General features: G+C 34.4%; 4 protein-coding genes and 1 non-coding gene across 7 annotated transcripts; 2 read left to right on the forward strand and 3 right to left on the reverse strand.

The window, feature by feature from the left end:
• Positions 1 to 10,761: 10,761 nt before the first annotated feature.
• On the reverse strand, positions 10,762 to 31,075 carry LOC129951194 (facilitated trehalose transporter Tret1). The gene is made up of 7 exons (XM_056063229.1): positions 30,977 to 31,075; positions 24,998 to 25,139; positions 24,691 to 24,920; positions 14,991 to 15,674; positions 14,654 to 14,851; positions 14,534 to 14,599; positions 10,762 to 10,990 (listed from the first exon to the last, which is right to left on the reverse strand). Exons 2-7 carry the CDS (start codon positions 25,056 to 25,058, stop codon positions 10,820 to 10,822), a joined length of 1,410 nt encoding a protein of 469 aa, XP_055919204.1. The 5' UTR covers positions 25,059 to 25,139; positions 30,977 to 31,075; the 3' UTR covers positions 10,762 to 10,819.
• Positions 24,452 to 24,525, reverse strand: Trnan-guu (transfer RNA asparagine (anticodon GUU)). The gene has a single exon. It is a non-coding gene; the product is annotated as a tRNA-Asn (tRNA).
• Positions 31,076 to 39,632: 8,557 nt separating the features above from the next.
• LOC129951942 (fidgetin-like protein 1) lies at positions 39,633 to 42,049 on the forward strand. The gene is made up of 7 exons (XM_056064312.1): positions 39,633 to 39,884; positions 39,947 to 40,466; positions 40,603 to 40,733; positions 40,798 to 40,937; positions 41,003 to 41,292; positions 41,350 to 41,427; positions 41,494 to 42,049. Exons 1-7 carry the CDS (start codon positions 39,754 to 39,756, stop codon positions 41,953 to 41,955), a joined length of 1,752 nt encoding a protein of 583 aa, XP_055920287.1. The 5' UTR covers positions 39,633 to 39,753; the 3' UTR covers positions 41,956 to 42,049.
• Positions 42,000 to 101,217, reverse strand: LOC129951941 (vascular endothelial growth factor receptor 2). 3 transcript variants are annotated; one of them, XM_056064311.1, is made up of 20 exons: positions 100,884 to 101,217; positions 99,812 to 100,045; positions 72,480 to 72,615; positions 72,375 to 72,405; positions 70,823 to 70,897; positions 70,675 to 70,757; positions 63,091 to 63,235; positions 62,849 to 63,023; positions 62,549 to 62,781; positions 61,366 to 61,415; positions 61,125 to 61,270; positions 61,022 to 61,064; positions 60,788 to 60,953; positions 55,584 to 55,738; positions 55,201 to 55,343; positions 46,874 to 46,938; positions 46,650 to 46,809; positions 46,463 to 46,568; positions 42,516 to 42,621; positions 42,000 to 42,448 (listed from the first exon to the last, which is right to left on the reverse strand). In XM_056064311.1, exons 3-20 carry the CDS (start codon positions 72,531 to 72,533, stop codon positions 42,198 to 42,200), a joined length of 2,187 nt encoding a protein of 728 aa, XP_055920286.1. In that variant the 5' UTR covers positions 72,534 to 72,615; positions 99,812 to 100,045; positions 100,884 to 101,217; the 3' UTR covers positions 42,000 to 42,197. The 3 variants fall into 3 exon arrangements, with proteins under 3 accessions (XP_055920286.1, XP_055920285.1, XP_055920284.1); XM_056064310.1 differs by having other exon boundaries at positions 100,745 to 101,217; XM_056064309.1 differs by lacking the exon at positions 99,812 to 100,045 and having other exon boundaries at positions 100,745 to 101,217.
• Positions 101,218 to 105,483: 4,266 nt separating this feature from the next.
• On the forward strand, positions 105,484 to 107,334 carry LOC129951496 (reticulocyte-binding protein homolog 1). The gene has a single exon (XM_056063684.1). It carries the CDS (start codon positions 105,543 to 105,545, stop codon positions 107,172 to 107,174), a length of 1,632 nt encoding a protein of 543 aa, XP_055919659.1. The 5' UTR covers positions 105,484 to 105,542; the 3' UTR covers positions 107,175 to 107,334.
• Positions 107,335 to 107,916: the final 582 nt, after the last annotated feature.

Here is a 107,916-nt window from a genome sequence, read left to right on the forward strand (position 1 = left end):
AGTACACAATCAACATTTGTTAATGACGCAATGTGAAAGTTATATTCTAAAAATTATTTTTTTAGTTTTGAAAAGAAACAGTTAAATTTCCATTGCTTTTAAATACTGTTCTTCAAGTTTATTTTAAATACATTATTATCTTTGTAAAAAACATACATTTATTTGTCAGAAAATTTTTCCAAAAATCAGGTAAGAAACAATTTTTTTTTTAATACATACATACGTAAATAAAAATTAAATTGAAAATTCCACTTGGCTTTTACTCCTGGAAAGGTCATCTTAATAACTTTTTACTTTTATTAAATGACAATGCTTCTGATTTGAACAAAACTGATTTTATGGTTCTTAATATTTACATTTATTAACTGGCTGAAAAGTTGTTCCTGCCATTTTATCTTTAGGTCAATTTGTTGATACTTTTTTGAGTCATAAAACAAGGTATAAGAATTCCAATCCTTAGTTATCATTTAAAATCTTCTTAAACAAATGTGGAAAATAAAGATTTTTTTTTCGAAAACTGACACAGCTTTTCTGTTAGTTTAGGAAGTAAAATTTTGCTTTGTTCGTAACGTATTGAAACAAAAGCGAACCTTAGGCAAACGACAACAAAAAAAAAGAAGACAATAAGTTTAATTGCGGTTCCCGAGAGGATTTATTTAAGGTTTTTGTTTTATTTAAGTTTTCTTTTATTTAAGTTTTCTTTTTAAGTTAAGTCGCCCGAATTTTTAGAAGAAGCCAAATCAACTGCAACTTCCTCAAAGATGCGGTGTTCTTTTATAGGGCATCCACTGTCTTCCAGTGATTTTCCGTTTTTTCCACTCTCCACTGTCGAGCTCCTGGAAGTTTTCCATTTCCCGCCATTTCTGTCCAGCTGTCACCAAATTAATTTTCCGCAGGTCGCAATAAATCGACTAGATAATTTGTTCTTCGTATTCGGCATTAAATTCCCTTTCGATTGATGTGCCATACTCCTTAGTTCGTCCAGATCTAAATTTCCTAAGGAAATTCGCCTGAAATGAATTTCTTTTTAAGAGATTTTTTATAAGTTACCGGATCTTCTGAACGGTTTCATTTAACCGTTCAGTCGACTCTTTAGTTCCGGTGTGTGGATTGTGGAACACAATCGAGCCAAGTGGTACCGAATGTCAAATGTCATTTTTGTTTTCTTTATTCATTTTCGCACATAACCACAACACTCCCTACTCTAGTGTTCTAGTTAATTCAGTTTATTAATTAATTAATAGTGCGCAGGTGCAAATTTTTTACACCACGGTGCGGTGCCCTGCATTGGTGTTTGGCGAGTCCCTCACGGGCAGATTACTTGGCGGGCGGTGCAGCTGGTAAATTCGTCACATTGCCCCCTCCTTAGGACTCTGGCTCCTGCTGAGTTCTGGTCTAGGTTTAAAAGGGGCCAAACGGTCCACGTGGATGACTCTCGTTTTCTTACTGCCCTTGCACTGGATCCGGTACACCAATTCAGATAGCCGCGATATGATTCGAACTGGGCCCTCCCAGTCACTCTGTAGCTTAGGCGATATCCCTCTTCTGCGTTTTGGATTGTAGAACCATGCTTCTTCACCTGCAAGAAAGTGAATTGGGTGTTTTTTAATATCGTACCTAGTTTTCATTGAGTCTGCCGCTAAGTTTAGATTATTGCGAGCAATTGCATGTGATTTTTGCAAACGTTGTCTCAATTCTAGTGCATAAATAGGAGGGTCCAAGTCTGTGGTGTTAGGAGAGCCGAAGGCAAGATCTACTGGAAGCTTAACTTCTCGTCCAAGGTTAAGGTATGCCGGTGAGAAACCTGTTGCTTCATGTTCTGCCGAGCGATAAGCAAGGAGGGCTGTTTGAAGATGAAGGTCCCAATTTCTTTGCTGGCTATCGACGTACTTAGCAAGATAGTCTAACAGTGTTCGATTAAACCTCTCCACCATACCATCCGATTGTGGGTGTAGGGGCGTCGTCCTGGTCTTCTCTACACCCAGCACCTTAAGCGAGGCTTGGAATACTTCAGATTCAAAATTGCGTCCTTGATCGGAGTGTATAACCTGAGGAACTCCAAAACGACAGAATACCTGATCTACTAACGGCCCCAGTACTGTTTCTGCTGTCTGGTTGGGAATGGCAAAGCATTCTGGCCATTTAGTGAAGTAGTCCATAACGACGACTATGTAACGATTACCTGCATCTGTTTTGGGCAATGGACCCAGAATATCGATAGCAATGCGTTCGAAGGGGCATCCTGGTCGGCTTGGCTGAAGGGCTCCACGCGTTTTTCGTTGGGGGCCACGCCGAGAGGCACAGGTGTGACAAGTCAGGCACCACACTTTAACATCTACCGTTCGTCCAACCCAAAAATACCGTGATTTGACTTTTGACAGTGTCTTCTTTTGACCTAAGTGGCCACCACTGGGGCTGTCGTGTAGTGAAGTGAGTATTTCTGGAACGCAAGCTTTTGGGACCACTATGAGTTTGTTACTTTGACCTGGTTTCTCCTCCCACACTCTTACGAGGGTGCCTTTATCTAAACAGAGCTGATCGTACAAAGCCCAATATGATTTAAGTTCCTCACTTTGACCCGAAATATTAGCTTTATCCGGACGTTTACCATCTTCTTTCCATTTGATAACCTTCCCCAGGGTTGGATCTTTTCTCTGCTCCTGGTCAATGCTACCTGAAACGAAAGTAATAAGGGCACGCCTTGAAGATTCTTCCTCCAGCTCTTCTACCCTGTTGCAATGTTTGCAATTGCCACATGTTCTTCTGGACAATGCATCTGCATTCCCATGGCGTGAACCTGGTCGATGTTGGATGTTGAAGCTGTATTGTTGGAGGCGCTCTAACCATCTTGCCATTTGTCCTTCTGGATGCTTAAAATTGCACAGCCACCGTAACGAAGCATGGTCTGTGCGCAGAGTAAAGGTGCGGCCAAAAAGATAATGGTGAAAATGGTGAGTAGCGAGAACGACGGCTAAGAGTTCTCTTCTTGTTACGCAGTAATTTCGTTCTGGGCCACTTAGGGTTTTGCTGAAATACTCAATGACAACTTCTTGATTGCCTTGCCGTTGGCTGAGAACGGCGCCTATTCCAAAATTGGACGCATCGGTGTCCAAGATGAAATCATCAGTAGTAGTGGGAAATGCCAAAATTGGTGCTGTCGTTAATTTAGCTTTAAGTTCGTTAAAGGCCATATCACAATTGACATTCCATGCAAAGCGACGATTTTCTTCAGTCAACTCAGACAGAGGCTTAGCAATGGTAGAGAAACCGGCAATAAATCGTCGGTAGTAAGAGCACAATCCTAAAAAACTTCGGACTTGTTTCTTATTTTGAGGAATCGGCCATTCTTGGACAGCCTTTATCTTTTCTGGATCTGTGACTAGCCCATCTTCTGATACGACGTGTCCCAAATAGTGTACACTTTTGGCAAAAAAATGACATTTGGCAGGGTTAAGCTTAAGGTTAGCATTACGAAGACGTTGGAAGATTTCTTCAAGGATACGGAGATGTTCGTCAAAAGTACCGGCGTAAGCGATGATGTCATCAAGGTAGATTAGTACGGTCTGCCAAGACATTCCTTGGAATACCTTGTCCATCAGTCGTTCAAAAGTTGCTGGGGCATTGCATAGACCAAAGGGCATCACGTTAAACTGCCACAACCCATCTCCTGTTGAAAATGCCGTTTTCTCTTTGTCCTGGTCGTCCATCTCAACCTGCCAATATCCGCTCTGGAGATCCATTGTTGAGAACCATTTTGCCCCCGCTAACGTTGAAAAAATGTCGTCCATTCTCGGTAAAGGGTATGAGTCTTTTCTTGTCTCATCGTTTAATAGTCGGTAATCGATGCAAAAACGATAAGACCCATCCTTTTTGCGAACTAAGACAATTGGGGAGGCCCAAGGGCCCTTAGAAGGTTCTATGATCTTACGATCCTTCATATCTCGGACTAGTTCAGCCACCTCCTCTCGTTTCGCTAGGGGAATTCTTCGAGGCGGTACTCTAACTGGCTTAGATGTTCCAGTATCAATTTTATGTTTTGTTAAACCCGTCCGTCCTTGATCCTTTGGGCCAGCTGAAAAAACATCTCGATACGACAGAAGAAGCTCTTTGTAGTGAATTACCTGTTCTTGGTTAAGGCCCTCTGGTGTGGCGGTAAGAAGGTCACGTAGATGTTTTGTGCTTGATTTTTCGGGAAAAGAAGGTTCACAAACTTCAGCTGTGCATGCTCGACCGATAACTATGTCCTTTGGTAATGTTATTTCCTCCTCAGAAATGTTGACCATTCTAACAAAAAGTTGTGACTGAGTCACATTGACAAAAGTACGAGCTAAGAATACACCCTTTGGTAGTTGGTTTACGGCACAGGGTTCAACTAAAGCTGTACCACCTCCAAGGTCTGTCATTTGTGATAAAGGAAATACTATTTCTGAGCGGGCTGGAAGAATTTGTGGGCATTTTGTCACTAGTAAAGTGTTAAGTGCAGTAGCTGGTAGCTGAAGTGGGAGCTTTTTTCCTTGGACTTCCAACGACAGTTCTGAGAAATCTAGGATGCAAAGATTCTCCTGAAGAAAATCCACGCCCAAGATTGTAGGTACTTCTTGACTCACCACAACAAAAGTTTGATTATACTCCTTGTGGTCGAGCACAAGTATGATATCTGCCATACCTAGGGACCATATGGTTCCTCCCGAGATTCCTTCTATGCGAAGCGTGCGTCCTGCTGGTCTTACTGTGATTGGAAGATATTTCTCGCTGATGATAGAAACGTCTGCCCCAGAGTCGATGAGAAAAAGATGTTTCTTTCTATCGATATAACCTTCTAGTGAAAGTCCTGCTCCATTAGCTACTCCTGCAAAGACAGAATTTGATTTAGAACAAGATGGTGTTGGCGAGATTGATTGAGGAAAAGGAGGGGTTTTGGAAGCGAATTGGTTAGTTTCTGCTGGTGTTCGCTTCTTCACACCGGCAGATTTTAGTTTTCCGCTTGTGATGGATTTAGAGCTGCTGTTGTGTGACCTTGTTTTGGATCACTTTGCTTTTCTGAAGACGATCCGGGTACAGTAAACACATTTCGGTGGCCTCGGCGTTCAAAACGGGACGTCATTTCTTGGGCGGTACGCAGAGCTTCTTGTAAGTTCTTGGGTCGTCCAACAGCAACAAAGTTCTGGATTTGTTCGTCTCGGATACCATCAATGAATTGGCTTAACACTATCTCTCCCACTACCTTTTCAGCTCCCCCTGGAAAAGCGGACGTCGCCAGCCGCTGCAAATGGATCGCAAACTCAGCTAACGATTCTTTAGGGCGCTGAAGGCGGTTTCGAAGAAGCGTATAACTAGTTTGATCATCTAGACTGAAACGCTGTCGGAGTAGACCCCGTAAAACGTCGTATAGAAGAGGTTTACCCCTTGGCATTGCGCTGAGGACAGAAAGAGCTTCTCCTCGAAGTTGCATTGCTAGCCCATGAGCTTTTACGGAATCGGTCCAACCATGGAAGCTGGCTACGATCTCAAACTGAGTCTCATAGTCTGTCCATGACACGGTTCCATCGTATGGTTGGATAAGTTTAGGATTAAAGGCAGGGGTATTCACCAGTGAAGTCGTTGGAGTATAGGACTGGATTGGAGGAATAAAATGTTGTCCTACAGGCGGCTGGTTTGAATGAAAACTTCTTTTCTGTGGTTCTGTTGATGGAAAACTATTCCTATGTAGGTTAAGCGTAGCCTTATCATTTGTAGCTTGGTCTCCAGTTGAGGTTATAGTGACACATCTAACCTCTTCTACAGGTAAGTGTGGTTGAACTTCATGTTGAGGACAATTCAATGGTTTTGACAAGCTTGGGAGTTGCCAAAAAAAGCTGCTCGACGCATTTTCATTTATGTGAATGCCACGGGATGTTTCTTCGAAATCGTCCTGGAGAAAAGGATTAGAAGACGACGATGGATGAGGGGAGGAATGGGAAGGCACTGCGGCTGCAAATGCCCCGTTACTAACGGTCTTCTCCAATTCCTCTAATTTTTTTTCCATGGTATTCTGTCGTAGCAAAATTTCGGACTTCCACTGAGCTAGTTTAGTTTCCCAGAATAAAGTTTGGTTGATAGTTTGCTCCTGCAATAGCCTCTTCATCTCTTCAATGTCCATGGTTGCTTTTTTTTTTTTTTTTTTTTTTGTTTGGTTCGTACGAGATATCAAAATCTATTTGATGGCACCCCACATCTGACACCAGTGAAACAAAAGCGAACCTTAGGCAAACGACAACAAAAAAAAAGAAGACAATAAGTTTAATTGCGGTTCCCGAGAGGATTTATTTAAGGTTTTTGTTTTATTTAAGTTTTCTTTTATTTAAGTTTTCTTTTTAAGTTAAGTCGCCCGAATTTTTAGAAGAAGCCAAATCAACTGCAACTTCCTCAAAGATGCGGTGTTCTTTTATAGGGCATCCACTGTCTTCCAGTGATTTTCCGTTTTTTCCACTCTCCACTGTCGAGCTCCTGGAAGTTTTCCATTTCCCGCCATTTCTGTCCAGCTGTCACCAAATTAATTTTCCGCAGGTCGCAATAAATCGACTAGATAATTTGTTCTTCGTATTCGGCATTAAATTCCCTTTCGATTGATGTGCCATACTCCTTAGTTCGTCCAGATCTAAATTTCCTAAGGAAATTCGCCTGAAATGAATTTCTTTTTAAGAGATTTTTTATAAGTTACCGGATCTTCTGAACGGTTTCATTTAACCGTTCAGTCGACTCTTTAGTTCCGGTGTGTGGATTGTGGAACACAATCGAGCCAAGTGGTACCGAATGTCAAATGTCATTTTTGTTTTCTTTATTCATTTTCGCACATAACCACAACACTCCCTACTCTAGTGTTCTAGTTAATTCAGTTTATTAATTAATTAATAGTGCGCAGGTGCAAATTTTTTACACCACGGTGCGGTGCCCTGCATTGGTGTTTGGCGAGTCCCTCACGGGCAGATTACTTGGCGGGCGGTGCAGCTGGTAAATTCGTCACAGTATTTTTCGTTGTCCATAGCTCAAGAACCAGAAGAAATATCGACTTCAAATAAATTTTGTTATACAGATAATAAAGCAGTTAGATGCAGAAAGAGCTTTCAAGAAAATTGCGTGGTCGGTTTTTTTACCATAGTAGTTTAAAAAAAGGTGAACATTTTGGTTAACCCTAAATATCTTCCGAACCAAAAACGCTACAGACTTGAATTAAATTTTATATAATATATTGTAACGTGATACCAAACAAGTATATTTTTTGGAAAAAATTCAATTAACGGTTTTTTTATAAATCAAAAAAATTGAGAAAAAAAATGTATCACCTCGAAAATTTTACGAATACAAAATGATTTTATCTCCAAAAAAATTTTGTGCCACGAGATATAAACTTTTTAACATCTGCTAAAATTTTGAGAAAAATCGAATTGACCGTTTTTTTACAAACAATAAAAACTTAAAAAAAAAAAACAATATTAAAACTAGGTAAAAATTTACTTACGACTCAAAAAGCTTTTACAAATTAAAAATATCGTCTCCAAATTCTTTTTGTGATAATAAAATGCTATGTAAATATAATAAGTTAGAAGAAATGTAAAAATAGCGGAATATACTTCAAGGCCTATTAAATGTACTTCAGGTGTCCCTCAAGGTAGTCATCTTGGTCCTTTGCTGTTTATAATATTTACTGATGATATTGTGAACCATATTAATTTTAGCCAATGTTTAATATGTGCTGATGACCTCAAACTATTTTTGAAAGTAACAAGTTACTACGACTGCATTAAACAAATGGATTTAGATAACTTATCCTGTTGTTGTAAGTCAAACAGCCTAAACCTTAACGTTTAAAAATGCTTTGTTATTTCTATCTTCAACAAACATTTTATTTACGAGTTTCTTTATTCTCTAGGATCTAACCATCTGCGAAGAACTTTTAAAGTTAAACATCCAGGGGTTAGATTCGAATACAAATTTTCTTTTGTTCATCATGGTGATGCTATTGTCGCCGAAGCTAACTCAATGTTAGGATTTATCAAAAGAAATTCAACGGATTTTTCCGACCCCTACACCTTTGTTGCGCTCTATACTATTTTAGTAAGATCTTTTTTGGAATATGCTGATGTCATCTGGAACCCTCACCAACAACTATTCTCCGATAGAATTCAAAAGGTCCAAAATCGTTTTACAAGGTATGTTTTTTTATAAAATGCATTGGAATTTCTGTCCAAACTCCCTAGCCAGGCAAAGCCTTCTAGGTCTGCAGGTGCTCAAATCTCGAAGAATTATTCATGATATGATTTTTGTGCGTTATTATGTGCTACCATATTAAATGCCCTAACTTACTGTCTTTAATTTTTATTTATGCTTCAACAAGAAAGTTGAGGGAAAGACACCTTCTTTTTTCTAGACATAGCACAAACTACGGAATGAATTAACTAATTTCAAGGTCAGTTAGGGGATTCAATAAAATAAATGGACATCTTGATCTTTCATTTTCCAGAATAAAATTCAAAAATGATTTATTGTACTTATTTATAAGAATGTAATTTCATTGTTTTTTTATGTTAACTTTATTTACCTAAATAATTATAAAGTAATCTGTGGAGCTTGTTACTCGTAGGTAAATTAAAGAAATAAATCTTCGAAAGTTGCAAAAATACCGAATGTGCAATTGATGACATCCTCATTCACGCGGAAAGCCAAGAGGAATTAAAAAAACTGAGTAATGGTCTCAAAATGAATAGAGATAAATGTATTTACAATGCCAAGCAGATAAAGTTCTTGGGACATGTCTTGTCGTCTGAGGGAATAAAAGCAGATGAAGAAAAAGTTAGTGCAATAAGTCGATTAAAACCACCACAAAATAAAACAGAGCTCATGAGAATCTTAGGTATGCCCACATATTTAACTAAATTTACATTTTTCGCAGTTTACATATCCCTTGAGAAAAATGATGTCGAGTGGCAGTATACTCAGCAGCAAACGAATGCTTTTGAATCTCTTAAGCACGCACTTTCAAATACATCTTTTTTGAGATACTACAATCCGAATGAAGTTCACACGGTTTAGGTGCTGCTCTGCTGCAAGATGATTGCCCTGTAGCTTATGCTTCAAAATCTATGACTGAATCGTAACCCCTTGAGGCAATTGCAAAGAAACCATTACACTCATCACCCCATCGACTCCAAAGAATCCTATTTGAAGTTATGCAATATCTACCCAAAATAAAGTACCGCCAGGGTAAAGAAGTAGCTATTGCAGATGCTTTAAGTCGTGATTGCATAAATAATCCTGAATCTGATGGGAGCAACGTCCTTGAGGTTTGCTTTAAATAACTGATGAATCAAAAGAAAACTTTATACAAGCAACAAAAAGTGACATAGAACTACAACTACTTCAAGAATGTGTCTTGAAAGGATGGCCAAATACACTAAATGAAGTAGACGAGACATTGAAGGGATACTGGACTTTACGCGATGAAATAAGTACCGAAGATGGCTTGATATTCAAAGGCAATAAACTCATTTTACCTAAAAGCATCAAATCCAGCATCCTGAAGAAGCTACACGAAGGACATTTTGGTATCCAGCGTACTCTTAGCAGAGCCAGAGAGCAATTGGTTTGGCTTAACATAACAAACGACATAACCCGAAAGATCCATACTTGTTCCATCTGCCAAAAAGCACAGCCTGCTAAGACTAAGGAGCCTCTTATGTTAAAACAGTTAAAACAGGTTCTATCATTACCATATGAAATCGTAGCTTGTGATATCTTTTATATATTTAATACTAATTATATTTTAATTGTGGATAGCTGCTCTAGGTTCTATGATTTTGCGGAACTATAAAGGTCAACTACAGCTGAAGTTATCAGGAAGCTAAAAACATGGTTTTCAACTCACGGAATCCCAATAGTTTTCGAGTCTGATAACGGGCCACAATTGTCAGCAAAGGAGTTCAAAATGTTTTCCAATGTGTTCAGACATAAAACATCTAGTCCATATTATCCCCGCTCCGATGGACTTGCGGAAAGATAAATGCAGACGGCAAAACAACTGCTAAAAAAGTATCATGTAGAAGGTTTTGACATTTATTTAGCACTCCCGAATTCTCGAAACACCCCCAGATCAACACATCTAAAATCACCAAACCAAATGCTATTCAGCAGACAGACCCGAAGTAACATTCCTGTAGCGAGAAGCATACTTGTTCCCAAAGTAGTGGAAAAAATATATGAAGAGATGACAAAAGTGCAAACATTAAAAAAAATATGCTGGTAAATCTACAAAACCTTCTTCTGAGTTCCAACCTGAAGATAAAGTTCGAGTTCAGTTGGGACACCGACAATGGTCATCAAGCAAAATTCTTAAAAGCTCATCCCAACCGAGGTCATACATAGTAAAAACAGATCACGGAAGAGTGAAACGTTGCAACACGATTCATCTCCATCATACAAAAGCAAATATAACTCCAGATCGAGCCATTGACGTCCTCAATGAATCCTCAACTTTAAATATTAATTTCCCACCCGAAGAAAAACCACAAATAGACTCTCACGACAAACCACAAAAACAATCCAGTGTCACACGAACCAACAAAACTCCACCACCGCCAAAATTCCACCTCATCAGCCCACAGAAAGAATAGTATTACTTTCTCGCAAGGCCTCAATAATTAACTAGAAAATTCGAATGAACTAAAAATTTGAACAGTTTTAGCTGGTGGTGGTGAGCGTGAGGTAAATAAGTAAAACAAGTTTGAGTAGATTATATACTATACATAATATTAAGAGTTTATTAGTTTTTTAGCTCAGACATAAATCATTTCTGTGTTTGATTTTTCCAACTGCCAATACCATCAATTGCGGAATCTGTTTTGCAATGACTTTCTGGTAAACACAATATCAACAAAAAAAATCCAAACATACAAGATCCTCCAAATACCCAAAGAAGTCCTGCGAATCCAATTGAGTCGTTGCAAATGTAATAAAACTGAAAAAAATAAAACAAAAATGAATAAACACTTTAAAAAAATAGTAATAACAGTAAAATTAATTGAAAAACGTTGGTATTTCTAAAACAAAGCTTCCATTTTCTAAATGAAATGTTTGTTGAAAAGTAATGGGTTCGAACTAATAAGTTTTTGAAATATTTTCCTTTCTTATACACAATTTCCTTGTACTTATTTTGAAAAAAAAGAAAGAATGTACTACGAACACTCTCTTCCAACAAATAATAGTATAAATACTTGAATGGAAATCGACAACAGAAACAGCTGACTTTAATCAGTAGAAAGACTTCCAAAATCTCAAAATCTTTTCTTAGTCGAAGGCTTAATAGACTGGTAAAAATAGAATAAGGTCTTAGCAATTGATTCACTAAAATACTTACCCTCAAAATCCCTATATTTAACTTTTTGTCCAGACGCATTAAAAAAGTATTCGAGCAATTAGAATACAGCCAAACATAGTGGTACAGTAAAACATATTGGTTTATGAAATTAAAATCGATTTCTGCCACATTAATCAAATCGAAGCTTGTTAATTAATGTCGCCAAGAACTTATGGTAATTATTCTTAGATAATAGACTCTGCTGGAGAGAGAGAGCTTCAGTACTCTATATAATTCACAACCAACAACCGCCATATCCTGTAAATTTAAACAGATCATTGAAAACTAAATACTCCGAAAAACCAATGAAAGATTGAACAGTCTTGAAACCTAAGCCATTACGTGGCTTCTCCATTCGGGCCCAAACAAAATCCTGAGGAATAATTGACGACTCTAGGCACATCGGATCATAGTATATTAGGATATTCGCTCATTTCTCGTGTTAAACAAAACCAGTCAAAGAAAAAGCTCCAAATAGAACCGTTTGGCAGAACGAGGAAGCTAACTGGAACGGGCTCAATAATTTCTTCAGGATCTTTAACTGGTCACTGTGCTTCCTCGGTAGTGACTAAGACTATAGTGCAGATATGATTACTATATTATGGTTCATATGGGAATGGAAGTATTAAACCCTAAGCTGAATCATGGTTCGATTCAAACTTCAAAGTGGTTATCAAACAGAAAAAGGTGAGCTTCCAGTGTTTTAGAGCCAACCCAGCTGGGGAAAACCGGAAAAGGCTTAAGCAAGCCAGGAAGGCTTGAGGTCCGGATAGTATCCCTCCTATTATTTTGAAGAGGTGTTCCTCAAAGCTAGCAGAATCCATGCGTAAGCTTTTCAATCTATCCTATTCTTCTGGACTCGTTCCCAGTAGGTAGTTGCTGGGGATTATTATTGCCCTTGCTATTTCAAACGCATTTGATAAAGGGTGGCATCTTTCTCTCTTATCGAAAATGCGTGCTTTTGGTATCGACGAATCTCTTCTTCGTAAGATTAGAAATTTTCTTTTGGCCCGTTTAATACAAAAGCAGCTATACCTCAGTTATACGTTGTGCGAGAAGATCACATTGAATCAAGATGTGATACAATAAAAAAGTGTGTGTACGAAGCCAATGGGCGATCTAACAACCAGGTTATAAAATTAGAAAGAAAGAAACCTTGGTATGATTTACAATGTCACATTACTAGAAAAGAATCCTTGAAAGCACTGAGAGTATTTAAGAAACATAACCTGGAAGCTTGTAGACAAAATTATGCCTCAGCAAACAAAAAAATATAAGGCTCTCTGTAAGTCCAAGCAGTATGAATATTTACAAAACATCTCTCGACAACTTGCATCTGTGAATTCGGAAAAAGAATTGTGGAGAAGCACAAATACAAATCACGGCTAACGAGTTCATGGAACATTTCAATGGCACACTGAATTCAATTTCTTCAAGTATTACGTTACCTATAACAGTTTTCGAAACCATTCATATTCCAATGCTTGTTAGTCAAATAGGAGTATCTGAAGTGTCCTCAGCAATAGAAACAACAAAAAAAACAAAGCAACCGGTATAGCTGGTATTCCGAATGAGTTCTACAAAAACGCAAGCATTTAATTTGTTGAAGAGATACACACTCTACTTAAAGATATCTTTGAAAGAGGAAATATATGCCTTCTTCCTTTAAAAGCTTTACGCTTTCTTCGTAGATTTATCAGCAGCGTTCGACAACATTATCAGAGAAGCTTTATTTTACAAATTATCAAAGATAGGCGTCTCTAAAAAACTGGTGTCTATTATACGTTTATTGTACAAAGATACGACTGTTACAGGGCCCTCCTATTTGTACTATTCCTAAACCATCTACACTTAGAATTTCCAACTGGTCTCACTGTGAATGGTATGTTATACGCGGACGACATATTTCTTCTTTCTGATAGACCTAGTACCCTACAATCGATTATCGATAGCTTCGGCAGATATTGCAAAATTTGGAACCTTGCTGTCAACTTAGAAAAGTCTAAGATAGTAATTTTAAGGAATGGAGGTAGAATAGCAGCAGCTGAAAAATGGTATTTCAAAAATGGTGAGATAAAGATAACTTATGAATACAAACATCTTGGCGTTTACTTCTCTTATAACATGTCCTGGTCATCGAGAAAAATATTTACTGGGCCCAGGAATGGTCAGGCCTTTTCTAAGAGATGGAGATTGATTTCAGTCTCGAAACTCCAGTTTCAGAATGGAATCAAATGCACAAATTGCTGCTGACAAAGTTAGTAAAAAAGCATTGGGGCGATTTTACCAGCAATGCAATGCAGTCACAGTTTCACGACGAATATTGCAATCTTTTGTAGGCCGAAGTCCCGAATTACTTTGAAGATAATAATGTCCGTGACATGATCAGCTTAATCTTCAAAGCAAGGTGCGGTCTTTTGAACTTAAATGCTAAAGCTTTTCGCAACGTTGGCTTAGGCACTCTATGTGATCAGGATGGGACAGAAAATACTTACCACTTCATTGGTGTGTGCCCCATATTTAGAGGATACGACAAAAATATCTTGGAAATGTAACTTTAGATCAACCAACATTCCTAAACATTTTAAATGGATCTTGCTACCCAAAACTCTACAATTTTTATGCTCGCTCGCTTAAATATCGAACAGACGACTTAAAAACAAGTTATTGTCATACTTAATTTTGAATACCAGCCTAATAATGTTTTTGTTAAATTTTTTAACGAAAATAAAATTATATTATCTATCTATCTAGCTATCTACAAGTTGTTTTGGACAAATTCATGGGCTCGGTTTTGTCTACGACCCTTTGACATGACAATACACTTAAAGGGAGTTACAATACTCCATCCATATATTGATCTAAGTGTGGCTGTAACTTAATCAATTGCCAGTCCATTTTTAACCTAAGCTTAGTTAATTAAATTTGAAACATTTGTTTTTTTAAATTGATTGCCTACTCTTCAACGTTAAGAATAAATTCATACTAAAAACGTTCGGAAATACTGCAAAAGCTATAGGTGAAGAATATACATAATGGTGACACACCCATTCACATTCTTCCCCGTTTTTTGAAAGCTTTACTTAAACTACAAGATGTGCACTGCACCAAGAATCGTAAATTAAAGTATTTAAAATATGGTACCTTCACAATCACCATTCCCAGAAACCACATTAAACTCCTTGACAGAGTTATCGCCTTTCCTCTAATCTAGTAACAAATAAAAATGATTAACTATTCAATAAAGCATGTATTAACATTTACCTTTTCTGTCGAATTATCGGAAATAACAACAAATGTCAGTGAGTTAAATCCAATATTTGCTATCAGTATAAAAACGGTTAAGATACCTAAAGCAATGTACTCCATTTCCTGTGCAGTCATCACATTATTGTATGTCATCAATGTGGCTAAGCTAATTAAAGAAACTCCTGACAAAAATGTTGTCAACACTAGAAGTGTCTGTAAAAAGAAAATATCAAAGAATGGAAGCTAGAGGATCAATCGACATTTAGGATATTTGTGTTTCCATATTTTTTAAGACCCATGTTTACATTAACACATTTGGAATATGTTTGACACATAAAAGACTTATACATACCTTTCTTTTAAGTTTTCCTTGTAATAAAATATTAAATAAAGAGCCAACCAGTTGCGAACCTGCTAGTGTAATTGTAGCCCACTGCGTTGTCGTTGACGAATAATTAAGATTCTTAAAAATTGTGTCAGCATAGTTAAATATTAAAAATATTCCACAAAATTGATTTGTTATCACCAAGACAATACTGACAATTATAAGACGTAAGAAATTGCCTTTAGATGATTTTATGTTTCCAATGGTTGTTGCTTGACTGTTAACTTCTTGTCCAAAAGTATTTTTCAATTCATCAATAAACTCAGGCTTATTTCGATCATCGATTTTTCGAATTCCTCGAAGCCATCTGAGGGATTTTTCCATCAATGATATTTCACCAATTCGCATAAGATAATATGGGCTTTCCGGCATGAAGGGAAAAAACATGTTGAACATGAATGAAATGCATAATCCTATGATTGGTAAATATTCGTAAGGAGCTGAAGATGTCAACAAGAATCCAACTAAAATACCGACATTTCGCAATAGTTCAATAATTGCTTCTAGGAACGGTTTGTTTTTTTCTTCGGAAATATCTTTAATGTATATTGGTAATACTGTAAAGGCTCCACCGGCTGCAAGACCTCCAGCTATTCGAGAGCTATAAATGTGATCGATATTGTAACCAAACAAAATGCAGAACCAGGACATCTGTAAAAAAAGTTATCTGTTATTGAAGGACGAATAATTTCCATTTCAGATCATTATTTTTTAATAACATTTTTTCAAATAAAAAAAATGGAAATTTCAACATTTTACTCGTTTAAGTTCATAATTCATGAGCTAGAACATCATTAGCGTGGTATAGATAATATCAAATACGAAATCGGAAAAAAAGAAGTCATACGCATTATTACTCTATCAATAGTCGAGTAGCTTTAAAACACTTATAAAACTTGGATAAGAAATATTCCACTTTTTATCTTGCTTTAGAGAGATAAATGGACTTAGATTTAAGAAAATAATAATAATAATGTAATAATTTTTAAGAAAATGTAAATAGCTCAACATTAAGTACTCTTTCCACTTATAAGTTCTCCTCAAACATTTATAGTATCACCTTAATCTTCTTGTTCCCCAACATATTGGCCATCTGATTCTTACAAAATACAGACTAAATGCTGGTGTGCCCCAGGGCTCTATTCTATCTCCAACACTCTTTCTCATTTTTATTAATGATCTCCTGTCTGCAACTTCTGTTTCGCTGACGATAGTACTCTTAATTTTTCATATTCGTTTTCAGGCTCACATCCCTCTTCTTCCGATGTGGAACCGCAACGACAAAGTATGATAAGTTCATTAATTTCCGACCTAAACAGCATTGTACATGGATGGCACTTGCATCAAAGAGATTCAACGTTTCAATATTCTCGATACCACTTTTTGTGGAACGATCACATACGCGATGTCCCCAAAAATGCCGCAAGATGTTTGCGTTTTCTAAAGCGATGCAAGAAGTTTTTCTCCCCCTCTTACCTGGATGTTATCTAAAAAGCTTGTATACGTCTATGGCTTGAGTATAACTCTCATCTCTAGGCTGGTGCTCCTGCAACTCAGTTAAGCATCTTGGACAGCATTTAAATTAATTGGTGATAACACCATCATAGGATCATTTACGTCGCTTAAACATCGTCGAAAAGTTTCTTGTCTCACGCTTTTTTACCGTTATTTTAACGGTTTATGCTCAAGAGAAATAGCTTACTCCATTCCTCCTAGGAATGCCCATCAGTGTACCCTTAAGTAGAGAGATTCGTTCTTAAGCCGTACTACGCGAATGCTGAATGCATTACAACACTCTGTTTTTCTAAGCCATTGCAATATTCAGGAATTCAAAACAAAGGTGGATTGACACCTCCTTTCAACCTCTCTCTCCTCTTCATAGTGCTCACACTGTGTCTTTACATAATAAGTGTACTAATATCCTCTTACGAGTAAGTGTCTGCTTCTTATAAAAAAGGGGAAATAAAAGAAACAAACATTCTAGCCTCGTGATAAACTTGAAAATTTTATAACCCTCAGTTTTTTCATGCAAACAGTTCAACAAATTTATAAAGAAGTCAAACAATTTATTGCTGATGTGCAACAGACTCTAGAAGAAAGTACTCCAACTACAAAAGCATGGTTTCAACTAAGAAATGTACAACACCATATTGGAAAATTGCAGAAGTTTTTGTTATTCCTATACAATGAAAGCCAACAACATAAGTACATCTTACGGACCAATATCGTTTATACAAATCATGGCATAAGTCTTTGCAAAACTGCTAGAGATAAGGCGCAGCTCATAAGACTTATTCGGAACCATTAGTGTGGTTTTGAAATAAATATTCCACAAATTGACAGAGTACATTATTAAAAAACGGCTGTGGTCGAAAGGGCAAGTATGCTCAGCTATACATTCTTAGACGTTGTTAAAGCCCTTGGACAGGGTTTGGCACTTAGTGCTTTAGTTCAAAGGCATCAGTCTACTTAACATTACATATGTGATCCTCTCTGCCGTATTATGTGAACGTCCGAAGCCGTTCGTCAACAACTGATAGGTCCTTATCAGTGTGTCTTCAGACCAAGAAAGTCCACAAATGTTCACACTACGGCAGATCTTGGAAAAAACCCAGGAGTTTGAAATCGATACCTACAATCGCTTTATCGATTGATTTTAAAACTGCGTATGACAGCATCCAAAGAGAAAAGGTCTACAGAGTAATGTCTAGTTTTGGCATCCCTGTCAAACTTATTTGTTTGTACAGAATGACGATGGAGATTTCACTCTGCCCCATAAAGTACTTAACAGAACCTTTCGATGTTAAAAAAGATTTTAGACAACGTGATGCGCTGTCATGCGATTTTTTTAACATCGCACTTGAAAGAATAGTGCAGAGCTCACACGTCAACACTAGGCACTAATTTTCAAAAGTCTGTGCAATTACTAGCATATGCTGATGACATTGACATAATCGGAAGAACTCAGCGTGATGTCAGTGGGGCTTTTGTGAGTATTGAGGCAGATGCGGCAAGAAAGCGGTTAATGGGGGCAAAAAAAAGTACATGTTGGTCAAAAGTCACCATCGACAGACGTAACTTTGTGGTAGTCAAGGACTTCGACTACCCAGGCTCCGCTGTAAACGCAGAAAACAACACCAGCGATGAGACCAAACGCAGAATAACTCTTGCTAACCACTGTTTCTTTGGGCTAAGAAAACAATTGAGTAGCAAAGTCCTCTCTCGAGGTACCAAAGTTTTGCTATATAAGAAACTTATCATCCCCGTCCTGCTATACGGTGCAGAAGCATTGACTATGACAAAAGCGGATGAAAGCACCTTGGCTCGTTTCGAGAGCTACGTTCTTCGTGTGATCTACGGTCCCGTATGCATCAAAAGGGAGTGGAGGAGAAGATGGAACGACGAGCTGAACGGGCTGTACAGCGACGTAGACCTAGCCAGAAGGGTAAAAGTACAACGCCTAAGATAGCTGTGTCACGTAGAGCGCATGGAAACCAATGCTCCGGTTCGGAAAGTCTTTTAATCCACACGACAGCGCAGTAGTAGTCCAGTTAATAAAGGTTTTCACCTCAAAAAAAATCCAATAGTTTTTAAACTTGGCACACTTACTAAGGGATAGCTGGTGATGACCCAAAAAAAGTCCCCAAGGATCCGACGTGAGCTCTAGCGGCAGTTAGTAAGTGTGCCAAGTTTAAAAACTGTTAGATTTTTTGAGGTGAAGGCAATCTTTTTTGTTCATTGGCTGGACCGATAGTCGGCTCTAGTGACCGACCACTGTAGAACTTATTTTTTGTTGTCATTACATATTGAGTTATTTAAACCAAATTTCTTTAAAACTCAATACCTCATCTATCTACCCAGTTAACAAATACCTTTAAACTCCAGGTACCAAGGTATTGGTACCTGGTAAGGAAATGTAATTTTCATTTTAACACAATAAAAAGTGAGTTTTGAAGTAGTTTAAGTTTTTCTTAACTTTTTTTTATAAGTATGTTTAAATTTTAGGAAATTGTTTATTTTTAATGGCAAATAAAGTGGAAACAAATTTTTGTTTTAAAATTAAGAAATTACAAATACAAAAAAAAATAATTTTATAACGAAATCTCAATAAACTGAATTTTAACGAAGATTGAAACTAACAGAAAAGTTAGGTGAACTATTGACTACATCTACCAACTCTGAAATGGAGATTGTCTCAAATGTACGACAATGTTTCGAGATGAAGAAAAACCAAACATTATTTGTTATGTTTTATCAGTTTTGTTTTTTTTTTATTTTTGTAAATTATCGTGTTTTTTTTTTTAAAGTTGTCAGTTGAATTTTTCTAAAAGATTAACTAAAAATTACCAAAAATATTTTGCATAATATCATATTATGATGAATAATTTGATTTCAAAACCTTTTTAAGTTGAAAACTAGTTTTTACCAATTTTATAGCATTACTTAAAAGTTTTTATTTCTTATATAAACAAATTATATTTTGCTAAGAATATTTAGCACAGAATAAAGTAATTTTGAAGACAATACTTTCATTGATTTGAGGAATATCAAGAATCGAATATGGAATATTTTAATTCTTAGGAAAAATTCAGGGTTGTATTTTTATACAAACTTCACTGAATGTCGAAAACCTAATTTTTAAAAGGATATTTGTGTCGAAAACTATTTTTTACCAAGTTTTTGTAATATTTTTTTTTGGTTTTTATTTTTGGTAAAAAACCTGTCAATTCGATTTTTCTCAAAACCTTACCAGATGTGAAAAAATGTTATTCTCGTTGCATACAATTATTTTTGAAATAAAATCATTTTTTGTTCGTTAAATATTAGAGGTGACAAAAGTTAAAGTGAAAGTCCTTTCTGAATGTTTCTGTATTATTATGTGTATAATAACATTTATTTGAAGTCGATGTCTCCATTGGTTCTTAAGCTATGGACGATGAAGAAAGCTTCTCGAACTTATGGGCCCGCGAACGTACGTACACTGGCACACAAAAATAAATACATCTTTCTAAAAATCTTTTATTTTAATTCTAGGGGGTTTAAAACGCCGAGAAGTGTCAACATTTTCAATTCGAAAAATCGGTACGTTTGCAATAATTTACTAGTGGAAGTTAAAATTAATGAATCTACTTCAAAAATGTTTGATTCTGCAAAAAATATTGCCGTTTAACTTTATTATTGACGTCAAACTCTCTTCATAAAAAAATGATATAATTATTTTGCTAAGCTATAACGAATTAAGAGAAAAATACCTGAAACAAAGAGCTATTAAAAAGTACTAAAAATTATATTTTGTTTTAAAAATCTTGAGAATAAAAAAAGTTGCTGACTTCCAAGTTTCTTCCTGCTATAGAAATATTTAAAGACATTGTTTTCCTATGTATTGATTTAAAAAAAAAGCGCAAACTTAAGTTTTGATCTATTCCCTCGATCATTTCTCGAAATAATAATTTTGACTAAGAGTTCCACAAAATACCATGAAAATTTTGAACTACCAATGAGAGTTATAAGTGTGGGTCGCGTCTCATCCTCTTTTTGATAAAAAAACTGGAACTGAGTTGAGTTCTAATTGATTTCTTCATGAAGTTCTGGAGCGTTAGAACTCTGATTTAGATCTTAGACTGAAACTTCGATTTATTAGACCATCAAATTTAAGGGTTAAGGATATTAGAACTCTGTCGATTCTTCGAATGATCAGGTTGTATTATTTTGTTAAACTTAAAATCACCGAACTTGTTTAATGTGCAATAATAATAAATTGTTAAAGAATACAGTCACGCTGACAAGAACAACAATTTTCATACTAAAAAAAAAATATATTACATTTAATGTTAAGCTTCTGAACCAAGAGCACTCCAAATCCATGGAAAATTTGTCAAGAAATAACTTCAAACCGTAAACGTGCAATACATTTTGTTAGTTTAAAAAGGTCAATTCATATGTGCATATAATGTTTCAATAAAAATAATTGTCTACACATCAGAATTTCCGAAAGTAGTAAGCTTATAGCAAGCGTCAAACTACGATCAGAGGCTCATCATAAGTGAATGTGTTAGTGGTTAGTAAAAAATAATACAATTATAGCCTAACCCACGCACAAAATACAAAACATAATTAACATTTAACATGAATTAATATAGAACAACAAAAGATAAAATAAAGACTTTTATGATAGGGGATTACTGGTTCTAAATAATGATTTTAATCCCACATTATTTAAATTTAAATCTATCGATGAACAGTTTAAATTGTATAAAATGGTCATTCAACTTAAAGCTTCAATTTTCCCATAGTTAGTTCTATGGAAGTCAATATGTATAAAATCAAAAGAACGTAGGTGATGAGTACAACCTCGGTAATTCAAATGTACACAAGATAGCAAATAAGGTGCATCCATTTCACCGTTAATAAGTTGATGAAGAAATATTAAATCATTATTAACACGCCTTTGATGGAGAGATTGCATTTAGGGAAGCAAAATACGATGTTCATATGGAGGCAGATCATAAGGATCTTCCCAAGGAAGACCCTTTAGACCAAAGCGAATGAAATTATGTTGAATTGATTCAATACGTTTTCTATGAATTTCTAAATAGGGAGTCCATACCTGCGAAGCATATTCAAGATGAAGACAAACATGGCAATTTTACAAAGAAAGAGTAACGTAGGGATCATTGAACTCCTTTGACCAGCGTTTTATAAAACCAAGTATAGAACTTGCCTTATTAACAATAAAATTAATGTGATGTGTAAATTCTAAGTTGGAACAGAAATTAACACCTAAATCTTTAAATATGGAGATGCGACAGAGGTTATTGCTGTGATATACAGTTGTCAAATACGTGGCTGATTAGTTTTTTAGTAAAAGTTGTCGTCTGGCATTTTAAAGGGTTGAGTGAAATACTATTTTCCAACACCAAAATGTGAAACTATCAATATCGGCTTGTAAAAGATAACGATCATGGGAGGACTTTATAATCTTAAAAATTTTCATGTCATCAGAAAAAATGAGAACTTCACTTGAACGTAGACATGACGATACGTCTTTAATAGACAGGATGAACAGAAAAGGGACAAGATGGCTTCCCTGGGCAACACCAGATTGAGCAACAAAAGGTTCTGAAAGACAATTTCTAAATTTTACCTCATAGGATCATTGTATTTGAAAAATATAGTCTATATAGACTATAGTCTTTCTCTATTATAGTCTATAAATTATAACATTTGTAAGTCTCCCGACTGCAATCGATTTTTCCATTAATATGTAGATGCCGCCCTATTCGACTTCCACCATGGGAGCACTATAGTTTTCATATACATATAGCTTAGACAAATGGTAGAAACCCAAAAGCTTTAAATTTAAATAAAATAATTCCTTGGTTAAGTCAGTGTATACACAGTCAACTTCATAACTATGTTTGCGTTTGAACATACATATGTTTAAGAATGTGATGAGATTAGTAACAGTTGACCTTTTTTTTTCACAAAACCATGTTGCTGTTCGCAAATAAGATTCTTACTAAAAAATTCTACACTTTCACAAACTTGTTCGAACAATTTAGGAGTGCAAGAAAGTTTTGCAATCGGCCTGTGGTTTCAATATGCTCCTTGAAAATTGGTGTTAGAAATGACTTCTTCCATATACTGGGAAATTTTCCTGTTTTTAGAGAAAGTTTGAATAAGAACGTAAGGGGTTCAACTAAAACATTACTACTCTTTTTTAGTACTATCGAAGGAACACCATCGGGACCGGCTGAATAGTCATCATTCAACGCAAATAAAAGATCAAGGATCGTTCTTTGTAGCACAGGGATGTGACAACAGTTAATTTGCGAAAAGGATACTTTATTAACTTCTTCAGGGCTATTAACAAATGACCCACGGAAAATTGTTGCGAAAGCGTTACAGATATCAACAGTTTTATCTAATGAAAAGTTCTTGTAATGAAGTTAACTGGAAAGCCATCTGATTTTTTCTTTAAGTTTAAAAAATTCTAAAAATTTTTAGGATTCACTTTTAAAGAGGTGCCCATATCAGTAACATAGCTAGCATGTACAAAATTAGAAAGAGACTTAAATTGGTTAAAGAGTTCAACATGAAGTGAGAATTTAATTGGAGACAGAGTTTTGACATAAGTTTTCCATATGCGTTATTTCTTTCGTTACGCAGTAAACGCAATTCTTTCGTATACCAAGGATGGCTAACGCTTGTATTTCTCGATTTCTTTAAGGGTACATTTTTTTCGAAACAATAATTAAGGATCTTCTTAAAAGTTGAAATGTTACAAAATGCTAATGGATCAGCAATTCCAGTAATGGTTAAATCTTCAGACAACTCCTGGAAATTTGCTCTTCTGAAATCAAAATTATATAAGCAATCAAAGGAATTACTGTGTTCAGTAAGGTGATTACTTAAGACAAGAAAAATGTACAAGGGGGGTGATATTTATCAATATAAGTAATTCCTGATCTAGATTCTAGAACAAGAGTACTAATAGCGTCAGAAGAAAAGACTAAATCAAGAATTCGATTCTTTGAGTTTTTAATACAGCTTGTTTGCTGTAAGAAGGACTTTATGGAGTTTAGTACCAATTGTGAACAAAAAGCAGAGGCTTCAAAGCAGGATAGAGGCTTCAAAGTCTTCGGATAGAATCCAGTCAATGTGTGGTAAATTAAAATCACCTAGAAGTAAAATATTGGTGTCGTAGTTGGACAAATTTATAAGATAGTCTAATGCCAAGGAGAGATCGTTAGAAACACACTCCAAACTAAACGTAGTAGACGTTTGAAATGAAAATAGTCTTAGTTTGTACCAATATCTTTACACGTACCAGTACAATATATATTGCAGAGTAAAATCCGCGTCACTCTCATTAAAGTTTTCCCAAAAACAACCGCGACTAATTTACCCTCGCAATATGGTAACTTTAATTCTGCGAACGTTCCAATTATAATTTCTGGAACTTTAAGTTCCATGGATATTTTCACCGAAGATATTATGTCCATAAATAATGCCAAAGGTCTAATCACAGCGATAAGTTCGAAAATGTATTCAAATCAAATAGCAACAAATTTTTAAACCGAACAATGCAAAATAATATTGAAAATACAGAAAAACTTCGATGCGATATTGGTTTACAGAAAATTAAAACGAAAATTAGCTTAAATCGACAATTTATTTAATAAACTGAAATCAATGACAAAATTGTTAACCGCTAAATCAAAACTTGTAAACATTCAATATTATTTTTCGATCGTAAATTCAATAATAACTTAGACTGAGTTTTAAGAAAATCATATAAAGTGTAGAAATATTGTCAAATTTTAAAGATAAGCCGAGAGTTATCAGATCGAGTTTAAAATTTAAAAATAACTTAGTCAAGGAATTGGATGTGAGAAAAAAAGTATTATATAAGAAAAAAAGAAATCCGCCCCCGGGTGGACTCGAACCACCAACCTTTCGGTTAACAGCCGAACGCGCTAACCGATTGCGCCACGGAGGCGATGACATTTTGGAGATAAAACACTTTTTTAAACAACGTTAACGTTTTCATCGATTATGTTCAATGTTTTATTTTTAAAAAAATATCTAAATAATATTTTGCTTCACCTATCGAAAAAAGTAGTTTTAAATAATATTTAAAAAAGATATTTTGGTTTAAACTCACAATTTGCAATAGTCCACACAACAATAACGCTGTTTTTGGTCCAATTCTATCCGATAGAAGTCCAAAAACTAATGAGCCAACCAGTCCGCCTAAGCAAAGATATGCGCTTATATTCGATGCAGCTTCATTATCAATTATTCTCACCAGAGGAGAATTTGCTGATTGATAAAGAATTATATTTGATGAAGTGATTCCAAAAAGAACTCCATAATTCAGACAAAGCAGGCTACCTATGTATAAAAAGATGGAAAAATATCTAAACAAAAAGAATAATTTCTAAATGGTCTCAAAATTAATTATTAAATACCAATTCCTGTGGCAACTTTCTGGAAAAGAGCTCCTCCATCAACCTTCTCTGGGAAACACATTATTTTTATAGGTGAGTTCTTGAGATGATGCGTGAGAGCTTATAAGATCTTTTTTATTTGCTATTTCGGCAGATAATGTATCTAGAAAGATAATATCAGATAAAATGATCATCTTTAGGAAGCCACTCTTTTTATTATTTTGTTGACATAAACATACGTGTGGTTAAAAAGGTAGACGAAATGTAAATAGTAAAAATGTATTTAATAAAAAAAAAAAAAAAAACAGCTGGCTGTAAATATAACATTTTTATGGTTGTGGATTACATTTTGGTGGCATACCTTTTTAGCTGGTCCGACTACGCGTTTCTGTAGTCATTGTTTAATTCAATTCATGCTAAGAAAATAAGTTAAATGGGTGGGCTTAAGCTTAAAGAGAAAGACTTTTTACGGTAGGTATCTAGAATCTAAATCATAGATTTTTGTCTGGAAGTGCGTGTAATACGTTCGGAATAATATTTTTTAACTTCCCATTGGAAGTTATTGTAATGGGTTCGATTTTTCGAATTAAAAATTTTGACATTTCATTTTTCGACGTTTCAAGGTCCCTAGGGTGTGAATATAAGATTTTAAGAGAGATGCCTGTGCGTGCATGCGTTTGTTCGAACGTTCGGGAAAATTTTTTCGTTTTCCATAGCTCAAGAACCAGTAGAGATATCGACTTCAAATAAATTCTCTTATACATATATTAATGCAGAAAGGACCCTCAACAAAATTGCGTTTGTGTTTTTTTAAATAGCATTTAAAAAAAAAGATGAACATTTTGGTTAACCCAAAATATTTCACGAACTAATAACACTTACAGATGTGTTCATAAAAATAGCAGCGCTCTCCAAATAAAACATAAAGGTCTTCAATATTAAAGTTATAAAATATTTCATTAAACTTCTAATAACAAACTAAAACATTTTATTCACAATAACAGAAAATAAGTATTATCTATTTTTACTGTTAGTTTTGTCACAGTAAAACCGTTTTTTAAATTTATGGCTGTTCATAAAAATAGCAGTGCATGACAAAGAACTGGATTTATCAAGTAAGAAAAACTGTACTAAGTTATATAAAAGTATACAAATAATGTTAGCTTAAAATTAGTACTATGTTGAATAACCATTGTTTTTTATGACTGCTTCGCATCTATGTGGCATCGAGTCCACTAAAACCTGACACATCTCGATTGGTATTGTTTTCCACGAATCACGCACTGATTCCCACAATTCTTTCGAATTCTTGGGTTTTAATTTATGAACTGCGTTCTTAACATCCCTCCACAAATTTTCGAAGGGGTTAAGGTCGGGGCATTGAGCGAGCCACTGCATAACGGATAACTTCTTCTGCGCAAACCATAATTTAGCATTTTTTGACGTATGCTTTGGGTCTTGTTGGTATACTAAACCAACGGCATTTCCTCTTCAGCATAGGGTAACATAACCTACTCGATAATTTTCAAATACTCGGTTGCATCAATTATACCCCCGATGGGATAAATAGGCCCAACCCCGTAGTATGAGAAACAAACCCATATCATAATTTTTCCTCCACTATGCTTCTCTGTTTTTATAGTGTACCGTGAATCATTTGCTGCATTTTGGGGTCTTCTTCATATTCTTGACGAACCTTGGATCCAAAAAGGACGACTTTGCTTTCATCGCTCCACAGAACATTGCTCTATTTCTCTTTTGCTTAATCTCTATGCGCTCTATCAAACTCCATTCTCTTTGCCACATGCCTTTTCGTCAAGAATAGTACCTTGCATGGACTTCGGACTGGTAACTTCGCTTCAAAAGACGTCTTCGTATTGTGACAGTGCTAACAGACAGTTGAAGTCCATTTCTTATTTTCCAAGAGCCTATAGTAGAGATCACTTTTGCTAGCTGAACAATTTTTCTGTCAGTTCTTTCAGTAGTCATCCTTTTTGGGCCTTACGTTTTATTTTACCATTTTATGGCGTTACTGACCATTTTTGCTGAGTAGCCCTAGGATGTCTTGAATATTTTGGTAGGTTTTTCCCTCCAAACGCAGTTTTCGAATCAGTTTTACTATTTTCCGGTGCAAAGTCTTGACCGTCTGACTGATTTTTTTTTTTTTTTTGAGCTAATATTTATTAATTTTTATACGCTAGTATGTTACAAATACTTAAAACTTTAAATAGTGAAATATTTACTTATCGAACAATAAAAAATTGAATTTTTAACACTTTTTACTTATAAAATCAAGACCACTGCTATTTTTATGAACACTCTATATCCAGAGAGTTTGAAATAATGTGTGTTCACAGGGAGAAGTAGAGTATAATTTAAAGCTAAAAGTCTCTAATATGAAAACGAAAGACCGTTAGATGCAAGTAATAATTGACAATCTAATAAAATGTGACCAGCACTGCTATTTTTATGAACACAACTATATGGCTGAAACACAAACACGCTTCAGCTTCGACTTCGCATGAAGTTTACAAGAATTCAATGCATGCTATCACAATGAAGCTTCGACCTCACGTTTTAATTGACAATCGTAAGGAAAAAAACGTAATGTTACGTAATATGATTCCAAACGGAATCTCTAGTTTAAATTTGCTGAACATTTGGTTCGTCTGACAGGTCAAACTGTAAAAAAGTCAACAAGCAAAATATATTTGCTTTTGGAGGGATTCTTATTGGCTGCGTTCAATCTCGTGTTGGATAGGATATCTTGGATAGGTGCATTTTTAGATACCTTGTTGAAGAGATGTATTCAGATAGCTGTCAAAAAATAAGAACAATTTTCAGCTGTTCACAAAAAGCAGAGACACATTTAAGCTTCAAAGTCAAAATTCAAACAGCATGAGGTTCTTCACCTTCAAAATGCTGGACACTAGACTGGAGGTAAGGCCTAGCAAATTGGTCATCTACAAAACGAGAACAAAATAAGTCAATTTTTAAGTTTAAAAAATTAGTTCATAATAAGCTTCTTCATTGTCTATTATGTACAAAACATCCTCAAATACAACTTCAACTAATATTTTGTATCTTTTTGTTTACCAACAAATACAAAAAAAAGAAAACAATTTTCAAGTTTCTTGAAATTCAAACATGTGTTGAATCAGCTGTTCTGTCAGAATCCTACATACCCCAGGAATACCTTTGGATTCCTTTTTTGACATCTCAGCTGTTTTTGATCAGCTGTTATTTTAAACGTAAAACACTTACAAAAAGGTATCCGAGAGATTGAGATTGAACGCAGCCATTGGTTATCAGGGAAATGTCATCAAAAGCAACCTCGAAGCTGAAGCGTGTTCTTGTTTCAGTCATTAGAGACATGAACTAAATTTTATATATGTATGTTGTAACATGGAAACAAACAAGTATATTATATTTAAAAAAAAAATCCAATTAACGTTTTTTTTTATAAATACAAAAAAAAACTGAACAAAAATAATTGACACCCCGAATATTTTTCGAATACAAAATTATTTTATCTCCAAAAATCCAACTGACAGTTTTTTTTAATAAAATATTAAAACCTAAAAACACGTTACCAAAACTTAATAAGAATTGATTTTCGACTCAAATATATTTTCAAAGATTTTAGATATTGGCTTCAAGCTTTTTGTATCTAATAAAATATATGTTTGTCAACATTCAGTAAGATTTTAAGATTTTGAAAAATAATGAATTGACAGTTTTTTTTTTCAAATACTAAAAACCTAAAAAAAACATTACTAAAAGTTGGTAAACATTGATCTTCGACTCAAACATGTTTTGAAAAATTTGAGATTATGGCTTCAAATTAAATTTTTCTTTTTCGGTTGAGTTTTGAGAAAAATCTAATGGACAGTTTTCTTACAAAAAATAAGAACCCTAAAAGAAAAACAATACTAAAACTTGTTAAAACTTAATTTTGACTCAAATATCTTTTTAAAAATTTAAAATATTGGCTTTAAACTGATTTTATCTCACTGAAAATATTGTTTCCAGCATTCAGTTATTTTGTTTTTTAAATAACCAAGAGTTTTTTCTTAAAAAAAGTAAAATCTATAAAGTACGCAAATGTTAATAAAATCTGTACAAAATAGTTTTGAAATCAAACTTTTTCATCAAAAGCAAAATATTGTTGGTAATTGTTAGTTAATTTCTTATAATAATTCAATTGACAACTTTTTTAACAAAACACCAAAACCTACAAACCTTTTAAGCAAGAAAAATCGATAGACGGGATATAAGTTATTAGGGTGAGTAGCATTGGAGTTGGCGGTGTACATTGATTTTGAATTCCTGAACATTGAAACGACAGGGAAGGATATAAAGTGGCAAGGCATTCCACATTCGCGTTGTATACGGCTAAAAAATGAATCTCTGAAACGCCCGAAGTTGGGCTTAAGGGTAAACTGATGGGCATTCCTAGAAGCGCAGGTATTACGGTTAAATTGTTTAAGTACAGAAATGCAACTGGCTATTTCACTAAAGCATAATGCGTTTAAATAACGGTAAATAAGTTACTGGAGCACCAGCCGAGAGGTGAGAGTTATATTCAAGTTTAGCAGACAGGAGATCATTTATAAAAATGGGGAAAAGGATCGGAGATAAACTTTATGTTTTTTTCTTTAATCCGTCCAAAACAACTTGTATTGAATGGTTCGAATAAATTTCTCAAGAACAATATTTTAGAGTATACTCTATAACATAATATGTACCTGCCTGCATACAACAACAGGTTTTAAGAACGTAATATTTTTCTTTTTATAACTGATTTATTACCTAAAGTAGCCTTTTCTAGTGACATCTAATTAAAACAAACATGACAATTTGTATCTAATCCTAAGATTAATTAATTTTAAGATATTATTACTTGGAAATTAGGTTGGATCCTGTTTGCTTCAGAATATAGTGCCATCATCGGTCTTCGGATTCAAGAACTTGCCTTGAGTATATTGGGAGTAAAGTCTTCTACTACGTTCGAATTATGGCTGAAACACATACACGCTTCAGCTTCGGCTTCGTCTGCGTTAAGTTAGGCCTGCTTCGAGGTTGCCTTAAATGACATTTCTATTATTTCATCCCTCCAAAGAGCAAATATTTTGTTTGTTGACATATTTTTACAGCTGATGAGCTGTCAGACAAAGCAAATGTTCAGATAATTGAACTAGAGCTTCCGTTTGGAGTCACATTACGTTCTTTTCCTTACGATTGTCAAACTAAACGTGAGGTCGAAGCTTCATTGTGAAAGCATGCATTGAATTCCTATGGCTGAACTCTTAAACGTCAGGCGAAGCCGAAGCTGAAGCGTGTTTGTGATTCAGCCATTTGGAACATGAAAGTCGGTGTTATTTTTTAGTACAATAGTTTATTTAAAGTCCGATCAGTGTAGTTCAATTGTTTTAAGGTCCGCAATTGCCTATTACCATTTAAAAAATGTAACATAATATCATTTTATTTCTTGGCCACTGGTAAAACCTATGTCGAATTAAAAGGTGTTCTCTTTGGCCGCTGAACATCCGCTTTAAATAAATCAGTTGAGGCAATATAGTTAGCGATATATTCAAAAGCAGAAATAAGTAGTCAGCATGAAAGTGGCTAGATCAAAAACTTGAGTTGGAATTTTCTGGAAGTACGGCTGGAAACACACAACCATAATTCAGGGCGGATATATCACAATTTTTGAATAGTTATAAGCAAGTACGTACTTTAAAACAATTGAACTTCTTTTATACGACGTCATATAAACTGTTGCACCGTTCATGTTCTTAAATCGAATCCGAGGGCCGAAGGTGGCACGAAGTTCTAAAGCAATATAAATATCTGTAATATCTATCTACTCGTTCAATAATTATACAAATCATTGTATGCAAATTGTAAATACATTTGTTTTGTCTTCTTTATAATTAACTATTGTTTTAATTTATTTCACAGTAACTTTTTGACTGCTTATCAACGGTGACGACTTACATCAAATAACGCACGTCTTAGCACTTGAAACTTTAAGATTTTTTTGTATTTAAAAGAGTTTGCATTTATTTTCGATATGCCTACAATTAGAAGCTTTCAGAGGGAAACAATAAATTAAACTGATTCAATCTTATTTAACGAAATTGTGTGTCCACAAATCGTTTGCATCAGAGCAAGCATTCTTTCACACATTGGAAGTTCAATTTAAATGACCCCTCAATAAAAATGTATCTTCTACTTCGTTTATTTATTTGTCTCTTCTCAAAAAATAAAACAATTTTAAGATCTAATTTTATCAACATTGCTTGAGAAAGTATTATGTTAGGTGAAGAGATGGTTAAGAAAGGAGTACCGCTTGCCAACTTTCTGGATCTGATGTAAACAGATTTGAACTCATCTCAGGGCACTAGGGTGAAATGGAGTTCTATTTTATATGTATTAATTGTTCGTGTCAGGATGGTGGCTTATCCCTGAAAATATTTGTGTTTTGATTTTAATGTTGGACTTAAATAAAAAAGACATAGAGTAATTTTGTAATAATAATACCACGAAACTGTTTCGTTGAAACATAAGACCTTCAATCTTTGAAAACTGTTAAACATCATTGATATGTATTTATAATTATGGACTTTGACTTGACTTCATAAAATTAAGATTTGATAGAAATCCATAAAACAGAAGTTTAGAACATTAAAATAATTTTCGATCGGTATTCTATGTAGGGGAAAAATATACCTAATAGAAATATAATATAATAATTTTGTGTAAGTATATAATAATTAACTTCACCCTTAACTTTAATATTACCCGCCTTTTTGAGCAGGTGCCCCTAAAACAAGTTTAAGCCTTTTGGCTAATTTCAAAAAAGAGCTTTAAAATTATGCGCGATAGACATAAAACCAAAACATTTATATCACTCGAGCAACCTTGCAATGTTTCGTGCCTTTCGTTATTTTACAGATTTTTTACAAATAATGTTCTGTTTAATAAGTCAGTTGGATTATCTTCCAGCTGAGTAGATGAACAACGTTGTCCAACTAGAAGAGTCTGTCCATTTCTTTTAACTTCCGCACGACCATTCTCAAAACTCGTAGCAGCACCTTGGCTATCAGCTGAGCTGAAACTGAATAAATTGAATCCAAGGAGTACATTTATTAGCGTGTGGAATTGCACCTTACCACAAACATCCAGAGTCAGTGTACCAGCATGCACTTTTTCTGTCTGTGAAGTGAGCCATTAACGCTGATTAATGCTGATCTGAAATGTTTGAATTGTGATGGATTCTGCCATCGGAGCACCCAATTCCTCAAGCTGTTTAGCCATTTGTTCTATGTATATCTGATGTGTGGCTGGCCATGTGGTAGTCTTTTGGCTTTCGATATTCATAGAACTTTTATTGCAGTGTGCTGAGTGAGACTCCTGATTTCTGCCCATATATGGAAGAAAGTTTGGTCCCCATCTTGGCTGCAGAGTCACTTGTCACCAAAAACTTCAGCTGGTTGAAATCCATTGACGAAGTGATTATCAGTTGTGTCTTTTTGTCTTTCTGAATCCAAGCAGCAAGGGCCAACTCCCCCGTTGGCTTTATGGGTTCATCGAGAACGCAATCTAAATCATGGGTACGTAGATATACCAAAACCTGAGACCTCCAGATCGAGTAATATTTTAAATTGAATTTGTACAAATTTATACTTTTGTCCATCGTAGTTAAATAAAGTCAGAGTTATTTTGTTCGACAATGTTTTATTCAACGGTTCTTCTTGCGCCATGCGATGACTCTGATATCGGATCCAAAAAGAATAGAATATTTTTGACGAATGAGACGGTTGCGCAAGTTTTTGAAAGGATTTTTCCTGTCTACTTAAATAGTGCGTCGAACCGTTGATGCCGACACACGCTTCCCGCATTCAATCCCGCATTTTTTTGGTTGCCCTTTCTGCTTTGATGAAGTCGACACGTCCCTCATCATGAAACTTTCTTACAATATCATCAACAGGACTAGCCTTCATCTCTAACATTTCGGCAATTTGTTTGTAGGTTAAACGTTTTAAATAATGGTAAAGTACCAATTTTCTCTTTTGTAAAGAAGAATTTTTTTCAGTTACGGCCTATTGCGTTTTTTTAAGTTTCGCGAAAAAAAATTAAAATTACATTTAAAGAATATATTTCCACGGTGATAATTTAAGACTGACATTCAAATTGAGAATCGATTACCTTGATTAAAGTGTCGAAAATAATGCAAGTAAAAAAAAACAAATATTCATGACAATATTTTTTTGTTAATAGTTTTTCTTGTATTGCAATGTTTGTTGTGAGGAGTGTACACATTTTTTTTAAGATTAAAGACAGAAAAATAATGGATGAAATCCACAGTTGTAAGACAAGTTATTGCAAATAAATAAATAAAATAAAAATATATGTATAAAACAAATAATAAAAAAAAAAAAACAATATTATAGACAGTCACTAGTCAGGTTCAGAAGACATAAGGGACTTGAAAGTAAGGCAAGTTTCTAGTATCTGATTGAACAGCTGCCAAAGAATTGCCTTCCAATTAAGGCAAATTTATTGGAAAGTTGTCTGGAAAGTTAGTCAAAGCTGAACTTTATTACTCCATGAATTATTTATTTTCTGCACAATATCATTTATTCTTTTGTTTAAAAGGGTTCTTTGTCAAATTGAAAGCGAAATAAGTAACATTTCTCTACAATACAAAATACAAATCATAATGGATTTGTAGCTTGCCTAAGGAGTGTTTTGTAGACAATAATGTTTTTGATAGTTTTTGTACAATGAACTGAAGGCAGAGGTTAGTGAAGTAAAGTTTCAAGTTTAAAGATTATGACAGTTGAAAAACTAACTAGTTGCCTTGGTTAAAATGTACGTTCAAAAAATGCAATTGACTGCAAATGAAGTTTCTAATCGTTGGCTAAAGATCCAAACCTCGTAAATCCACTTTTTTCCAAAGTTGAGATTTTTAAAAATATATCAAGTAGGCATTGAAATCTAAGTCTGGATTGAAAAAAGGTCATTATTGTTGTTTTAAATGCAGAAAACATGTAAAAAAGAAAAAGAAAAAATGTATATCCACTTTGCCATTTTACAATGGGAAAACCATGTAAATCCATAGTTTAAGCAAAATAAGTGTCGTGAGAAAGAAGTGTGTTAATGAAATTGTATTTTATTTGTGAAAATAAAGTTTCTATTTGAATTTGAATGTTTAAATTGAAAAAGGTTTGTGATATTATTAAATTATACTCAACGGGAACTAAGATTCGTTCGTTAACTAACCTTGTCAACTCGATTTCCATTTTTTCACGCAACTTATATGGTACCTGATAAGCGCAATGAAAAATTGGTGTTTGGTCACTTTTTAACACAATTTCTGCCTCATACCCCACAATCGGATGGACTAGTTCTGGTTCAGTTATTTTAGGAAATCTAGACTTAATTTTACTCAAAAATTGTGCTTGGTTACTTACGATACAAATGTTTGACTCGCGAAATTGTTGTCTCCAACTCGGATATAATTTATCGATCCACGTACGTCCCATCAGACTTCTTCGCGGTACATCTCCAACAACAACAACAATTGGCAACTTCAATTCCTGACCTCCAAAACTCACTTCGACTTCCAAACTACCAAGCTTACTTAACCTAGAACCTGTGACTGAACAAAGATTAAGATTTGTTTTTTCTAATTTAATATTTTGAAACTTATCTAAATATTCTTTTTCACTTATGATGGACGTTGTTGCTCCAGTATCAATCTCCATAGAAAGCAACTGTCCACTTGCTCTTACTGTTACCTCTTCAGATTTATTGCAAATATTCACGCTATTAATGCTCTTCGCATTCGCTCGAAAACGGCACTTGCTAGCTATGTGGCCTCTTTTGTTACAGGCAAAACATTGCCAATCTTTTGCTGGACACTGGTGCTCTTTATGAGCACTGCTCCCACAACGAAAACAATTCTGCTTGCTGTTACTATGCTGCGAAAGACTGCTGGAACTTGTTTTGTTAGAAGAGCTATGAGAACTAGCCGCGCGCCGTCGTTGCACGTGGTGTTTTATCATGACGTGTACTTGAATTTTTGTGTCGTAGAAAAGGCTTTCTGTTGTTATAGATAACATTTTGTGATATAGGTTGAATGGCACGTGATGCCTTGTGTGAAGCCTCTACATTCAATGCTTGCTGACACACTTTTTCGAAGGTTAATGAGTCATCACGAAGAAGCATTTCCTGAAGTTTATCACTTTTAACACCGACAATAAACCTGTCTGATAGAGCTTCATCCAGAATGACCGACTTATACTTCGCTAACTTATCGTCTTTGATGTCCTCTAAAAAATCTCCGAATCGACACAATTGGGCTGCAGATTTGAGGCGCACAATCAATTCGTTCAGCGATTCGCCATCTTCTTGATAAATTTTATTAAATTTGTAACGCTCTGCTCTTTTGTTCTCTTTTGGGGCAAAATGGTCGCGTAACATTTTAATCATTTCTTCGAATGATTTTTCACTAGGCAATTTTTGAATAGTTAGACATAAGGATTTCGTAAATTTCGGCTCCCACTACGGTGACGAGTAGTGGAGTTTTTGCCTCTTCTTGGATGTCATTCACAATTAAAAATTGTTTGATACGATCTTCGTATGCCTTGAAGTTACTGCCCGGAACAAAGGCTGAATACTACCCACAAGCCGTGACATTTCTTTAATTTAATTTAAATTTAATAATTTCTAACACGTTTTTCATTAATCCTCGTCGCCAATATTATGACTTAATCTTGTTCAAATAAACCACTTAGATTTCTCGATACAATATTATTATTTATTATGTAAGATGCTAACAGGTCCATGGTTAGAAATTAAAGTAAAGATATAATCTTATGCTTAAAACTAAGTAAGGTACAAATTAGTAATTGGTATAAACCTGAAATTTACTTTGCATAGGTTGGTAATAAGGAACGGATGATGCTTAACACTAAACATGAATATAGTTCCAAAAGTTAAATATGTAACACTTTTCAAGTTCATGTTTAATATATTATAACAGACTTAAATTTGCATCTTCAATAAGACCAGGGAAAAAGTGGAGATCCAACAGTGTACCAGATCCATGCTTTAAAGTACAACGATGAAGGCTCCATTGAATATAAATTGAATTTTTCTGACGATTAGAAATCATTGCTGCAACGAATACAGCCTTTCAATCCAATACAAATTGACAATATTCCAAAGTTATATGAGACTAAACCTGAAACATATAATATAAAATATATAGATAAATACAAACATCTTCAAGAGCTAAAGAAATCTCTCGAGCAGGATTATCGAGATGGAATCAACGGTGGCGTCTACAGTTCCAGTAAGGTTGAACTACTTAGTGAACACCTTATAGGGCTTCTTCGACATATTCGGAGCCCAGGCCTGTAAGGAGCGGTTTATCCAGCTCCCCTTCCTTGGAGTTATACTAAGGATCTGGCCCTCCAGGTTGGGGGTTGTGCCGTCGGGGTGACTTCCTGGCCACGTAAAAAATACCTTTAGTTGCGAAGCACCAACAAGCCTCGGATACGGACGGATTCACTGTTGACAACCCACGCAAACGAAATAAGGACAACGAACTTCGGATATGTACGTGGAATGTTTGGTCCCTTAACAGACCACGTGCAGCCGAACAATTAGGGGAAGCCCTAAACTGCTGCAAGGCAAGAAGAATGACATTAAAATTGTCTTAGGAGATTTTTATGCCAAACTAGGAAGAGAAGACATCTTTGGTGGCATAATCGGGAGATACAGTCTGCACGACACCACCTCCGACAACGGATTCATGCTGATCGATATCGCTGCGGGGCGAGACGTTCTGGTAGCCAGTACACAGTGCACACATCTCAATATCCACAATGGGACATGGGAATCTTCTGATCAATCAACCGTCAACCAGATTGACCAACAAGGCAACATTGCCTTGAAGCCATCAGAGATGCCGTCTCTGAAATACCAGGTTTTACACGGCCACGACAGCGAAACCCCTGGTTTGACGACGAATGCCGGCAAGCGCATGCAGCGAAACAAGAGGCGCTGCACAAAAGGACAAGAGCTGTTCGTTAGCTCTACGAGCAGAAGAGGAGAGAGGAACACCGGCTTCTTAGACGGAAAGAAAGAGAGCATGAGAAGCGCGCGATCGAGGAGATAGAGGGATGTCACAACAGGAATGAGGTTCGTAAATTTTACCAAAAGATAAAAAACCTCCGGTAACACGAGTACCAGCCACGAACCGGAGACAGTAAAGAGGATCAGGGGAACGTCGTAGTAGAGCCGCAGTCGATGTTGTGAATTTGGAAAGACCACTTCTCCAAATTATATAACGGCGATGACGAACCGAATTCCACTGTAAGGGAGATAGAACCACTCAACCTCGGCGACGCAGATCAACAATTCCGCCTACCCGACCTTGACGAAGTAAAGATAGCTATATCTAAACTTAAGTCAAACAAAGCTGCTGGAGCTGACAGCATCGCTGCCAAACTATTCAAAGCAGCAGGCGATGACTTGGTAGGGAGCATGCACCAACTCATCTGCCAAATATGGTCGGAAGAAAGCATGCCCGATGAGTGGAATCTCAGCATAGTTTGCCCGATATATAAGAAAGGAGACCATCTAAACTGCGCCAACTACAGAGCCATCAGTCTCAACATTGCATATAAGACCCTTTCTGCCGTACAACAACCTGATAGGTCTTTATCAGTGTGGTTTCCGACCAGGAAAGTCCACTATTGACCAAATATTCACACTACGGCAGATCTTGGAAAAAAACCAGGAGCTTCAAATCGATACCCACCATCTCTTTATCGATTTTAAAGCCGCGTATGACAGCATCTATAGGGAAGAGCTGTCAAACTTATCCGTTTGTGCAGAATGACGATGGAGAATGCACGCTGCTCTATCAAGGTCGGAAAAGATCTTACCGACTTTGATGTCAGAAAAGGTTTTAGACAAGGCGATGCACTGACACGCGACTTCTTTAACATCGTTCTGGAGAGAATTGTGCAAAACTCAACCGTCAACACTAGAGGCACAATCTTCAAAGGTCCATCCAATTACTCGGATATGCAGATGATATTGACATAATTGGAAAATCAAAGCGTGATGTCAGTGGAGCGTTTTTGAGCATTGCGACGGAAGCGAAGAAGATGGGTTTAGTGGTCAATGAGGGCAAGACCAAGTATATGCAGTCATCAAAAAAGGACACTGAACGCCGACGTCTTGGACAAAACGTCACCATGGACAGCTATAACTTTGAGGTAGTTAAGGACTTTGTCTAGCCTAGACACAGCTTTTAACACAGACAACGACACCACCTGAAATCAGACGAAGACTTACTCTTGCAAATCGGTGCTTCTTTGGACTTAGAAGGCAATTGAGTATTAAAGTTCTCTGTCGAGCATCTAAAATGACCATGCATGAGACACTCATCATCCCGGTTTTCATTTATGACGCTTTGGCCTGAACCCCCGTACGCATAGATGGAGAATGGAGGAGAAGATATAACGAAGAACTGTACGGGCTGTACAGCGACACTGACCTAGTTAGAAGAATTAAAGGCCAACGACTAAGATGGCTAGGTCATGTAGAGCGGATGGACATCAACGCTCCAGCCCGGAAGGTCTTCGAATCCAATCCCGAGGGAAGGTGCAGTAGAGGAAGACCGCGACTCAGGTGGCGCACCCAGGTGGGAGAGGACCTTAACCAACTTGGCGTGCGAGACGCATGTTGGTTGAGGCCCAGGTCCGCCCCGGACTTTAGCGCCACCTTAAGTAAGTAAGTAAGATTATAATACTTTTTATGACTCTCTACCACAGTCGAGGTTTAAAGCTTATATTTTGTTGGTGCCTATAATAAAAATAACAATTTCCTGCTTTCTTCAAGCCTTCTCAAAAAAAGCAAGAACTAAAACAATTATAAACTTTTTTTTTACCTATATTTCTATACCTAAACACCTACTACAATGTGTAATTTGCTTATAACTTTTTAACTTATGTGAAAAATTTATTTTTATTAACTTATTTTACTTATTCTTTTACTAATCTTAACATCTTTATTAAAAACAATAAAAAATATTGTGTAACATTTACGTTTTTTGAGGACGAAATCTTCGTAAGTACCAAAAGAATGGCAACTAGTCAAATTCTCAAAACTTTAGTACAACCAGTCTAAAGAACTGAAAAAAATAATAAAATGGTATAAAAAACAATATCAGATTAGTTAAACGTATAAAATTGGTAGCAAATTAAACATTTCAAAACGCTTTCCTGAACATTTTACAAAAATGGACACACGAGGTTTACATCTTTAGCTGACGTAATGTTGTCTGAACCCCCCCCCCCAATGATTTTTAAATATTGTCAGCCTCCTTTAGAGAATATTAAAAAATATTTTTAAGCGGTGCTCAAGAACTCATTTCTATGTTAAATGTGTTAAAAGTTTGAAGATTGAATACCTTATCGTCTTTTCTTTTTTTTTCTAAATAAAAATACGTTTGATTTTAAGCGACACCTACACGCCAAAAGAAAAAGCATACTTTTGAGTTTAATCCCGACGCAGCGCTGCCATCATTAAGAAGTTTTTTTGACTTTGACAGTACTTTGCATCGTTTATCAAATCAAACAAAAACAAAACAAAAATTAAAGTAAACATTTAAAATATTGCAATTGCCGCCAAATATAAAAATAACACAAATATATGAATTTTTACTTCCATCTATAATTTTGTGAATAATGGATTCAAAAAATATGATTTATGAAGAATTCATACACGTCAATAAAGAATTATTGAGTTCAAATTTAAAACCTGCCGAAAAAGTCGATTCAATTAAGAAGCAAACTTTCGTTCTTGAAGAGTTAACCAAGTGAGTCAGGGATTTTGGCAAAGGATACTGTTTAGAAAATGTTTCATTGGTTTTTCTTATAGATCATCAACCGAAGAAACTAAAATCTCCTTACTCCGACATCACTTCCATAAATTTTCACTAAATAACGATTTCTACTTTGCGAACATTAAAAATCACACTAAAGCAGTTGATAATTTGATCTCTGGTCTGCCGCGCCAGCAAAGACGTAAAGAAATATTGTCAGAGTTATCTCTTGAAAAGTGTCTTAAGGACAACAACATTAATTTAGAAAATACATGTTCAGGAAAATATGAAAGTTGCACTAAAAGTGAAGTTAGTGCAGATGATTTAAAACATTTTCGAAAAGCATTGGGAAAAGACTCGAGTATTCTAGAGGTCAAAACCCCTCCCAGGAAGATAATTAAGTGTGATAAGCCACGTGTTGACAATCCGGGAATATCCTCGTACGCGACAGGTAGATCATTTGTTGCTAAACCAGTTCAAACAGCAACGGCAAACACATCCGCGGAACAACCCAGTGTATCAAAAACTCCTGGCTTTCGGACAGCAAGAGAAGAGTACATCATTCAATCAATGAAGGTGGGTCTGAGTGAGATTTCAGCAAAGGAGTTCAATTATTTGTCTTTTCTCTGGTTCCTGATATCATGGAACTCAAAATGTCCGTATTTATGTATGTTACTCATTTTGTTTATATTTTTAAATTTATTTTGAACAGAAAAATGGTGATAGTAGCAGTTCCAGTACCAGTTCCTCCAATAATCTCTTCAATTACGGTGCATCGAAAAAGTCTCTAGGAGCCAGAAGAAATGTTCGTTCTGGTTTTGTACCCCCAGTACGCCAAGAAGAGTAATTAAATAACACTCATTATACAAACCAAGTTTCTATTTTAAATATTTCGTTCTGTTTACAGCAATGAATCACCCCGAAGTACACCACCTGATGGGGTTGATGCGGCAAACACCGAACCTACAGATGAACGTCTTCGAAACATTGACCCAAAGATGATTGAACTTATATCAAATGAAATTATGCACAAGTTCAAGCCCATTGGTATAGAAAAAAACATAAGCAATTTTATGATTTTGGAGCTTTAAATGAAGTACTCTATTTTATAGATTGGAACGATATAGCTGGCCTAGATTACGCCAAATCGACAATTAAAGAAGCTGTAGTATGGCCCATGCTAAGACCAGATATATTCACAGGATTGAGGCGTCCACCGCGGGGTATCCTTCTCTTTGGTCCGCCAGGCACGGGTAAAACTCTGATTGGCAAATGCATAGCATCACAGTCGCGCTCCACATTCTTTAGCATAAGTGCGTCTTCTCTTACTTCAAAATGGATTGGAGATGGAGAAAAAATGGTTAGAGCGCTGTTTGCTGTTGCTTCAGTTAACCAACCTGCGGTAAGAAAGAAAAATACATGCACATAACTGACTTCCTTAAGCATTCTCTTTTAAAAGGTTGTATTTATTGATGAAATCGACTCGCTACTATCTCAACGCTCAGAAACCGAACACGAAAGCTCCCGCAGGCTAAAAGTATGTTAATTGTTTCGTGAAATCATTTTAAATCTCATTCATTACCATAACTAATACAAATTCTAGACGGAATTCCTTGTTCAGCTAGACGGTGCTAGCACATCAGACGAAGATCGAATTCTAATTGTTGGTGCCACAAATCGCCCACAAGAACTTGACGAAGCCGCTAGACGTCGCTTGGTGCGACGACTGTACATTCCGTTGCCTGAATCCACTGCTCGGGTACAAATCCTATCGAATCTTCTGAAAACAGTTCGCAATAGCATGACAAAAGAAGAAATCATAGAAGTTGGTAATTTAACTGGTGGTTATTCGGGAGCTGACATGGAGACGTTATGTCGTGAAGCTTCAATGGAACCAATTCGTTCAATACCCCCCGATGAAATACCATCCTTTAGCGAAGAAAATGTCCGCCCTGTGACGTTGAATGATTTCCGGTTGGCATTGCAAAGAGTTCGAGCGAGTGTATCGGAGAAGGATCTACAACAATATGTCGAATGGAATCAGATTTACGGAGCAGGAAAATAGAATAACGATTTGAAAAGCTGCAGTTTTGTATTTTATAAATACTTAAATTTATAATTGTTTGTTCTATTAAATGTATACAACAATAATTCTACTACAAAATATATTTATAAAATATAACTATTATTGTTTTTTCTTTTTTTTTAACTTAATCAATAGAAATATCTTTAAAAGGTCATACATTGTACTATATACACACTGTGTTAGGTACTTAATTGATGGTGGGGTGATAAATGGGAACATATTTAAATATTATCTTGTATCGGTGGGAAAACATAATCATCACTTATACTACTTATATCCACATAAACGGTCTTAGGTTGTAGCTTCTCATATATGTCGGAGAATGAAGGCCTAGCAATTGGGTCTTCATTCCAGCAGTGTAGCATCAGCTGATAAACATTATCATTGCATATTTCTGGCTTCTCAAGACGTTGTCCAGATAACAAAAATGGTATCAGTTCATTGTTGCTTAAAGTAGGGTACGGAGAAGCTCCTAAATGGATTGATATTGAAGTTAGATGCATTTCATTTGTTTGTATATAATCATGAAGAGAACTCACCTAATGTTCCAATTTCCCAAAGAACTACACCAAAAGCCCATACATCGCTTTTGCTGGAATATAGGTTGTCACGAATCGCTTCAATAGAGAGCCAACGTAAAGGGAGCTGGAAAAAAAAAACAGGGTTATCTTAGAAATTTAAGTATTCTCAAATACACTTTATGAATTTGTTCTATGAAGACAACTTTTAACACTTAGCGTGGAAAAGTTTCCTCAAGATGTTTTAGTTTGTAATTTTTGATTAAGCTCAAAATTCAGGAAGTCCAATTTATAAATAAGAAGTAATTTAATTCAACATAAATTAAACAAGATATTTATTTTTCAAGAAAATATGATCGAATAAAAAAGAAAAAAAAAGACTGAAAAATATCGAAAGATGTTCGAATGGTAGACATGTGCATTCAAGAGGACACAAGCGTCCACAGGTTTTTCTCAAAACCAACCTCTGTCTATCAACTCCTACTCTCACCTCCCCGTGGTGAACATCGGGTGCCTTGTACCTCAACTGGAGATTGGGTTCCAACCCCAGTGGAAAGTTGTTGGGGCAGCAAACGAGAGAGGTGGGGAGAGGTGTTTCCACTAAGGCACCTCTCCTTATCCCGACGGCAGCGGAGGAATTCCCGAGATGGAATCATCGGTGGCGTCTACAGTTTCAGTAAGGTTGAACTACTTAGTGAACACCTTATAGGGCTTCTTCGACTTATTCGGAGCCCAGGCCTATAAGGTGCGGTTTTATCCGGCTCCCCATCCTTGGAGTTATAGGTACTTAGGATCTGGCCCTCCAGGTTGGGGGTTGTGCCGTCGGGGTGACTTCCTGGCCACGTAAAAGCTTTCATAGTTGCGATATATATATATATAGTTTCATAATACGGACGGATTTACTGTTGACAACCAACGCAAACGAATTAAGGACAACGAACTTCGGATATGCACGTGAAATGTTAGGTCCCTTAACAGACCACGTGCAGCTAAAGAACTAGCGGAGGCCCTAGACTGCTATCAAGTAGACATCACCGCCATCCAGGAAATACGATGGGATGGGCCGGGCAAAAAGAGGATGAAAACTGCGATATTTACTATGGTGACTGCTACCCCGAAAAGCAACAGCGCTTATTTGGATGCGGCTTCGTCATTGGAGCTAGATTTAGGCAAAAAGTCTTGAGCTATAGGTGCATCAATGAGCGCCTCATGGCTAAATTCGGCAACATTAGCCTGATATGCGCGCACGCCCCCACAGAAGAGAAAGACGACAACACCAAAGATATGTTCTTCGAGCTCCTAGACTAATCATATGAGCAGTGCCCTAGCTAAGATATTAAAATAATCCTGGGCGATTTTAATGCCAAGCTAGGAAGGGAAGACATCTTTGGTGGAATAATCGGGAAGAACAGCCTTCACGTCAACACTTCCGACAATGGATTCAGGCTCATAGATTTTGCTGCTGGGCGAAAAATCATGGTAGCCAGTACGCGTTTTCCACACCTTAACATCCACAAAGGAACTTGGACTTCTCCAGATCAATCTACCGTCTACCAGATTGACCATATTGCGATCGACGCCAGACACGCTTCTAGCATCATGGATGTCCGAATTTTCCGAGGAGCTCACATCGACTCGGACCACTACCTTGTTGTAGCCAAGGTAGCACTTCGGATTGCTAGACCCAAGGCAAAACAGAGAAGTTTTCCAACCGAGTTAAAAGTAACCTCTGTCGAAGTTCTCTGCCGCCAACACAATGTATCGAAAACCAGTGGCAACATTGCCAAGATGCAATCAGAGAAGCCGCCTCTGATGTGCTGGGTTTCAAAGACCCACCAACAAGGAACCCCTGGTTTGATGAGGAATGTCGGCAGCCAAACAACAGGCACGCAAAGCGGCGCTGCATAAAAGGACGAAAGCTGCTCATGAGGTCTTTGAGCAAAAGAGGCGAGACTTCTCAGAAGGAAAAAGAGAGGACATGAGAAGCGTGCGGTCGAAGATGTTGAGAGGTTTAAAAGCAGGAATGAAGTTCGAAAGTTTAATGAACAGGTAAAACGAAATTCACAGGTACATAAACCTAGAACCGGAGGCTGCAAAGACGAAAGTGGAAAGATCATAGTGGAACCGCAGTCAATGTTGAGGATATGGAAGGACCACTTCTGCAGACTGTATAACGGCGACGACGAACTGAATCCCGCTGTTAGGCAGGATGATCCATTCAACATAGACGACGATAGCCAACAATCCCGTCCTCCCGACTTAGACGAAGTAAAGATTGCCATATCTAAGCTGAAGTCTAATAAAGCCCCTGGAGCGGATGGCTTAAATGCCAAGTTCTTTAAAGTAGCTGGAGATAATATGGTTAGGAGCATGCACCAACTTATCTGTAAGATATGGTGGGAAGAAGCATGCCCGATGAATGGAACCTCAGTATTGTTTGCCCGATCCTGGAAAAAGGAGACCCTCTAAACTTCACCTACTATAGAGGTATCAGTCTACTGAACATCGCATATAAAATCTTCTCTGCCGTAATATGTGAACGTTTAAAGCCTATCGTCAACAACGTGATAGGAAAGTCCACAAAAGATTAAATATTCACATTACGGCAGATCCTGGAAAAAAACCAAGAACACCAAATCGACACCCACTATGACATCATCTACAGGGACGAGCTGTATAGAGCCATGTCTAGTTTTGGCATCCCTGCCAAACTCGTCCGTTTGTGCAGGATGACCATGGAGAATTCACTCTGCTCCATAAAAGTTGGAAACAACTTAACAGAACCCTTCGATGTCAAAAAAGGTTTTAGACAATGTGATGCGCTGTCATGCGATTTTTTTAACATCGTGCTTGAAAGAATAGTGCAGAGCTCACACGTCAACACTAGAGGCACTATCTTTCAAAAGTCTGTCCAACTACTAGCATATGCTGATGACATTGACATAATCGAAAGAACTCAGCGTGATGTCAATGGGGCTTTTGTGAGTATTGAGGCAGAGGCGGCAAAAATGGGTTTAACGGTTAATGAGGGTAAAACAAAGTACATGCTGTCGTCAAGAAAGGACATACAACAACGACATCTTGGTCAAAACGTCACCATCGACAGACGTAAATTTGAAGTAGTCAAGGACTTCGTCTACCTAGGCTCTGCTGTAAACGCAGAAAACAACACCAGCGCTGAGATCAAACGCAGAATAACTCTTGCCAACCGATGTTTCTTTTGACTAAGAAAGCAATTGAGTGGTAAAGTCCTCTCTCGAGGGACCAAAGTGTTGCTATATAAGACCCCTATCATCCCCGTCCTGCTATACGGTACAGAAGCATGGACTATGACAAAAGCGGATGAAAGCACCTTGGGTCGGTTTGAGAGAAAAGTTCTTCGTGTGATCTACGGTCCCGTATGCATCGAAGGGGAGTGGAGGAGAAGATAGAACGACGAACTGTACGGGCTGTACAGCGACGTAGACTTAGCAAGAAGAGTAAAAGTCCAACGATTAAGATAGCTGGGTCATGTAGAGCGCATGGAAACCAATGCTCCGGCCCGGAAAGTCTTCGAATCCGCACCCACAGGACAGCTCAGTAGAGGAAGACCGCGGATTAGGTGGCGAGCAAAAGGTGACCTCACCCAACTTGGAGCGTGAAACTGGAGACATCTAGCTAGGGACCGAGCTAGATGGAGAAGTTTGTTGAGTGAGGCCCTAGTTCACACAGGCCACAGGTATCGCCACCTTAAGTAAGTAAGTAAGTAAATTAATTCAACATAAATTAAACAAGATATTTATTGTTCAAGAAAATATGATCGAATAAAAAAACTAAAAAGTATCGAACTTCAATATTGTTTGATATTAAAATTAAACAAAAAAATATCACAAGTGTTTTTATAAAAAAGTATAAAGATATACAAATAGTGAACTATATAAATACTAACAAAAATATCTTGAGTCTGATAAACAAAAATGTAAATTTACCTTTCGCGTTTTTGTGTTTGTATAAATTCCATGCCGTGAAAGTCCGAAATCCGAGATTTTCAATGTTTTCCTCTCATCAATAAGAACATTACGTGCAGCCAGGTCCCTTATTGAATACAAGTATACAGTTTTAAATTGTTAATATTGTATTTTAAAAGCTTTTAACAAAATTTTTAAATTAACCAACCTATGGGTTATCTGTTGCTCTTCCAAAAATTGCATTCCATTCGCTATTTGAAGAGCAAAATTATGTAATTCGATGTGGTCGAGGATATACTCAAATCTGTATTCTTCTTCTTCCTCTTCATTTATGGTCTTGTAATTATCGCTTAGCGTAGTGTACATGGCTTAAAGGAAAATGTTTGTCATTATTCTATTTCTTTAAGCTTAATGAAATGTTATATTTCTTACTTTCAGTTACAGAGGGACGAAGATTCGTTTCTGCTTGCTCTGATTCATAAGATTGCTCGGAATGTCTAAAGTAAAGAAAAATAAATATTTTAGAAGACATGAACGGGGAAATCCAATTATGGTGAAGATATGTATATTTTAAAATCGAATTGCATTTCAATATTCTTAAAACTTCTATAGTCTGCTATCCACAAGAGTATTGATTCACCAAAAAATGGAGGTACAAACTAGTTTTAAAGTGTATACAATTTAAATAATTGGTTTTCGTTAGAAAATTAAAAACAAATTAATATTGTCAACAATTCACGCACAAAACTTAAGCATGAATTGATTGATTCAAATAAATTTTTAACATTTTCGATTAATGTTTACTGCATGTATTTCTTCATGTTAGATGTATTCAATTGTGATTTATATTATGAATTAATTCTCTGGACAGCGAAGATTAGCCCAAAAAAAGAACAAAATATTTTTTTTTATAATTAGCGAATACTAATAGGGTTTTGTACACCTTTAATATGCCAAAGACACAGTGTGAGCAATACGAAAAGAGGGAAGGGTTGGATAGGAGGTGTCGGTGTACATTGATTTTGAATTCCTGAACATTGAAATGACAAGGAAAGATAGAGCGTGGCAAGGCGTTCCACATTCGCGTAGTACGGCTTAAAAATGAATCTCTGTAACGGCCGAAGTTGGGCTCAAGGGTAAACAAAACTGAGGGGCATTCCTAGAAGCGAGGGTATTAAAGTTAAATTGTTTAAGGGGAGGAAAGCAACTCGCTATTTCACTACAGCATAGTTTGTTAAAATAACGGTAAACAAGGGTGAGGCAAGAAACCTTGCGTCGATGTTCGTGTGACGTACACGAGTTGATGATGTTAATGTCACCAATCATTTTAAAAGCTCTTCTTTGAATACTGTCCAAGAGGCTTAAATAAGTTACTGGAGCACCAACCCAGAGATGAGAGTTATATTCAAGTTTCGGACGTATATAGGTTTTGTAGATTGTACCCAGATCAGACAGGAAGACACATTTCTTGCACCTTCTCAGAAAACATAGATATCTCACGGCATTCTTGGCGAAATCGCGTATATGTGATCGCTCCACAAAAGGTGGTTGCTGATGCACATTCCGAGGATGTGAGATTTTCAGTTTTGTTGATGGTATATCACGCTTAAACGATACAAGACAGCATTGGGTTTTCGAAGCATTAAATTCCGAGGGGTTTTTTATTCCCCATTGTACAATGCTGTGTAGGTCGGAATTTAATGAGCTTATCACATCCACATCCAAAGAGGAGAGTTGTGAGTCTAGAAACGAATATGAAAAGCTAAGATTGCTATCGTCAGCGAAACAATGTATTGGATTAGAAGTAGCAGACAGGTGATCAATAAAAAATAAATAAATTGGGTGTCGCAACAGTCCGTTGGGAACCAGAGCCTAGTGACTTACAACTTTCAACCATTCCTGTGTGCGAGCACTGTTGTCAGGAATGGAAGGGACCAACAATTTTAGGCCGAATCCGAACGGCTAATTTGAGAAACTACTTCTTCATTACAGGAATTGCTCTTGAAGGATTTGTCAATCCCTCGCAAGAGGCAGTACCCGCGAAAATGATTTTTTTTTTTTTTTAAATTGAGGTCTCATAGGCAGGGATTGAAACCAAGACTCCTTGCATAACAGTCCAACGCACTTATCGTCATGCCACGGGTACTACAAGATAGGTGATCATTTATAAAAAAAATGAGGAAGACGGTTGGAGACAAAACGGAGTCCTAGGGCAAACCAGCATTTATTTTATGAGTTTCAGACTTGAATCCGTCCAAAACAACTTGTATGGAACGGTTCGAAAGAAAATTTCTATTCCAACGAAGAAGAGATTCGTCGATACCGAAAGCACGTGCGAGTATTTTCGATAAGAGAGCAAGATGCCAGACTTTATCAAATGCCTTTGAAATAAAGGGATTTGCTGAACAAATGCAGTTTGCCAACTACTTGGAACGAGCCCAGAAGAATAGGAAAGATGGAAAAGCTTACGCAGTGGTTTTTCTAGCGTGAAAGGATGTGATTAGAAATCAACGGCTACACCTGCGTTATTGTGATATATCTTTTCTTAAAACCAGAAAACAATAATGGCAGTAACTTTTAAAACAGTATGAGAAAGAATATATTTTAAAATTTCAAAGTTAAAAACGACACAAACATTAATTAAATAAATATGAATTATTGACTAAACACGAAAAAGTCTAATTTAAAAAGAGGCTGGGATACGAACTATACTGATAACTTCACAACTCGTCTGTCGATTTGTCTTGCTTTAACTTTAAGAAAATATTCATACAAATATTTTATGTGAGATAAATATGTAGGTATTTTAATTTGAAACACTAAAGTTATGTTATACGTATATTATTTGAAGCTATAAATACAGCCTTCGCTTAATATTTGTCCTCTTTTATCGAATAAAACTGAACTTTAACAAGCTCGAATTAAGTGTTTTAATCGTTTGCCGAAGGTTATTCCCTTCAAATAATTTTTCAAGTCAATATCTTTCTTTATTCTCCTAATACTTGGTGTTTTTAAAGGTCTTTGTGTTTTTTTTTTTAAAATGTTGTAAATTGAATTTTTCCTAAAGATTAACTAAAAATTATTACCAACGATATTTATCATTCTGATGAAATATGATGATTTAAAAATCTGTTTTTGTTAACCAGATTTTTAGTCGAAAACCACCAATTTTTAAAATTTTTAGAAGAATATCTTGAAAGTTTTTATTTTTGATACATACAAAAAATATGAGATTTCTAAAAACTATCTATCCCCTCTCCTCTGGAACCTAGTGGTGAATGAAATCCTAACTAGTCTGGATGCGGAGGGTTTCAGAGTGATAGCCTATGCGGACGACGTTGCTATGGCAGTTTCAGGAAAGCATCTTAATATCCTAAAAGAACTCTTACAAAATGCCTTAGACAGACTAATACTTTGGGCTAATCGGTGTGGACTGGGTGTTAACCCACACAAAACCGATCTGGTCTTATTTTCGAGGAGATACAAAATTCCATTTGTCAACCCTCCCTATATTAAAGGAATCCAATTAAAATTCTCAGACGAGGCTAAATACCTGGGTCTTGTCTTAGACAAAAAACTAAATTGGAAACGCAACGTACAGGAAAGAGTCAAAAAAGCTACTCTAGCTCTCTTTTCTTGCAAAAAAGCTATTGGTAATAAATGGGGTTTACAGCCCAGAATCACGCATTGGCTATACACATCGGTAATCAGACCGATTTCAACGTACGGTGTGGCAGTATGGTGGACTGCTTTAGAGAAAGGTATAAACAGGGATAAGTTAAATAAAGTCCAACGTTCAGCCTGCCTATGTATAAGCAGATCGCTTGGCACGACCCCGTCTGCAGCACTGGACACCTTGCTCTACCTTACACCTCTTGACATATTTAGCAAACAAATAGCTGCAAGCTCTGCTATTCGCCTCAATGCTTCGTCCCAGTGCACTAACAACAATATTGGCCACTCCGTAATTCTAAGGTACTTAGAATCAATTCCAAAGCACACAGACTACACCATCCCCCAACTACAATTCGACAGAAACTTCCAGATTTCTATACCTACCAGATCTTTTTGGGAGGATAGGACATTCTTGGAGGATGAGTCAATCCATTTTTACACAGAAGGCTCAAAAACCTAAGAAGGGGTTGGTGGAGGTGTGTACTCCGAACGACTGAAATTAAGTCTCTCATTCCGCTTTCCCAATCATTGTAGCGTGTTCCAGGCGGAACTTTTGGCTATTAAGGAAGTCTTGTCTTGGCTCAAAGAAAACGTGATATAAACATCTGATATCCGTATTTTATCTGACAGCCAGGCCGCTATCAAATCTCTGGACTCTGTCTCTACAAACTCTATAACAGTCCATAACTGTCGATTATCTCTAATGGAGATGGCGCAACAGTTTAATATTCACCTTTGCTGGGTGCCGGGCCATAGAGACATTCCAGGTAAATGTAAGGCAGATGAACTCGCCAGGAACGGTACAGTACAGCCCATCCTACCACGTTTGGCATACCAATCGCTACTTGTAAACTGTTGCTAATGCAAGACGCTGCGAGGAGGGCATGCATCAGGTGGAACAACATCTCCACGTGTCAAGCCACAAAAAACATCTGGCCAACACTGGATATATAACGTTCAAGGTGCTTGCTCTCTCTAAGCAGATCGCATATAAGCTCGATAATAGGTGTCATAACCGGACACTGTCTAATAGGAAAGCACGCCACGAGACTAGGCGTATTCTCAAATGACTTTTGCAGAAGCTGTATGGACGAGGAAGAGGAAGAAACGGTTCTTCATCTTCTCTGCACATGCCCTGCTCTAGCTCGAAAACGCAAGAATTACCTAGGAGAATTCTTCTTTAACGATCTAAACGATCTAAATCATATCGGTATAATCAGCCTCTCACGTTTCGTAAGGGACTCAAGCTGGTTCCATTGAGCTTAGGAGGAAGCCTCAAGATTCATGTGGTATCACAATGGGCCAATAAACTGGCTTAAGTGTGTCCGTTTCAATCTTGGACAGCCACTATAACCTAACCTAACCTAACCTAAAAACTATATCTTACGGTAACAACAAATTTTAGCACCGAATGAGATCGTTTTCATTTATTGATTTTTATAAAGTTTTTGATGAATGCCGAAAACAATACATTCTATAAGATAAAATTATTTTGAAGCCAACATTTTTAATATTTGAAGAGATATTTTAGTTGAAACTTAATTTTTACCAACTTTTAGTAATGTTTTTATTTTAGGTTCTTTTTTTGTAAAAACAACGGTCAATAAATTTTTTTTTCAAAATTTTACCAGATGTCAAAAATGTTATAAACGTTGCGAGAAAATCATTTCTTGACTGTTAAATATTCGCGTTGACAGTAATTTTTGTTATTTTCAATTATTTTGATTTATAAAAAAACCGTTAGTTAATTTTTTTAAAGTTATATCAGTTTGGTTTTACGTAACAATATTTAATACATACACATAATACAATACAAAAAACTACTAAAAGATGCCAAACATTGATTTTCGACTCAAATATCTTTTTAAAAATTAGAGATATTTAAATTAAAGTAATTTCATCTTATAAAAAATATGGTTTTTAGCATTCAGTACAATTTTGGGAAAGAATTGACAGTTTTTTCATACAAATTAAAATTTACAAAAATAGTACGCAAAATTTGGTAAAAAGTGATATTCGATACTGTCGTTAATGCCTGAAGGTATTGACTTCAAATTGATTTCATCATCTGCAAAATTTGTTTTGTTAACGTACGATATTGTTCTAAGAAACATTGAATCTGTATTTGTTTTTATAAGGTTTTTCAGTAAAGATCTTTTTAACAAAAATATATTTTGAAATCAAACTAATTCTTCATATGTAAAATATTGTTGCTAGTTTTCAGTTAATTTTTGGGATAAAACTGAATACTATAAAACACGAATACCTACAAAAAAAAAATGATAAGAAACAGTTTTTGACTCAAGTATTAGGAGAAAAATGAAAGATATTGACTTACAACTTTAAAGTCTTAAGCAAGATAAATCGACAGACGGGAAGTTATCAGTGTCGCATCCCAACATTTTTTTTTAAAACTGATATGGTAAATAAACCATCCCACAAATTTTTTTTGAGAGTCCTTACTCTATCTTTTTATTTGAAGTCAATATATCTACTGGTTTTTAACTTACTGACCTTGAAACGTCAAGAAATGTCGACATTTTCCATTGGAGAAATCGGACCGATTACAATTACTTCCTATGGTAAATTTTTCAAAACAAAGGTGTACTATTTCATCAGTAATCGATGGATGAATTATTGAATAAACACCAAAAAGCCAAATATAAAAACATATTTTAGTATTTAAGAAAACTATTAACAATTATGTCCAATAAATATTTTTTAGTCAAGCAGTTTTTTTTTTTAACAGAAAGAACCGTTTCCGTAAATCCGGTAGATCCAATTTGTTGTCTAGGTGTTTATGATTTTGGTCTTAGAAAAATAGGGGATAGAGTTCATCTATCATCATCTTTCCGTCTGTGTAAGAATTCAATTCGATTGAACAATTTGAAGGTTAGAATTGTCAAAACTTTATTGTAGTTTCTATAAAATATCTTAATAAGAGTATAAAATTGGATCTATTTTAATAACATTTTTACTTTTTTCGATTGGCATAAGCTTTATCGGCCATAATGTTTGTTGGAAAATCAATATGATATTTTTGTTGTGACAGCTTTTTAGCTATCAGTTTTATTATCACCTTAAATTCTTCTTTCAAACCCTTCCTTCCTTTCCTTGTGCTTACACTGTGTCTCTGCATAATAAGGGTAGTAATATCCCCTTGAGTGTGTGCTGATTATATAAAAAAAAAAAACACATATCAAATTTGTTCCTTTTGATTTTCATTTATGAACATGGCAAAAAATATTCCAATAAATTGATGTTTTAACCTTAAGACTACAAATTTATTCAATGAGGTTGGGATGCGACCCACACTGATAACTTCCCATCCTGTCTGTCGATTTGTCTTCCTTAAAAGTTTGAACGATTTCATGTTTTGTTAGAAAAATTCTCAGTTAAATTATTCTTAAAACTTTAAAAATTACTAATACATTTTTGCAGATTATAAAATAATGTTTTGTTAACAAAATGTCTTAAAAATAAATATTTCTTATATAAACAAATACAAATTGAATGAATGAAATTAATTTGAAGTCAAAATCTTCTATTGTTCCCGAGATATCGAAAACCGAACACTAATTTTTACCAAATTTGTGTACTATTTTCTGTATATTTTAATTTTTTTTTCATAAAAAATTGTATTAAAAAAAAATTAACTGAACGTCGAAAACAATATTTACCTTGAGAAGTTTGAAGCCAATATTTTTAATTTTTAAAAAAGATATTTGACTCGGAAGTAAATTTTAACCAACTTTTAGTAATGTTTTTTTAGGTTTTTATTTTTGGGTAAAAAACTGTTAGTTCGATTTTTCTCAAAACTTTTCAGAATGTTGAAAACAATATTTCTTATAAGTGAAATTAGTTAGAAGTCATAATCTCAAATTTCTTAAAAGATATTTAAGTCGAAAATCAATTTTTACCAACTTTGAGTAATGCTTTTTATAGGTTTTTATTTTTTATAAAACAACTATCAACTCGATTTTTCTCAAAATTTTATCAGATGTTGAAAACCATATTCTTCGTTGCACAAAATTGTTTTGGATAAAAAATCGTTTTTTGTTCGTAAATTTTTCGAGGTAAATAATATTTTTGTTTCAGTTTTTTTGATTTATAAAAAAACCGTTGATTTTAATTTTTTCCAAAAATATATTTCCTTGGTATTACGTCAAAATATATTATACAAATTAAATTGAAGTCTCTAGCGTTATTGGTTCGTGAGATATTTAGGGTCAACCAAAATGTTCGCCTATTTTTAAACTGCTATGGTAAAAAAAAAAAAAACACCCACGCAATTTTCTTGATAGCCCTTTCTGTATCTTTCCGCTGTATTATATGTATAACAATATTTATTTGAATTCGATAACTCTACTAGTTCTTGAGCTATGGACGACGAAAGAAAGTCGGGAACGTACGTACACACACACGCGCTGACATCTTTCTAAAAAGGACATTACAATAACAATAGCTTTCTATGGGAAGTTAAAAATAGCAGTTTGATTTTGAAACCTAAAATATTTAATAAAATTATTGCATTGAAAGTATATATAGGTAGAAACATAAGAGGGTTCTCAGGATACATATATATCATGGTAAAAACTTCATAGCTTATTTTTAATTTGGTGTGGTAAAATTGTAGAAATTACAGTATTTATTAATTTGCGTATCACATTCTTGTAAAATATTGTAGTCAACAATCATTTGACCTTAAAAAGATTGCAATAATTTATTCCATAATGATGTGACTGCAATCATTAGAGACTTCATGCATTCACTTGAATTACTGCATTCACTTGAATTGAGCCTTTGCATTCTTTTGAAGACTTTTCGTTCCCAAAAACTCATTGTTCTCTAAAATCCATACATTCTTTTGTAGTCTTTGAAAGCACTATGATTGATGATGGAATGCAAAGACTAAAACTTAATGCAAGTTAATGCATGGAGTCTCAAATAATGATAGCAATCAAATAATTTTGGAAAAATGTTTTGAATCTTTTTAAGACCCAATAATCGAGATCGCAAAATTTGAAATCAAAGTCCCAGAATGAAATTGAAATTACATCAAGAAAAATATAAATTTTACTAACGTGGCACGCTTTAGTTCGACATATTTAACTTGTTTTTGCGCATATCCATTATTAACATTAGCATTTTCGTTTTGCTTTCCTGAGTATTTAGCGTTCTGTTGATCGGATGATATACGGCTTCGAACAGTTCGAAGATAATCTAGCTAAAAAAACATAAGAAATACAATATCAAAATAAGTAACATTAGTAATAATTAAGAAAAAAAAGTTATTTGATGTATTTTCAATATTATTATTATAATATTTAACTTATGCTATTAGGGAGAGTGGAACTAAATTGATATTTTGAATATTCCAATTTTCAAATTCAACATTTATATGAATGTGTGACACCAAAAGGATTATTATATTTATTTTTTTTAATTTAAAGTAAAATAAACTTACCAAATCACCTCGCCCTACGAATTCCATTATCATCATATAGGGAGCCCGTATAGTGCAGCATCCCAAAAATGAAACAATGTTATGATGACGTCCAACTTCTTTGAGCATATTGATTTCCGTCAAAAATTCTTGAATTTCTTCTGATGTGGGATTGACTAAAACGAAGTATAGATTCAAATTTATATTATTTTTAAAAGTTTTGGAGTAACAAATATATTTTTTTATAAATTCCTTTAGAGGGTTTATATCAGATTTTTTCAGGAAGCTTACAAAATTTTATCTGTAGAATTTGATGATATACAATGATTAACCAGATAAACTAAAAAAAAACAATGAAATCAATGTTTTTAGAAACATTGATGTTTATTGTTTATTTTCAGATAATTTAAGAGGAAATGTATCTCATTACAGGACACCATTGATACTGCTTTTTATCAAGGGGCACTTTCAGCAGACATGAGTCTACTTAATATGCAGCCTACCTACGCAAACATAGACCAGGGCAACTAGTTTGTTTTTGTTTAGGTAACACTGCATGATTTAAAACTTGAAACTTGACTTCATTAACCGTCCTAAAAGAAATAGGTTTCTGGTATTTGTATAATAATGGTATTAAAACAAATTGACTTTTTTTTAAATTTTATTTATTTCCTGAAGTAAGATCTTTGAGCGGTATTTATTTACCTACCTGAGTTGCATAAGTTTACTTTGTGAGTTCATATAATGTATGTGCTTTCTTTTTGTGTTTATTTAAATTTTAAATGGCTCCAAGTGTTCAAAGGACATAAGTGTGCAAACGGAGCACACAATCGTTGACGCAAATAACAAATTTTATGATCTTGTACGAAATAAGGCGACAGCTGTTAAGAAAAGTGCAGATGAATTTTCTGTAGCACAGCGAACTGTCTATAATTGAAGAAGAAATATTTGACTGTTAACAGTCGAATTGTTTTTTCGTGAACACCGTTTATTTTAATAAATATGATTTAAAATCACGAAAATAAATATAAACCAGCATAAAAGTGTTGATATATGCGTTTCCCCTCGATGTAATGGTTGGGCTCATCAGAAGATGACAAATATTCCTTGTCTCTACAGGTAGCTCGGATTATATGGAATTTCGATTTATTCGGGAAAATATGCATCAAGACAAGGTGTAATAGTCATCTTCTAATGAGCCCAACCATTACATCGGGCGAAACGCATATATCAACACTTTTATGATTTTTAAATATATATTTTTCTAAGACAAATTCTTACCAATTAAAGTAGCATTTCTTAATTTTTTACAAATTGGATGAATTAATAAAATTTGCGTATCATTTTTTGTAGATTTTATTTTTTTATGAAAAATCCGACAGTTCGATTTTTATTAACAAAAAACTACTGAATATCGAAAACAATATTTTCTGTGAAATAAAAAAAGTTTGGAGACAATATTTAATTTAATTTTTAATTTCCCAAAGCTATTTAAATCAAACATTTTTACCAAGTTAAGTATTAGGTTTTTTTTGTATAAAAACTGTTAATTCGATTTTCCTAATTATTTTTAAATGTTAAAAACAATATTTTTTAATAGATAAAAGTAGTTTAAAGCCAATGTCCCAAAATTTTGAAAAGATATTTGAGTCGAAAATCAATTTTTTCCAACTTTTATTATTTTTTTTTTGTTTAGATTTTTATTTTTTGTAAAAAAAAACTGTCAATTCGATTTTTCTTAAAATTTATTTTAATTAGATGTTAAAAATGTTTTTTTTTCGTTGCACAAAATTGTTTTGGAGATGAAATTATTTTTTATTCGTAAAATTTTAGCGGTGACACATTTTTTGCAGTTTTTTTCGATTTATAAAAAAATCGTTAATTGAATTTTTTTCCAAAAATATACTTGTTTCGTATCACGTTACAATATATGATATCAAATTTAATCCAAGTCTCTAGCGCCATTGGTTCGTGAGATATTTACGATTAACCAAAATTTTCACCTTTTTTTTAAGTTAAACAATGCTCCCTTGAAAAGGAGTGCGTGAGTTGTACTCGTATCAACTATGAAGACAATAATGGTGCAAGCTGAAATGTTAAATACTGTGAAATGGCTAAATAGGCATTACATGAAATATAATTCGATTGCCATCTTCTCATTATGAACTTAATTCATTAAAGAATGTTTGAGCTTAGGCGAAAGGATTTGTGGCAGGCCAAAATATGTCTTTTACACTGGCAGAAGTAAGAGATATTTTAAAAACAGGACTAACAAACGTTGACGCTGAAAAATGCCAACGGTGTGCCCAACTCGTTGACCAAGTGGTTAAGCCAAAGATGTGGGAAATCGATATTTGTTTTTATAAGTTAGCTTACGGTCTACATGTTTTTGGTCATAAAATCTAAACAAACAGTGGGAGAAAATTATGCCGATTTAAAATGATCACTACTGCAATTCTCTGAGAGCTTTGAATTGTGTAAAAGGTTTTCTTGCCAAATTGGAAAAGAAATAAGTAATATCTCTTTACAAAACAAAATTAAAAACGTGTTGAACTTGTAGCTTGCCTGAGACGTGTTTTCTTAAAAAAATGGCGAAACATTTTTAACAACCTATTGTTAAGGCATTATCAATTTACTAGTAAGAAATTTCTTAAATATTTAGGAATTAATAAGAGATTTTAAGATTCTCAACCTTTCTTTTCGTGTTGCTAATTAGTAAATTGATGATTGCCTTTTACTAAAAAACGAGCACCTCAACAAGTTTCAAAAGTGACAGTTAGTGAAAATCAACAAAGCAAATACGCTTAAATGGACCTATTAATTGGAGTTTCTAATTTTTGAATGGACCGTTCCTTCCACTGTTTTGTCTTATGGATTCTCAAATTGCTCAAAGTTAAAGTAGCCATTCTGTAAGTAAGATATTAAAATCGTTTAAAATCAGATAAATCATCTTTTAAGGTTAGTTAATTACTAAAAATGGCTCTAACATTTTACCAAATCGTTTAAAATTTTGCGAAAATGTTTTTGGTAGTGTTTGAACAATGAACTGAAGGTACAGGGTAGTGAAGTCAAGTCAAAACAATAAAACGAACGATGGAACGGACAATAACAAATTACAAAGAACGGGACCAAATAGACGCTTAGCGAAACGCCACTATTGACGCACTACGTAAGCACAAGAGTGGCTTACTGACAAGACTCAAAAACTTGTACAAACGACTTACAGACCCAATAAAATGTCAATAAAAAATGTCAATCCGTTGATTAAGAAGAACAACAGGTTATCAATTAACAAGTACTATGACCGCAAGATCCGGTCAGTTAATTCCAGTGACCCTAGTATGTTCGCTAAAATCAACCAGATATTCAAGAAAAAGAACCATAATGAGCTTCCGTGTCTGAAACTCCAAAGAACTGAAGGGAACAGAGATGTACTCAGGACAGCGCAAATAGATCTTTTACATAATTGAAGATCTGAAGAAAAAAGTGGAGGCGATGGGAGCTGCTTTCCAGCAACAACGAACTAGAAAACAGAGGCCTACTTAATCATTTTTACCTTCGAAATGATATGACACAATGGCGATCTGAGAACAGCGGTTTCATGCCGTTTAATGACGATTCCTTGCCAAATGCCATAATTGCTGAGCAAACAGGACCAAGTCCCCTGTTAGTGACGAAGAGTGGTAGTGTAACGGCCCGAAGGGTTGAGGTTATTAGAATTCTCCTGCAGCGTGATTTCGACAAGATTCAGCGATATTGCGACGACTGGAAACATAAAATAAATGTCCGGAAGTCGGAGACAATTCTGTTCCGGACTCTGTTGGTTAAGGTCACGAAGGATTCGTGAAAGAACTGGGGTAAGATGGTCATTGTTGATCTTCAAGGGGCAGCGATTAGCGAGCGAAAGTGTAGTGAAGTACCTGTTCTGACCAGGGCCAGAGGAGCCTTCGCTCTGATGAAATTGCTGTTTTACAGCAGTCGGCTTGACCCCAGAGTGAATGTAATTTTGGTTGTTCTTTCGGGTGTTTGAGCTGCAGTGTTTCTAACGTGCATTACTATTCCAACGATTCCGATTGATCGGCTTCATTCCACAAGAGGCATTCCGAACGAACTGACTAATAGGGTGAATTATAGGGGAACCAGTTTTGGTAGCTTCAATCGGCACTTGATGGTGGGTAGTCGGGATGGAGTTTTAAGCCTTGGCCGGCTTAAATACGTACTTGTATTATAAAGTTAGGATTTAGTTGTAAGTAGAATAGGCATGGTGGCACAAAAAAAAAATAATTACAAAAAAACATGGAATAGGAAAAAAAGGAAAATAACAAACGAAAAATGAAAAACAAAACATGTTAGATAGTTAGAGGTTAGGTTGTTCTAATTTTAAGTAGTTTATAGGAAGAATAGGTAGTTTAAGTTAGTTTTAAGTTTTATTTAAGGACCTTATTTTAAGTACTTTGTAAGTAAATAAGTAAGTGTTTTCTAATAAACACAAAATAAATATAACGAATTACAGTAACATAGATCTTAGGGCCGAAAGGCATTAGAGTTAAGTATTATATTGTTTAACTTAGAGTTTCCGTATGGAACCAGTAAGTTAGTTGTAAGTTATGGTTAATTATCCTTGTTTTATGAATTTTTGTCTAGCTTTAAGATAGTTTTAAAAATTAAGGAATGAAAATGAATAAAAAAAAAGTGGGTTGGACTGTCATGCCAGAGGCCTTGGGTTTGATTCCTGCCTATGCCATCTAAAGTGTTTTTTTTCCACGGGTACAGCCTCTTGAGAGGAATTGGCAAATTCTCCAAGAGCAATTCTTGTCATGAAAACTGCTGTAAAAACTGCAGGTCCCCCCCATCCCTGACAACATTATTCGCAAACAGGAATGGTTGAGAGTTGTAAGTCACTAGGCGCTAGTTCTCAATGGGCTGTTGCGTCACCCAATTTTGTGTTATTTAATTGGCGCTGCATGCCAACTAACGAAACGATCAATTCCATGAAGGAAACATTTGGTGAGCGCATTATCTTGCGTCATGGGCATGTGACGATATTTCGTGACTTCCAAGAGCCTGCTGCGACGGACACTTGCCAAAAATCATTTTAAATAAATAATCGTCTTGAAACACACAAAAAAGCTACTATTTCTTAAGTCTAAGTAATAAAGTTTAAATTTATTTTAGTAACGAACTCTGAAATCATTTTTAACCTACATACATATGTATGTTTTTACCTTTCAACTGCTTCACAGCAACAATGGTTGTTCCCCTCATTCGCAAAAGATTCTTGGCAGTAGCTTTAAATACTCGTCCAAAAGCGCCTACACCGATTTCTGGACCAATGCATATAGCTGAATGAGGAACTTCAAAAATGTCTGCCAGTCCTTTATATTGAGCATCCTTTACAATACAAATTAATTATATTTTAAATATTATTCTAATTCTATAAGGATATTCAATTAAGTTACCTCAACATCTTTGTCAACGTAGAGTATATTGTCCTCCATTGTGCTAAACATTTATTAGCATATTAAAAGAAAATTATTATATGAAAATAAAACTAAAACTTACTCTGGAGAAAAATTCTTTCCGTATTGAGAGAACATAACGTCTGGAACATTTTTAGTATTTTTGGTATTTCGACGTCGAATGTAATTCAAGGCAATTAACGTTAAACTACAAACAAATAAGAAAGAAACTATTATGATGCCATCTTTCTGTAAAGAGAATGTATTAAATTGTGATGTCCCGAGACGCGACGCACGGACGTCTGCTTCAAATTGTTGTATACAGTTTTCCAACCATTACTTACCACACTTAATTGTATGTCCTTTCCAATTAGTCCTGCAACATGATGGGGCACTGAAAGTAAATTTTTTAAAAACTGATACATTAGTAAAATAGTTTCATATCATGTAGTAGAGGGTTTTCCAATAAGAGGTATTGGACAGGTTCAGACAACATAAAGTACTTCGTTTGCTGTATGCTGATGACATTAACTTCAAGTTTGGATCTTTAATTCAATGTCTTCTAAAATGTTTCTTTTTTAATGAGACCCTTTTACACTAAACTTTAAATAAAATCGTGCGCTAAATAAACAAATTGCAGAGTTATGAAGTTCAGTTGTCTTAAAAAATATGATCAGCTGACGTTTTGACGTATCTAAGAAGATTTGACATGATTGTTAGTTAGATTTTTGTTGGCTTACTTTCAAGTGGACTTTCCAACAAAGTTGGCTTGGTTTGAAGGCATGTTTTTGGCAGCTGGCCGATACTTCAAAATTGGCTTCGCTTCAAGTCTCTTATGTCGTCTGAATCTGCCTATTTGGACAATCATTTTTGAAGCTCTCATTGGGCAGGTTCAGACGACAAAAGGGACTTGAAAGTTAGGCAAGTTTCTAGTATCTGATTGGCCAGCTGGCAAAAAATTACCTTCCAATTAAGGCAACTTTAATGGAAAGCTGTATGGAAAGTTAGTCAAGAAAAATCTCCCTAACTATCAAGTCAAGTCTACTTCTATCAAAATGACAGTTGATAATGATTTAGATAACACAAAAACTCAATCGGATCGATTAACGTGTCACTTTTTGATTCAGGTTTTTGGCTGGTAGCGTGATTGGACCTTACTTATTCGAAAACAAAGCTGGTACAACCATAGCTGGGAATAAATAAGGCTATCTAGCTAAGATTATTTCAGCTTTTTTATCAGAAGCTACATTTTTACTTTTTTCTTTTTATGACCTTAAAGATAGAATTCGTGAAGTTTTCGAGAAATTCAGTCGCAAAAGTCCCAGTGGATATGCAACCATAGTTTTTTAGAAAATATGAAATTTTGTATGGCCAAAATTTTATGACTTGAATTGTCAAAAAAGTATTAATTATTAATTATGTAGGGACTTGGTGAGTATATCCTTCAATGCCCAACTTTTTCCAAATAACTTGCATACCTTCAAAACCTTTTTTTGTATTAGCTTTGAAGCGATATTTTTAACTTACTTTGTATAACAAAAGGTTCTATTGGCCCGGTGCAATTTTTGTTGTCAATAAGATATGCTTTCATTTGATATAAATGCTCTGGATTAAGTGGTTGTTTTGTTTTAAAATGTGCTTTCCCTTGTAAGGAATCGAGTCCCACTGAAACGATGTTTTCTGCAATTCTAAACAATTTTTCTTCGACAACAATATGGTTGCCACCCCATGTCAAAGACGGATTTGTCTGCTGGCTAATACTAGAAACAAATAACAAATTAATCAATATATATTAACATATTTCAAGATAGTAACTTTTATACAAACCTGATATAAATTTTTTCAAAGTGAAATTCTTCAAGAAAAATCGAAGTGTTTTTACCAACAGGCATCCATATTGTCCAACTGGCTTCGACTGTATTTTTGTCAGTTATTTTTGATGTCATATTTATTTTTGGCCAAACGGAAATATGTTGACACGAACATACATCATTTACACAATCTTAAAAAGAAAACCAAAACTTGAAATTAATCGGAACTCGAAATCGTAAATAAAATATAAGTCATACATGGTATTTCAATTTGTTTGGTTTTCGAAACTTTTGCATTGGAAGTTTCAACTTTGACTTCATATGAATTTCCAGGTAATATGATACATCCCTTGTTATCTATCAATGTTGACACTTCATTGGGAAACACAGCTTGTTTTTTATCCTGGAGCGAGAAAAATACAAACATACATTTTAATCCGTTAAAAAACTCATCTACTTTTAAATAGCATCAATTACAGTAGTCAGAAGGCTAATGTTAGTAGGTGGCAATCAAAGTAAACTATCTATCACGTTAGGTTTTTGAGTTACAACATTTTGAATTCGAAAAAAAACTGTATATAGGGCTCTTTGAAGGTTTTTCAATTTTATGAAATATTTTTTTTGGCAGTAATGATTTTAAAATATGATAAATATACAATGTTTAGTATTTTACTTATTTTTCAAAAAAAAAATCCTCATAAGTTGTAAGTCTTCACTTAACAGAGAAATGAAAAACTGTATAAAAGCAGTTTTTGATCTTACTACGAAATAGTCTTAAGTTATAACATCAAGTTTTTGGAATATATTAAAAAACAAAATAAAGAAAAATAATGTTGAAAAAGGGTATTACTGAGCTAAAATCTTAGCTTGGATTCGGAGTCAGCACTTAAAATTTTATTCAATAGTATAAAGGAATGTTCCACAACTTTAGATAGCGTCAAATAAAAACCAAAGTCATCTCATAACTAATGAAAAATTACAAATTATCTAAACTGTTACTGTATCTATAAGATAAAGATTTGTATGGACTTTGGAGAATCACCATAAAATACCCGTGTTTTTTTGGCATTCTATAAATAGTATAGTACAAGATTCCCAAGAAAACGCATCGGCAGTAGCAAGTTTTTTGTATTTAAAAATTGTTACAACTGAAAGAAGATCTGTCAGAATAATAATTAAAAAAAAAAACACACAGAAATAGAAGAAAGTTTTGTGAAAATCAAAAGTTTAAATTAACTTAGCAAAAAAATTAACTAAAACTAATAAAATGGTCAATTTTCAAGAAGAAATGGTAAGAAAACTTCTGGAAATTGAGATTCTATAAAAAAAAGTTTATTTAGCCATTGCAGCTTTGACATAAAATAAAAAAAACTTCAAGAAGGGGGTTTATTCGTAGACTACTACTTTAGCATGTGGTGTTGAAGTGAGCTTGAAGCTCGAATCAGCTCTTTATATACCTGAATCGAGTTCAAATGAGCTTAATTCGACTCGATTCCGATCGGGGATTGGAGTCCAGTCAAAATCCGTGACGAAGAACATGTGTTGAGGAGTTATTTTTACAGAAAATGCGTTGCGGTCTGTTTATTTGCATTTTTCTGTTCAAATATATAGTTCTGTTTTAATCGAATAAAAAAAAAATTGAACATGGAGTGTAGGTAGTATATTCTTATATGGTGCTAAACTATTCTGTTCTTAATTGTTTAACACGAATCAAAATATCTTACTCCCACTTCATAAGAAAGATCGAAGCACCATTTGCATTTTAGAAAGTAGTGTCAAACTTAATCATTTTTAAATCTTCTTGTGCGGTGGAAACACCAAAAAGATTTATTTAATCTAAACTGAGATAAACCTTTGGTGGAAAATAGCAAAACTTAATTATCTTTTCTATGTGTTCTCTTGCAAAATAAGCCCAGTTAGTCCATTTTCATTAATAAAACAAAATTATATCAACAGTAACAAATTGATATTTGTCGCCAATGGAAAACACATGATTCCAAATGCACAGCTACTCAACGAACACAGCCATTGAGATACAAATGCAATATCAATCGTACCAACATTTGAGAACTAAATCTAGACTCGTATTAATGTCAAAAACCCATCCGTAGTAAGAATCTACTTTAACTTTTATGGGTAGTATTCATACTGCGGATATTTTTTTGTTATTCATGTAAAATCCTACTATACTATTGATAGATTTTCCAACAAAACACGGGTAATGCATTGTTAAAGGGTATGTTGTGTGTTTACTAACAACGGTTGTGGATGTCCTTACCATTTGAAAGGGGCACATTTTACAAAAATAATGTGATAGAAAAATGTAAAGGCGAGATTTAAATTTAGGACATCATAATCCGTTTACTATTATTTTATTTGTTCAACAGAAAAAAGTCATAGTGTCACGACCAGTATTCTTGAATCGTTCGTAGTCAAGAAAATTTTAAATAAGTTCCTGTTAATTTATGTCCAACAAAAATAGTTTATTAACTTATCATCAAAAAAGTTTTATTTTTATTTCCTTGAAGGGCCCTAGCCTGAGTGTTTAGCTCAGAATTATTAAAACTTGTTTATTCCTTTTTTAAGAAAGTGTATTTGATGTCGTTCAGTTTAAAAGTCATGTATGTATAAATCCTACAATGTCAATGTTGCGTCAAGACTTTTCTATGTAAATTAAAGTAGCCGCTTTAAAAACTCGGTTATTTCAATGAAAAATAAAATGCGAGAATTTTTCTTTTTGTTTGAGAGTATTTAAGTGTTCTTAAACTTTTTAGAACTGTTTCAATTTTTGTGAAGAAGTTAATATGTTGTATTAATAGATCATAAAGTTATTCGAGTATTTAAACGATGTTTAATATTAAAACGGTTAAAAGAAACATCGAACTTTTTAAGCCAAAATTTGTGAAGAAATTAAAAAGGACCAACTAATTCCATAAATTATCTTCAAATCAGTAATTAAACTCATCATTATTTAAATGGATATTCTCCTAAAGAACTTACATAAATGGTGACCGACAATTTGGTAAGTTATCTCACGAGGTATTTATTGAATTATTAATAATTATGTATGTATTTATTAAAAATGGGATATGAAAGTATCTACATCTAATATATAAAATTTTCCTGTCACAGTGTTAGTTGCCATACTCCTCCGAAACGGCTTCACCAATTTCAATGACATTTTGCATATATGTATGTACATTTGGTAGGTCTGAGAACAGGTTTGTATCTATTTTTTATATTTCTAAGTGCTATGGTTTAGTTGCATCAACATCGTACACGGTGCAACGATCTTACTGTAGTATTCAGTGACGCTTTGAAAAAAAAAATCAAATGGGGTGGCGCAACAGTCCGTTGTGAACCAGGGCCTAGTGACTTACAACTCTCAGCCATTCCTGTGTGCGAGTAATGTTGTCAGGAATGGAGGGGACCTACAATTTTATGCCGCATCCGAACGGCTATTTTGAGAAAGCACTTTTTCATGACAATAATTACTCTTGAAGGATTTGTCAATTCCTCGCAAGAGGCAGTACCCGCGAAAATTAATTTTTTTTTTTTTAAAATTAAGGTGGCACAGGCAGGGATTGAACCCAAGACCCCTGACAGTCCAACGCACTAACCATCATGCCACGGGTGACGCTTTGAAGCATTGATTGTTTTTGAGGATCTTTGTATAATCATTACCAACTTACCACAAAGTCATTTCAGTGCGTTCACCAAATTGAAATGCATCTGATTTAATAGACACTGAATTGAAGCGTGAACTACAATACAATATTGTAGAAATAACAGCGATTGTTGTTCGCAATGTCCCACTAAGGAATGAAGAACAAAGAACCGTTTATGACCACATCATGCTTGCAGTTTCAGCAGGACAAGGTGGATTCTTTTTTTTGATGGACCAGATGGAACTACCAAAACATTCTACATTTCGTTAATTCTTGCTGAAAAACGATCAACTAATGGTATCGCATTGGCTGTTGCATCTTCTGGAATTGCGGAAGCTTTATTGGATGAAGGCGAAACAGCCCATTCAGTATTTAAACTGATACTAAATATTCAAAATAACCGCGTGTTCAAATGCTTCAAGCTCCATCCGCTGAAACATTCTCAAAACTACTGTTAGATAAAGGCGACGGAAAAGTTACTACAGATGAAACTACATGCATAAAATTACCTGTAGATTTCTGCACATTATTGATTCACGATGCAAGATGCTCTCAATGACCAGATATTTAAAGATATACACAGACAATATACAAATCATAAGTGGCAAAAAATGCGGAATGTGGATGTCAACGAGTTAAATCTCAAAATACATCATTTTTTACCAGGAGACTTGGCGTCATACAAATCTATGCTACCGAAGCTGTAAATTATTCAACTGAGTTTTTGAACTAATTGAATTCGCCATGCCAAGAAATAATTTACAACTGAAAATTTGGAGCTCCGGTAATTTTGCTTCGTAATTTGAACTCAACAAAATTAATGAAAAATGTTATCGAAGCTATAATTCTAAATGGCAAATTCTATTATCCTTTTATACCCACAGATGTGCCAATTCAATTCAAATGCCTTCAATTTCCAATTAGAATTGAATTATTATTGAAAATTAGTTTAGTGACTTGTTATTTTAATTTGTTGGCACCGTTTACAGTGCTCTATATTTATTTCTAGCAAAACATTCTCTAGAAATTATTTATACATATGACAAAACAACGTTTGTCGGGTCAACTAGTATTAATGTATAAATAGAAATTAAAAATCAGTAGTTTGCCCAAATAATCTTAGGTACGTTTTTTTAACATTGACTTTTGATAAAAAAAGGGCTTCTAAGTGGCCTTATTTATTTTGTACAATTAAGACAAATAAAATAAGATATTATAGTTTAAATAAAAAGAACATTTCACGTTCACAGCTCTTTATAGAAACGAAATAACTCCAACATTCCAAAAGCAATATTTAATTAAAACCGTTATTGACGATACTTTCAAATATTGCAAAAAGTTGCAGCTAAAATTTTGATTATGGTATAATAAAAAGTTATGCTAAAATAGTCTTGTAATCTTTTAACGGTGCTTTCTGTTCCCTTTAGACAAATATCAGAAACTCATACAAGTTTATTTTTTTTCTTATTTAACAGATTTTTAGATTCCTGAATCTAAAGATTGTTTAAAAATATGATTTATTACCTTTGTTCTCAAAAATCGTTTATTAATTTCGTACATTTAGTTCCTGGCTGAATATTTGTATTCAATAATTTTAAGGTTCTTGTTAGATAAATTTTTTGGTTTAGGGAATAAATAATAAGGCATGACAAAAATGTCGTCTGCAGTTGTGACTTTTAGTTTAGTGGAAACAAAATTACTTGAATTACTTCTACTGGAAAATAAAAATTGCTTGCTTTAAGTGTATTTACAAAATCCAAAGAAAACCATGACTTATTAACCAAATCATTTCTGTGTGGCATACAATTTAGGTTAAGAAGTTCACCTCCTGCTTTAAAAATAGTTCCAATAGTTTTTTTTTTTTGAAAAATCGAGCCTTAAGTAGTTATGTTCAATTAGATTATAATTAAGTTTCGAATAAATGTTTGTAGATGTTATCGCCTTTTTGTGTTCCTTTCATTTCCATCGATCGATTGGATAACCTCATACAGTGCTTTTTTCATATGGAGGCCAGTACATCCATTCAGTTCTAGAATAATACCACAATTTGCAGTAACATCAATCCAATGCTTTCGACGTACGACACTTCTCAACATAATATTTGGCAATCGGTTTCGGTCCATATTAATCACCTGTATCAAATAGTCTGCGCTCAGCTTGAATGTTGATAAAAAGAGTGTCGAAAGCTCTGTTTCCAAATGGTACATACATATACCTAGGAGTACTTAGAGAGGGAGGAGAAATAATTTTCTAAGGAAGAATCGAAGCAATGTTTCAACAATTTCGTATTTCCGAACACCCCAGATCTGTGCTCTATAAAGCAGAACTCCACTCATCAAGAAATAACGCAAATAACAATGTGCTGAGATTGCATCCTTGACGTAGTCCTCGATTTAATTGGATCTCTTTTGATTTGCCACATCTATCTATCATTTGATTGTAAAGTTTTTCCAGTGCTTTAACAAACTTGGATTATACACCTAAGTTGTAAAGTCTATAGAACAGCGTTTTTCTGACAACTGTATCAAATGCAGCTTTCAAGTCAACGAAAAAGGTTAAAGTTTAGCTTTACGATTGAGTTTGCTTCGTATTATACATCCAAGAATAAAAATGTTATCGGCTGTAGAATACCCTTTCCGAAACCCTGACTGATACTCGCTCAGTTTGTTGTTTAAATTTACCCAGTTAATAAGCCTTCTATTTAGTATTGAAGTGTAAATCTTCAAACTTGCATTAGGAAATGATATTCCTCCATAGCTTGCTGGGTCGTTTGGGTCACCTTTTTTTAGTATTGGCCAGATAATAGCCTCATCGAAGCAATCGGGATGCCAGTTTTTGGTTAAATTCGGTGGAAATATATTTGAAGAACTCTGCGGGAATCCCGTACGTGCCAGCTACTTTGCCATCTTGAAGCGACTCTAGTACCCTTTCTACTTTCAAAAATGTTATCTGCGCATCAAGGATATCATCTTCGATATGTGGTTTCGCATAACTCCATACTAGTTGTTCCGAAGAGATATTTAGCAATCCTGAAAAAAGTAATCTTAAGTCCTCCTGAGAAATGCTGGTATTCTTAGTTTTTCCTTCATTTACTTTTTTTTTGTTAGTTTCCAAAACTCCGTATTATCTTTTATTTTTATAGAAAAGTAGGAAATAGTTTATATTCTGCATGCAAAATAATTTAAATGCATTACAATATTCGAAAACCTGATTAAAAAAGCTGAAAATTGAGATTTTGCATAAAATCTAAAGTGCGTATAAAATATGGCCAGGGCAGGGACTGTACATACAAAGTTTTTAAATTTTGTTTTAAAAATAGTTTTGGTTTGCAGTTTTGTAGTTAAATATACGTTTTACATTTGAATTTCGTTAAGAAAATATTGACTCATTCTCGAGGTATCGAATTTTGAATTAAAAAAACTAGAAAGACATTTTTGATCATCAAATATTATTAAGATAATATAAGAGCTTGTGCAGAAATATTAAAATCTTTTCATTAGATCTTGAGAAATCTTAAAACAAAATAACGGTACTATGGGGGGTACCCTTAGAGCAAAAAAAACATATTTTTACTTAAACTTTTTACTTTACTTTTTAGTTAAAAATGTAACCGTTCGTTTTTGGGAAAATTCGAATTTTCGATTTTGACTACCTAATTTGTGTAGAGACTACTGTTATTTTTAGTTTAAAAAAAACTAACGAGGATTAGCTAAAAACCTTAATTTCCAAGTTTAAACTTGTAATAGACAGACATAAGGCCCATGAAGAGAATGGATGGACACACTTTTTTGACTTCCCTACCATCGTTATGTCACTTTTGATTAAAATCTTGAGTTTGAATTTAAGAATGCAATACTTTCTATAATGTCACAAGCAAAAAACCTGAACAAAACGTCAACTAAGTTATTAAAATCGCTATTTTCAGGACTATTAGTCTTTGTTTTTAAATAATTTTGAAGTCTTCCTTATAGGTTTAGAAACATAGGAAATAGATAAAGATTGAAGCAAACATATAATTAAACTTTAAAACCAAACTTTCTTTCTTTCAAACTTTTGAAAGCCATATTAAAATTTTGGGTTTGTTTTTTAATATTAAAACAAAACAATCATAAAGCTAGATTATGTAAGAAAATTGGGTGTCCACATCATTTTTTTGTAAGTAAAAATAATATACCTTTGGAATACTCAATTGACTACATGACGTGTATAAACGCTCGGTTATATTCGTGGGTACAACAAAAACATTGTAGTTCCAATCTGAAAATTGAAATTAAAAAACATGTGTTATTTAATGCTGTTGAATATTTAAACGAATTATTTACCTTCTAAAATTGTGTCGTTCCAACTGATATGCAACTGAATTTCGCCTTCAAATGTCCTGATATTTATAAAAATGTCTAAAAAATGTAAAAAAAAAAGGTTTTAGCTTTATTTAATAAATTAATTTAAGTGTGTCAAATTTAATGTATTTTAAATTGTTTTTTACTGTATAACTGTTTTTAAATTTACAAACTATTCAAGTTCGGATTATTGAAGTAAAACACGCTATAGTTTAATAGGATCATAATATTGTTGCAAAAACGAGTTAGTCCACCATAAAAATAAACAACGCAAACAGATCTTTTTTTTTCTGAACTCATCAGATACTACGTTGCTGCGAAGTGTCAGATGAAGGAGAACTGCCGATTAGTTGAGATAGAAAAAGACACCTGTTTATTGCAAAGAGGACGACTAAATGATTCAAAAAGGAATTTTCGTGGAGACTTTGGAAGGCATAAAAGGCGCGCGTTAAATGAAGCGCGCTCTCTTTTTTCCTGGCAGATCCCTAAGCAGCTAGCACACTTCTGTAACATCAATCCTACAAACCAATATCACAATTTATCAATACAAAAAATATACCTCTCCGGAACCAAAGGATTTGAAATAAAATTTATCTTGAAGCTACAAATTGTTTTATTTATTTTCAAGGGTTCTTTCTTTCCTCGATTCTTAGGTTCTTGGCGGTTTTTCGCTACAATATATTCAAATTGATCAGTGAACTTGAATCTGGCTTAGAACATTTCTATTGGGCACGGCTTAAATTAAAATAATCAGACTTAAGTTTTACAAACCGAATTTTAGGATAGAATGGCACACGAATTCTGAAGAGGTACATATTTTAAAAACTCGTTTAATATGTCGTGTTTTCCAATAAGGACTTGACATGAATCGAGAACGTACGTCCGTCGGTGCTTCAAATGGCTTGATCTTGTTAGGGTTTTAACTAAGATCCCTACTTAAAATACGCCATAGTGTGGTGAAATTAACTGATTAGGATTGTTTGCTGTAGAAGCCTCATATTTTTGACCCATTGTTTTTTCACTGAGATGAGAGATTTTGATATTCTTGATATTCGTTGTCGACTAGAACGAAAATTACGACCGTAAATTAGAGCCTCCGAATTTCTATAGAAAATTTTTGCAGGCGTTGCTTACTCCTTTACCATAATGAGAATGTCTACTGACTACATTGAAAAAACATAGACACATGACCAATGAAACTATGTACTTCAAAATTGAAAATTTGAATGTGTTTTTATTTTGACTAGCAAGCTTTTACTTCCAAGCCTACAGATAAGATAAAACTTTAAATTTTATGAAACATGTCTTGCATAAGTGTTAGAGACATTATTACAGATAGTGCACACTGCGCATTGTATTTAACTCAAACAATAGAGAACTGTGTCACGCTTTGCGACCTTGGACTTTGTTTTTGTAAGACCTGACTAGGTCACATTTTGGAGTTTTAATAAGTGCATCTGAATTAATCGTCTAGTTAAAATAATAAAGCTTTTTTTGTAAAATTGTAAGACTAATGTTTTTAAAAGAAACTTACTATCAATTACACCCAACGAGACTGTTGCTGCCTACAAAAGAAATATAATAATAATTATAAATTAATTTAAAAGTATTTTGTATACCTTAAGTTTATTAAACATACCTCTGTTGATAAAAGTGCGATCCACAAAGCAAAAATACATGAAATCAATGACATTTGTAAAATATTTGTATCCTCATTGTATGGTCTCAGAATTTGATGGCAACATTTTTTCGAACTTTATGAAATTTGTATTATTCTGAAAAAAAAAGAAATACCAATTAAAATTCAATTTCAAAATAAGTCCCTGTAAATTTACGGAATTCATCATATAAAGTATCTGCTTTTTAATCAAGTCATATACATGGGTCGATAAAATTGTGAAAACATTTAATGAAAGTTTAAAAATTATTGATGTTGTAATGCCTGTTCTGTGCTCTGCAGTGTATCATTGTATAAGCGCTAATGATCCGAATTTAACGATTTTCCTGCTAACTGAAATTAAAAATAAATACTTGGACGTTGTGTGGTTCCAACAAAATGTGGTTCAAACAAGCTAAGAATTTTCCTGTCTCGTAATTTTTCGTTTTAGCAAATACGCAAAAATTGTCCAATTTTTAAACACATTAAAAACCAACATTACTCAAGTTATGGCCAATATACCACTCAAAATCTACTGCAAATCATTAAGAGACCGCCAGCCATTTGGATGATATTGTATTCCACACTTAATGCCATAGTCCAACTTTATAATAAATTACAAAATTATTAAACCAGTGTTTGCTTTGTGTAGCCGTACTTTCGAACTCCTGTATAAGTAGATCAATCCACTGTATTTTCTAGAATTCTTTTTTCAAAGGAGATGCCTCCTTTTTCTACGAAGCCTCGTCCCAGGTACAACAGTAAGAGATGAAATCTCTTATCCTATACTTGCTGTACTTTTTGAATCACACGTAATTATTTTCAAAAATGTCGGATTGTTTCCCATTTCCGACGCTCAACTTCAAGTCTAATTATATCAAAATTCCCAAGTTCAAAGATATTTGGCATATAAAGTGGGCCGAACGTAAGCTTTTGGTACTAGTCACGTAGGTTTACCCCCTGGGCCTTAAAATAAGTCATCTATTTTATAATCATATGTTTTATTTTGTTTTTCAAAGAATGTCCCTGATATACGAAAGACTTGTAAGGTTTTGATTTATTTATAAGTGCGCAAATAGTATACCAATTTAAAACAACTGTACCATTTAGGGTAATATAAAATCGCTTACTACGCAGAAAAGACCGAGATGATTGAAGCTTTGGACGAGAATATTTAGCGCGTTATTGCTGACGTACGGCACCAATTACTGCAAAAATGGTCGAAGTAGGGGCCTCACGGCTGAAACTTTGAGCAAGCCTTCTTGCCAGAAAAACATAATACCCTTGTTTTATTGGAAAATCTATCAATAGTAAAGTAGGATTTTACACGAATAACAAAAACAATATCCAATGTATGAATACTACCAATAAAAGTTAAAGTAGAATCTTACAACGGATGGGTTTTTTACATTTATACGAGTCTCGAATGGATCTTATGTGATTTCGTTCTCATATCTTGGTATGATTGATACTGCATTCGTATTTCAAAAGCTGTGTTCGTTGAGTAGTTGTGCATTTGGAATCATGTGTTTTCCGTTGGCGAAAGAAAATCAATCTGCTACTGTTGATATTATTTAGTTTTGTTAATGAAAATGGACTAACTGGGCTTATTTTGCAAGAATAGAAAAGATAATTAAGTTTTGCTATGTGTTTTACCAAAGGTTTATCTCAATTTAGATTAAATAAATCGTTTTGGTGTTTCCACCGCACAAGAAGATTTAAAAATGATTAAGTTTTACAGCACTTTCTAAAATGCAAATGGTGTTTCGATTTTTCTTATGAAGTGCAAGTGAGATAGTTGGATTCATGTTAAACAATGAAAAACTGAATAATTTAGCACCATATAAGAATATGCTGCTTACTCCTTGTGCAATTTTTTTTTTTAATTTGATAAAAACAAAACTATACTTTGTACACAAACATGCAAAATAAACAGACCAAATGAATTATCTGTAAAAAAAATCCTCCACACAGGTTTTTCTGCACAAATTTTGAATCGACTCCGATCCCCGACCGGAATCGAGTCGAATCAACCTCACTTCAACTCGATTCAGTTAATTAAAGATTTGAGACAAGCTTCAAGCTCGCTTCAATACCACATGTTAATGTAGTAGGCTACGAATAAACCCCCTTCTTAACGTTTTTTATTTAATGCCAAAGCTGCAATTGTTAACTATTTTTTTAGAATCTCAATTTCCAAATATTTTCTTACCATTTCTTCTTGAAAATTGTCAATTTTATTAGTTTTGGTTAGTTTTCAGTTGTAACAATTTTTAAATACTTAAATCTGGCTACTGCCGATATGTTTCTTTGAGAATTTTCTACTTTTTATATATAGAATGCCAAAAAACACGGGTAATGACAAACCCTTACCTGTATAACAAAGCTTAATTTATTAACGATGATATTAAATTATATGCGTTCTATTTCGTCGTTAAAACACACTTTTTACTTCTATTTAAATTTAAATTAAACATATACATTTTAAATATAAACGTTGGTTAATTTTATATGCAACTGAAATAGATTAATTTACCTTACAAAACGTAGTTTCATTGAGAGTTTTTTTTCCGGCCCAGTGATTTTCCTTAGCGGCCCTGGAAAAACATTCGAATAAAACACATACAGATAACAACCAGCAATGTGGACTTCTTTTTATATTATTTTGATCAGTCATAGGTAAACGTATTGATTAATGACACTTAATGTGGGGATATAGGGATGGCAGTAAATGTTTTACACCATACACTTCACTGTTGTTATCTTAAAAATGTTAACCATTTTTACAAGCTTATTAGATAAATTTAATAATATGTACATATTTATGTTTACACTTTTTTGCTTAACATTTTTTGCGCTTAGGGAGAAGTTAGTTTTAGTTAAACATTTATTTTTAATTTAAAACAACTAATTGTAATTATTTTTGCTATTTTATCGAATAACAGTTTAAATTTAACTCATTTACTGGAAATAAAATTGCACATTTCCAATGGGTTTTGATGGCCCTGATTCTAATCCGACTTCAAAATGAATGTAGCACGTAACCTTTTTTAGACATTACTTCTTTAAAATACCAAAACAATACTTAAAGCTTTTTGAGGCTATCTTAAATCATAAAGTAGCTTTGTTTAACAAAGTCTGTGATGGTTTTCCAAATCTATAATCCCATAATATTCGAAAAATCTTTCGTCGTTAGATTTCACCTGTTTTACAAAAAATCTGAAAGAATGAGAATTTAAAAGAACTAAGTAAGATACTAAAATAATTTAAATTGTAGCTAGAAGAGAAAGATTTGTAGTCTGCAAAATCTTTATACAATTTCTTGTTTTGAAATATTTTAAATTAAGCTTAAACCGTATTTAGTATTTTTAATGCGGCATATTTTAAAACCTGATGTGATAGAGAAATGTAAAGGCGAGATTAGAATTTGGGACATCCTAACCCTACACAAAAGTATTGTTTTGTTCGTATAAAAAAATAAAAGTAACTTTGTCGACCAGTGTTACACAGAATTTTTTCAATTAAAGCTAACATTTTTATGATACAACATGCCGAGCATTTTAAAGAGAAATCAATGTATGTTTATTTCATTGCAAGGTATGGCAACAACAATAGAAAACAGTATAAGTCAAGTGACCGCAACGGCTACGGTTGCAGCACCATATCCTTTTCATGAAATTTACTTATTGTCCTGAATAACTTCATGAATTTCATGTTTAAACTTTAAAAATATGTTCCACTTAGTCTCAGCCATAAAAGTCTTGAATGTAAAATTACAAGATCTCGGTATCCAATTGTGACAACCTTTCCAAGAAATAGGAAAAGCCAAGAATTTTGTCTTGCGATTATTTCGTTGGTTGTTTGGCACGTAGCGACATCTTGTTATTCTTAAAATTAGACGGCTATGTCAATAACTTCCATTTTTGGTCACACAAATTATTAATATAAGAGCTTTTTTATGAAAACCATGAACTTGCCTCATTTATATTAAGTGGGTGTTTTTGGTATTCCATATATACTACAGTGAGAAATTGCCAACAAAACGATCCGCAGTAGCTAGATTTTTGTATTTAAAAATTGGTACAACTGAAAAAATATATGTCAGAATAATAATAATAAAAACACACAAATATCTAGATGAAAGTTTTGTAAAAATGAAATGTGAAAATTAACTTAGCAAAAAAAACTAACTAAAACTAATAAAATGGACAATTTTCAAGAAGAAATGTTAAGAAAACATCTGGAAATTAAGATTAAGCGAGCCTAAAGCTCGCGTCAATTTTGTATATACCTGAATCGAGTTGAAATGAGCTTGGTCCGACTCGATTCCGATCGGAAATTCATAAAAAACATCGAAACACCATTTACATTTTAGAAAGTGCTGTCAAATTTAATCATTTTTAAATCTTCTTGTACGGTAAAAAAAACCATGAAGATATATTTAATCTAAACTGAGATAATCCTCTAGTGGAAACAAAGAAAAACATACATATCTTTTCTATTGTTTTCTCTTGTAAAATAAGCCCAGTTAGTCCACTTTCACTAACAAAACCAAATAATATCAACAGTAATAGATTGATTTGTTTCCCCAATGGAAAACACACATGATTCCAAGTGCACAACTAGTCAACGAACACAGCCATCGAGATACGAATGCAATATCAACCGTACCAACATTTAAGAACTAAATCACATAAGATACATCCGAGACTCGTTTAAATGTCAAAAACCCATCCATAGTACGATTCTACTCTAACTTGTATGGGTGTTATTCATACTATGGATATAGTTCTTGTTATTCGTGTAAAATCTTACTATACTTTGGATAGATTTGCCAACAAAACACGGGTATACTAGGTAATACCAAACTAAAATCACCAGTACAAAAACCGCAACAAACAGTGACACGTTGAGTATAGATAAGATCTTCAACTTTTGTTAAAGTTTTTGAGTTCAAATGCAATAATTCTTTACTTGCCAGACGCATTTTAAGCTTTTTACAGTCTCAATTTTTCAGCATAAAACCATAATAAATGTTTTCCTATAACCGTAAAATATCAGAAAATTTCCCCTGATTAGAATAATGTATGTCCAAGACGTTTTGATTGCAGTCTTCTGCTTGCAAGATGCATTTCAATAATTTAGACTTTAAAGACCAAAGTCTTTATGCAAAATATTGTTTTTCGAATCCCCAATTCTTAAGAACAACGAGAAGTCCATAAAACTGGATTTCTGTCAACCCTACGGGCTACAGCTGCAATATTCTCTATTGGTCTTGAACAAGAATATTTGGATTCACGCTCAAATTTTTCAACAATTTTCACTATTGCCGAGCAAGAAAATACTTCAGGACAACGAATTTTAAAGCATGGATTCAAAAGTGATAGCTGTCCAAATATTTTAATAAAACTATACCACTTATATGCATTTATTTTCTGTCATATAATTTAGATCTATTCAAATATTATTTCAAAACTTTAAATATTACATTTTACATTTACCAACTTGAAACTTCAACTTCATAAACTTCAAGTAATTTTATACCTTATTACTTTTTCACTGCTGACTTGTCTAAGTCTAGTTTTGGGAGTTTACTTGCGATTACGACCAAATAGAATATTTCTGCAAAATAACTCTTTTCTCCCATTTTTTTTAATTTTTATTTTGCAGTGTTCAAAATAATAGGGAATTTAAACTAACTGGGTGAATTGGTCGTACACTACTGGTCAAAAGTTTGAGACCACCTCTGAAATTTTAGAAATATCAAGTTTTAACCCCTAAACTAAAGTTTTAGGAAAAAAATTAATACGTGAAAAAAGTGAAGAGCATGTCTAGTTGTAAATAATAGAAAAATATAAACTAGTTTTGTACTGAACATAAATTTATTTATTTAAAAAACCAATAAAAGCTCTAAATTGAGTTTTCATCAAAACCCCCTTCTTTAAATTCAATAATTTGTTTTACAATTCTGGGCAATCTTCTTGTGGAATATTATTCTAGCGATATTGTAGAGATTCCGATGTTATGTGGTGATTCCGGACATTTCTGTCAAGCTCTTCCCATACTGAACCGCGTCCATGCCTTACAGTTGGGACCAAATATCTCAAACTTGGACTCATCGCTCGATAAGACTCTGTTGAAGTCCTCATCTGTCCAATCCTTATGGGTTTTGGCCCATTCCAACCGTTTGATATGCAGATCTTCGGTTTTCGTCGTGACTCTAGGCTGTCCTGACCTCGGGTTATCCTTACTCTATCCGCCGGTACTAGAGTAACGCTGTATGGTCCTGTGAACTGCTCCTTTGGATATCTCAATCCCAATCATAAAAAAATTACAAATTGGCCTCAAACTGTTGACCGATAGTGTATATAATTAAGCAGCAGTTAGTTTTGAAATAAAAAAAAGTTTTGTATTGAGATCGGAGCACTGAGAGCAGCCCTTGGTCAAAGTTCGTGAAACGAAACACTCACTAATTAATTTTGAAGAGTGCCTGGGTCGTTATTTTGCTGAAAATGGCATCTAAGTGACATATTGTCCTCAGCACAGCAATACCTCTTTCGAAATATCACGATGTGTTTCCTTTTTCATGATATTATGAATTTACAAGATCGGACTAACACCAAAACCGAGAAAAGCAACCCTATGGTTTATGGAGCTATCGTTTCAGTGTTTAACCGTTTTTTATAAATACAAGTGAAATTAATTTTTTTGACAAAAACGCCTAAAAAACGAAAAAATCTTCCTAGACAATGCAAAATACATGAATTTTGCATTGAAGGCCCGTCTAAGTTATTTCATTTTTTGAAGAAAATACTTGAAACACTGAAGGTATCGAAACTGTCGTTGAACATAGCAGATACACAACTTAATTAATTTCTTGTAGCTTCTTATCAAGAACAAATAAAGTTTGTTTAAGTTGGATGGTGTCATAAGTTTGTCATGTAGCAAGCTAAAAAAAACATTATTGTTTGATTTTTGTTATATGTATGTACTCGTATGTGTATGTATGTATGTGGGAGAAACCATTATATATACGTAATTCTTTATTTTTCCTTTTCACACAAAACTATAAATAATGAAACTTGGGGTGAAACGTTGTTTACTTTAGAGAAATAGGTCAATATGTTTAAGCCAAAAAGGGTTGTTTCAATTATTATAATCAATGTCTCCCTTTAGACATTATCTAAAGCTAATGCCAAAAATGCTTTTAATAATAAATTTTCTTAATGGATTTTCTCAATAACAATAAGTAAATATGTTTACAAAATATTAAAAAAAAACAACAACAGTCATGAGAATTTCTAGGAAATTAATCATTTAGCGGGTGATATTGGTATAGTCGTCCGACCATCAAATGCGGGTATAAAACTTTATTTTTTTCTTGTTATGAAGGTATGACGTATTTTCAATTTATTCTATAGCAATAGTTTATTCTAAATTTTCCTTAAACTTATCCTGGAATTCCACATATAAAATAGTTTTTCAAATTGTTATACTCGTAAATTATAAAATTCTACAGAACTTGTTTATACCTTTACGAAAATTCTTATCATTTGACTGATTTCATTTTAAAAAACTACATATCGTCGGTATGCTGGAAAAGCGCTCAAGTCCACTGTTTTGTTATTTGGACTTAATGATACAAAAATGTCCCAAAATTCATAGTCTAGTTTTAAAGTTATTGGTTATTGTATAAAAACAATTCATTCATTCATTATGGAATGTTGTCAATGCAAAAAGGTCGAGCTTTTAATTTTGCTTAAAAAAATGAATTATTCTAGGCAAAGTTCTGTTCTACTACAGATTGGATAAAAAAATATAAGCTGGAGAAAAGCATACGAAACTCAAGGCATGCAGATGTTATACTGGGTTTTTCAACAGGGACACTAGAAACGTAGAGCGATAGAGATAGTAAACGACGCCATATATCTTGACATTTTTCCCCCGTAAGGTTTGCCATTTTATGATGGAAAGATAAACGATCTAACAACGAGTAGAAATTATTTAAATTTACTATCAAAATTCTCAGTCAGTGGCCTCAACGTTAAGAACGCACATCCAATTTATATGTTCGTCATAATCGTCCTAGCAGATCAACAATTGAGCGTCTAATGGAAACATTTGAATCCACAGGCACAATACAAAATTTTTCTGTACCAGTGATGTGCTTTAAGTGTCGAGAATATTGCTGCCGCTGAAGCTACAGTTGCAGAAAACTCTATGTTACGTCATTGTGGCTAATTTTACCAAAATATATTATTCTACTTCCATACAAGATTAAATTGACGCAAGAACTGAAGCCGTTCGACCACAAGAAGCGTCGTATTGTAATGTGGATACACTCTTTATCTTTTACTTTAATACCTCTTACTCTAATATCGTCTTATAGAAGATTGTGTACGTAGCAACCGTTTTATTTGTAGCAGTAAACACTTGTGTAAAGCATTTAGAATAAGGGGTTACATCTATTCATTAAGAGGAGAGCTCGCTTCGTTAAGCATCGAGAACATTCAGCGCCTACAAGAACCTAGTAGTTTCTCTAACCGATTTGAGGTATATAAATAGGCACTCGGAAGCGAAGCGGTTCATTATTGATTGTGAACTGCGTTAACGCAAAGACTGTGTTTAAAAGTAATATTTGAAAGTGTTCAATTAATAAGTTTAGAGCGATTTAATGAAAATAAGTTTCTGTTTTACCGGTGGCGTCATTGAGCCGTACTTCTTCCGTGATGATTAAAACCGGCGCGTTAATGACAACCGAATATTTTTGGCCCCAATTGGATGATATAGACTTGGAGGACATTTAGAACCAAACAGGACGGCGCCACAAGCGACACAGCGGTTGTTACAGTCAATTTATTGGAAACCAAGTTTTTGGAACGTGTTATCTTACGAAATGGTCCAGTCGCTTGGCTGCCTCGGTCTTGTGATTTGAGTTGTGCCATTAGACTATTTTCTATGGGGCTACGTCAAGTCTATGGTCCATGTCAACAAGCCAGCGAGGATTGAAGAACATCGTACGAATATCGAACGTAAAATTGTAGCAATATGAAAACCGTCGACATTGGATTCAGCGTCTGTACTTCTGCAAGCGTGCGCGTTGTGGCCATGCCACATTCATTGATATTCAAAACCGTTTTTGTTTATTTAAAAAAAAAATTATAGCACTCTTATTGAAAAACCCAATAAACGGTAAGATTTCCAAGGAATTAAATTGTGCAAGGACTTTAGGAAGTTGTCATATTAACGCCGAATTTCGAAAATTATTACTCCAAAGTTCGGGTCTGTGGTGTTTTTTTTTTTGTGATACTCAAAGCAGTTAAAACGGCATTTAAATACAAAGGTTCAACTGGAATTTTTTCTAAGAAAGACGAAAATGGGCAGATTCAAAGCTGCAAATAAAACTTCGGATAAAAATATAACACGGAGTAAGGACCACTGTAGAGTCTCACTACCGCCGAAAGACTTTAAAGAGGATGGTTTTAGATTCCAATATGAGTATATTAATAATGTATTTCTTATTCCGTGACAATTGCAGGGTAATCCATTTACTGTTTTAAAAGATAATGTAAATAATCTACAACACACATAAAATATTTTTTTTCCATGATATTTCTTGTTGTTTTTATTTGAATATTGACATTATGTGTGAAATACTACATCATTTACTACCACGCAAAGTTTTGCAAACATCAAACATAACTTGAGGAATGTTGGTGTTTAAGTGCTCAAGAGTCGTCCCATCGTTTTTTTCATTTCGAAGAAGTAAGGTCCAATCCAAACACCTCCGGAACAAAGAGCTCACCTAAAAGTGACCTTTTGTTTATGTAATGGCTTCTCTTCAATAACTTGACGGTTCTCAAAACACCAAACACAACGATTTTGTTTATTAATATACCCACCCTATACTCTTGAAAACGCAAAATATTTATATAAGCCATTATTTCTAATTGTAATTCAAATGTACCGAAATGATAAAAACTATGAAAAAGTGAATTGGTTGAAGGTAAAATCTTTAAGGTACCAAAAGATTAAATCGAGTGTGATCGAGTACAAGGTCAATCACAATGGAACTTATAAGAAATTACGGGTCTTTGGTAAAGGTAGGCACATGAATCTGAAAGAAGTTAAAAGCAGCCTTCCCATTAGAAAAGAAAACAGATTAACTTCATCTGTGCAAGTCAGGAGCCATCCCGGATGAGTTTTATCACTGGTATATAAGCTTGAAATGGTACTTAATTCATTTAAAACTGCAGTTTGCAAATTAATTGCTTATTCTGCAAGCAACATCATGGTTGATAGTACCACTTGGTCTGATGATTTAGCTAAGCCCAAAATTCCTACTACTTTCTCTTCTACAAGTGAAGATATTCTCGGCAATCAGGTTCTGGTGTTAATATTGTAGAAAGCGTACCTGACAAACAAAAGAAAAAGTCTAAAAAAAGAAGCCAAGAGGACTCTGTGCTTGCTAGAAATTCTACCCCTCCCTCAAAATGAACTAATGTTAACATAACCCCAATACTTTCAGATCCCACTGGAACTCCTCATATAACTCCAATTCTTAACTTAAACTCAGCTTTTATTAGCGACTCCGTTACTAGAACAGTAATAAACAATTCCATCAATATCAAAGCTGTGTTGAAATAGAAAATAATTTGTATATATTAGATAGACCCACTAACAACGCCAGAAGATATAACTTCTCACTTAGTTTCTACCAAGAGCATACCTTGTAGCTCATCCATTAGGTGTACTTAGATCAATAAACCAAATAGCTTTGTTTCTTCTTTGAAATTAGTAACGAATCGCACGTTCTTCGCCCGCAGAGACTTTAGTCAAAGAATTTACACAAAGTCAAAAACGAGGTGTTTCTTTGAAAACGAAGCCAAAAAACTCAACAGGGTTGCCCTCTTCTACCAAAACATAAGGGGACTTCGTAGTAAGATTGCTGACATTTTTCTCAACTCCCAATCATTTCCACATGACGTATTAGTTTTGACAGAATAAATAAATAAATATAAATTGGGTTGAGCAACAGTCCGTTGTGAACCAGGGCCTAGTGACTTACAACTCGCAACCATTCCTGTGTGGGAGTACTGTTGTCAGGAATGGAAGGGACCCACAATTTTAGGCCGAATCCGAACGGCTAATTTGAGAAAGCACTTTTTCATGACAAGAGTTACTTTTAAAGAAATTGTCAATTCCTCGCAAGAGGCAGTACCCACGAAAATTATTTTTTTTTAAATTAAGGTGGCACAGGCACCACATATTGACTGGATTCCATCGGAAGACGAATCTTGCCTTAAAGCCTTTCCTTCTTCTTCACAATAGGAACTATCTTTTCTTGATAAAATCCTTACTGATTTACAGCAAACAAGCTGTATTAAAAACTCAAAAAACCGAATTCTCGTTTTAGTATTTTCTTCTGACGCTATTAATACTCTTGTTCTAGAATCTAGATCAAGAATTACTAATATATATAAATATCACCCCCCCCCCCCCTTATACATTTTTCTTGATTTAAGTAATCACCTTACTGGAACACAGTAATTCTTTTGATTGCTTATATAATTTTGATTTCAGAAGATCTAATTTCCAATTGTTGTCTGAAGATTTAACCATTTCTGGAATTACTGATACTTTAGCATTTTCTAATATTAACGAAGCAGTTTCGATTTTTTATAATATCCTTAATAATTGTTTAGAAAAAAATCGAACCTTTGCTCCCGACCGATTTTTTAATTAATAGTCATCACATCATCTACCATTGAACCAATTGTCACATTACTTCAGACCTTAGAAACAACAAAAAACTTTGTTTCTTTTTTTTAGTATTGCGACAGAATCGTAGAAGATAGGTTTAGTGGTCAATGAGGACAAGACCAAGTATATGCTGTCATCAAAAAAGGACAAAGAGCACCGACGTCTTCGACAAAACGTCACCATGGACAGCTATACCTTTGAGATAGTTGAGGACTTTGAGACAACGACACAAGCGCTGGAATCAAACGAAGAATAACTCTTGTTAATCGCTTATTCCTTGGAATAAGACGGCAATTGAGTAGTAAAGTCCTCTCTCTAGCATCTAAAATTACCATCTATAAGACACTGGTTCTCATTTATGGCGCTGAGGCCTGGATCCTTTCAAAGAAAGACGATAGTGTCTAAGGATGAAAAATTCTTCGGGTGGTTTTTGGTCCCGGCTGCATAGATGGAGAGTTCAGGAGAAGATACAAGGACAAACTGTACGGGTTGCACGGCTACACTGACCTGGTAAAAGAATAAAAATACAACGAGGTATGTAGAGCGAATGGACATCAACTTATCGACGCTTCAGCCTGGAAAAAAAACGCATGTTGGTTGAGACCCAGCTCCCCCCAGACAGTAGCGCCACCTTAATTAATTAAGTAAGATAGTCAGCATATATTTACTTAATTATTTGTTTGTATTATTTTTCTGATAACCTTCTTATCAAAAGTAAAACTATTTAACCAAATAAATTAATCATATTAAGTACAGAAATATAAATACATTTCATGCACAAATTTTCATAAATCTTCTAACTTTATGAAAAAATTAGCCACATTTATTTTTACCATATGTATGTATTTTTTTAGTACTACGCTTGATGTGATGGTTAGTCCGTTCGACGGTCATGTAAAGTTTTTTCAAGGGTACTGCCGCTTGCGAGGAATTGACAAATCATCCAAGACTAATTCTTGTGATGAAAGCCCTTCGGATTTAGCATACAAAACTGTAGGTCCCTTCCAGCCCTGTAATAACTCGCACACAGCAATGGTCGAAAATTGAAAGTCAACTGGACTGTTGTGCCAACTAATTTTATTTATGTATGTCTTTAAAAAGCCTACATACATTAGTATGATATGCGAATTAAATTAATTTTGTGTCTAGTCTGTTTAGTATCATGAAACATCAACATAAAAGGCCAATAAAAACAGTTGCAATTAACCATGGCCTTCATTTATTGAGCAAATATTAAATACCTTTCGGTTAAGGGTATTAAAATATTTGTGTTTGTATCTGTTTCATTTACGACACCTAAAACATTGGAAGGACTTCGCAGAATTGTAATAAAATATGCTAGACGTGCTTAAATAACACAAAGTCGTTACTTTAAGTTAAACATAGTTTCATAATGTTTCCAATCACTAAGCTCATCCGAAAGATAGACTCACATATTTATTTATAACTTTGACTTACTGACACATGACACATGTCTACGTTTTTTTAGCTCTAATAAAAGTCCTAAAATTAATTCCATACATTTGTTTGGACTTATTTTTATTTATAAAACTATTAATTTCTCTGAGTAAACTATAGAGTAGGAATACAGACAGACAGAACATTATTTTATAGTGCCTAGGCTTAATCATTCCTTTTTATTAATCGGTAGGTTTTATTTTATTTTATTTCATTTAATTTTATTTTACCTTTTTATTTGCAGTTTCTTAATACTTAAAGGTGAAATATCTTCCAAAATAGCATAATATACTTTTTGAAAGAAGTGTATTTTAATAACGATAATAATAACTGGTTAGGATATGCCAAACCAACCTTATACAAACGTTTTCCAGTTAGAGGTTTCAAGCAACGAAAGAATGACAATTTTCAAAAAAAAAGTTTCATTTAAACATATATTTTTTTAAAAGGTGGCCACCGAAATATATAATTTTTTGGTACTTTCAAAACCTTATAGATTTAATTTGGACTTAGACCAAAAATGTGCAAATTGCAAAGTCAATATGAGTATAGAGAATTTGTTAAATTTATTGATAATGTAGAAAGTATAACTGCAGATACTCTTTGCGGCTAGAAAAAGTTGGTAGCTTTATCAAGGGAATCCTCTGAGTGTATAGTGGTAATAAAATTCTATCCTGCCAGGGGAAAAACGAAGACAATTCTTAAAAATCCACATTAAATACTTTCTATTCTATTAATATGAACGGAATTTTAATAACATATGATCACAGAACTCTCGGAAAAATCTTTTGACGAAACAAAGATAGTCATATTTAACACATTGTTTTACATTTGTTAATATTCAAAATCAAACGATTTTTAATCCACCATTATTAACTTAATAAATAAAGATCTTTTAGTATCTCTTTTGTATCCTTAATGAAGTTAGTAATTCGAACAAAATTAACATCATCTGTATAGGCTTTGAGGCGATCCATTGACTTAACAACATTTTTTATTAATTCTAATTGTATATGCAATGGTGGTAGAAGGACATTATTTGGCTGAATAAGCGGTAAATACTTTACGATTAATTGTCCAGGAACTAACTATGCATGGGCTAGAGGTACAGGCGGAAGCATATTTCCATTATGCAATAACACTGCCTTTGTTATAGCCTTAATGATTATTAAAATGTGTTAGCTATTTGGTAGCACTTGTCTTTAGCAATAAAAGTGATGTACTTATCTAATATGACGCAATATCCTCCTTCTGGCTGAGACATCCAACGTGGTAACATCATTGCGAAATAAAAGCAACCATTTTAAAATACAATGGTAGACGTGTTCTTTTCTTTCACACCACGAGTACAACAATTTGGCGACGAGGATTCGAATTGAAAGAAAATTGATACAAATTTTAATTTCATCGATTGAGTACATACATAATCATACATAATTACGAAATATGATTGGTGGTGGTGTTGCTGCGGGTGCTGCTGATGTTGCTGCGGGTGGTCTTTCTGCTGTTGCTGCACCTACGTACGTCGGCGGAGTGCCGCCTAATTTCTCCATAGAATTCTTTGACGAGACTAAAAGTAAATTCGAACGCTGGTTGCAACGTCTTGAAGGAGCGTTTACAATCTTCAATGTCAAAGATTCGGTGATGAGACTCAATTACTTGCTACATTATATTGGGCCAAATACTTTCGATTTACTTTGTGATGGAATCTCCCCAGCAGTACCTGAAACCAAGACCTACGACGAGTTAGTCAACGTGCTCAAGGAGCATTACAATCCGCAGCCTTTAGAAGTAGCGGAGTACTACAAATTTCACCATCGGGAGCAGTTGGAGGGAGAGTCCGTCCGTGAGTACGTAGCCTCGTTGCGTAAAATGGCCATACATTGTAATTTTGGTACTTATTTGACAATTGCACTGCGAAACCAACTTGTTTGTGGCATTCGAGACAAACGAATAAAGGACCGATTGTTGGAAACAAAAGACCTAACGTTCGAGAGAGCGATCCAAATTGCTACGAGCCTAGAAATGTCACAACAAAATTCTACTCAATTAAACGAGACAGCAATTCATAAAAGTTCAATACATTCAATTAACTTTCATAAAAAAGATCGGAATGCTAAGATCCAGAGCAACCAGACGACGAGGAACAACAACAATCAACACTCATCAGAGAAGTTACACGTGTCAAATTTTAATAAAGGCCAAAGCCAAAAATAAATACATTGCTTACGTTGCGACGGCCCCCACCTTGCGAACAATTGCTCTCACATAAATACTATTTGTAACTTCTGCAAGATTCGCGGTCATCTGTCAAAAGTGTGTTTTAAAAAACAAAAAAAGAATAAGAAAAACGGTACAGTTAACCACTTAGAAGATGATTGCGAATTGATCAGTGAAGAACCAATAGTTTATATTAACACAATATGTGAGAGTAATGATTGTACAAAAAAAATGTGGATTAACGTGTACATTGAAAATAAATTAATTAAAATGGAAATTGATAGTGGGGCCGGCGTATCGGTTATTAGTTATAATGAATTTTGTAAGAACTTTAGTGATATTCCGATTAAAAGTACTAACATTAAGTTAAATACATATAATAATTCTTCTCTTAATGTTTTAGGTGTTGTTGAGGTTGTTGTTGCTCCGCAGAACTTGAAAATTGAAAAGAGTTTGCAGTTGTATGTTGTTGAGTCAAATAAAAACGCGCTATTTGGAAGAGAGTGGCTGTATGCATTTAATGGTTTACCATTGACGGAGATATTTCGTGAAGAACGCGATACAAAAAATGAAAATTGTTACCAGGTAAATGAAAAAAATTTTAATGTTCAAAACAACTCCAAAGTTTCATATTTACCACCGCAACTTTCAATATTAATTCAAAAATACAGTGCGATATTTGGCGAAGATGTAGGCGAAATTAAGGGACAGCCGGTTTCAATTGAATTAACGCCAAATTCGAAACCTGTGTTTGTTAAGCATAGACCGGTACCGTTCGCGCTTCGGGACTCCATCGCGGAAGAAATAAATAATTTAGTTGCTCAGGGTATTCTTATTCGTGTTGACCACAGTGATTGGGCAACTCCAATCGTGCCGATAGTAAAGGCAAATGGAAAAATACGCCTCTGCGGAGATTTTAAAATTACTTTAAACAAATATATGATCGCGACTGAACATCCTCTCCCCACAATAGACGAGCTTTTTAATGCAATGAATGGCGGTGACAAATTTTCGAAGGTTGACCTTCGCCGTGCTTATTTACAGTGGAAGGTGAGGGAGGAGGATCAGGAAAAATTAACTTTGTCTACGTTTTTAGGTCTGTTTAAATGTACGCGATTGTGGTATGGTCTTAGTTGTGCACCTGTAAAATGGCAGAAAAAAATCGAAGAAATACTTGCTGGGATCGAGGGTGTGGGAGTTTTTATTGACGACATTTGTATCACTGGTCCGGATAATGAGACACATCTCGCAAGATTAGAAACAGTATTTTCGCGTTTGTTTTCATTTGGATTACGTGTAAATTCTGAAAAATCACATTATTTTCAAGACTCGATTGAGTACTGTGGTTTTAAAATTGATAAAGACGGAATTCATAAGACCGCAAGTAAAACAGAAGCGATTGTTAAAGCCCCTTGCCCAACAAATGTATCTGAGGTACGATCTTTGCTAGGTTTAGTAAATTATTATGGACGATTTTTTCATAATCTTTCAGAGATTCTTGAGCCATTGCATGCATTGATTAGGAAAAATAATAAATTTAAATGGACATCAGAATGTGAAAGTGCTTTTAAAGCAATAAAAAAAGAAATTATTTCAGATAATTTTTTGGTGCATTACGCAAAAGATAAGCCGTTGTGTTTGTCGACAGATGCTTCGCCAGTGGGTGTGGGGGCAGTATTGTCCCACATATATCCAGATGGCACTGATAGACCCATCCAGTTTGCTTCACAAACGTTGTCAATTTCACAACGTAAATGGTCTCAAATAGACAAAGAGGCCTACGCTATTATATACGGTCTTAAGAAATTTTATCAATTCCTTTTCGGTCGTCATTTTATTCTATTTACAGACCATAAGCCACTGGTACAAATTTTTGCGGCCGATAAAAGTTTGCCACATATGTCTGCTACACGTATGCAACACTACGCGATTTATTTGCAAGCATTTAATTATACAATAAAGTACAAACGTTCAGAGCAAAATGGCAATGCTGACGCCATGTCAAGACTGCCGATTTCAACCAATGATTCTTTTAAGCTTGAAGAATCTGATTTATTTGAAATAAATCAGATAGAAACATTACCAATTACGGCAAAACAGATTGCAGAGGAAACGTCTAGAGATTTGTTACTGAGTAAATTATTGAAAGGGATTCAAAAGGGGACTCAACTTCAAGCTCACGTACGATTTGGCGTTGACCAAAATGAATTTTCTATACAAAGTGGTTGTATAATGCGAGGTTTGCGGGTCGTTATCCCAACTAAATTTCAAAAAAAAATTCTTGAAGATTTACACTCATCACATTTTGGGGTAACCAGAATGAAAGAACTAGCACGTAGTTTCTGTTGGTGGCCAAAAATTGACCACCAAATTGAAGAATTTGCAAAAAATTGTTCAACTTGTTGTAAATATCAAAATAACCCACCAAAAGTAGAAACCCATCATTGGAGTTATCCATCAAAACCTTGGGACCGGGCCCATTTGGATTTTGCAGGTCCGTTTTTGGGCGTTTATTTATTACTTTTTGTCGATGCGTTCTCCAAATGGCCTGAAGTCCATATCTTGAAAAATATAACGACCGATACAACCATTCCAATTTTGAGAAAAATTTTCGCTACTTTTGGGCTACCAAAAGTTATTTGCACTGACAATGGCAGTCAATTCACGAATATAAAATTTAAACAGTTTTGCGACTCGAATAATATCGTACACAAACGAACTGCACCATATCACCCTGCCACAAATGGTCAGGTAGAGCGTTATGTTCAAACGATAAAAAACAAATTGCGTTGTCTTAAAAACAAAAACGAAGATTTAGAAGTCAAATTAAATAATATTTTGTTCCAATACCGAATTACACCGCACCCTGTTACAAAAAAGTCCCCATCTGAAGTATTATTTAATTATCCTATTCGAAATAAATTTTCGTTATTATTGCCAGAGAAAAAATATAATGTTCAACCATTCAATGAAGATATTAGTAGTAGAAGTTTTTCAAAGGGAGAAAGAGTGGCTATTAGAAATTACATTGGCAAGGAAAAATGGAATTTTGGAGAAGTTAATGAAAAAACTGGTTTATTGCATTATAATATTAAACTAGAAAATGGTAAAGATGCGTTCCGGCACGTCGATCAAATCAAAAATGCAGGCAGCCAGGTCGTTGATGGTAATCCCCAGTTCCCGAGTGAAAGTTCGGAGGAGCAACAACAACTTCCGGTACCAGTAAATCAAGAAATTGATAAAGATATAAAGGAAAAACAATCAGACCCTGTTCCAAACGTTTCCGAAAACAAACTACCATTTATACCACGAAAAAGTAATAGAATTCGGAAACCTGTGGATAGGCTGACATATTATTAATGATTTGAAATAATTAAAATGAATCGTGAAATAATATAATTAAGTATAATCATAAAGACTTATAAATTAGAACTAAGTTTTGCTGTTACTTGTATTTAAATTTGAAATTATCTCATTTAGATTTGTAAGTAAGTTTTTAAATTTGTTGAATTATGATTTTGAAATATGTTCAGTTAAAATAATACCATTTGGATGTATAACGAAGAATGTGTTTCTCTTGAAGAGAGAAAATTGTTATAGCCTTAATGATTATTAAAATGTGTTAGCTATTTGGTAGCACTTGTCTTTAGCAATAAAAGTGATGTACTTATCTAATATGACGCAATATCCTCCTTCTGGCTTAGACATCCAACGTGGTAACATCATTGCGAAATAAAAGCAACCATTTTAAAATACAATTGTAGACGTGTTCTTTTCTTTCACACCACGAGTACAACAGCCTTTAAACTTGCTTTCGAAGAATCAATGAATAAACGCCACTGAGAGTGATCAAATTCGATGTCTAACATTTTCGTAATCTCATTTATGTTATTGCAAAATACCAAATCTCCATCCTGAGAAAAATATGTTCTGAAGTGCTGACCACGGTTTCGAAAGTAGCAAACTTTTGTGTTATTCCATTCTTTTATAGACGAGATCCTTATAGTTAGGTATGATTGTTTTTTGGAGAAATTTAGATCCCGAACTACATAAATCATTTAAATCTCCTTGAGTTATGAAATATAGCTCGTTCGCAATTCCTTCAAACTGAAAGTCATCGTTCTCGTCAACACATTTACCTGAAGTGATGGACGGTCGTGAATGGTCATTCTCAACAGACGTAGTTGCAACTGGTAATAGTCTTGGCATTTTTTTTTAAATCAGAGACTGGTCTTATAGCCGAAGATAAGTCAGAGTAAATAACTGTATTTTATTTCTGGTAATGTATACCGTTTATGTCAGTGAGATAAAAATAGCAATCCGAAATGTGATCTCGCTGTTCAGTCCATATCATGGGTACCGCAAACGGCATAGGTCGTTCGTCTTTCTTCCAGTCGTTTAAATTTTTCACACACGTTATGCAACAGACATGAGGACCCCAGGATTTGTCTTGATGAGAGACAGAAAAAGCAAAACATTGGTGATAACAATCTAACACAAGATTCGTCTTTGTTTTTTGAATGTCAGTTCTCCGCAAACATAACAAAAACAGTCAGGATCATTGTTACACTTCCTCGAAATATTCACAGGGTTAATAACAATAAAATGTTTAAACAAAAAAGTGTTAAAATGCAACCACAAATATTTGTAAAACGGTTTACTTGGAAGCGTTTTGATGCGTAGGACAAGTTTTGAGTTAATCCGTATCACAAATAAACTGAAGCTTATTGAAACGTGACAATTGTGATTTAATAATGAGACTAGATTGACAAAACAAAATTAGCTATCAAAGTTCGTGTGGCAAAATCAGTGTTAACCACTGATATATATAGGTAAAAGGTAACTATATAGAATTATTTAAAAAAGAAGGCAAATTATTAATAAATAAAATAAGTCAAGGTGGCCCCTTGAGGTACACCAAAATTGACTTTAAATTGAAGGTTTAATCCTGAAGATGACGCTTTAATATCTACCTTTACGACGCAATCCACAAATCTTTAAAGATGAAAATCCAAACAATCCAAAGTAGAGAATTGTATTAAATAAGTAATTGTAGATTTTATTTTCACAAAACCAGTCTAAACTTAATCTAAATCTGGTTTCTGAGTATTTTGTAGAAAAGGTACAAAAATGAAATTAATATTCGCATTCAGCTAAAATGTGGTGGTCTGATTCCTCCATGACATAATCTATCATATGACACAAAATTTGCTCTTATCCATTATTGTTTATTCACATTTTAAAATAGAGCGCCAATTTCGAAATCCTGCTGTTTTCAGCAAATCCATCAAGAACAAAAACATCTTAGGTAAGGGGACTACGTAGTAAGACTGCTGACATGTTTTTCAACTCCCAATCATTTCCACATCACGTATTCGTTTTGACAGAAACTTGGCTTAATTCAAGCTTTTCTGACACAGCACTTTTCAGCCAAGAGTTCGAAGTTTACAGAAATTATCGTAATGTTGGTAATGCAATGGATTTAGTTGTTCTTATAATAAGCCTCGCACTCTTATAGCGGTAAAAAATACATATTTCCCTTCTTCGGTATATTTTCCATTTGAATTATTAATTGAACTGTTATGTGTAAAGATAATGGTACAGGCTAAGACTATTTTCATTTTAATCGTTTATATTCCTCCAAAAAGTTTAGAGTCTGTTTATAGCGAGCTCTCCTTAGCATAATATTTTGTTATCAGTTTGTTCTGCTCTGACACCAATATTTTACTTCTAGTTGATTTTAATTTACCACACATAGATTGGATTCCATCAGAAGAAAAATCATGCCTTGAAGCCTCTCTCTCTTCTTCACAATTGGAACTATTAGTACTCTTGTTCTAGAATGTAGATCAGGAATTACTAATATTGATAAATATCACCCCCAACCACTTGGACATTATTCTTGACATAAGTAATCACCTTTTGATTGCTTATATAACTTTGATTTCAAAAAAAATCAAATGGGGTGGCGCAACAGTCCGTTGTGAACCAGGGCCTAGTGACTTACAACTCTCAACCATTCCTGTGTGCGAGTACTGTTGTCAGGAATGGAAGGGAACTACAATTTAAGGTCGAACACGAACGGCTAATTTGAGAAAGCACTTTTTCATGACAAGAATTACTCTTGAAGAATTTGTCAATTCCTAGAGGCAGAACCCGCACAATTTTTTTTTTTTTAATTAAGGTGGCACAGGCAGGGATTGAACCCAAGACCCCTTGCATGACAGTCCAACCCAAGACCCCTTGCATGACAGTCCAACGCACTATCATCATGCCACGGGTACTAATTTTGATTTCAGAAGATCTAATTTCCAGTTTTCTAAATATTTAATCATTTCTGGAATTGCTGATACTTTAGCATTTCTAATATTGACGAAGCAGTTTCAATTTTTAATAAGATCCTTAATAATTGTTTAGAAAAAAATCTTCCTTTTAAGAAATCAAGAAATACAAACTTTATCCACCCTTGGTACACGAAAGAATTGCGTTTACTTGGAAACAAAAGAAATAAGGCATGGAAAACTTATCTCAAATTCTGTCTCCAATCAACTTCTCTGTTTATTTTGAACTGTTTAATGAATTTAAATCTCTTTCTAATATTGTATACGCTTGTTATGTTACTGATAAAGGCACCACTTTAAAAGAGAATCCTAAAAAATGTTGGAAACTTGTAAACTTAAAGAAAAAATCAGATGGTTTTCCAGTTAACTTCACTTACAAGAACCTTTCGTTAGATAAAACTATTGATACGTTTACCACTTTCGCAACAAATTTCCGTCAGTCATTTGTTAATAGCCCTGAAGAAGTTGATAAAGTATATTTTCATAGTCTTCACTCCTTTTCGCAAACTAGCTGTAGTTGCATCCCTATGCTACAGAGCACGGCCCTTGATCTTTTATCTGCGTTGAATGATGACTGCTCAGCCAGACCCTGTGGTATTCCCCCGATAATACTAAAAAAGTGTAGTAATGCTTTAGTTGAACCCCTTACGTTTTTATTCAAACTTTCTCTAAAAACAGGCGAATTTCCAAGTATATGGAAGAAGAACAAGGTGTATATAAGCAACTACAGGCCCGTTGCAAAGCTATCTTGCATTCTTAAAGTGTTTGAACAAGTAGTTTGTGAAAGTGTAGCATTTTTTAGTAAATATCTCATTTGCGAAAAGCAACATGGTTTTGTGAAAAAAGATCAACCGTTACTAATCTCCTCACATTCTCAAACATATGTTCAAACGCTTTAGAACAAGGTTATGAAATTGACTGTGTATACACAGACTTCTCTAAAGCTTTTGACCAACTTAGCCAAGGAATTATTTTATTTAAGCTCAAAGCTCTTGGTTTTTCACCATTTTTCTTAGATTGGATCAAATCATACCTTGAAAACAGATCCTATGAGGTAAAATTCAGAAATTTTCTTGCAGAACCTCTTGTTGCTCAATCCGGTGTTCCCCAGGGAAGCCATCTTGGCCCTTTTCTGTTCATCCTGTCTCTTAACGGCTTATCGTCATGTCTACGTTCAATTGAAGTTCTCATTTTTGCCAATGACATGAAAATTTTTAAGATTATAAAGTCCTCCCATGATCGTTTTCTTTTACAAGCCGATATTGACACTTTCACATTTTGGTGTGGGAAAAATAGTCTTTCACTCAACCCTTTAAAATGCCAGACGATAACTTTTACTAAAAAACTAATCAGTCACGTATTTGACAACTGTATATCACATCAAAAAGTCTGTCGCGTCTCCACATTTAAAGATTTAGGTGTTTATTTCAGTTTCAACTTAGAGTTTACACATCACATTAATTTTATTGTCAGCAAGGCAAGTTCTATGCTTGGTTGCAAAAACCGCTGGGCAAAGTAGTTCAATGATCCCTATGTTACCCTTTCTTTGTATAATTGCCATGTTCGTGCTCATCTTGAATATGCTTCGCAGGTATGGACTCCCTATTACGAAATTCATAGAAAACGTATTGAATCAATTCAACATAATTTCATTCGCTTTGCCCTAAAGGGTCTTCCTTGGAAAGATCCTTATGATCTGCCTCCTTATGAACATCGTATTCTGCTTCTTCAAATGCAATCTCTCCATCAAAGGCGTGTTAATAATGATTTAATATTTCTTCATCAACTTATTAACGGTGAAATTGATGTACCTTATGATCCTTATGATCTGCCTCCTTATGAACATCGTATTCTGCTTCTTCAAATGCAATCTCTCCATCAAAGGCGTGTTAATAATGATTTAATATTTCTTCATCAACTTATTAACGGTGAAATTGATGTACCTTATTTGCTATCTTGTGTACATTTGAATTACCGAGGTTCAACTCATCACCTACGTTCTTTTGATTTTATACATATTGAATTCAATAGAACTAACTATGGAAAAAATGAAGCTTTAAGTCGAATTAGCATTTTATATGACTTAAACTGTTCATCGACAGATTTAAATTTAAATAAGGTGGGATTAAAATCATTGTTTAGAACCAGTGATCCACTATTGTAAACGTCTTTATTTTATGTTTTGTTGTTCTGTATTAAATCATGTTAAATGTTAATTATGTTTTGTATTTTGTGTGTGTGTTAGACTTTAATTGTATTATTATCTTACTAACAACTAATACATGCACTTATGATGAGCCTCTGATCGTGGTTTGAAGCTTGCTATAAGCTAACTACTTTCTGAAATTCTGAAGTGTAAAAAAAAATATATGTAAAATCTCAACGCAACAACATGGTGAAGGTTTCCAATACCACAAAATCAAATTTCCTCTAATCAGTGACGCGAGACTGAAAGAAGTTTTCTTTGTAGGTCCCTAAATAGGAGAGGTGATCAAGGTCCCTTATTTTATAGCTTTATTGACATAAGCTGAAAAAAGAGCGTGTACCGCATTCTTTGCCGTGTGTTAGAATTTTCTTGTCAACAACACAAGTGAAAACTACGAAGAAATTGAAAAACGATCGCCATTCACTGTAACGGCCACTTCTTGCTTAGTTTCGAAGAAAAATGGCCCAATTATGCCTCTGGATTAAAATCCGCACCAAACAGTGACTTGCTTTGGGTTTATCGCCTTTTCAATGCATACGTGCGGTTTTTTTGTGCCCTAAATGCGACAATTTTGCTTCTTTACATCCCCGCCAAGAACAAAATGAGCTTCTTCTGAAAAGATGTTTTTTGTGGGCAAAATCAGCATCTTCTCGAAGTCAATAACAGGCTCACTTAGCAAACCGAAAACGCATTGGATGGTCACTTGGCTTCAACTCCTGAACCAATTGAACTTTGTATGGCGTCATACCAAAGTCTTTCTTCAAAATTCGTCTCAACGATATTTCCGAAATGCTCGGTTGTTGAGAACGACGGTGAATTGATGTTTTTGGCTTTTCACGCTTTGGTTTATCAATGTTTCTTTCACTTTTTTCACAAGATAACTAACATACGGAGCTGACGTTGCTGATCTTCTTCCAAGTCCGTACGCAATTTTCGAACACATTCTGCAACATTACCATGATTTTCAAAGTAATATCGCAATATTTCCCAGCGTTGTTCGAGCATATAGGTACACAACCATATTCGTTCAGCGGTAGGATAAAATTTATTATCGGTCAAATCAGACATGAGCTAAGTGCTGCCATTCGGAGCCTTTAGTTTTTGATATACTAAATTTGAATCGACATAATTCTATCGCGTCAGAATTTTGAATTTTGTTTTCAATAGAAAATCCCAAAAAAAGCTTGCATATCTCCAAAACGTGATTTGATATAACCTTACTTAAAAATATTGTTTCGTTAACAGCAAAAAAACGGGGTTTCGTGGAAATATTAAAAAAAAAAAAAGAGGCTGGGATGCGACCAACACTGATAACTTCCCATTCCTTCTGTCGATTTGTCTTGCTTAAAAGTTTGTCTATATGTACTCGTATTAATTTTTACCAAATTTGCGTACTATTTTTTGTAGAATTTATTTTTTATGAAAAAACGGACTGTGGATTTTTATATAAAAATTACTGAATATTGAAAACAATATTTTCTGTGAAATAAAATAAATTTGAAGCCAATATTTTTTATTTTTGAAAAGCTTTTTGAGCCGAAAGTAAATTTTTACCAAGTTTTAGTATTGTTTTTTTTTAGAGTTTTATTTTTTGTAAAAAAAAACTGTCCATTCGATTTTTTTCAAAATTTCACCAAATGTTGAAAACAATATTTCTTATAAGATAAAATTAGATTGAAGCCACAATTTAAAATTTTTGAAGAGATATTTGAGTCGAAAATAAATTTTTACCAACTTTTATACATTTTTTTTAGGTTTTTATTTTTTGTAAAAAAAATGTCAATTAGATTTTTCTCAAAATTTGTCCTTATGTTGAAAACAATATTTTTTTATAAGAAAAAATTAGTTAGAAGCTATTATTTTAAAGTTATTAAAAGATATTTGAGTCGAAAATCAATTTTTACCAACTTTTATACAATTTTTTTAGGTTTTTATTTTTTGTAAAAAAAAACTGTCAATTCGATTTCATTTATTTTAATGTTGAAAACAATATTTCTTATAAGATAAAACAAGCTTGAAGCCTAAATTTCAAGTTTTTGAAAAGATATTTGAATCGATATTCAATTTTTACGAACTTAGAGTAATGTTTTTTTTAGATTTTTATTTTTTATAAAAAAACTGTCAATTAGATTTTTCTCAAAATTTTATCAGATGTCAAAAACATTATTTTTCGTTGCACAAAATTGTTTCAGAGATGAAATCATATTTCAGTCGTAAAATTTTGGAGGTGACAATTTTTTTTTCAGTTTTATTGATTTATAAAAAAAAAAACCGTTATATTGTTTTTCAAAAAATATACCTGTTTGGTATAACGTTACAATATATTATATAAAATTTAATTCAAGTCTCTAGCGTTTTTGGTTCGTAAGATATTTAGGGTTAACCAAAATTTTCACCTTTTTTTCAAACTGCTATGGTAAAAAAACCACCCACGCAATTTTCTTGAAAGCAATTTCTGCATCTTTCTGCCTTATTATCTGTATAACAAAATTTATTTGAAGTTGATATCTCTTCTGGTTCTTGAGCTATGGAGGGCAAAAACACACGCACGCACAGACACCTTTCTAAAAATCTTTTATTTCGACTCTAGGGACCTTGAAACGTCGAGAAATGTCAACATTTTCATTTTGACAAATCGGACTCATTACAATAACTTCCTATAGGAAGTTAAAAATCTGATATGCTACAGCAATTTTGAATTCAGATTCAGAATCAGCATTTCAAAATCCTTAAGTGTAGTTTTATTGAAAGGAGGATTTCGTTGCAGACCAGTGCAATTAAAAGAAAATTATGTCACAGACAAAGGATAAAAATAATTTAGAAAGAGCAGACAATTTCGTTATAGACCGATAATTTGTAGCTAAATTTTTAAAACCATTTTTAAAGACTGGCGTTAGGTATGAATATTTCCAAATATCATGGAATGTTAGAAAATTTCAGAAACTCGTTGAAAAAAAAACAATGGGCAATGTTTTTTTAAGTTCGTCTATATGAACTAGTTTGGTAAGGTCCTGTTGGCTTGATTATGATCGAATTGTAAAAAGTGAAGGCGGTAACGGTGGTGTAAAGAGTTTCTTTATCAATCGAAAAGATCATTAACATTGTTTTAAAATTATGACATTTGGCGGGAAAAAATGCATTTGTAAAATTCAAATTTCTTAAAATGTTGTGTTTTAATCTTCAACTTAAACACCGAAAACGAATCCTATAATAATTTATGGACAAAACAGATTAATATTTAATAAAACGTTAATTTTATACATACATATAGGTATACAAAACTAATGTTTTAATTTTTTAAATAAAATATATAACAACAAACTTACATTGATATAAAGAAACGTTTGTTGAACCGATTAAAGGTCAATCCATTTCAAAAAACACCAATAAGTTAAATTAATTTATTTAGCACAAAGTTGTTTTACAACTGAATTTATAATTGATAACTGATAACACTAACAAAATTTCTCTATTTGGTATTAAATATCTTTTTCTCCGCAGTGACAGGGTATATTGTTTATCTTATCACATTTTATGATTATTATATTTTTTATATCGGTCTAAGAATTAAAAAAAGAAAAATAAGAAAACAGCAACAACACCAACAAATGCAATCACACCTTTTCTGACAAGGGGGGACTTTTAAATTCAAGCGATAAGGAAACAGACATTTTTTAAGTAAAAAAATGGAGAAGATGGCAACATTCTTCTACTCGTATTAACTCAAACTTATTATTTAGGGATTTACATAAAATTTTAGTTATGTAAGGTATATACATATATTGAAACGGACGAAGGTGTATAAATTTGCACCTGATGATGTCGATCCAAAGAAACACTGAAAGTAAATTTCTTATCACAATATTATTATTCGAAAGATATTAAGTATACATTTATAAAACTGCAAATATTTAAACAAAACCGTTTGCAAAATAAATATTCCAACGTTTTTTAACGATCGCCATTACCGCATAGGTAAACACATATGTACGTTATTGACCACGACGACGACGCGAGGCGGACGCCGAGACGATCAATCGCTATCCGATATGACGACACATCCAGATGGGTCTGTTATGTTTTTTAATTATTTGAAAAGTTTAAAAAAATATTTGTATTAAAAAAAAAAAAAAAAAACAAAACAAACAATCAAATAAGAATTTATGGATGGAAAAAGTTGCAATGTTTACATGAATCTAAATCGTTGAGAATTCGGGCAGATCATTTTGGACAAATTATTATTAGAGGTATGAACTCACATCAGAATAAGACCACAAGAAATAATCCGGAAGGTGTTATTATTATGTATTTATAAATTCACTTTCAGCGAGGAGAGATTATTTTTAATTCCAATTCAATTTATTTATGGTAAGACTTCCTTGGAACTGTTTACAATACCATCGATTTCCTAATGATACTCATTAGCACCCTTGAGAGTGATTACTTAGTTTAAACGAACAGTATAGCAATTTCTCAAAATATCTCTCAAATTAAGTATCACCAATAAACTCGTATGCAGATACTTGCATAGTATCACACTACATGCTCATAAGTTCATATTTTTAACTCTATACACAACCCGTTTATTGTGGGTGGTATCCCAAAGATGCGAAAATTATATTTACTTTAATGTTCAAACAATAACAATAGTAACGAGTATACCGAAGTATTAGACGGGAGCACTTAACTCTTTGAGATTTCGAAGCGTACTATTCTCTGGCGGCAATAAATTTAGTAGTCAACCTAACAGCTAAGTTAATTAGCGACTGACACTTCCACACTTCGCGCAGGTACGTGATAACATAATATGTTATGAACTTCCAGAAGAGAAGAATTGCGCGCTTAAGACAATAAGGATAATTTGGATGATTTGGTCAAATATCTCTTCGGTCTTCAGAAACATGTGTTTGATTTTCTATTTACGATCTTAAATGTCTACAAGTTCTGATATCTCCAGTCTTGACGTCGCGTACGTTCGTCGCTTTTCTATTTGATAGAAAAAGCACTCAAGATTAAGTTTTTATTGCTGAGCTTTTCACAGAGAAATTGAGAAAAAGAAGCTAGACGGGAATTTAAAAGAGAAATATCGGCTAGATATTGTGGAACTATACAATTTAACAATTTTAAATCAGCTGAAGAATTTTATTAATTTATGAACTAGACTTTAAGAATAACATGGAAGGGTATGAATGAAAATATGAACTACCGACCTATTGATAAGCTATCTGTGATACCTACCTAAACTGTTTGAGTCAGTCATGTGCCCTTTATTTTGTTGTGTCACAAAATTTTAAAAATGATGCTTAGTCTTCTCTGGCATCATTCAACTAATGATCTTCATAGATCATCTAAAGGTGTGGAATTGATTTGCACAAGAATTCAAAAATTAACTGATAACTTCTTAATGAACTGTGATATTTCGACAACCCTTTGGTAGTGCAATTAAACATTTAAAAATTTATTTATTTACTTTTGTTTGTTGTTGAGCATTATTTATTAACTTCCCACAAGAAGTTATTGTAATGGGTCCGATTTGTCAAATTGAAAATTTTGACATTTCTCGACGTTTCAAGGTCCTTAGAGTCGAAATAAAAGAATTTTAAAAAAATGTCTGTTCGTGCGTGTGTACGTACGTTCGCGTCGTTTTTTTCGTTGCCTATAGCTTAAGAACCAGAAGAGATGTCGACTTCAAATAAATGTGTGTATACAGATAATAATGCAGAAAGATGCAGAAAGGGCTCTCAAGAAAATTGCGTGGGCAGTTTAAAAACAGGTGAATATTTTGGTTAATCCTAAATATCTTCCGAACCAAAAACGCTAGAGGCTTGAATTGAATTTGATATACAATATTGTAACGTAGTACTAAACAAATATATTTTTTGAAAAAAAAATCCAATTAACGTTCTATTTTTTATAAATTAAAAAAACAGTAAAAAAATTTGTCACCTCCAAAACTTTGAGAATACAAAATGATTTTATCTCCAAAACAATTTTGTGAGACGAAGAATAACGTTATGAACATCTGGTAAAATTTTGAGAAAAATTAAATTAACAGTTTTTTTTTTACAAAAAATAGAAACTTAAAAGAAAATTTAACAAAAGTTAGTAAAAATTGATTTTCGACTAAAAAATCTTTTCAAAAATTTGAGATTACGGCTTCCAACAGCGGCAGCGGATGAATTCTCGAGACTGAATCAAGGGTTGGGTCTACAGTTCCAGTAAGGTTGAACTACTTAGTGAACACCATATAGGGCTTCTTCGACGTATTCGGAGCTCAGGCCTGTGAGGAGCGGTTTATCCGACTCCCCGTCCTTGGAGTTATATTAAGGATCTGGCCCTCCTGGTTGGGGGTTGTTTCGTCGGGATGACTTCCTAGCTAGTTAAAAAATACCTTAGTTGCGAACCAGCCTCGGATACGGACGGATTCACTGTTCACAACCCACGCAAACGAAATAAGAATGTTAGGTCCCTTAACAGAGCACGTGCAGCCGAACAATTAGCGGAAGCCTTAAACTGCTGCAAGGCAGATATTACCGCCATCCAAGAAGTGCGATTTGATGGACCGGGCAAACGCAAACTAAAAGACTGCAATGTATACTACTGCGACTGCTACCGAGAAAAAAGACTATTTGGGTGAGGATTTGTTGTTGGGACTAGACTGAGGCAAAAGGTCTTGAGTTTCAACAGTGTGAGCGAGCGCATCAAGGCTAAATCCGCCAACAAAACACCTCATATGCGCGCATACCCCAACAGAGGAGAAAGATGAAGACACCAAAGACATTTTCTTCGAGCTCTTAGACAAGACTTATGAGCAGTGCCCTGGCTATGACCTTAAAACTGTCTTAGGAGATTTTAATGCCAAGCTAGGAAGAGAAGACATCTTTGGTGGCATAATCGGGAGATACAGCCTGCACGACACAACCTCCGACAAAGGCTGATCGATTTCGCTGCGGGGCAAGACATTCTGGTAGCTAATACGCAGTTCACACATCTCAATATCCACAAGGGGACATGGAAATCTCCTGATCAATCAACCGTCAACCAGATTGACCACATTGCGATCGACGCACGACACTTCTCCAGTATACAGGATATTCGAATACTTCGAGCGGCCAACATTGACTCGGACCACTACCTCGTTGTAGACAAGGTACGGCTACGGATATCCCGATCCAAGCCAAAGCAAGGAAGTACTGTGAGAAGATTCGAAGTTAAACGGCTACAATCGCAAGAGACTGCCATGTCCTTTTCCGATCGAGTCTCTAATAACCTTTTAAGGAGTCCTATGCTGCCTGCGTTAAGCATTGAAAACCAGTGGCAACATTGCCTTGCAGCCGTCAGAGATGCCGCCTCTGAAGTGCTAGGTTTCACACGGCCACCACAGCGAGACCCCTGGTTTGACGACGAATGACGGCAAGCGCACGCAGCGAAACAGCAGGCATACAAAACGGCGCTGCACAAAAGGACCAGAGCTGCTCGCGAGCTCTACGAGCAGAAGAGGAGAGAGGAAGAAAAAAAGAGAGCATGAGAAGCGCGCGATCGAAGAGATAGAGGGATGTCACAACAGGAATGAGTTTCGTAAATTTTACCAAAAGGTAAAAAAAACCTCCCAAGGGTACCAGCCACGAACCGAAGCCTGTAAAGAGTATCAGGGGAACATCGTAGTAGAACCACAGTCGATGTTGAGAATATGGAAAGACCACTTCTCCAAATTATATAACGGCCATGACGAACCAAATTCCGCTGCAAGGGAGATAGAACCACTTAACCCCGGCGACGCAGATCAACAATTCCGCCTACCTTGACGAAGTGAAGATAGCTATATCTAAACTTAAGTCAAACAAACCTGTTGGAGCTGTCGTCATCGCTGCCGAACTATTCAAAGCAGCAGACAATGACTTGGTAGGGAGCATGCACCAACTCATTTGCAAAATATGGTCGGAAAAAAGCATGCCCGATGAGTGGAATCTCAGCATAGTTTGCCCGATACATAAGAAAGGAGACCATCTAAACTGCGCCAACTACAGAGGCGTTAATCTCAACATTGCATATAAGATCCTTTCTGCCCTACAACATACTGATAGGTCCTTATCTGTGTGGTTTCGGAGCAGGAAAGTCCACTATCGACCAAATATTCACACTACGGCAGATCTTGGAAAAAACCCAGGAGCTTCAAATCGATACCCACCATCTCTTTATCGATTTTAAAGCCGCGTATGACAGCATCTATAGGGAAGAGCTGTCAAACTTATCCGTTTGTGCAGAATGAGGATGGAGAATGCACGCTGCTCTATCAAGGTCTAAGACAGGTAAGACAGATGAACTCGCCAGAAATGGTACAGTAAAACCTATTCTACCACGTTTGGCTAATGCAAAACGCTATGAAGGAGGCAAACATTAGGTGGAATATCATCTCCACGTCAGGTCAGTTCCCGAAAAACATCTGGCTTTCACTAGATTTAAACCGCTTAAGGTACTTGCAGATCGCATATAACCTCTACAATCAGTGTCATAACCGGGACTGTCTAATAGGAAACTATACCACACGGCTAGGCGTATTCTCAAATGACTTTTTCTTCACCTCCTTTGTACATACCCTGCTCTAGCTCAAAAACGCAAGAATTACCTTGGAGAAATCTTCTATAAAGATCTAAACGATCTCAGTCATATTATAATAATCAGTCTTTCACGATTCGTAAGGGACTCAATTTGGTTTGGTTTGGTTTCATTGAGCTTAAACAAAGATCCTCAAGATTCATGTGGATTCACAATGGGCCATGAAACTGGCCTAATTGTTTCCTACTTCATCGCTGACAGCCACTTTAACCTAACCTTACCTAACCTAGACTGTATAATAAATAGTTTTGATTTTGGTACGATTAAATTTTTTACATTGGTTAATTATTCGACTGTTAAGGCGGTATCCCGGGAATATCACCTGATTTCCGTAGTATAAGGACCAAAATATTTTTTTAATTAAAAATCAAATCTAGTTACTTTTTTCAAACTTGTCTCATATTAGAGCTATTTGACTTTTTGTAACACAAAATTTAAAAGATGAGTAAAAAAGTTTCCATACGATATCTTATTAATGTTGCAATCGGAAGCCCCGAACCTGGTGTCGTGAATTTCAATGCCCTATACACGGTTCTTCAAGCAATATCCGAGAAACTTGATATTGAAGATGACCAAATTGAGGTTGATAGTTCATTGATCCCCGTTACAACAAATATTTTAGACAGCAAAAGTAACGTATCATCTGAACAACTAATGAACCGGCAAGTATATGATAACTCACAAGATGAGCAACTTGCTTCAAAAAACCGATCTGAAAATTCAACGGAAACCAAAAGAACACAAGTGCAACCTTCAAGTTCAACGCACAACCAGCAGATTATTGAAGACCGTAAAGTTGTTTTTGGAAATCAACATAAAAAGACCCATGATAACGAGGACGCAAGTAAGAATGAAGGAAAGAAATCCAAGGATTTAGACATTAGGCAACAAATTGATTTCCTTTGCGAAAAATTGGAAAAAATCGAAAACTTTGCTGCATGGAGCTTTGACACAGAGCAAAGTGTTGAATACCTTCGTCAGGTAGTCGACCAGCTTCAAGACAAGGTAGAATTACTCGATCGATCAATTTGTGAGATAAAAAATATAAGATACGATCGAGAGAAAGACATCTCAGCTTGTAGAGGAAAGTTGGATTATGATAAATTGTTACATGTTACTGAGGTATTGAGACAAGACCTCAATGCTCTGAAGGAATCAATCTATGGCAGTGACTCGAAAAAATTGCAAATGAAAAACACACTTTCCGATAGTCCTAATGACTTAGAAATAGAGAGACTTGATAATGAATTAATTGAACTAAAATCCAACAATTGTATTTTCAATGAAAAGCTGAAGAGCTTAGAAGAAACAGTTGCAAACATTGATATAGACTCTTCGATAGCTAAGCTAGACTTGTTTCATAATGAAATATCCACTCTAAAAGCTCAAATAGAAAACTCAACTATAGAAACGGAACAACAGGCCTTGAAAGAATTTACCAACAAACTTGCAGAGGAGGTCCATTTGAAAATCGATAAGGCAGAAATTGAAGAGTTATTGTCAGAAAAAGTCGATTATAGTATGCTTCATGGAAAAGTTTCGGTTGAAGTTATGGATGCTGAAAATCGTAAATTTGAAAAACAACTTACTGAAATCACTGATTGTGTCATTTTCAATGACGAACGGATTCAGAAGCAAATTGAAGACATTAAAAAACTAGTTGGTGATGAAAATCTAAACGATTTGCTAAATAAAATCGAACACAAACTCAATAAGGAAATCCAAAGGATTTCTAGTGATCTTAAAAGACTAATGGAAATGAAGCCTGATATTGATTCAGCAGTGACAAGGCTAAAAGACCTGACTTGTTTAGCTTGTGATCAGGATGTTGTTATGAAAACAGTTGAAGTTAATAATTTAACGAAATTCGGTGATGCTCATGTCTCAAAAAGTATTGGTCCTTCTGTTTCATTTGAGGTGGCAAAGTTAAGAGCCTCTGGGAAAATAGGAGCTTTCAACGATGATGATATTATATTCCACTTGGAAAAGAAATTCCGTCACAGTGGTGGTGTGCATACTATTATAACTAGAAAAGATTACTTCACAAAGACCAAACAGCGTAGGACCAAGTAACTAAATTGGATTCAGGAAAATGGAATACCACGAGATGTTTATTGCCGTCATCTATATTCTATCAACCAAACGCCACTGCAGAAATTTTACTTTGCTTTTAAATTTCTCATATAGCTAATCTATTATTCATTTTAAAATAAACTTGATTAGAAACTGATTAGTTTGTTCATTGTTGGCCTCGTTATTTTGTCTCACTTTGTTAGGGGTTTGTAGTTTGGATTGGACATATTCAAATCGTAACCTTTTTGGTAGATATAAGAGTCTTGTTGGAAAAACTGATGATAAGGGTACAAAGTACTTTTTCTAAAGACATAAACGCAGGTATGAAGACATATTTTTATTACGAATAATTTAAGCCATTTGTTCTGAAAAATGTCTTAAAATTACAAAACTTGTTGACTAGCTAAAAAAACAAATGAATTTACAGAGCCCAACCGAGCTACCACATTTTCTCCACTTTCCCTACAAACGGTCGATTTTGGATTGGCTTTTGTTCATTTGGATCTTTGTCTCTGTCGTATATGTCCAACTTTGCATATAAATTATTACCGGCTAGAAGTTTATGGTGGATTTACATCTATCTGATCCTGCAATTACGAATTCCCAAAAAATTAATGTTGAAATAAACCACTATTGTACATGAAAGAGTGAAACTTTGAAACTCAACAAAACATGAGCTTTTAGGAAGAAGTCAAGTTGTGGTTTCAGAAGGTAAAGTTTTTTGTTCACTATTACTGAAGTG

This window comes from Eupeodes corollae, chromosome 3, assembly GCF_945859685.1.
Source record: "Eupeodes corollae chromosome 3, idEupCoro1.1, whole genome shotgun sequence".
Lineage (NCBI taxonomy): Eukaryota > Metazoa > Arthropoda > Insecta > Diptera > Syrphidae > Eupeodes > Eupeodes corollae.

Excerpts from the sequence above, each read along its gene's own strand:
- LOC129951496 (XM_056063684.1), top strand. The coding sequence starts at position 105,543 with ATGAGTAAAAAAGTTTCCATACGATATCTTATTAATGTTGCAATCGGA.
- LOC129951941 (XM_056064311.1), bottom strand. The coding sequence starts at position 72,533 with ATGTCATTGATTTCATGTATTTTTGCTTTGTGGATCGCACTTTTATCA. Across the intron at positions 60,954-61,021 it reads ACGTTGACAAAGATGTTGAG|GATGCTCAATATAAAGGACT; the intron begins GTAACTTAATTG and ends TGTATTGTAAAG. Across the intron at positions 55,344-55,583 it reads TCGTAGGGCGAGGTGATTTG|CTAGATTATCTTCGAACTGT; the intron begins GTAAGTTTATTT and ends ATGTTTTTTTAG.
- LOC129951194 (XM_056063229.1), bottom strand. The coding sequence starts at position 25,058 with ATGTGTTTCCCAGAGAAGGTTGATGGAGGAGCTCTTTTCCAGAAAGTT. Across the intron at positions 15,675-24,690 it reads TGTGTGGACTATTGCAAATT|ATGTCCTGGTTCTGCATTTT; the intron begins GTGAGTTTAAAC and ends CTTTTTTTACAG. Across the intron at positions 10,991-14,533 it reads TGGGAATGGTGATTGTGAAG|TTTTATTACATTTGCAACGA; the intron begins GTACCATATTTT and ends TATTTTTTTCAG.
- LOC129951942 (XM_056064312.1), top strand. The coding sequence starts at position 39,754 with ATGGATTCAAAAAATATGATTTATGAAGAATTCATACACGTCAATAAA. Across the intron at positions 39,885-39,946 it reads GTTCTTGAAGAGTTAACCAA|ATCATCAACCGAAGAAACTA; the intron begins GTGAGTCAGGGA and ends TTTTTCTTATAG. Across the intron at positions 41,428-41,493 it reads AAAGCTCCCGCAGGCTAAAA|ACGGAATTCCTTGTTCAGCT; the intron begins GTATGTTAATTG and ends TACAAATTCTAG.